The sequence below is a fragment of the Furipterus horrens genome, unplaced genomic scaffold (genome assembly GCF_987537825.1).
Source record: "Furipterus horrens unplaced genomic scaffold, mFurHor1.1.pri manual_scaffold_10, whole genome shotgun sequence".
Classification (NCBI taxonomy): domain Eukaryota; kingdom Metazoa; phylum Chordata; class Mammalia; order Chiroptera; family Furipteridae; genus Furipterus; species Furipterus horrens.
In genome coordinates, this window is record NW_028327180.1 from 98,539,174 (window position 1) to 98,680,135 (window position 140,962).

The 140,962-nt window shown below is 54.8% G+C and overlaps 1 protein-coding gene and 1 long non-coding RNA gene across 2 annotated transcripts; one reads left to right on the plus strand and one right to left on the minus strand.

The window, feature by feature from the left end:
* The first annotated feature begins 18,112 nt into the window (after positions 1-18,112).
* LOC150001025 (uncharacterized) lies at positions 18,113-54,085 on the plus strand. The gene is made up of 2 exons (XR_016513343.1): positions 18,113-18,376; positions 53,867-54,085. It is a non-coding gene; the product is annotated as an uncharacterized LOC150001025 (long non-coding RNA).
* On the minus strand, positions 33,859-40,340 carry BOD1 (biorientation of chromosomes in cell division 1). The gene is made up of 3 exons (XM_090288589.1): positions 39,939-40,340; positions 36,774-36,898; positions 33,859-34,998 (listed from the first exon to the last, which is right to left on the minus strand). The coding sequence occupies exons 1-3, from the start codon at positions 40,176-40,178 to the stop codon at positions 34,803-34,805; spliced, it is 561 nt and encodes a 186-aa protein (XP_090144715.1). The 5' UTR covers positions 40,179-40,340; the 3' UTR covers positions 33,859-34,802.
* Positions 54,086-140,962: the final 86,877 nt, after the last annotated feature.

Here is a 140,962-nt window from a genome sequence, read left to right on the forward strand (position 1 = left end):
GTAACCAAGGGCCAGGCTGACAGTGACCAGAGGGAAGGGGGGAGAGGGAGAAGGGAGGGAAGTAGCAGAAGGCTTTAGTGAAGGAACTAGGATAAAGGACCCATGGACGTGGACAACTGGGTGGGGACTGACAGTGGGAGAGGGGGCGGGGCAGGGGAGAGCCGTGGGGGGAAATGGGACAACTGTACTAGAACAACAATAAATGTTAAAAAACAAAACAAACAATCCCATCCCCTGTAAGCAGTCACCCCCGTCCCCCCTCCCCCTGGTAACCCCCAGTCTGCTTTCTGTCTCTACGGATTCGCCTGTTGGGACATTTCCTATGGATGGAATCACACAACATGGGACGGTTGGTGTCTGGCTTTTTCCTCTGTGCATAATGTCTTGAGGTTCATCTGTGTTGTAGCATGTATCCATACATCGTTCCTTTTTATGGTTTTATGGTTTGATTGATCAGACGTGTGTCCGCAGAGGCTGGGAGCGTGGCAGTTCCTCTCAACTGTGATGGGAGGAGAACACTCTCTGGGTCTCTGTGGGGCACACAATTCAGATTCCCACCCTGAAAACTGTGTACTGTGCACGGTCCAGTCTGGCATTCCAGAGGCCTTGGGGCCTGGGCACGGACCGCTTCTCTCCAGAGATACGGTCCCAGAATAGACAGAGGTGTGGGTCAGCCTTAAAATAACCCGGGCAGAGATCCCCGGGCCAGGAAGATAGTCACAGGCGTGAGTGCCATGGGACGCGGCGGCGGAGAGCCGGTTCTAAATTAAGTCTTGGGTTGTGAGCTGTATTGACTTGGGTCTGGTGGGGCTGACCGGTCATTTCTGCCCCTGGGAGGGCGTGTCCCTGGCTCGGCAGGTGAGAAGGCCAAGGCAGAAACGCTGCCAACAACTCAGGAGCTGCCTCCAGGCCAGAAAGCAGCGGAGGGGGAGAAATACAGCGAGGCAGGTGGATTTCAGCTTCCTGGGGCTCAGCTCACGTAGAGGGGCTCCCGGGATGTGTTGACTGATCGTTGACATTAGCTGTGATCAGAGAGATGACAGGGGTCTGGGTGAGGTGGAAGTGACTGCAGAAACCCCTGACATGCCCTGAGGCTCTTGTGTTGAAATCTCGTAACAATGGTTTGGGTATCTGGAGGATGCTCAGGGCTAAGAGGAACCTGGCAACATATTCTAGCCATGTCATCTCTGGTCCTGTCACCTTGGGTCAGTGTCCCCTCTGATCCTCAGTTTTCTCGGCTATAAGATGGGAGTGATGGCGTGCTGACCTTGAAGAGCCATGGGGTGGATTAAAACTGATAATGCCGGTGAGGCACCTGGCATTGTAGAAGGCATTCCTTAAAAGCTCGCTCTCTTCTTCCTTTTTTCTCTTCTAAATGTCAAAGGCCAGGACAGATCTTAGGTGAGCACAGTCATCAGCGATGTAGTGTGACATCCGAGGGTAGGATACAGGGAGAGACCCAAAGGGACCGGCCATGGCGACCGCCTTGCAGTGAAGACATCGAGACTTCAGGTTGCAAGAGACAAGATAAACCTATGTGAGAAGCAATTTCAGAATAACCCCAAACAGTGCCTGGCAGACGTGAAGCAGTGTGTACTGTCCCTTACAGTCGGATGACACCTCTGGAGAGCCTGCTCTGAAGCCACGAAGGGAGACTGTCATCCCAACACTGACGCGTCACGTCGGAGTGATCGATTCGCGGGTCTGGGCCTCCCCCCTCCAAGCTCCTGTGAAAACTGCCGGGCCCATCAATACTTGTTTAATACTCTCGTTAGCATTTAATGATCACCTGCTTTGTGAGAGGCCTGCGCTAACCCGTGTGCCGAGCATCTTTTTGTGCATTAGAAGAACCCTCAAAAGTAGGGTGTCGTGTGATCCCTAGCTCACAGAGGACCGATGTGAGGCTCAGGGGAGAACCTGCTTGGCCAAGGTTACCAGGGTAGTCGGTGGCAGAGCTGACCTCTGACCCAGGCAGCCAGACTTCAGAGTCACTGCTGGGAGTCCCAGACCCCGCCGAGCGGTGGGCTGTAAGCGCTCTCTCCTGCCGCGTGCAGGGGAAGCGGGGCTCGCTGTGGGCCTGCTGAGCAATGCTCCAGGGAGACTTTGTGACGTTGCTGGGCACGTTTGCCTGGAAGGCCTGTGACGAGCACAGGACCCCCAAGCTTTCTAGTGGCAGAAGTTGTAATGAGCACCAACAGCGGCTGACAGAGGAGGACCGAGAAACGTCCTCTCGACGGTAGACAGTACCCCAGAGAAGCTCTTGCTCCATCGCACGAGTTGGGGAGCACTGGCTTTGTGCAAGCTCAGCAGCTAAGGAGTGGGCTCGGCAGGGAGCAGGACAGGCACCCACGGGGAGGAACCCTAGAGAGTAGGGTGCTTGGGAGGCGATGTCACCCCTTGGAACCACGCCTGGCTCTGAGAGGGGGGTCAGCTCCGTACTAGCTGGGGGGCTGAGAGAGCCAGCTGGCCTCCTGGGAGGCAGGTTTCTTACCTCTACACCAAGGATAGCGATAGTAGCTGCCCGATGAGGTTCGAGGTTCCCGCCAGGACGAGCAAGGCCCGCCGCACGGCAAGTGCAGTGCCCCCTATAGGCAGAGACTTGCTCTCACTGTCAGCGCGTTCACCTGAGTGTCATTCTTGGTGTGGCATTAGCATAGCCCCGGGTTTCCTGCGGCTGGCGATGTCAGTTCCTGGGGCAAGTGAGGGGTGCCCGCCTCGTACCTCGTTGGTTAAAGCTTTGGAATCAGCCTGAGCACGGAGGGTAAAGAACATTGTGTGTGTGTGTGTGTGTGTCTGTGTGTGTGTGTGTCTGTGTGTGTGGTGGAATTCGGACACGCAGAAGAACGTGATAGTGCTGCAGAGCGGCTGTGCACCAGGTGCTGTGAAGGCACAAAGGAGGGAATTATTAACGCCGTCAAAGAGCAGAGAAGGCTTTCAGGGCAGGTGACGTCTGCATCAGCCCTTGGCAGACGAGAAGCAGTCGGCTGGGCAAAGGGGAGAGGAAGGCAAAGGCATGAAGTCTGGGCCGCCCTTTCCTTGTTCAAGGACCAAGTTCAAGGGGAGCAGAGGCTGGGAGCTTGGAGAACAGAGGCTGGAAAGGTGGGCTCTTGCCCAGCTCCAGCCCAAGACAGCATCTGGCCTCCTACCCCAGATCCCCAACCCCGGACACTCCTCCATGGCTGGCCTCGTCCTTCCCTCTTCCGGCCATGCCATGTGGCACGTCTGTGCTCCTGTCTGTGTGTCTGCCCCAAGAACTGGACAGGGAGACGCGCACAGGTGAACGAGGCGGGACAGAGCCAGCGAGGACGCGGGGAGGGGCTGAGCAGTCAAGGCTCATTGAGAGACCAGACCTTCGAGGGCCTACACAGCCTCCTCTGTGAGCCCTGCCAGGGTGACCTCTGATGGTCTGCAATGTCCCCGTGGCAGTGAGCCACGGGAATCTAGGGTGGAGACCGTTCTTGGCGAGGCACGCCATGGTCTGGTACATCTCAGAATTTCCCTTGGAGGAGTCCCCGGTGTGCTGTCTGTCACAAAGATGTCGACGGGGCCCCCCATCACCTCTGACTTGTTTTCCCAAAAGTGTGGCTGGATTCGCTCAGTGCCATCTGTACGGTCTCACTGGCCACCCCGCCCACCCTCTGTTTACAGGCCGTCAGACAGCTGGCTGGGGCGAGGGGGACACTGTGTGACCGCAGGACTCACCATGCTGACTGCCTGCTGTGCGGATCCTGGGGTGTTTGCCCCGCTTGCTCTCTGGTCCCAGCAGAGAGATGAACCCAGAGTAGCATCCACCATGAGCTGGCCTATGCCAACGACAACAAAGGTGATGATACCAGTTCTCAATGGAGAGACAATTGGGTGCCCAGGTACTGTCCAGACGTCTCATTTAACGTCCTTCGAGCTGATGTGTCACTTGTCTGAGGAGGAAGGGAGAGGAGTTAATATTGTGGTTTCCCATCCTATCCAGGGGCCGTTGCACCAGAATCATCCAGACGCTTTTCCAAAACACAGGCCCCAGGGGCCAACCCTGGGGGCTCCCTTACTTGGGTATGTGAGCTGGTCCTTGTGTAATGTAGAGGCAGTAGACCTGTGTGGCCCAGGGGCCAAACTTGGTATTTTGTGTGGCTTACACATGGAAAAAAACTTAAGTGCATTTCCAGTCTCTAAAAATCAGGAGAGTTCTCATTAAAACCCCAATTCCATCTCTTTGAAAATCCTCACCATATGCTACAACACTTGGCCTTTCTGATGGGGCTCACATTCTCCAGTTTTCCACACTCCCCAGCATTCCCTAGTGTCTGTCTCTTAACATCGTCAGTGGCCATGTTGTCATTGGACTAACACTCCTCTTTTTCTTTTGGTAGAACTAAAGGAAAATGAAATTATTGTCCCTTTAACTATATCAAAAGTTGAAAATTGTAAGACAGGCCAAGAAGCCTCTATGTTTATGTGTACATGTGTGTACATTTAATGAGAGAGAGAGCAGATTTCTTTATGGAAGTGTTCAATAGTCACATCAAATGTGTCAAAAAAATTTGAGCCCAGCCCATACTCACTCACGCTCCCAGCCCGACCTCCATGCACCAGCACCAGCAAAACTAGATAAGAGGCCAGGTGCCTGGATTTCTCCGGTCCTTTTAGCCATTAACCCATGCACGGGGGCACGGTGGGCAGTGTTGAATTCCTTTTAGCCTCCCTGGAAAGCGGTGCTTCTCAACTGGGGGAAATTTTGCTCCACGTCCCACGGGACATTTGATTCTTGAATTATTTTTAATTGTCACCGTTGGTGGGAAGAGTTGCCCTTGGCATCTAGGCAGAAGCCCAGGGACACTACTAAATGGACTACAGTGTGCAGGGCAGCCTCCTGCAGCAGTGGATTGTCTTACCCAAGCATTAGCGGTGTTGAGATTGAGAAACTCTTATAAATGGAAGCGGCCGACCCGTCTGGCTCAGAAAAACTTCAACATCACCCCTCCCCCACCACACACAGGTATTACTTTCCTTTTGGAGGCTGGCAGCCGCAGAAGCAGGTAGAATCTTGAAGGACGAGTCGGGTGGGAGGCGGGGAGAGGGTGTTCCCATCTGTGGGAGCCGTGAGCAGAGGCAGGCGAGGCCGGGAAGGCGCGGTCCTGCTCACGGCACGGTGAGCGGTCCGGTTGGCCGGAGTGCTGCCACGGTGTGCAGAAAGCCATGCCTGGAGAGACCGAGGCCCCGCTGTGGGGGACAGTGTCCTCAGGGCTCAGGGTGCTCCCTCCCTTCCGGGACGTGCTAGGATTGTACTGCCTGCTCTGGGGAAGTCAGGGCTGGCTGTGTGACTTGACGTCGCCTCTGAAAAGTGAGCAGAGGGCTGCGTAGTCACTGCCGGTGCAAGTGCTCAAAACCAGTGCGTTCTTAGTATGGCTCCCTCCTTCCCCTGTGGCACGATGACCCTCGACATTCAGGATGGCGGCTGCTTCACCAGCCGGGAGCCCTGAGCAACAGGAATGAGTGGAGACCCGGCCAGCCCACAGCGAATACGGACAAGACATAACCTTTGTGTCTGAAACCACTGAGATTGGAGGGCTGTTTATTACTGCAGCAGGCCCGCGGCACTCCTGCCTGGTTGCGGCAGGAATCACGGTGGGACCTGAGATGGTCGTAGACAGTGCACAGAGATGGCCTGGGATTGCGCTGCGCCCCTTGGTGACAGCCCTTCTCCCTTTCCCTCTGGCCCACTCCAAGGAGTCCCAGGGTGGTGCTAGACCATCTTTACCACCCGTTCAATACAACCGATGCGCCCTTTTTTAACAGAGAGTGGGCACAGGCTCAAGTTTCTGCATTTAGCTGAAGTTTTATAGCGTACTTTCAAAATGGAATTTAATTTTAGGGTTGCCTTCTATTCATGGCAAGGGATTATAGTTTTCCATTTATGGCGGCGATATAAAATGTTTTAAAATGGTAAGTGAAGAAAGTGAGTCAGTTTAACGACGTACATAAAGCCACTACGACACAGCTGGCACACTCGCGGCAGAAACCACATGGAGGGTTTACGAGGGACCGACATCGGGGGGCAGAGCTTGCAGTGCCTGGTAAGATCTCGGACCGGGGCGAACGGGCGCTGTCCCGGCGGGAGGCTCACCCACCACAACAAATGCGGCACTAATAACAACGCGTCCGGGCTTTCTTCTAACCAGATGAAAGCATCTGCCGCGCAGTCTAACTCCGAAGGGCCCGCGGTTTGGCCGTGCGTCCTCTACACGCCCCCATGGCTGGTGCCCAGTAGGTGCACGGCCACTGTGTGCTGGTGAGCCACCGGGGCGCAGCGCGCGGTGCCACTCCTGTACTCACTCTCCTGGGGGTGGGCGGCGGCCTCCGACGGCCTTGGCCCCACTCAGCACCTCGGCAACACTCTGGGAGCCGCAAGTCCGGCAGACTGGGCGGGTGCGAGCCAGCCCTGCACGCAGGGGTAGGGGAGAGAGGACCCAGGCTGTGGCAGTGGCTGGGCCTGCTGGCCGGCAGGCAAGGGAGAGAAACCCCAGGGGACGTGGGGACGTGCGTGGGTGGGTGAGGGGCGGGTCGGAAAGGACAGTGGAGAACAGACGTTTCTAATATGAATTTTTAAGCTGTTGGCATGCGATATGCCATGTAAATCCCCTCTTCCTGCTCTCCCATCAACATGGGCGGGGAGACGAGGACATTGCACACAGGTGGGGGACGCTTGGGCTTCCCAGAGCCATGGAACTGTGGGTAAGAGGTAATTCTACCAGGATCTCAAGGGCTGATGAGGCTGCAGCTGCCTCTGGGTTGCGCATGAGTGACCGTGACTAACACACTCGGGGTGTGACACTTAGAGGCACCTCTTACCAGCCCCCCATGAGCAGTGAGCAGAAAATCTTATTTTCCAGAAGCAGCTGTCACAGGCTGTCCACTGCTCCTGCCCTGCTGTAGTGTGACTGGACAGTCCTCTCACGTCTCCGTCCTCTCCTCTTATGTAGGTGTGGGCTTGTGATGGCTCTGACCAGCAGCACAGGGTGGACAGACCCAATGTTATTACAAAGGCTGCATCTTAAAGGGCAGTGTGGCTTTCTCCCTATTGTCTGGGACACTTGCACTCTGTGGCTCCACTCTCCCATAAAGGGGGCGACCACTCTGAAGTTTCCATGCTGAGAGAGAGCCAGGCCACATGGGGCAGCCACGTGAGGTCCTCTGGTCTGCGGGCCTCGTCTCGAGGCCTCCCAATCCAGAGCTGTGGGTGATCCCCACTGCCCAGGTGCAAGTCGGCTCAGGGCTTCCTGTCTCCCAGCTGAGGTCCCCGACATGGAGGAGCGACCCTGCGGTGCGCTGCCCGCACCCCTGATGCAGGGACAGCAGCAGCGTAAGCAAGTGGAGTTGTCAGCTGCTAAGTGAGGGGCTGTTTGTTACACAGCTAGTGCTGACTGAAGCGCAGCGGCTGACCGGGTGTCGCACCTCTGGGGCCTCAGCCCACGGCACCAGCCGGGCTGGACAGGCTTACTGAGCTCGTGAGCAGGGGGCTAAAAAACCAGCGCACGCCTTTAAAGCTCTGCCCGTGGGCAAGAGCCCTTCCTCCCTCTTCTGACTGTGTGTCTCACGAGTGGACAGAGAGCCGAGGCTTTCGTGGTGACGCGGTGCTCTGGGACCAGGAAACAGCGTCTGTCAGAGACACGTGCGTTCTCTCCTCTCCGACAAGGGACCTTTTCTGGTTTGATCGGCAGCTTTGGTGGGCGATGCAGGCCGGATATGCAGACGGGGCCCATATGGGAGACAGAGTGGACCCCTGGTCCAGCGCTGTCACAGTATGTCATTTTCCACCTAAACAGGCGGAGCCCGGCAGCTCATCGTGAGGGGCAGGCCACGGCGCACAGCGCACGAAGACGCCCTTGGCTGACTCTCCCCTGTGACTCGGTACCGCCCTTCTCCACCCAGATGCAGAGACAGGGCGAGAAATCGCCCCCGGGGATGCCCGCTTCATTGGAGTCCCGGGCCTGGGTGGAGGCAGTACGTGGGCATAGTCTGGTTTTCAACTGCTGCCGTCCACCGTGTCTCCTTTGATTTGCCCCGAAACCACTTTGCAATTGCTGGTCAAAATTATAACTTGAGGGAAGATTTCTAGGGAACCCGGAATCTGCCTGCCTGGACAGCGCGCGTGGGCACTGCCCAGCGGAGGCGGGGCCCCTGGCTGACAAGGGACCGCGTGGCCTTGTGGAGCCGGGAGTCCAGCTCCTCTCCACAGAGAACACCCCTGTGTCCGAAGAGCAAAGTCATTGCCTCCTGGGGTCCTGCTGGAGGTGCCCCTGGCCTGTGACCTAAGAGATGTTGGGGACACTTGCTGATTACAACCAGAGGGCGCACACGTGCTGTGGGGAGGGGCCCACACGGCAAGTCCTTTGTGGAAGCGGCCTGCCCGCCGGCACCTTGGACGTCAGGAGTCCGCTCTCCTGTTGGGAGGCTTGTCGGTCTGTCCCGAGTGTCTCAGAGCAGAGGACTGCGCAGCGGCTTCATTTCCTAGAACCTGGAACCCCAGTTTCCAGGTTCACAGCTAACCCCTGGGCAACCCAGGTTGGAACTGCGCAGGTCCACTCCTCCATGCATTCTTCTCAATAAATACAGTGTTTTAAGTACAGCGCTGCAAATGTGCTTTCTCTGCCTTGTGATTTTTAAAATAACATTTTCTTCAGCTTGCTTTCTTGTAAGCATGCAGCATCCGTGGGTGATCGCCTGTGCTATCGGTAACGCTTCCCATTACCCGTAGGCTAGGCTATGAGTAGTGGAGTTTTGCGGGACCCAGAAGCTATATGTGGACTGTTGACGGCTGTGAGGGCGGGCGCCCCTAGCCCCCTAGCATCGCTCAAGGGTCAGCGGTGTTTCAGGGGGACACATGGCAGCGTGTGAGCTGGTGCCCCCTGTGCGCAAGCTGCGGTGCTCCCCTTAGCTCTATTAGAGGCTGTCCCCAGGAGCGACGAGAGCCTGGGTCGACTGGGGTTCTAAACAGACTCTTGGAGTTGACAGTGATTTGAAGAGGTCACCAAGGCCACTCGCACCCAGAGGAGTAGCCCACTTCCCTGACAGCCCTGGGAGCTGTGAGCAGCCTGGTACAAGCACTTCTTCAGGGGGCGTACGGGCCCACTGAGGAACTGCCTGTCTTTGATTCGCCGTCTCTGTGTGCTTCATGGCCATGATCACGGTCACTGCTGGGTACAGTGTTCCTGGCGGCGGTCAGCACGTAACCCGCCCTCTCTCCTTAGAGCCTTATTGGGGTTGTTGCTTCCACTTGGAGGTGAAGACGAGGGGTCTTGCAAGCCCCGCCGGTTTGCCCGAAGCCCTGGAGCAGCACAAGGGGAAGCGGGCACTTCAACTCGGGGCGGCTTGAGCTTTCCACCCCGTGCCCACTTTTCTGGGGAGGTTGCCCTCTGGCAGCAGGCGGGGAGAATGCTCACTCCGCGGACAGTTAGACGCAACGTTATGTCTGACTGCGGTCTCTGCACCTTACGAGGAACAGAGAAAACTTCCAAAGTGGCCAAGGAACTTACAAAGGGACCTGGAGAAGGAAGGCCGGCTGAGAAATGCCGAGAAGCACTGGGCTTCTTTCCCGTGGAGAAGGCTGGGTATGTAATGAGCCTTCAGGTCCGTGAGCGCGTGGCTGACATGGTGGCCACCGGCTGTCCCTCATCTCCACTCCGGACGGGGGAGGAGGACGTCAGGCCTCAGCAGTGGCCTGAGGGTGTCTATACGGAAGAATTTCTTGACTCTGGAATGGGTCCATGCAGAGGGAAAAAAAAAAAAAGCACACACAAGCAGGCCTTTTTCCGAGGAGAGCAAGCAGAGACCAGCGTTGTCTCAGTGTGGGGGCTGCCTCACTCAGTGGGCTCACTGGGTTCGTGCCTCTGTGTGTCCGGGAACCCTCAGGGTCAGAGGGGAGTGCTGGGGGGTCCCTCAGGATCTTCTCTGACCGCAGCCCCAAAGGAGCCATGCCCCACTTCTAGCCCAGTAACCCTTAATGATGACAGGTCTTGCTAAGCCCCAGGGCACGGTGCTTAAATGTCAGGGCTCTGTGTCACCGGCTTTGCCCCTGGCAGTTCCCCGGTCCCTAAAACTGGGGCAAGCGCATCTCACCGGCTTCTCAATGGTGGATAGCTTGAGTAGAGTGCCTGGCACATCGTTGGCACCCAGTAAATGACAGTCCTCTGTTCCTGCTCCCCACATCTTTAGAGTTGATGTTAAGTCTAAATAGACTCCATTTTTTGACAGTGAAATTATTTGATTTTTGAGTTGCTGCATGACTCTGTTGGAGCTAGTTGAAGATTCAAGGGGCGCCATTACATCTGTGGGATAGGAATTTGGTGACAGGGTCATGTTCACTTTCTCCGTAACCCCCCAGGGGGTACAGCCCTTGGATCCTTCTGCTGTCAGCCCAGACCTTACCAGGTCAGAGTGTTTGGTTCTGGGAGAGCTCTCCTTGCCTGCCACGCCCTTCAGTCCACCGCAGTGTCTGGTCCCTTTCAGGTCTCTGGTCCTCTTCAGAGACAGAATCCAGGGAGGCTGTGCACGATCTTCGATCAGGCTCGGCTCCAACACCAGCTCCTGCCCTGACTTGCTCTGTGACCTTGGACAAGTCACTTAATCTTCTCAAGCCTCAGTTTCCTTGTCTGTAAAGTGGGAATGAAAATCTTGCAGCCCTGCTGTATAGATGGAAGCAGCTAGGGTATGAAAAAAGCCCCTGGCGCAAGGCCCTGTGTGCAGCGGCCGGTGAATACGGAGACCAGGGCGATGTTCTGGGCACTGTTTCCATCTCTCGGCCATGCCTGAACCTCTTGGGAGCATCAGACTTGGGATTCACCAGACAATCTGAGCTGGCTTATAGAGGGACCCGCTTTACTCCTCTCCCCAAACCCTGCCTCGGCTCTCCCTGGAGGGACTTCCTCCCTTTCAGCAGAAGAGTCAGGGAGGGAGCTTCGGCAACCTCCTCCTTTGTCTTCATTTCTTCGGAGCAGCTAGTCTGATTGGCCAGCCAGGGCTGGCGCCCCGAGCTGGGTCATTGCTGTCTTACTGCGCAGGGGTGTGGCTTGGCCTGAGCCAGAGATTTGTCACAGAAGGTGCCTTCAGATGTCCACACCCCCTGACACATGAACTTCCAAGGAGGCCAGGTTTTGGGGGGCGATCAGATGCTTGCTTAGCCATTAAGTAAGCCAGGGTTTCTCACCTTCGGCGCTATGGACGTTTTGGGTGAAAGAATTCTGGCTTGCATACCTGCGGATGTTTAGTAGCATCCCTGGCCTGTACTCCTTAGGTGCGGGGAGCACCCCACCTCAGCTGTGACAGCCCCAAATGTCCCCAGGCATTGCCAGGCATCCCCTGGGTGAGGGGCGGGGGGCAAAATTGTCCCATGGTTGAGAACTGCAGAATTAAGCTGAGGCTTTGATCCACTTCTAGCTAGTGAGCCTCAATCAGAACTTGAAAGAGAGAGGGGGGAACTTCATGCCCCCAACCCCTGAATGGTGGCCAGTCAGAGGTGTTCACCTTTAGAGCAAACAGAGCAAGAAACAGAGAGTGAAAGGGAGAGATGGCAAAAACAGAAACTGAGGCAGAAGCGAGCAGCGAGAGGTCCTCTTTGAGTTCCCGAGGGCACTGGGCGGGTCGGGGCAGCGCCCGCCTGGTGGGGCTGGGAGGGCGGCCGGCGCCGGGGTAACCGTGCTCTGGAGGAGCGGGGCTACGGTAAACATTAGCGGCCACGCCCACAGCAGCCACGGAGGCCGCCCTGGTGGGGAAGGACACACGGCCCCTTGTACAGAAACCACATCGTTTCCCTCCCTCTGCCTCCCGACCCAGCCAGTCTCTGCACCCTGCCCTGGCTGGTCCTCCTCTGCCCAGACCCTCGCCCCAGGTCACCCGTCGCTGCCAGGTACTCAGCGCCGGTGCCGGAACGCAGGCGCACGGAGACGGGGTGGGGACCCAAAGGAAACACTCCCCAGCACCGGGCCATTGAAAATAATCACGGCCTTCTCAAAGGCTGGCTTTGCTCGGTGCCAAGGCAAGAACGGCCTGTCTTGCCACCTTTCAGTTCTTGCTAAAAAGCAGAAGGCATGTCAGGGCTGGGCCGGGCCGCAGGACAGAGAGCGCTTTCTTCGCAGCCCTGGATGAAACTCAGCGCTTTCATGAAAGCTCTTATTAGCCCCAGCTGGTGTCCCACTTTCCTGGGCTGGAAGGAAAACTGGCCTTGGCCATCCTTTCCCAGGCTAGTTTCAAAAGCATGATTACCGTCATCATAATTGATTACTATTTATTTCGGTCATTAATAGTCATGCACCCCCTTGTTACATGTGGATGAAATGGCTGGAGAATATTTATGGCACGTGGCAGCTTTGTTTGTTTTTCTTTCATTCCACACGGCCCCCAAGTCCCTTTCAGGGTAACCCCTTGATTTAGTGACACCCAGAGAGTCTGTCTCTGGCTTTCACGTTCAAACTACTAAGTTATGGTGACAGATGAGAGTTGGCGTGAAGAGCTGGGGGTTCAAAAAAGATACGGAGAACGTGCTTTCAGGGGTAGTACTATTAAAGGGGTACACCCTCGAAACTTGTGTTGCAGCGGGGAGGCAAGGGGAGGGAGGGAGGGAGCTAAGCTGAACATGCATGAGGTTTTTGTATCTCCTCTCTGGACCCCCGAAAGAGGCAGTTACCAAGCATCTGGGGGCTGTTAATCTGGGAAGGAAATTCATATTTTCTGTCAAGACAGAGAGCTTGGGAGCTGCCTGCATGTGACTGCACAGGGATCATAATGTTTCCCAAATATTCAAAATATGAATATAGCTCCCACTTTGCCCAGAATCTTAAGACCTCTTGGATGAAGCCAGCCCACGGTGGGAGGGACTGAGTCAGTGCTCGGCAGGAAGCCCATGTCCGAGATGGATGGAGCGTCCTGGCGGCAGAGCCCGCGTCCAGTTATCCCCCAACCCTGGAGGGGGGCGCCCCGGGAGAGCTGGACCGCTGTGCCCACCACAGGACCACTGTGTGGTGGTGGGGGCCCTGGGGAGGTGCAGCGTGTGGCTCGCACAACTGTACACGGCGACGCCCCCCCGTCCCCCCGCAATCTGGCCGCAGCCTGCTCTTTCTTGGAGAAGCTCCAATACCCTGTTATTAAACTCCCCCTTTTTGGCCAAATCCAGTTGGAATGGGATTTATGTCACTTAAATGAGACCTAAATAATATGACAATCGTTATTTACGACCACGGAGGGAAAAAAGATGTAATCTTTCCCTTTCCCCCCCAGCCCTCCCCCGCAGCCAGCTTATTCCGGATAGCGCTGGGGAGGACCTTTCTTTGCTGTTACCTCTCATTTCCTAGACATTGAGGGATCAGGGCAGCCCGGTGGGGGAGGAGAGGAGAACCACGTTGGCGCCCCAACACCAGCCGCAGTCCTGGGGTGCCAGGCCTTGCGGAGCTGTGGGGCTGTCCAGAAGACGAGTGAATGCAAACAATTTCCTGTAGGCCTCTGGGCCGGCTGCGTGGGAACAGCTGCAGAGCTCCCTCATGGGCGTCAGTGTGAAGGCAGACTCAACATTTTCCCAGGGAGTGGGGCCCAGGGAAGGCGCTGCTCGGGCCAGATGGGGTGGGGGGGCTGTGGAGAGAGAAGCAAACTGCCTCCAGACCCGGGGAGGAAAACGAGGAAGGTTCTCGAAGGCGTTTGGAAGCCATAGCTCCTGCATTCCACCCCGCCCAGGGCTGTCTGAGTCTCCCCAGTAGAATAGAAGACATTTCCTTTCAGGAATGGACCATCGTTACAGGATTTTTTTAAAGGGTGGGGGTGGAGGGACCCGTGCAGAGCCCTGCGTGAGAAGTCAGAGGGAAGAGAGCGCAGACCACCCCGAGGAATGCAGATCCGTGCTCTACAGAGAGACGCGGGTGGCACAGGGGCCCAGCGTGCGTTTTTAGATCGGCCTGTTCTGGCTTCACGTCTCGGCTCTGTGGGACCCAGCGAAGCCATTTCGGTTCTGGAAGCCTCAGTTTCCTCCCCGGACAGCGGGATAGTCGTAGCCGAGGGCATGTGAATAGAGCGCCAGACACAAGGGATAACTTCGGTAGGAAGCGCGAGGCAGCCAGGGGAACGGTGCGGCGCCGGAAGGCGGATTATTGGGTTTCGTTTTGTCATTACTGGTCCTGTTTTTGAGGTGGTGCTAGGTTCTCATCTGCGTCTCTAACACAATTCCGTCCTCCGCTCTCCTCGCCACGCCCCATGACTTCAGGAACATGCGACACTGTCCGCTGGGTAGCAGAGGAGCTCAGGCCCAAGGGCCCTGCAGGACCCCCGCCACCGATGTCTGAAGTGCCCCCCTCACCCCGCCCTGCCCGCCTGTCGCTTGCCTCTTCGCTTTTGAGTTCGGTGTTCCTCGTTGTTTTTACCTTTTTCTCGCCGCCCCTTGGGTATCTACTGCTGCCTAACAAATTATAGCAGAATTCAGTGGCTTCAGACAAGAAGCACAGACAGCGCTGCTCCCTCTGCTAGTCAGGAGCCGTGGGTGCTTCTCATTCAGAGTCTCCTAAGGCTGCAGGCACATGTCAGCCCGTTTCAGGCTCCCGAAGGCTTACCTGGGGCTTCCAGAACCGCGCCCACGGCGGTCCCCTCCCACGGCTGTCGGCGGGAGGCCTCGGTCTTCCTGCGCCAGCCTCTCACCGGTGGCCTGAGTGGCCTTGTACAAGGCGTGGCAGCCGGCTGCTCCAACAGCCAGTGATGGGAGCGGGAGCAGGCAGGAGGTCGCAGGGCCTTTTATGACCGAGTCTCCAAGGTCACACGGTCACCCCCACTTTATTCTTTTTGTTAGAAGTGAGTTCCTGAATCCACCCATATTCAGAGAAGAGAGAAATATCGAATCTGTGCACATTGTAACACACTACACGCCCCCCCCCAATACCCCCACCCCCACCCCATCTTGATTAGTCAGCCTTCCCACCAGGTCCTCAGTTTCAGGATTTTAAGGTTTATTTTCCTAGGAACCTGCAGTCTAGACCTCGATGTCTATGGCGGCCCCTAAGGATAGCAGGCTATTTCAGGCTATTCTTGGAATCTGTGAATGTTACCTTATGTGGTAAATTGTTTTTGCTGATGTGGTTACATGACGGATTTTGAAACGAGACTTTCCTGGATTTTGGGGACGGGCTGAGGGAGGAGGCATACATACAGGACAGAGATGATGTGAGGACAGAGACTGAGTGCTGTGGCCACAGGCCAAAGAGTGCTGGCTGCCACCAGAAGCTGGAAGAGGCAAGAAACGATGTTCCCCTGGGGCCTCGAGTGCGAGAGGGTGGCCCAGCTGGCACCGTGGTTCCAGCCCAGTGACACAGATTTCAGACTTCTGGCCTCCAGGACTGTGAGAAAACAAACTTCTGTTATTTTAAGCCACTGCAGTCGGTCGGTTATTTTGTTACAGCGGCTACAGGAAACTAGTACACACAGTTTTCCCTCTTGCAGCTTTAATATGCATCTTCTACTCAGTGTTGGCCACCATGCTAGGTCTAGGGGAAACAGTGGCTTTAAAAAGCCCTCCCAAAACCCTACTTCTAAATGCAGGTGACTGTCACACACATGCAACACCCACATCTCTGTCCTGTACCCCAGAATTTTATCTGTGAAGTATCTTCCCCTTGACCCCCATGGCCTCTAAGTAACTGGAACTAAACTTGCCTGTCTAAACTGTTTTCCCTCTGCCCTGAATTGTGACAGTCTAAAAGACCTCCAGACATTGTCAAATGTCCCCCGGAGTGGGGGTGGGGCGAAATTGCTCTAGGATGTGACCCACTGTGTTCAGCTGACTCCAGCGTTTTGTCACGAAGTATGTTAATTATAAAGTACATTATGGCGTAGTGTGCAAGGCACCAGGCTGTGGATGACCGGCCCGCTCTGTACCTTTCTCTCAATTTCGGTTTTTTCTAGTTGAGGTCATAGTTCAACCAGTTCTACAGGGTTGGTTAAGACAAACAGCATTGCTCTCCCCCCATGGGCCCTTACCCAGGGACAGTGTTTTCAGCCCCTTTAATATTTGCTCTGTATCTCCATATATACCCAAATCGATAACTCGGGCTTTTTCAGCTTGGGGCCTTATCCCTTCGCTTACCCATTAACTGCGCGAGATAAGGGCTTTCCCAACTCTCCTCCCACCACTCCTGTCCCTGCTTATCTCCCCTGCTTCATATATTTATATTGTAATTTTGGCTTGATAAGAACTCATGATTTCTTACATATGTAAGAGCTGAGGTTATGAACCGATCTTCTGTTTTTCCTGGAATTAACCATGACATTTTTGTTGGCGCTGTGGCTTCTTTGCTTAGTTTTCTATGTATCGTTAATCTCAACTTCACCTTCCCGCCACCATCTCTGAGCCCTCTGCCTCAGCACACACCTGTCAGCCTGGGCTCGTCCTTCACCATGAGCTAGAGTAGCTGCTCCGCTCATGTTCCTGCGTGTCGCGCCAGGTTCAACACGGTCCCCCCAAACTCATGTCCTTCCAGAGCCTCAGAATGTGACGTTATTTGGAAATCGGCTCATGGTAGATGGAATTAGTTAAGATGAGGTCACAGCATCATTTACAAAGTTTCCAACTTCTGTTTTCACGTTTTTACTTTTCAAGAACTAGTTTCTGTTCCGTAAGTGTTCTTTTTTAAACTAGCTTTGTGTTCTTGTTTCATGGATGCAGTGTCTTCTCTTCTCTCGCGAAGGTTCTCAGTGACAGTTTTTAGAAGTTTTCTCCTGGCGTTAGCTTCCGTTTCCTCCCAGTTGCTTTGGTTTGTTTGTTTGGTTCTTGACGTCCTTATAGAGGCTCTGAGGGTATCTGATGGGTGGAACTTCCTGACTGTGAGTTTTATTGTGGGGAGCTGTGCCAGATTTTGAGGGGGGGCCCATCTCAATATCTTAAGGCCTATTCACCTGAGTCTGCCACTCCCAGCAGAGAAGATTCTCCCGGCCTCCTATCTGGAGGGCAAAGGCCTGCTGCCAGCACTCCGGATCTCAGCAGGGGAAGAGGGACGGAAAACACATCCACAGGCAGTGAGATAGGGCTGAATTCTGGGCATATTTGAAGGCAAAGCTAAAAGGATTTGCAGGTGAGTTGGGTATGAGGTGTGCAGGAAAGAGAGGCGTCCAGGACGACTCCAAAATGTTTATGACTGCATCCCCTAGAAGGACAAAGTTGCCAGGCGTTGGGATGGGCCAGACCGTGGAAGAGCAGGTTTGGGTGGGAGGATCAATTTTGGTTTATGCCGGTTTGAGCTGCGTGCTTGCTGCCCAGTTGGCTCTGCTGGGTAGGCGGGCGGCTAGAGGTGTGGAGCTGCCTGCAACACCCAGTGCGTCTGGAGCTCTTCCAGTGCGCAGGCACGGTCCGCGCACCTCCCCTGTCCGCGCGCCTCCCCCACGCCTCCCCCGTCTGTGCGCCTCTCTTATAGGAGCCCCGTCCCGTCCGCGCGCCTCCCCCGCGCCTCCCCAGTCTGTGCGCCTCTCCCATCGGAACCCCGTCCCATCCGCGTGCCTCCCCCGTCCGCGCGCCTCCCCCGCGCCTCCCCAGTCTGTGCGCCTCTCCCATCGGAACCCTGTCCCGTTTGCACGCCTCCCCAGTCTGTGCGTCTCTCCCATCGGAACCCCATCCCTTTTGCGCGCCTCCCCAGTCTGTGCGCCTCTCCCATCGGAACCCCGTCCCATCCGCGTGCCTCCCCCGTCCGCGCGCCTCCCCCGCGCCTCCCCAGTCTGTGCGCCTCTCCCATCGGAACCCTGTCCCGTTCACGCGCCTCCCCCACGCCTCCCCAGTCTGTGCGCCTCTCCCATCGGAACCCCATCCCGTTTGCGCGCCTCCCCAGTCTGTGCGCCTCTCCCATCGGAACCCCGTCCCATCCGCGTGCCTCCCCCGTCCGCGCGCCTCCCCCGCGCCTCCCCTGTCCGCGCGCCTCCCCAGTCTGTGTGCCTCTCCCATCAGAACCCCGTCCCGTCCGCGCGCCTCCCCTGTCCGCGCGCCCCTGCTCCCTGTCTGCGCCCCGCCCCCGCCCCCGTCCACGCGCCGCCCCCTGTCCGCGCACCGCCCCCCATATGCGCGCCGCCCCCGTCTGCGTGCCTTATACAAAGCAGCCCAGCCCTTCTCCGCTGCAGCAGACGAGGCTTAGCCTCCTTCTGCACGGACGGGAAAGCGGAGGCCTAGAAAGTTCGGTAACTTGCTTGCTGCCGGAGCGTGAATCAATGTTGGAGCTGGGTCCGCGTCCGAGTCGTGTGGCCCCAGAGCCTGCCCTGTACCTAATGCGCATCTCCGGGCTGCTGGGACAGCAGGAACCGGGGGCCCTACGCGGGAGACCGAAGTGCCCAGCTCTCAGGCTTTGGGCAGAGCGGGAAGCGGATTCATGCAGCTCAGGTGAGACTTGTGGGGACGACGGATCTGGGCTCCTCCACTCTCTGTCCCTTATTACCCTGAGGAACGTATTTGCCGCTCCCAGTCTCAGCCTTCTGTGTAAGACGGACGTAATAGGGGTACCCACTTCACAGGGTTGTTGTGAGGACGGAATGTAGCAATGCGTGTCAAGTGCCCAATAAATGCCATTGGTTATTATCATTCTTGTTATTAATGGGCAAAGGCTGCGATGTCTCTGATCAGATTCCCACCCATCCTGAATCTCTCGAAAGGTGTTGTGTTGGGCGGTGGGGGGTGGATAGGAGCTTGGGTTTTCATGCGATAGTAGAGTTTATCGAATCCTTGGGAACGGCTCTCTCTCTCTGAAGGCAGGTATGGTTCAGGGCATTCCCCACACCCCACGATGTTAGGGAGACCTTGTGGCCAATAAAACCACGGTTCTTTTGGCCCAGTGGTGTCTCTCTCAACTTCCGTTGTCTAGGACCCAGAGATCAGGGCTACAGGAGCGAAGGGTGCTCCAGGCTGGAGAGCGCGCTCACAAGGAAGCCTCCTGCTTCCCAAGGCCACCCTGACCTCCCCCTTGAGGGTTGCTGGGAAGCAGCTGTCATTGGCTCGTCTCGCCACACAGCATGCCAGCAGCCCTGGAATGTTTCCTTCGTCCAGGCCAGGCAGCCTGGGACTTATAGGAATGAAGAGTTACCTTCAGTTCTTGGGCCCAGCAGGATCCCAGATGCGTTCAGAACAAAACTAAAGACTCTCTCAGTTCAGAGGGACACTTTAAAAAGCAACCAATAATTACAGTTTGGGAGCCATGAGGTGGCCTAAAGAGACCGAGGCCTGTTCGTATGAGACCTAAGAAAGAATTCTGTTTACCAAGTTTTTCGTTGATGCTCCACGTCCTTCCAAAAAGAATCTGGGTGGGTGACTAGGGAGAACAGACAACAGCCCCAGCTTGGAGACTTGGTCCCTGGGAAGACGCCTCAGATGGGCCCGCTAATGGGAATTATTCTGCCAAGAGGAAAACCAGATAGATCGCAAATAAATCCCGGAACCAAATCAATCACACGGAGCGAGCAGCTGCATGTATGCATAACACATACCGGAAAGAGAGGCCATTCCAAATGCTGCTTTTACAGCGTCCTCAAGGAATGGAATTTTTCCTCAAACGTTGCCATATTTAACTTACTGAGTCCCCTCTGTTCTGTGCACTGACATTCTGCCCTTAGAATTCTTAATGCAGATCTCCCAGGGAAGTGACAGGTATAAATGTGTTGTTTTATCAGGTGGCTCCCATGGCAGCGGCTGGTCTAGGCTTAATGTTAGTTCGGGGCAGAAGACGCCTGGTATCGCCAGGGGGAAAGGCAGGCTGGGCCGGGGCACGGGAGGCGGGGGGCTGGGTCCCCAGGGGTCCCGGGAAACGAACGTTTGTCGACATCTGTTTTCTGTTTAGTCCTTTTATATGTTATTGCCACAGCAACCCTGTGAGATTAGCGTTATTCTTTCTAAGTTTACTGAGGAGGAGGCTGGGGGTCAGAGAGGAGCAGCGATGGGCCTAAGCCAGACTGCTGGACTGTTAGCGGGGTCCTGGCTTCTTCACAGTGCGACCCAGCGCCGAGCGGTCCTCTGTCACAGAAGGGTTGACTCCTTAGCTCCCCGAAATCTAGGCCTGGGAGAGCTTTGGGGATTCTCTTTGTTCAGCCTCCTCCTTGGAGAGGCAGGGACGCAGAAGTGCAGAGGCCCAAGGCGTTTTGAGCACGGGGTGATAGCATCACCGTACCCTGAAACTGGGCTCAAAAGCCCAGGGTCCTGCTGCTTGCTAATGACCACAAACTGGGACAGCTGGACAGCCGCCGTGGCGCGACCCGACACCACAGAGCTCCTTACCATTCCCAGCCCGCAACCGTTTTCAAAAATGGAAAATTTCAGCAGCCACGCCTGCTGGGAAGTGGGGTCTGTTTTGCACTGGAAGCCACTTTGTTTACCATACCTGACTGTGGGCCGCCTCAGGGAAGATTCCGGAGGCTCTGGAGACACGCAGGTCAAATCCTGTTGCGGCCAGCGCTCAGCGGGTTCTCTGTGCTTCCTCGTGTCAGGTATTTCCAGGCAGAGGCCGCCTGGGTTTGGGAAATATTTTTGACATAGTCTGCTTTTTGTTGTTTATGGGCTTGGAGTTTTTAGGTAAATACCAGTGTGGATTCCACTGCAAACACAGACTTCCCTGTGTCGTTTGCAAGTAAATTAAAATTAACATCGCCTTTACTAGTGTTCTGCTGAGAAACGTTGCCACATTTAGGCGGCTGCGGGTATTGAAGATCAACTCGTTTAATAGCCGTTATGCCGTATTAAATAGAGTTAAACCAAAGCACGTACCCAGTTCTCATGGGGGTAGGGGGCAAAAGCAGCAAAAAAATATAGGTGTTCAGAGCTGTGTAACCAGTGGGCACCTAACAGTAGTTGAGAGCTGTTCTGTTTTGAGTGTCTTCCCTGTGCTGGGCGTTGTTTTCCCTACAAGTTATCACTGAATGGGACTTGGTCAGACTGCTCGGGTTTACCATTTACTAGCTGTGTGACCTAGGGCAATATACTTACCATCTCTGTGCCTCCACTTTCCTCATCTGTGAAATGGGGATAATAGCGGGCCCAGCCTCATGGCCCGGTGGTGACAGTGAAGGGAGACGAGCCTCTTGAAACATTTAGCACAGGAGTCGGCCTCTAGTTAGCACTCAGTACCCAGCAGCAGCTCTTAGCTGGGGCTTCCGCGGGTGCGCCCCCAGGTCTCTCTTACCTGTCTGTGAATGTGGGCCACAGGCTCGCAGAGGGTTAACGCTGCCCAGAGCCTTGCGGTGAGTTTGCAGAGGAGCTCTGCAGAGGGGCTTAAATTCAGACCTTTCTCGCTGGGAAACTAAACCTAAGGAAGAAGCAGGCAGGCATGACTTCAGGTGGTAGGAGGAGGTGAGGTGGCATTAGGCAGCAGGGCCATCTGTGTGTCCTTTCTCCTGGGGTTGGAGTGGGACTTCTGTTTCCCAAAGGTAATGAGAAACAACATTATCGTTACCGTAAAATTGTTGGCCCGAGAGGAATTCCATTTCAGGACACAACCGCTTCTGTGGTTAGGAAAACACCTTCATGTTCCCGTTTGATCTGAAATGTGAGGCCCCCCAGGCAGAGCGGGTGACGCTGGTCCTCCCCCTGCCAGACCCGATGGCTCCTTCTTCTTCTAGGACACACTTTGTAAAATTTCCTTTACCATCCTGACGTGACATGAAATGTATCCAAACATGTAGTTTCCTCCCCTCGTTAATGCAACAGCCTTGTTGTAATAGAAAAGTGAAATAAAGAAATTTATGATAAAAATCCTATGCGCCAATGCCTGGGCACTTGGCCGTGGCCGCACTGGGGGATATATTTCAAGTGATCAGATACATACTCCAAGCTATCGTGAATGAGTTTGGACTTAAAAGAAGTAAGACAATAATCAGTTGAAGATTGTTGAAACTTCTTTTATAGTTAATGGTTTGAAATGAGTCAACTAAGCATGTATGTCTGTTTACAACATAGAATCACCTAGAAATGTGGACAGACACAGGTGTGTTCTGGGGGTTAGCTTTGCTGTCACTGACATGGTTTTTCTGAAATGATGACTCAAATCTTGGTAAAGTTCCAAATAAAACAAAGTACAATCTTCTCTAAATTTACACAGGAGTTACATTCTGGGAAATTTGGTGTATATTAAACTGTGCAAAAAAAAAAAACAAACCAACTTTGTGTTTATGTGTAAAGCTTAGCTAGGCTGTAGGTCAGGTCATTAGAAACAGGTTTTTCACCTACATAGATGTCTGATGGATCGTTCAGAAGGCGTGTGGGATTATAAATCAAAATGCGAAAGGAAAGACTATAAATCTTCTAGAAGGAAACAAAGGGGTAGGCAAAGATTACTTAGGACCACACTATTAACCTTAAAGTTGATAAATTTTACTATCATACATCTGACCTATCGAGCGTTGCTTGCTAGGCACGCTTTTACGCACCTGATGTGTGCTGGTTCTTTGCATACGTGGCCTGGCTTGGTCAGGGGCTGCCTTGGCGCGCGTAGCGGCGGTTTCGGAGAGTGGGCAGCAGGTCAGCCATCACCTGGGAACTCACTAAAGCGTCCGCAGCCTCAGACCCAGCCCAGACCCAACGCATCAGGGACTGGGTTTGCGGCCCAGCCATCTGTGTGCCCTCATGACCTTCAGGTGACTTTGTCGTGCACCGAGGTTTCCTTGGCCTCTTTCCCCTGTTGGCTCAGCAGTCCTTTGTAACGATTAATAATAATAACCGCTGATGCTTACTTGGCCCTTGCTGTGTGTCGGGTGCCGGCTAAGGGCTTTCACACAGGTCCTCTCCCTTATTTCCAAAGCACCCTGAGAGGCTATTAACATCCCCGTTTTACAAACAAGGAAACTATGGCGCAGAAAAAATAAGGGGCTCTACCTCTCTGTCTCCACACGCGTGCATGGCAACATATGGTATAATTCTTTTAAAGAATCGATTCCCAGAAAACCTTGTAACCTCAAGGGTTTTTCTTAAATGTGACCAGGAATGTGACTGCTGAGAACCTGCCGCCAGTCCTCGGGGAATGTGACTAATCTAGGCTTCTCTGTAGGTCGGTGTCAAAGCCGACACAGCAGGTGACAGGCAGTGCTGCGTCTCCAGGGTGGGACAGGAGGGTGGGGACTGTGGTGCGCTGGGGGGCACACCCAGCTCAAAGGGGCAGCTGTCCCATGGCTCCAGAGAGGCATTGCCGTGTGGGAGCGGGGGCTCCTTTTCCCCCATTTTATAAGCGAAGACGGAAACCTGGGTTTCTGTGAAATCTCTCAGTTTTAAAATATGGACCCCGATTCAGTTTTTCAGACAGCACGAAGGCTGAGCGGAGGACACTGGGCGCCTCCTCTGGGAAGCCCACCTCTGCGGAGTGGAGTAGGTGGCCGGTGTGGGTTGATTTCATTGTGATTCCTCAGGTCCCGTCTCCAGGACTTAATGATTGGACTTTATGCCTTTTCCGTATCGCCCTCAAGCTGAGAGAGCGCTGTGCAGGGGGATGAGAAAGAAAGGAGAAGCCATCAGGCGGTTGGGTTGGATTCCAGGGAGCCCAGCCCACTCGGGTCTGCGGACCAGCCGCGCCAACCGGGGGCTGTGGGCGCCCCCTGGCGGACAGAGGGGCGCTGCCGAGAGCCCTGGGCGGGCTGGGGGCCCCTGGGGCAGGGGTTCGGGGCAGCGGTTGGGGCCAGGGAGCTGGAAAATGACCTGGGGGGGAACCCCAGGGTCAAAATGACCTGGCCGGGGCACCAGGGACCCGTGAAGGCAGCGGCTCTCTGCCCTTGGAGAGCTACTTGAAATAGTTACAATTTCAATAATAACAATCATATCTATAATAAACAGAATGAAAATAAAGATAATAATTAATATTTAACAGCGTATGATTTAGAGTTCACCAGAGGTTTCATTTTAAATGTCTATTTAATCATTAAAAAAAACCACTTAACACTCTAGTAACATATATATATTCTCATTAGCAATATTTAAGCAATATGAAAGAATATACGAACATTTTTAAGGCCTTTCAGATAACTTTTATCTTGAAATAATTTCACTTACTGAAAAGTTGCAAGAATAGCACAGAGTTTCCATATACTTTTTATCCAATTTATCAGTTATTATTTTTCCATATCTGCTTTATTGTTTGCTTCCTTTTGACATATGTATTATTATTTTAAAAATCTGTTCATGTCTGATGTGTCACTGGGAGGAGTTTATTAGACGCCTGCAGGCTGCTTCCTGGCGGTTCAGTCGATAAGTGACAATGCTGGGTGTACAACGTGCCCCCAACCTTACACTCACCAGTGTCCCTTTGACCGTCCTGATTACTACTATTAAAGCTTGTGTTCGTATGAGCAGCGGGGCTGTGGGACAGTACTCGCAGCATATGTAACTGACGAGGGACGAATATCCCATAATATTAGAGCGCCTACAAAGATGAACATCCCACTGGGTCAAGTGACCTAAGAATATGAACATAAAGTTCACAGGATAAAAATACAAATGGCTCATAAATGTACAAAAAGATGCTTGTGCTCCCTGGTAAAGGGGAAATGCAGACTAAAACCACAGTAAAGGACGTTGTAGTGCCTGTTAAATTTGCAGAGAATAAAATAGATACATGCACACAAACCCCACCCTGCAGCCTCAGTGGACTGTGTGCCAGTCCCAGAACCACATCCCTGTACTTCTGCACGCCGCTCTTTCTTCCCAGCATGCCTTTGGCAGCAGCAAGGGGGGTAAGCATGTTCATACATGATCGCTTGGTATGACGGGGGTGACACGTGGCAATGCTTGTGGAAATGTGACCTGTGCATATTCCACTTCAGGCCATTACCCTGCAGCGCCCCAGCCACGACTGCACAAGGTTCCCCACTGCCACATCATTTGTACTAGTGGAAACCTAGACACAGCTAAATGTCCATAAACACAGGAGTGGTTAAACACACTGTGGCCTGTCCTGTGATGCCCTGGTCAGAAGTAAGCGTGAGAGAAGAATGATTGACCGTTTGTGCTCTGATGACAGGTGGCCTAGGTTCAAATCTCAGTTTTGCTACTTATTTGCTGTGCGACCTCAGTAAGTCACTTAACCCCTCTGTGCTATGCTTTCTTCCTCTGTAAATGTAGGATAACGATAGCCCCTGCCTCACAGGGTCATTGTGAAGATAAAATGAAATTAGTATCATGCATATCGTAGAATGATCCTCAAAATTTATTACATGAAAAAATGCAGTTTCTAAAGCTATACACAGATATATACACCTACATCCTGTGAGGACATTTGTGTAAAGAACTTTGACAGTGAACCCCAGTCGTTTGTGTGTGAATGGTCACAGTCATGGAAAAGGTTCTGGGAAGATCTGCAGTAAATCCACAACCCTTGTGACTGCAGGGAGGCAGGAGGGATGGGGCCGTTAGGAGGACCTTCACGTTGAGCTCTGAGGAGTGTCACTGTTTCATTTGTGCAGTTAAAACAAACAAGCAAACAAGGACCCACTCCAAGAGAAATATCTCCCTGTTTGTGAGGCCCTGCCTTCCTAACCTGGTGTATCCGCCTCTGATTCCATCTTGGCTGTTGTCAGGAGGATTTAGGTGGAAAAAGGAAGCCATTTCCCTCTAACCCCTGGCATGAGCATTAATGCTCATTTGGGGACTGATCTCGCTCCACGATCCTGTGGGTGAGCCACCACGGCGTGCGGTGTGGACGGAAGTCTTGTCGTGCATGGTTGGCTCCCCAGGCTGGCTCCTCCTGCCTGCTTATGGTGCGCCCTCTGGTGGCGGTGACGCAGGGTGCTGAGGGCCCGGCACGCGTGGGGAAAAGCAGAAAGCTCTGCGGCTTCTCGAGGGGACTCGGCCCTGGAACCTGGGGTTTGACTCTGGGTCCCGTGCTGGTGGTCTCGCCAATCTCTGTCCTGTGTTGTTTTTAAGTTGCCCCTATCCAGGGTTATCAGTCTTAGCAGCTGATTTTAGTTCAAACGGATACTTTCTTAGTTTGAATATGCTGCATGAGCGCATGGAATATACTCATCCTAAAAAATTATTCTGTTTATCTGCAATGCACATTCCTGTGTTTGATGTGGGGTGCCCGTGGGAAGGGTTCCCATGATCATGGGGGCAGCGAGGAAGGAGGGAGGGAGGCGGGGAGGAAGAGGAAGCGGGGCAGGAGGAGTGAGTGCCTGATGGAAAGAGGGCAGGGTTCAGCTGCATCTTTTGCTTTGGGAGGCCCTAAGCAACATCAGTTTTCTGTGCAGCTGGGGACATGCTCAACCCTGCCTGCACCAAAACCTTCTGGAAGTTCTAAAAACCCAATGCCTGGCCCTGCCACCAGAGACTCCGATGCCATTGCTTTGAAGGAGGGGTAGGCTTGGCATGTTTTTAAAGCCCCCCAGACAATTCAGTTTGCTGTCAAGGCTGAGAATTGTTGCTCACGAGCTGGTCCTGCATAGGGGAGGGGTGTGTGTGTGTGTGTGTGTGCTCGCGCACGCGCTTGCAGGCACATACATATGGGTCCCAGATGCTTCCACTTTGCATGCCCCCAGGTTCACCGGTCTGGGGCCCTCCTTCCTGAGAGCTGGTGTCTGTATATTAATGGGAAAGCCTGGGGCCCTTTCCCAAATGTTCCCAGACTCCCACCTGCACCCCTCCTTAGGGTAACACTTGAGCGGTCACTTCCTGCCTCTGGCTTCCTGTCCACACTGAGCACTCCACCTCATTCCTGACTCCTCCTGGGACTGTCTCTTGCTTTCTGTCCATGTCAGCTTAGTGCTGGTTTCCACTGACCAGCAGTTCACAGCTGTCAAGTGGAGCAGATGTTTCCTGAAGGTCTGCAGTTAATGGAGGGTGTCATCCCCAAAGTAAATTACTCTGCCCTGAAGGTCCGGCCTGACTCCTGCAAAACGTGCTTCCTCCGACTCGGCTGCGGGCCAAGTTCCAAACGGCTGTTCTTTGCTAAATCAGAACAGCTCAGCTCTTTTGTTCAGGCCTCCCATATGTTCAGGTAGTTCCCAAAGAGGTGCACCGCTCCCCCTGAAGAGCTGAGTGACTCCGCACCCTTCCCAGGCAGGCAGGCTCCAATGCAGCCAATATTTATTTAAAAAAACAAAACAAAAACCAATAAACAAAAAACACCTCCCCCTTCCTTGGATGTGTGCAGATCTCCAGGGGTTTTAGTAACTGATCTTAATAGCTAGAGAACCAAGGTCCTTGGACGAAACCCCGTAGTTGGAGGGGTCAGAGGCTTCCCGGTCCCGGAGGAAGGCAGCTGGTGTCTCAGCAGATGTTTCTAAAGATCTGGGTTCGGGCCACGTCTGTTCCGTGGGGAGAGCGGGAGGAAGGGGAACGGAAGACAGAGTGAAGGAGGCTGAAGATTAAGGCAGGGCTGTACAGGTCACCCTAAAGATAGAGTCCGCGGTCCCCGGAGAGGGACTGAGAGAGGCAGGAGCAAGAGTCCTGTGACCCCGGGGCCCGGGGCCCAGCTCCCTCCACTCCCAGGACCCGCAGGGGGGTGACCACAGCCAAACTGCCTTTTGCCCTTCTCCGCGAGGTGCCCCGTGACTCTTCCATCTGTGGGGTCACACAGGGTCCTGGCCGTCCAGAATGCACTTGTCAGTCCTTCCCACCCGCTGGCTGCCTCTCCTTTCCTTCCCTCCTTCTCTCCGATTTTCCCACAAGGAGAGGAGGCTTTGTTTTAAAAGTTCGCTGTGGGACCTCTGAACTCTTTTGTGCGTCCGTCGGGTGAGTGGCAATTAGTAGGTGAGGCAATGCCACATGTGGGCCCTCGTGCAGGCTCTGCCGGGGCGCCGGTCGGGTTTACTGCGTGTGGCCTCTGCGGCCGACCCAGCGGCCCGGGGACAGGCACCCTGCGCGGGGGAACGTGGGAAAAGATGCTCACTCAGCGTCGCGTCCGGCAGTGAGCCCCAGGTGGCCACCCCTGGAATCTCCCATCAGTCAGAGCAAAGGATGCGACTGATACACAGTTTGACCTAATTCACGGGACAGGCTGCGTTCAAAGTCAAGGGTGCGTGCTGACATGCGGAAAGGCCGCCTATGGGCAAGGGTCTGTGCGTGGGCCGTGGGGGTGGTAGCGGCGGCCTCCGGCCACGACAGCCATCCAGACGTGGGCCCCTGTGGCATCTGCCTTCCCACACAGCCCCCAGCGTAGCAGCAGCCGCAAGTCACAACCATTCTTTTTAAAAACCTTTATTATGATTTGCCACTCAGAGCTCCCACCAGGAACCAGTGGAAGAGTCTCGGCTCCGTGCGAAGCAGGTGACGGGTGGGAAGCTGGGCAGTAAATGCTGGGGTGGCTGCTGGCCCGGGGGCCAGAGCAGCACTGGCGCGTCCCCCTGTGGGTGAGTTACTGGCCTGACACCCGGTTCGGTGGCTCTCCAAAGCGGGAGAACCAAGTAAAGAAAATCTAACTGGACAAGGGCGGTGAGAAGAGCTGAGGGGCCAGGCTCAGAGGAAGGAGCTGTGAGGAGGCTCCGAAGGAAGCGGAGGGGAAGCTACAGCCCTTCGGGGTGTAAAATAAACTTGGTGGTCCCAGGCAGGTTTAGGTTTACAGAAAAATCGTGTGTTTTCCACACGCATTTCCTGTATTGTTAATATCTTATGTTGGCCTGGGGCATTTTTCACAGTTAATGACCAGTATCGATACATTACCAACAGCGGCTGGTGCAGAGACCTTGGTTTTTACTTAATGTCCTTCTCCTGTCCTAGGACATCACGTAGGCTTCCACCTCTCAGTCAGTGACCGTGTCTCCTCAGCCGCCTCCGGTCTGTGGCGGTTTCTCAGACTTGCCTCGTTTTTGATGACCCTGGTGGTCTGAGAAGTCCTGGCCAGCGGCGGTGCAGAATGCCCCTCGGTTGGGATGTCTGTTATTTTTTTCTCATGATAGACCGAGGCTGTGGGTTTGGGGGAGGATGGCCCCCTGTCAAGGGAACATGTCACCAGCGTGACTTATCAGTCTGCTGTTGACCTTGCTCGCCCCGCTGAGGCGGCATTTGTCCATTGTCAAGTTCGCCTTTCACGGGAGGGAGTCCCTGTGTGCAGCCCCCACTGAAAGAGTGGGAGTTCCGCTCCCTCCTGCACAGGGAGGGGCTGCGTGAATTATTTGGATTTCTCTGCACACGAGGGAGACGGGAGCCGATGGCAGCTGTTCGTTGAGAATCTTTTACTGACCAGTGTGGGTGGGAGGCTGGGGAAGAAGTGTCTCCAGGCCTGGAAGGCTCTTCTGACCTCTAGGGAGAAGGGGAGCCAGTTGAGGAGGAGGGAGAGAGGAAGGAGAGCCCCTGGCAGGCGCAAGCACTAGGGATGGGGAGTGCTCCTGACTCCGGGCCCCAAGCGGGTCCCCCGTGCACTGATGCACATACCCCGGAATCTTGACATAATACCGTGAGGAGTTTCCCAAATGCTGGTGGAAAAGTTTTCTTCCTTTTTCTCTGAGCAGAGTGTTAAAGAAAGAAAAAAAAAAAAAGGTCAGTTACAAAACCACAGCAAAATAATCTGTCCCAAGAGCGTCTCTCCTCTTCCGTCCCCCTTTGAATGAGGGGCCAGCGCTGAGCGGCGTGCCTGCGTCTGCTGCAATGACATGCTGTCGCTCGGTGAATGTCCCAGAGTCCCCTCGTCAGGGGAAACAGGGCTCTCGGGACTCGTAAGCAGGTCCCAGCTCTGGGGGAGTTCCACCAAGGACTTTTCCACTCTGTAATGAAAGGGGAGACTCTTCTAGTGTGGGCCGTTTCATCAGCGGCCAGAGGGATTTGGGAAAAACAAGCCCTGGCTACTAACTGAAAAGATTGTTTTTACTGCGAGGGACAGCCATCTAATAAAATGCTATAACTGCCAAAATTTGGCCTCTGGGGAGCTGTCAGGGCACTTAAGTGTTTGTCCTTTTGATTGTGGAGATCGCTTGCTCTGAATGTCTCAAGGTCAGAGCCGGGCCAAGGTCACCCTCTCCTTGCCAAAGGAGTTGGTGTCACCTAAGGACTGAGGCTCCCACCTGTCACAGTAATACCACGCCCGCTTCTTCCACGCCGTCCGCCCCGTTAGCTCACTGCCCTCCAGCGTTCCCCTCGGGCTGCAGGAGGCGCTGAATTCTGGCCTGTTCTGTCCGTGGGTGCCTGTGGACTCTGAGACCTGAGGTGCAGGTTTCTTGCTGAGGTCATTTTACTGGGAATCCGTTTCCTCACCTGTGATGGCGCCAGTCCCATGCGATGGTGACGGTGTTATGATGGTGCCTGTAGGGAAGGCACCTGGGCATGCACGGCTCTGGTCATGCGGGGGGTGAGGCGGGTGAGGAGAGCAGAAACCGGGGCGGGGTGTGGCCAGGCCCAGCCAGGGCGGGCGATCCAGACGCCAGGGGTGCGTCCTGGATGCGCTCTGATGCCAAGGCCCCGCTTGCTGCTCTGCCCAGCCGAGGGTCCTTCGCGGCCTGCCCTGGGCCTGGTGGTTGTTTCCGTCCGCCCGGCTGCCACCCTCCCACCGACCTCCTGCGCAGTGGGCAGCCCCCAGGGCCACCAGGGAGCGGTGTTTACTTACCCCTCGTCCGTCTGTTTACAGCAGAGGCACTGACGAGACCCAGCGCTGTGGTCGGGCCTGGGTGGCCGCCCTACAAAGACAGCTTTCAGGCCACACTTGGCTGAAAAACGGGGGACAAAATCGGGGTGAGAGAGAAGGCAGGCAGGCCAGGGTCTGGTTCAGACCGAGAGAGAAAGACAGGCAGAAATCACAACAGCCACCATGCTCGAAGCTCTTACTACACACCAGACTGTCCTGAGGCTTTCACACGCAGGGTCTCAGGTCTGCACGGATGCGGGGGATGCGGGGACAGACTGGCTGAGATGCAGGCCCAAGGCCACTGGCTGCTTTTGGGGGGAGCTGCGCTTTGAGCCTCAAAGGCTCTGAAGTCAAAGACTATGCTATCCTCACCTTGGTGGTTTCGCCTTCCCGGGTTAAATGAATACCAGTAGCTACTTTTGAAATGTTACCGGTAAGCAATTTTATAGATGAGGAGACTGAGGCTCCGAGGGACCAGTGAGTAGCCCATGGTTGCACAGGTTGGGAGGGGACAGAGTAGGGGCACATCAGCAGCTCCTCCACATTGTAAGGGAAGGAGCCTGGCAGACAGGCCAAGAAGCTCCGTTCTGATGGAAACGTTTCCTCTAGGAAAACGCGAGGTGTTTTCCTCCTGACCTCACAGGTAGCCCGTCGATGGCTCCCTCTCCCGGCATGGTGACAAGGAGCACCCTCCTTCAGAGGGTCTGAGCACAGCACGCCCTGACGCCCTGGAGCTGGCCCGGGCTGACACAGCTGCTGCGTGGTGCGGCCGGTCTCCCCGGAGCTGTCAGCATGCGGGGCTAAAGGCTCTGCTGATCATAAAGGGCCACTTGACCAGCAACGGCTGTGCAAACATCGTCCTTGGGACATGGGGTGGGGGGGGCCCAGGCGGGAGAGAAGGGGTCCTGGGCCCCCAGCTCAGCTGCAGACCACACGGTGTCCCCAGCACACACTTACTGAGGAATGTGGAGTGACGGCGACAAGGCCGCCTTTGTGGCGATCGGGGACAATAATGTCCACTTTGTTTTCGTGCATTCTCGCCCAAGCGTTTATGGAGAGATTTGTGCTTGGGGTGGAAACCCGTAAAATCCTAGCTTATTAATAACTCGTGGGATATGAATAACTTTCTGTTAGTTGCCGCAGCTTGTAAGAAAGGCTGCATGGACTTGGACCAGCTTTGGTGGGCACGTTCCAGGCGATCTGACTGGGTGTGCGCGGAGTAGGCCCTGGGCAGGCTTCAGGACACAGGCAGCTGCCACCGAGTGGGTGACTGAGCCAGAGCACGACACGCACAGCGGGTGGGGGCAGGGTGCACTTTGAGAAGGTTCTTTGCAGCACAAAGACTGGGTAAGACCGGTCACTCCTGTCCACCTGTTAGTCGCATAAAGGGGACTCCAGGCCTTTTGTGGGTGCCGAGCATTTTGGTTGTTGAACCCACACTGAAAAGGGACACACACCTGTTGCAGCTGGAAATGGAATTGCGCGCCCCCGGCCCCCAACGTGTGGCCAGCTTGCTTTCCGACGAGGGCACATGCTGCCCACGTCACTCTGCACATGGCAGCGCAGTCCTGCTTCAGGGGCGCTGCTGCTGAAGGGAGACGTGGTTTATTTTAATGGAACAACTAAATAAACTAGGTCCTCGAGTGAATACCATGTCCCTGTAACGCTGATGAACAGAAATCGTTCCCGGCAGGCCACCGCCTGTGTGGAGATGGCGCGTCTGCGTGGGTTTTCCTCCTGGGACTGTGGTTTCCTCCCTCACCGCAAAGATGCGCCCGGAGGTGAGCGGGCGTGTCTGCGCTGTCCCTCTGAGAGTGGGGGTGGCCCTGTGACGGAAGCTTCGCGTCCTGTGCAGAGCAGGTCCTGCCCCCGAGCTGCCAGCAGACTGGCCCCCTGCGACCCTGAACTAGGATGAGGTTGGAAAATACTTATCATTTCTGTTCATTTTTCTGAAAAGTAGGTGTAGCTTGCATTTATTTCAGTGTTTAATATTAGAAACGTCTTGGGTCTCTATGTAGAAGTTTGGTGATATTTTTGTGACCGGAAAGATGCCATGGGAGCTTAACTCTTGTTTACATCAATTGGCTGATGGTAAAGTGGACTTTGTTCTATTTCATTTTGCTTAAAGTTGTAGTCTCGAAGAACCTACCAGTGATGTTAAGTCAGGATTTACTATAGGTTACAATTTATTAGATTAACAATATCCAATAGCAGATTCAACTGAGAACCGAAGTCCTGGTTTGAAGTGACCTCTGACGTTACCCGAGGCTTGGGGTACAGTGTTTGTGGGGGGCCGGCAGCCTCAGCACCGCCAGCCCGTGACACACGCTCAGGTTCCCCTCCAGAACCTCTCAGTCAGAACACGCATTTTCCCCCCAGGGCTCCCAGGGGACCCTCTTGCACATTCAAGTCTGGGAAACACTAATAAACGCGCTGCCCTAAACTAGAGGAAAGGTCAGGTTCTGTCCACTGTTCCTTCCCAGCCATGAAGTCACGAACTGTGCACAGGAGGGGCGTGCAGGCAGAGGGAGGGAGTTCATCTTTCACACCCTGGGGTCTAAGATGCCACTGAAGCTTCAGAGTAAGAGTAGCAAACGATTTTAGTATAAAACTTAAGCTATTTATTGATCATCCACTTTTCTAAAAATGACGAACATGAGAAAAAACAATAAACACACCCAAGGCGTCCCGCCCCTGCAGGGGAGGAAGCAGCCTCGGACAGAGAGCCTGCAGTGTCTCCTTCTACCTGGTGGCTGAGCCTCCTCATGCACCAGGGGCCTGGGCTTTGTCCCCTCTTGGGAGAACGGACACTGGGCTACAGGATGCACGGGCAGGAGGGTCAGCAACGTGGCAGCTACTTGATGCTGACGGCTCGTTCGATCCGGTTTCCGGCTCTGAGTCACGATGTCAGGTCAACCCCGTCGAACCCGTGCCCCCAGCGGCCCCACGCAGCCGCTCCCAGCGCACCTCCGGGACAGCTGCCGTTCCTTCACGCAGCTGCCGTCCGCCCCCGGGACAGCTGCCGTTCCTTCACGCAGCTGCCGTCCGCCCCCAAGTGCAAACCCTCAAATCCACGTGCCGTCTCCCAGTTCAAGCATGAAGGTCTGGTGCAGGACAACCCACGCAGACGTAGTGTTCCTCTGATCTCTGTAGTGTCTGCCGGCGCCGTCCCCTCTGACAGGCAGGCCAGTGGCGGGGGCACGCAGGCCAGCCTTCCTCCTGCCCAACTCGCTCCCCCACTCACTGTGGACACACCCCGAAGTCAAAGGTGAAACCAGCGACGACCTCGGCCTGTTTTCACTCCGAAGTGGTTGTTACGAACTGAAGCCGCTTCTTCCCCTCTATCCAACGGAGCTTCCCAGAGGTGTCAGGCGAACCCTAAAAAGAAGAGAACCATATCAAAATGCTTACTGATGCGAGACGCATTCCCTGAACTTCATGTTCCTAAAGGGATTTACAGTTAAACCGGGCAGACGTGAAGCTAATGTCTGACACTCCGTGATGGCAGGGAGGTCTGCTCCCACGCGGGCACAATGGCTGCTGCTCTGGGCGAGTGCCCACGGGAGCCCGGGGCTCTGGCGTTGTTCACTCGTGGATGCCGATCGAAAGTAACAGGCATCTTAAAGACGCTTACGAACAGGGAGTCAAAGTGGCCCAGGGCAAACCCAGTGGTTACTAACGACAGCCAAGTCCAAGGTCATTGCTGATCGCGGTTCACGTGGGCTAATGTCTCCCACTCTGCCAGGCACTGTTTTGTGCACCTAGAGCCAATGTTAAAAATTAAGTCCCGAATATAATACAACAGGGTGGGCCTAACGGCCGAAGCCCATGGTAACCGACAGTGGCAAGCAGCTTCCTTTGAACACAAGGGGCCCAACTGGGCTCCGGGCGGCCTCCAGTCCCATTCGGGCCACGGCCACTTTCGAACACACGGTTGGATTTTATGTCGGAATTGCAGACCCAAATTATCTCAAGTCCAGGGCGAGCCTCCTTTAAGCAATTCCAGAAGAAACAGGATTTTCATTCAGATTTCCCTGGTGCACACCATCATGCCAGCTGGTTTCTAACCTGGCGGCTCTTCGTAGCTTAAGTGGTGAGCTGGTGGTACAGGGACGCGCTGCTGGTCAGTTCTCAGTGAAAAGTGACGCAAACAGCAGGTGAAGGCCGGCTGCGCAACCACTCCTCTGAACAGACGGGCACGTAACGGTCCCCGGTGGTGGCTTACCCCTTTCCTATCCACTTCCTATCTCTAAGTCAGAGATGACTGCTCCCGGACGAAAGACGGGATACTGGACCTTAGGACGCGTCCTGGGCTGGGGCCGGCGGGTCCTGGCTTTCCGGCTCTGGGGGCGGCGCTGGCACGGCTTCTTTCTTCTTGGCCGCCAGGAACTCATGAATCGCTCTTTCTATCTGTGGCCTGAAGATGTGGTTTAGTTTGGGATCCACCACCTGAGAAATGATTCTGTCCACTCCAGCTTCCAGCATTCCTGACCTTGTGGAGACAGAGACCATTCTGTTATTTAGTTCCCCTGACACACGCTTGTCCCCAGCAAGCGCTGTGGGCGGGCCCAGTACACAGCCACCTGGTCAGAGCCACAGCCACTCCATGGGCTTCTGTCCACGGGCGAGCCCCTCCGCAGGCGGAGGGCACGCTGTGGTCGCTTCCCTACAGCAGCCGCCCACTGCTGTAGCGCACGGCCTCACCCGCGACCACCCAGCGCCGTGCAAAGGGAGCGAAGCGGCCTGTCACAGAGACAACGGAGAAGTGGTGGCACGGCACGAGAGAGGCCGGTGACGGGGACAGCGCTGGAAACCTGACCTCCCGGGCCAGCGAGCCTCAGGCTTGACCGCGTCTCCTTCGACACCTGCTCTCTCACTGGCCAGAGCAGAACGAGCCTCCCCTGCAGCGTGGCGACCAACCCCAGCGTCACACGTCCCGTGCTGGGAGGGCTTGTCCCCGCCCGGCCGGCAGCTCCAGGGGGCCTGCAGCCCTGGCCGCTCCCCGGGACACACACGAGGGACTGAAGAGCAGACAAGTCAACAGACAGGAAACCAGTTGGTTCTAAACTCCCAAGGGGCTAAAATGCACCCCAGATCCTTTTCTGAACTAGAGCAAAAATTAGCCAGCGTCTGGATTCGGGTAGTGAGGAAGAGGATGGTGACAGGACACACACGCACCTGAGCAGTATGGGAACGAGCCCAGTGTTCTCCAGGGCCGGGCACATACGGAACTGCCACAGGCACAGGGTCGGTCTCACTGCCCCCGTGGAGGTGAGGGACAGCCCCGCAGCAGCCGTGCCGATGGCACTGGGCACAGCAGAGGGAACGGGCGAGGACGCTAGTGACAGCGGGACGAGAAGCAGGCCCCGGGCCGCTGAGGCCAAGCCGGGTTCGTGGGGACTGGCGGCTTATCAGCAGGAAGCCGGCCGTAACCACAGGGCCATCAGAGCCCAGGGCGCTTTCAGGGAGCCCGCGTGAGGCTGTGCGCCTCCGAGCCGGGCACGGGACACGGCGGGGTCAGCCCCAAGCCCCCCTCTTTCCTGAAACAGCACCCCGTTTCCTGAGGCACATGCCCCGGCGTCTTTACTGGGCACGAGAGCCCGAAAACCCGACCCGGGGAAGCAGAGCGGCTCGCTCTCCGGGGGCCGGGAAAGGCGTCGGAGGGAAACGTGAGGTCCTGCCAGGAGCCTAAAGCCAGGGGGCAAGGAGCAGGTACCATGTGGCTAGAAGACGTTTTGTCACCGTTAAGTTCAGGTCATTTCCTATGACCCAGCTCCCGGGCCTGAATGGCCAGGCCCGTGGGCCACACTGGGCGGCAGGGTCTCACTGCGTGAGAACACTCCGAGGTTAAGAGGCAAATCTTTATTCCAGAACTACTGATTGGCCTCAAATTCAAAACGTTAGCAAGAATCCCAGGGAAATGTCCCGGCATCAAGTCCAAGTTCATGTTTCTGGTTAAGTACAGCCTAGGTCAAATCAAAGAGCTGGGAAACGTGCTCACGTGGTACAGCTCAGCCTCCACCTGTGAGAATAAAGACTCGGCTCCTCGTGTCCAAGGCCCGACACTGATGCCTGGGTGGTCAGACTGCACGGAAAACTCCCGGGGGCAGAGGTCGGGCCGGGCCGTCTGGCTCATCTCTCTGTGCTCACTGGGCGGGCACTGCGGCTGGGACGTGCCAGCAGCTGTGAGGTGCCGCCCGCCCTGGCCACCAGCCAGGGGCCGGTGACTGCGTCGGCCGCTGGCGTGTCGGACCCCGCGTTACTTACTGGACCACGCTCTGCCTCAGCCCGTTCCGCAGCTGGTTTTTGTTCATCGTCGGGCTCCACTCCTGCTTGTCCAGGTGTGTTGACACGAAGTTGTCCACCTTCTGCCTCAGGTTTTGGTACGCGGGCTGGAATGGAGAAGAGAAGGGGGCCAGGTCGGGAGTCAGGCACCCACACCGTGGTCACCAGCCCGTCAGAACACTGCCTTCCACAGAGCCGCAGGCTCCCGGGCCCTTACACACAGTCCTGTGCGGACCACGAAGCCCACGCGGCAGGTAGAGCGGGACTTAACAGCCAGCACCAGTGCCCGCTGTGCGGGGGTGGGCGCATGCCGGGCGCTTTACGTTAGTGTCTCGCTCACTTCTCAGCGACTCTCCGAGGGAGGTCCTGGGAGCTCTCTCCTGCCCCCTTTAGAGAAGAGAGATTTAGGCCTAGGAAAAGGGGACAACCTGCCCGCATGGCAAGACCCAGGCTCTCTGAATCGAAGGAACTGGGTTCCAGTCTGGCGCTGTCGCCTACTGGCTCCCTGCCTCTCAGCAGGTCCCACAGCCTGAGTCTCGGGCATCTCCAACTGGGGACTGTGACCTCACTGCCCCCCGACCTCGCACAGCAGTCTCAGCAGCACTCAGAGGCCCGGGAAGCCCCCGCACGACACGCGGGGCCGCCCAGCCCTCAGCACTGCGAGACCACGGGCTGAGGCCAAAGCCCGCGGGCGCTGGGAGCGCTCAGGGGAAGACCCTGTGGTCCAGAAGGGGCTGCGAGGCACGTGCTCGTTCCAGCCCTGACAGGCCCGGGACAGCGACATCGGGAGGAGCGTGGTAAACACAAGGGACGCCTGTTCGGGGCCTCCAGGAAGTCCCGGTGCCATCAGCTGTCCTTCTCCGAGCCAGATGTGACATGTGCATGGCTCGCCCCCTCCCACTGCGGGACGAGGGAACGTCCCTACCGCACTGACACTGAGTTGAGCAACGTGATCTGCTGTGGTGGAATGTTAGTGACATTAAAGGTGTGGTACTGCACGGCCTGGCTCTCGTGCGCTGACGGCCCTCCGTGATAGCGCGTCCTGGGTAGCCCCTGCCCCTTCAACCGGGGGCCTGGGGTGAGCCCATGTGCAGCAGACCTACCCAGCCCATGGCTCGGACCCCAGCCCAGGAACCTGCAGCTGAGCGACCCAGCTGGAGCCTGCCGGGGCCAGCTGACCTGCGGGGATCTGCAGCCCTAAATTCGTGTGTACTGCCTGCCTAGCAACTCCTTCCTCCTGGTAACCGTCCCCCCCCTCCCAAGGGTACGGCCGTGGGTGCCTGACCACTGGGACGGGGTAGACATTCTGGGGATTTTTTATTTAAACTGGAGCTGAGAGTCCCTTTCTGAGGAGGATAAGATCTAATCAAGAGATAGCAGTGACAGGAGGGATGACCTGCTCTGTGTGACAGTAAAGCGGTGACAGCCCTAGGGGAGCAGCCCTGGTCCAAATGCGCCCACCCCTCCAGCAGTTTGTTCGTTCAGTCCTTCCTCGGGTCCCGTGAGGAGCTGCGGTTAGATTTGTCCTCGTAACCATGCATCCTTATACTGTATCAGTCTCCTGGTTTGAGATGACTGTTTACTAAGAAAGGACGACGGACAGCAGACGACCCCACCAAACCGAACAGGTCCTGACAATACAGAACAAGCCCCTTATTCATGAAGTGCAAGGGCCTTTTGTGCCTGCCATTACCATTTTATTGTATTTTCTATCCTCCCCTTGACTCTGATCAGTTTCTTCTATTTATTTGTAGTTTAGATGCACTGCAAAGTAAATCGCAACCGTCATCAGTACACTTCCCCCTAAATACGCCAGCAGCCTGGGGCGGGGCCGAAGAATACGCATTTCTAACAAGTTCTCAGGCAATGCTGCTGCTTCAAGGACCACACTCTGAGAACCATGGGTCTAAAGCAATGAAAGACTCGAGGTGCGCCCCCAAATACACTGTCTGAGAACTACAACAGCCTGGTGACGACCAGAAGGAACAGCCAAGGAGGTGTGAAGTGGGGGAAGCTCATTCCTGCTCCTCCCAACAGCTTCTCAGTATTAATTTAAAAGAATACATGCTACATCGATTAAGCCACACCAAACCTACTGGCACGGAAGGAATACAAGTGGGGAACGCGGGGCGGGAAGCTGAGAACAGCCGGAGTCCTGGGAAAGGCGAGCGCTCTGACACGCCTGTCCGGGACGGTCAGGCAGGAAAACTCAACCACCTCCTTTAAAGGACAACGCCGCTCCTCGGGCTTTTCACCTTGGAGGAGACGGACAGAACAGACCACTTACATGGACCAGCCGATCCACATGTCTGTTTCCCACCTAGTGGCTGGCTTGCTCCTGTGTCCGCACAGTACGGCATGGCAGGCCAACCAATACATGCTCGGGGACTAAAGAGAAGGGGGTTTCTGTTCTTAAGGTCTTCTTTGAAGCTCGCAGTCTTGGGAGGCAGGCTCAGAGAGGGGAAGCCACTTCCCTAGAGGAGCCCAGCCAGTACCAGGGCCTCTGAAACCTACCGCCAGAGTCTTGTTAAAGAAGCTCCCAGCACCTGCAGGTCTAACACAACACACAAGCCATTCGCTGACGCCCAGCAACCTTGGCAATGACGTCACGTAATTGGGGTGGGGTGGGGGCTGACCGATGGCGCTAGGATCTCACACAGGCGCCAAGGGCACGTTCGTCAGCGACGGAGCGCACCACGGGGGCCGGCCCGACACCTGCCGGCGCCGGGCGGCCGCCACCGAGCCGCGGAGGAGCACGTGCACCTGCAGGACCGATGAGCGCGCATCCAGGCCCCCGTCCCCTTCCGCGCCTGGCTTTCTCCCCCGTTCCCATACTGAGGTTTGTGGCTGGCGGGCTTAAAGAACCCCATCTTCGGGGAGAGAGGGTCCGGGCTCGAAAACCTGCACCGAAACCCCCAGTTCGGGGAAGCGCCTGGGCTGTAACTCAGACAGCGAACCGGGCCGGCTGGGAGCAAGCCCACGTGGGCGGCGCCCGGGAAGCTCCCGGTGCTGCCCCCAGCGGCCTGCCCTCGCAGCTGAGACCTTTAAAGGCGTCTTTTGTTTTTCTCCGGCTCTGGAGATGCAAAGGGGCCACCCGGGCTGCCCGCTGCCCGGCCCGATCCCGTCGGGTCGCGGCGGCCTCGATACCTTGGTGTCCACGTCGGCCAGGCAGTCCCGGCGGAAGCTGTCAAACAGGCCCCGGCTCTTGAGCTGCTCCACGATAAGCGCGATGAGCTGCGGGTCCCCGGGAGGCAGCGAGGCCGGGTTGATGGGGCCGCCGCTCCCGCCGGCCCCCGCCGCCCCCGTCCCCGCCCCCGCCGAGGCCGGTCCAGCGCCGCCGCCGCCGCCCACAGCGCCCGTCCCCCCGCCGCCGCCGCCGTCCGCCATGGCTGCGCCCCGGGCCCGCGGAGGAGACCTAATGCTGCTGCTGCTGCTCGGGGACAGAGGGCCGGGGTCGTGTAGAAGTGGCGGCGGGGGCGGCGGCGGCGGCGGCAGCGGAGGTGGTAGAGGCGGCACAAACCGCCCGCTCCACCCCAGGCGCTCCTCAGATGACGTCACAAATGGCACTTGCATTGTGGGGCGGGAGGTTCTTGGCGTGCGTCCCCGGCGTTCTTATAGGCAGAAGTATGGCGGGCCGGAACTACAACTCCCGGCAGGCTTCGGGCCCGCTCGTCGCCCGTGGGCGGAGCAGCATGGGAGTTGTAGGCTTAGGCCCTCGTGATACCTGCAACCTGGGCTGGCCTTTCTCTGCCATCGCTGTAACCCTTGCTGTAAATTAACAGCTTCCAGCAGGGCCGCATTATAAGAATCATCCGCGAGGCTGATTAAAAGTGTAGATGAACACGTTTATCCTTTAGAGATTCTCATTACTTTTTTGGGGTCGGGGCCTAGGAGTCTGCTTTTAACGTATACGCCCTCGACCACCTTGGACAGTATTTATCCGGCACATTTGGGAGACAGCGGACTAGTCAAAGTTACGTTAATCAGAAAAGTGCGGGATTATTTTTCCCCTCTGATTTTAACTGCAGTGCATCCTTGTTTTATAAAATTGGAAAATAATGGCAAATTGTCTTCCTGAATTTTTTCTTACGTGTGTGGATTTCCTCTTAGGTATTAACTATTGTCAATAATAATAATAATAATAATACTATTAATGAGTAATTGGAATATGCCAGGCACGCTGCTGCAAACCTTACACACACTACTTCACAGTCTGAAAAGCAGGGACTATTATCATCGCTATGTTACAAATGCAGAAGTGGAGACACAGAGAATTCGTTGCTTTGATCACCCAGCTAGAGGCAGAAAAGGAGGATTTGAACACAGGTTTTCTGAAACCAAATCTCGCAATGTTTAACCTAAGTTATACTACAGCCCGAGAGCTAGCTGGCCCTCAGACCTAACCTGGTCTTGTCTCGCTGATACACTCAGAGCTTCATTCTTGTAGCAATTACTGTAATTGAAAGTGAACGATGCATAGACTAATTGGCCGCCTGTTTTCGCCTGCTGGCGTGGAAGCTCTAGAGCCGAGACCACAACTTTTCCATCACCATTTCTCGAGCTCCTAACGCAACTCCAAGCTCAGAGAGAATGAGTAAGTTCCCGCCTGTTACCTATAGCCATGCGACAGGATTGGGGGGGGGTCATTTGGAGCCACAATCCTCAGAAAAGGAGCGTTATAGGAGGAGACATGGGTTTATCTGCCGTGACCTAATGGATTGGTGAGTGATCCTGGAGATTGGCAAGAGATGATTTACCCTTTGGCAGTCTCACTGCGGGGTCATGAGGGTATTGTGTCCTGGTTGCTGGACAGTGAACCGTGGGAATATGCTGTGCTCTATACCTGTGACCTCCCAGCTAGAATTGATATAAAGTGAGGTGGCGGATGAGATGTAGAGGTGATCAAGACCAGGGGAGGCTAATCATCCACACTGGAATAAGAAGCAGTAATACACAATAATGGTGACCAGGGGGCGCCATTGCTACATTAATAATCCAGGACCTTCAGCGATTTCTACACAGAATATTGTTTTAACTTTTACCCAGGTAGTAGTCTCATTTTCAGGTATCCTTTGGGGGGGGGGGGGAATCATTGTTGCGTCTCATTATTAAAATCTGTGACAAGTTGCCCAATCCCAGTGAATTGTGCATATTAAGGTGCTGGAATATTTTGTGTCAAAGACCACATAAAAATGTGCAACCACCAACAGCCCAAACCCAGATCTTGAAGGAGAAAGGGCAGGAACTGGCCAGAAATGAGATCCGGAGGTTGCCACGGGAGGTATGAAACAGCAGCAGGTGCGTGGGATTTCTGCATCGATAGTGCTGGGTTGGAGTCCCAACTCTGTCACTTTGGGGCAGGGTGACTGTGGGATGTTGCATTACCTCTCTGAGCCTCAGTTCCTCAGGGCCTTGGGGAGGATTAAGCACCATCTTGGCAATCCATTTATAATTCCTGGCCCTTAGCAAACGTTTAATCCACGTGTGGTCCTGGATTCCCATTTGGGTTGGGAGGTTGTTTGATTAACCTCTGTCTCCCCCACTAAACTTGTAAATTTATATGGGAAGGGATTGTTGGTTTTCATTCATCCTTGTGTTTTCAGTACCTAGAACAGTGCCTGGTACCTCAGGCTCTTGGTAATAAACATGATAGATGAAAAAGAAAAAGAATGAATAAATGGGAAATTTGATGTTCTAAGTACACAATAAGGCCGGTTAAGATTTTTGATACTGCCCTCAACCAAATGTCACAGTATTGCCGGTATTCAGGGGGGTCAGGTACAATCTAGTGAGCTGCCTGTGATATATGAGTAAACTGGACGAGGAGGCGGGGGTAGGGAGTGGGCTCCGAGATAGGACGTCCGTCTGTGGGTTGTCTTGGTAACCTTCCAACCTTCCAACCCAAGGTTTCGGTCCTTAAGCAAGAGCATTCCAGAGCCCTACAACCAAACCCAGGGCTGCATTTAGACTCCACTCCCACATGGGGTAGACACGTGGTTCGTCCTGTTCCTGGCATGGCCCCCTTTTTCTTCTTGCTTCCATGGGTTCACCCAAAGAGCCTGGGCACCTCCTAGCTGGATAGCTGTGCATTTCTTCATCAGAAGCACCTGAGCTTCTCGCTGCGTTGTCTGTGGTGTGCTGGCCACACCTGCACCATGTGAGCGCAGCTGCTTCGTTTCGTTTCTTCCTGATGTTCTCCAGCAGCTCCGAGGCCCGATGGGACCCACACACACACTAAGAAAACAGGACCTTCACAGGCGGTAGTCCTCAGCACCAATCAATACTGTTGCTGCCTCTTGCCGCAAAAATGCATCTTAGATAACATTTCAGTCTGCGGTGTTTTTAATACATTGTCAATTCGAATCGTTATTACTAAGGAATGTCTAGTGAAGAGGTAAGCTGGGGCAATCCATGAAGTGCTCAGAGCCTCTGTTTGCTCATCTGTAAAATGGGGATGATATCAACACCTACCATTTGTTGTCATGAAAATTAAAGATAATATAAGCAGAATCTGGCACTTAGTAGGCCCTCAGTAGCTAATAGTTGATAACATGGTCTTCATGTAAGGTCCTAATGTACTCAGGTGTCGTCTATTAGTGGGCAGAAATCTTGATTAGTAGGTATCCAGACTTAGCATATATATAACTTTATTACTTTGCTAGTTTTAATCTTGTGATGGCATCGGGAACCACTCAGCCAGTCCCTAAACTGATGGGCTCAGTGAAGCCAAGTTCATAGTCAAACCCTGCATGTTACGGCTGCTGGGGTATAAATCCATTGTCTGCCTTTGTCCTCACACCCAACCATCATGACCCCCTTCGAGAACTCTTTCTATCTGCCGTGGTAACCAGCACAATTGAAGACAGTGGCTGATTTATCATCCTGGGCCTGCAGTTAGGAGGCACGTAGCAGAGGCCCCAGCAGGCCTTGCATGGATGTGTAGCAAGAGTGAGAAATAAGCCCTGGTTGTTTTAAGCCACTGAGCTTTTGGAGTTGTTTGTTACTGCAGCATAACCCAGCCCATCCTGACTAGATGACTGACTGAATTTGTGAATGCATCAACTTCCTTCTCCCAGGCCTTATCCCTTCAGATCATGTCCAGGAATGACTATAAATTAACCTAGTTTACTATGTGTCCCTTTCTAGACAGCTTCGGTCAGTCCTTCCACAAACTTTGGAGCTCAGGAAAATTCCCTGAAGACCTCGTTAAAAATATAGATGCCCAGCCATCCCCCCAGACCTCCACAACAAATCTCACTTGCATTTATAACAAGTTGCCCGGGAGGTTCTGACAATGGGCCAAGGCTGGGAACTGTTGCCTTACTGGGCAGAAGCTTCAGACCCCATCAATGACCAAAAAGGGTGATTATCTTTAGCACGTGAGTTTTTCAGCTTCTCTCAATCATTTCCTCCTCATCCTACCACCCCTGTTCACAGCAGCCACTTCTTCTACCCCAAAGAGATGAACTTTGCTAGATGTTCCCTGGAGTTGCCAGTGACTTCTCCTCCTGGCCCTTGCAGCCCTTGTCTGTAAAAAGAAGGGGGTTGAATCGGGGTGACCAGAAGGCCAATCTGTGGGAGGTGTCAGCACTCAGCAGTCTAACAGCTGACACACACACACACACCGCAAGGGATCACACTGCTTCTAGGGTAATATGAGGCTTAACGTATATACGACACATATAAATTCATGAGTGCTGCGTGCTCAGTGGTGTGATAACGCCGTGGGACAGGTGGCTTCTTTGTTCCTGTCGCTCTGTCTTGGCGACTGTATGAGTAGCCTTATTTGGAGAGACCCTCTGAATCTGAGGACTTGGGACCCCAGGGCACAGGGGAATGGCCCTCCTGACATGCCCCCACCTCGCTTCCCTTCATTTTCCCGGGATGCAGTCTGGCCTGTCACCTCTCCGCAGCTGAAATGGGGTGTGGGCCCAGGAGTCCTGTGGACACACCAGACGTCCCCGCTCCTGCTGCCCGTCAGCCAGGTGCAGGTGCAGGTGCAGGGTTTGTTTGCAGAGGGAGCCTCAGGCTATTGACTGGTGCCCGTCTTTGCAGAGTGACAAGGGGTCGAGGGGCCCATGGCTGTGACGAGGCTGCCTGCCGGCTTGGGCCCCAGGAGGCCGTGCTCAGCTCCCGACTCAGCTCTGCCCTGTTCGCTCCTGGACGTTGGCTGCTGCTCTGTGCAGTTCGAACGGACTGCCTGCTGTGACCACATACCAAGTGGGGTTTCCTCCAGCCCCTGGGGTGCTAGAGGAAGGTACAGGTCCCAGTGGCTCAACCAGGAAGGAAACTCAGGTCTGTGACCTCCGTCCAGTGCCTTTCCTTCCTCCCCCTCCCTAGGGGGCCTTCGGGCGGCAGGCTCTGTGCAGCGGGCTGTGGGCCTCATCGGTGTGACTCACCGGACAGTCCCAGCTCTCCGCCTTCGGGCCCCACGGCAGGGCCCTGTGCCTAGTTCCAGCAGTGGGTCCTGGTAGGAGTGACCAGTGTCACTTCTGGACTCGAGCCTGCAGTTGCAGCTGCCAGTCTGTCTTTCCCTCTGTCGTGGCGACTCGGGCAGTGTCTGAGGCGGTGGCTGCTCTGTCAGCCTGCGGTCTGACTTCGGGATCACTTGGATCAGAGCCCCCGGCTGACCTCTGATGGACGTGTAATGAACAAGACGTAAATCTTCACTGGCTTTAAGCCAATCAGATTCAGGACGTTTTTGTTACTGCTGCCTTCCTTAGCCTGACCTGATGATAGTACACATTTACCCTCTATTGGTTGCCTGGCAGATCAGTGTCCTTCCTTTTTGGGGGGTATCCTCCATCCCCTGAGACCTATATGAAAATGTCGGGCATCCACTGTCCCCACTTCCCTTGCAGCTCAGGTGAGACGGGCACATGGCCCAGGCCAGCGGAGATGGGGCCGCAGCTGCAGTGCCAGCAGCTGTGTGTGCGACGTTGCTGGGCTGGGTCCGTAGCAGGAGCCTGGCTGTGATCCTGGCCCTGTGACCTCTCTTTCCTGTGGGCTGCTTCCTAAGTCTCACTCTCCAGCCTTCCTGTCTCTTCTGTGAACTTCCCAGGATCCTCTGAGGAATTCCCTTGGACTGACACAGCCAGTTAGGTGGCAGTTCGAGGCTGCAGGGAAGGCGGGGGGAGGGGTCGGGCTAGAGGCACCTGATTTCTCTTCCCCATCACGAGCTTCTTCTCTGGAGCAATGCTTGTCTAGGCCCAGAGCAAGCCAACAGGTGCTGGGCAGGGGGTGCTGGTCAGACCCGGTCAGCCTTTGGGCATGTGAACCTCACTTCCCTTATCTGTAAAATGGGGCAAGTAATAGAACCTCGCTTATAGGGTGGTGGTGAATAATGCGTTTGAGGGGGAATGTACTTGAGAGAGTTCTGGAAACCCCCCTAAAACCCCTATGCAAGTTCACCACATTATTCTGGGAAGTGTTATCTTGCCTGAATACATCCAGCTGGGGAATCTGGGTTGATGTGACAGGGCCCTGGAGGCTGCCCTTTCTGACGCTGTTCTGTCCTTTGTCTCCTGGGAGGTCCCAGACGAGCACTCTCAATTTAGGCCCATCTGAGGTTCTGCCCAAGAACTCAGAGACCCCAGGCTTAAGGGAATGAAAAGGTTCTTGATGGGGTTGGTATTAAGAGCAGAGAAGCATAAAGGTGGGAGAGGACCGTAGGGATGATTTTATTCGGCCTTGCTCAATGTGCAGAGTTCAGAGAGGGAGAACCACTGACCCAGAGCCACACTGCAACTCTGGCCAAGTCTGGGGTTGAGCTTCAGGTCTTCGCACTCAGACCGTGTGCTGTGATCCAAGTTTGCAAAAATGATTTGGAAATACAATTCCCCATCAAATTTATGACCCACTGAGCCTTATCCCCAACCCCCCGCCCCCAGAGAAGGGAGCCTAGCAGCCCCGTTCTCCTTTCTCTTCCCATCCATCTAAGACACTTTATTGAGGAAGGGTGAAAAATTGCTGACTCGATCTTTTAAAATTAACACAGGATCCGAATGAAATAAATTTGGAAGAAGAGAACTTTCTCATCCGAGTGGCTGCCAACACTCCGCCCCCCGGCTGAAGTGCACCCTTGTTCTGGGCTGCTCTGCCCCAGATTCACGGGCCGCTCTCCGAATCGTTGGCAATGTTCTCTGCACTGTCCTGACAACCTCCGGCCATGAAATTAAAAAGCTAGGCACTGAATCCTGCTCCTAATGGCTTTGTCCTTGCCAGCCATCCGACAGAGAAAGCTGGGAGATTTCTAGCTAGGCCTGCAGCGGGCTGAAATGCCGCCAGAATGACAAGGGGCTTGCAGGGGGCGGGGGAGGGAACGTGAGGTTTGCCAGGAACGAATGAATGAAAGACAGAGGGTGAGCTTTGGGCTTCAAATTGAAAAATTCCAGTGTCTCAGCAGAGGTCCTGGTGCCTGGACTCCCAAGACCTGCTACAAAATGCTGAGCCGAGCACGCTACCCCACACCAGTGCCCCCTGGGCCTTGGCCTGGGTCCAGGGCTCCGGGTTGGCTCGCTGGGGGGTCAGGATTGGAGGAGGAAATGGCTCCCAACTGGGGCAAGGCCTGGGGGGCCAGCCCACCTAGCCAGCTTGTCATCTGGCCAAGCCACCCCCCACCCCGGCCCAGTGTCTCCTCTGAACTCAGATGCCAGCACTACCCCACATACCATCACCATTGCCCTGTGCCGAAGGAATTTTAAGAAATCCTCCAAACCTGAGGAGCTTTAATGACCCTTAATTTAGAAAAAAACTTTCTAGACCACCGCGGGAGGGCTGTCCCTCAATGACAGAAGGGCGGGGCTTAGCTTCTGCTCTGTGTCCCCGGCCCGAGGCCTTGGCCCCCATGTGGAGACGCTGGGGGGTGAAGGAACGGAGCAGTTGCCTTCAGAAAGCTCTTCTTTCCTGCTCGGGGTGCGGGCGTGCACACGGACCTGAAAATGAGCAGGAAGCAGGAGGAGAGGCCTCAGCACTGCGTCTCCAGGGGCCATGGAACGCCGTCTGTGGCTTCATAGCCCAGGGACCTGGACCAGGTTGCTTTACCCACTCGGCCCGCCCCTTCCCGCCCAATCTGTCTCCTTATCTGTGAGATGGGAGGCACCCTGGTGAGCACTCAGGGAGGCTGCAGGTAAGCCAAGGGTCGCGTGTCAAAAGCTGGGTCCCTAGTCAGTGCTCAATGAAATTATAAACCACCAGTTAGTGTCCGCCCTGGTCCCAGCACCCATGCTCTCGCAGGGAGACCCTTCCGGGCCTCCTGGGGAGCATCAGCCTCGCCCCCGTGGAGACCGGGGTTAGCCTCATCCCTGGACAGGCCTGGCATTGAAGAACGGACCCTGGAAAGCCGTGTTGGTCCTCGCCAAATAACTGCGTGTGCACTCAGTCACTCCGTCACGTGTTCATTCACACGGATACTTCCCGAGTCCCTGCTCTGTGCCGCCTGTCCGATGCTGGGATTCGGGCTGAAAGACTAAGTCAAAGGTGGCACACCCTTAGTTCTCAGAGCTCACAGGCAAGATCAAGATCAGACTCATTCTGGTTCACACGCCTAGCTGGCGGGCACTGGCTCTGATGAAGGCAGTTAGCTCCGGTGATTGTTGACTGTGTTTGTAAACTTGGAGATGCGGCAGGTGATGTGTCTGGAGGAGCATCGTCCGCGTCAGGTGCTGCGGTGGGCACTGGGGTCCCGGGGACGTGGACTGTTAGCTAGGGGGTGGGGGCGCTCGCCGTGACAGCCGCGCTGTGCAGGTGAGGGACGGCAGGCTGCAGACCCCCGCTTGTCTGTTTTGTTTTGCTTCAAGATGCGACCTTGCTGCCCGATTTCTGTCGAGATGAGCCTGACAGAGTCTTGAATGTAGTTTGTGCTACGGCAGGTTAGGTTTTCACACCTGAGGAAGTCAATTATACCTACTGCTTGTGCGGCAGGCATGGAAGGGGCGCTTTGGGTGGCAGAACAATCTCTTTTTAGAGCAGGCAAAATAGAATTCATGCCTGAGAAAAGATGCTATTTCTGTCTCCGATCTGATTTCAGACCCATTTCAGTTTTAAGCTCTGGGGCCCCTTCCAGAGCAAAGCCCTCCTCCCCCCTCCCCCTCATTTTCCTGCCCTCCCCCTTCCCCCTCCTCTTCCCCCCCTTTCCCGTTCCTTCCTCTTAAATCAATCCACATTTATTTGCCTTGATTTGGGGTGCACTGGTCATGGGGCGGCATGCTGTTCCGGGGACATCAGACGAGCCTGGGTCTGGGGACCTACTTTGAAGGCATCCCTCTGTCCTCGGTCAGCGGGACACGGTTTAACACCGCACGTGTTTCTCTGAGAAGGGGTTTGTTTTTGCCAGTTCTGGGTTCTGTGAGGAATAAACACGGAATGAACGGGACCCCGGCCTCCCTCTTAGCACCGGCCGGCTCCAGCAGAGGTTCCTATGTGAGCGTCCCGCGGGCCACGGGGAGAATCTGAGGGCGTGTGGGGACTGCCTTGAGCCCTGGCGTGTGGGGTGACCTGGAGTTGGGGGGCCAGGTGTGCCTGTTCCGACGGAAGGAGGGGGAACAGCGGGATCACAGAACCAGCCTGTCCCGCCCTTGAGTCCCTGTACCCACCCCCCGGGGCTGGCCCTTCTCCCTCACTGGGTCCCATCCCCAAACCTGTGCGGCACCGGACCTTTTCCCTTTCCTCTCACTGAGAGCGACCGGCCCCGACCACCGTGCTCCTCGTACAGAAGTGTCCCTCCCAGGGGAACCGGAGGTCCCGGCGCCATGGCGACAGTGAGCAGGGCGGAGAGGGCCCAGGCGTGGGGCTCCCGCTGCCCTGAGTCTGGGTCCTGCTCTGCCCCAGGCAGGTCAGCCAACAGAGCGAGCCTCCAAATCCTCTTCCACAAACGGGGAGTGCCCTCCCTGCCCCCCAGGGCTGCTTTAGGATGAAATAAGGGAATGCACGCGCAAAGGTCTTGTGCGGGTAGAGACAGCCCCAGACACTCACTGCAGCTTTTCTCCGGTTCATTCTGGCTGAGCGCCGCGGTGAAGAAGGCGGAGGGGCCGCGCTCACCCGCGGGTTGCTGGCGCTGGGCTTGGCGCCCGGCCCGGTTCTAGGAGAGGTGCCTTTTGGACAGCTGACATTTCTCATCTCCAAAACAGAGATTTCCAGGGGCCCCCTGGGGGGCTGTGCTCAGCACGAACCTAGCCCAGCGACTTTTAGCCTTTCTCATCGCACGGTGCATATAAACTCATTACTAAAATTCTGCAACACATGAAAACATATATACTTTGTGTCGATCTGACAAAAAAAATAGGTATAATTTTGACTGATTCACAAATAGTAACACTAATAATAGTAATTACCTACCCCTTTTGCTCCAAAGTGACTTTTTAAAAAATAAGGCGCCTATACTTGTAAATCAGGACTTCTGATAAGCCAGGATTAATCCGTCAGATGCAACCTTGTTGCGTGACGTGACCAGTAAGGTGCAACTCTGTTTTATGACCTCTGTATTGATGGTTCAGGACAGGGCGTGCACATCAGATGGCTATTATTGGGTGGGCCTTTGTCATTTTTTTATTTGACAGTCTAAGGGGAAAGAGGTCAGTGCCCCTGACTAAATAGTCAGGTATCGCATGTTTTAAACATTTGTGCATCATATCAGTGGAAAAATCACTGACCGAGATCGTGCATGTGAAGTGCTGGCCCCCGTGGCTGGCATGTAGAGTGTGCTGGTATCACCCCTGTGATGGCTGTGGCCAAGCCCAGGCCACAGAAATTGCTCGTGCCCATGGCATCGGGCAGAAGGACCATTGTACCAACCTCAGAAAGATGACGAACCGGTTGTGAGAGATGAAGCGTCTCTAACAAGTCTTTACGTGGAGTGAACAACCGTCTCTAATAACGGTATCTGTGGGCCGGAAGCCTGTTTGGAAATAGGACCCGGGAGCCCCACAGCGACTGATTCCCTTGAGTTGCCCTTTAGAGGTCACACAGAACATCCTGCCGTCAGAATTCACACACGGCCAAGAGCTCATCCCGTATCAGGAACGGAGTAACCCAACCTGGGGCCGCTCCGTGGTGGGGCGCTTTGTTCACTAACCTTAGAAGCAATCCCAGCCCGCTGCCAGCCCACCAGCCTGCTCCAGGCAGGCCGGGCCCAGGGCAGGACCGCTCTCCCCGCCTGCCTATGGGAGTCACAGCTGCAGAGATCCAAGCTCAGTGCTCCGAGTAGTTTTCTGTCTGCAGGGGCCCCGCAGGGGAACTGGGCTGCTCATCCAAGGGGCCCACAGAGGGTGGTGTGCGGAAGTGAGGACGGAAGGAGCGGCCCCAGGCCAGCCCTGCTGTGTTTTCGGTCAGGGCTCTGGTTCAGCGCTTTTCCGACTTCCCAGGCCCGTGGAGGCTTGGCAGGCATGAGGCTCAGAGCAGAGGGACATACAGGACCAAGCCCCCAGGAGCAGCACTCCTTGCAGGAAAATCAAGGTCATAAACATCTGAGCATATTGTCATGCATCTAGAGCCGCTTAAAGCGCTTGAGAAAGTGGGCCATGAAGGTGTGTGCTCACCCCTCCCTGGGATGACATTTAAGGACAGTAATTATTGTGACGGTCATCACAGCAGCAGCTCACTCTGATTGGCTGCGTGCGGTGTGCTGGGCAGTTGGATTCTAATGCATTTAATCCTCATGACAGCCCGGAGGTTGGGGGCTCGTGCCCCCATTTTACAGAGGGGGGGTACAGAGGCTCAAAGGGCAAAAAGAAGAACTAAGAGGTGATATGTTCTTACATCAGTGTGGTCCCAGCCATCGAAGAGCCTACAGTCTAGTGACAGGGTCACCGGGTCTGGAGCGTGGGTGAAGAAGCTGGTCACTCACTGCAGGCAGACCATGCCACGTGACACTGATACAACTAAGAGACGCAAAGGTTAGAGAGAAGGGGTGTCTGGGCCTGCAAAGATTGGTAGGATCCCCACAGTAGAACCGATGGAAGGAAAGAGGGGGAAGGGGCTGCTCAGGCAAAGGCCCAGAGCCACGTCTGGATAAAGGAAGAATCCCCGTGTGGCTAGAAAGGGCTTGTGGAGCCGGGTTGGGAAGCCCTGAATGCCCAGTGGAAGGGACTGGACTGTTTTGGGTCAACAGTGGAGAAGAACAGAAATGTGGGGCCATGGCGGCCCAGGGCACTGCTCTTCCCCTTGGCCTAGGGAAGGAAGAACAAGTGGCCTTTGGCGTCAGGCACGTCTGGTGTTAATCTTTATTTTCTCCAGGAATTTTCTCCGAGCCTTTGATGAAGTTACCTGGCCTCTCTAAACAAAGAGAATGATACTGATGTGCATTTCATAGGGTTTCAGAAAGAACGAAGTATGATAATATATGTAGAGTATGAAATACACAGCGGGTGCTCCGTGATGGTGGCCAGTGTTTTTATTTATTAATAATATGAACTCTCCTATTTGTTTACTTTTGGGGGGTTATCTGTCTACAAAGGCCTTGGCTTCCTAGGACCTGTCCTTCTGAAACAGGGGTGATAAAGATCCATCTTCTCTTTCTGGATGAACTCCTACTCAACCCTCAAGACCCATTTCAAAAGTTTCCAGCCCTGGCTGCTGTGGCTCAGCGGATTGAGCGTTGGCCTGCAAGCCAAGTGTCACTGGTTCGATTCCCAGTCAGGGCACATGACTAGGCTGCACGTCAGGTCCCCAGTTGAGGGCGCGAGTGAGAGGCAACCACACAGGGATGTTTCTCTCCCTCTCTTTTTCCTTTCCCCTCTCTCTAAAAATAAACAAACAAACAAATAAATAATTATTTTTTAAAAAGTCTCCTACACTGTGAAGCCTCCGCCAGTTTCCATGGTGCCAAGCCAGTCACTCTCTGCCGAGCCCGCCTCCTGCCCTCCTCGCATCCTGGGGTGACTGTGTCTGTTTATGTTCTGTCTTCTCAGCCAGCGGGGGAGCTTCTCCCCTGGTTCCACACGTTCCAAGTGTGGTCCATACCCTGGAGCGTCCCCAGACTCTTTCAGGAAGTCCTCGAGGTCAAAAAGATTTTCATAATAATTCTAGAACATCATTTGCATGATCCATCCTGGCGCCGTTTGCGTGGGGAGTGGGGAAGCTGCTGGCATCTTGCACGGCTCACGGAAGCGGTGTCCCAGGAACCTCTGCATCCTTCCCCATCACGCATGTGCATTAAAGCACACGCCAGTCTCACTTAAGAGCAACCCTCAGGAAGCAGCCAAACGATTACCTTTATCCAGTCTCGACCCTTGAGTTCGTGTCTTTTTAATACTCTGTGGGGACCAAAGGGCAAGCACCCACGAGCGCCTCTGTGGCCCCCAGAGCAGTGTTGGAGGCCACGTCACGTCGAGGGAAAGCGCGTGGCGGCGGTGGGACTTGGGAGCGGGGTCGGCCATGCCTTTTCTCCTGGCCACTGCCCACCGTTTTTACTCGACAAGCCGCGGGGACTCAGAGTTGGGAAAACATGTGGCAGATGTTCTCCCAAAACGGAACAAGTGAGCCCAGTTCTGTAAAGGAAGCGACTGGATAAAAATTCAAGCTGTTCAGTGGAAGTGAAAAGTCTGGAGAACTTGACCTGCCACCGTGAGCCTGACACCTCCCCATGCAGAGTCTCTGGTGAGAGCCAGGTGACACCGATGAGCTGGAGCTGTTGATACTGAATAATGAAATGTGTCAACCTGGGGAAGGTCTGCCAGACAGAGTCCGTGCAGTCATCGTTCCAACAGGCGTTGCACGATGCGGTAAGATCACACCCGGGTCTGAGACCCCTGCGGGCTGCAAGGCAGGACAGTGGAGTTTAATGCGACGGAGTAGAAAAATTCATCCCCAGGGTTTCAGATTTGACGCGGCAGCACCCCTTCCCCGCTTGTCAAGTTTTGGGTGTAACGACCAAAGAATATCTGCCATTATCTGAAAGGCTGTCAAAAGACTTCTCCCTTTCCTCAACCCTAGCCTTCAGCCAAGCCCGAAACATAACCCTCACCCTAATTATCACCCGAACCCGAACTCAAAGACAAACCCTAACCAGAACCCCAAAAGTAACGCCCACCAAAGCCTTAAAAACCAACAAGCAAGCAAACAAAGTCCCTCTCTTCCAGCTCCGTATCTGCGCGAGGCCGGATTTTCCACGGACCGTTTACGCAGAGGACGGGACTGCGCTGGACTGAACGCAGAAGCAGCTGTGGGAACCTCGCTGTCTTCGGTTAAGCCAGACATTAGGAAAGAGGCGAATATCTACAACCATGTTGCTCTTCCCAGGAAACCCTTCATTCTGTAAAACGGATTATTTTTATAAAACGTTACATGTTAACATGCAATGTTTTTTTGTTGTTCTTTTTAAATGAATGTGAATCTTTGTATAATTCTTCTGCTTTTGTTTCTTATATGCTACATAGAGGCAGGCGTGCTTTGGGGTCCTCAGTAATTTTTAAGGATGGAAAGTTGAAGAGCAAAGATTTTTGAGCGCCGCCGGCTCGTGGCCTGGCACGTAGTAGGTACTCATTATACAGGTGTGGTGGTCTAGGCCTTCCGGGGTGATGGCAGGCAGCCCCGCTGTCACTCTGTGTCTGGCCTGCCCGGGCCTCCCTCCCGTGACTAAGCAGGGGCCGTACGCGGTGACCTGGCGCTCCTGCAGATGGAGTCCTGCCGCTGGTATGGAAGTCGGGTCACCTGGGAGCCCTCACGGTCGGTCCCCTCCCCAATTGCCTCTGCACACCATGAGTTCCGGTTCCATTTGTTTTCTGCCTTTGTCCCTGGGGTGAGGCCAGATTGGGAAGCCTACGGAATTGCTGAGACAGTAATTTGCAATTAAATTTTAGAAATGTTAGAGGTCGAGCCTGGGGCAGATCGGGGCTATTTTTAAAGACGGGCCCTCGCAGTGCGGAGCTGAGATGGACCACTTACGCCCAGGCCGCTCTGCCTGGCACGGAGAGAGGCCGCCTGCCGAAGACGGAGAGCTGAAGGCTCCCCGCTCACTCAAACGCAGAAAGAGGTGGGGGGGGTGCAGTGACCCTTCCCTGACACCCCGTAACCCAATCCCCCTTCTCCTTCCCCTCCCCATCCTGGGCTGCTCCCTCCGGGCCTGCAAGGGGGCGTCCTCTGCGGCCGGCGTGTGCGGCTGCCTGCCATTAGAGCCGAGGCCACGATACACTTGAGGACACAGTAATGGGGCCTGGGACCAAAGCTAATTAGCTAATGTACTCAAACAGATAAACAGAGAAACCCAACCACCTCAAGATGCTCAGGGCTTGTGGAGGTTGCGGTGACCCCAGGGTGCCACCAAGATGTTTTGTGAGAGTCTGACACACCTGGGCTGCCTTTGCTTGAGTCTCAGATGGGCAGAGACCGCAGAGGAGACGGAGCCGGTTGCGGCTCTGGCCGGGACCTGGGACAGGTGCCTTTGTAGAGGCCTTAGGTGGGGCGTCCCAGGCTCCGAGGCAGGTGTGGTTCTGGGGATCGGGCTTGGGAACCACACCTGGGAGGGACCGGGTGGAGCAGGACGAGCAGAGAAGCAGGACAGTGGGGGGCAGCTGCCACAAGGCCTCGCCGAGGACCCTGGGAGCTCGGAGCTGAGGCGCCCTGCAGAGTCGTCCTGAATGGAAGCAAGGAGTCTCAGCTGGGCTTCTGCCTCCTGGGGCGGGCCTGGAACTAAGGCCACACCGTCCTTTTCCAGTCTAGTGTCATTCCCAGAGGAGGGCTCCATGAGAGCCACTGACAGCCAGCACGCCTAGGAGCAGGGGAGGGAAGCCTGGGGCCCGGGCCGGCCCGCAGGGAGGCCGCCGCAGGCTGTGGAGGACGCGGGGAGCAGAGGGAGGCGAGTGAAGCGTGCGGAGAGCTGCAAACGGCGGGTTTCATCTAATAGGCAATAAGTGTGGGTCCAAAGGACACCAAGGGAAGTGCAGTGCCTGGCAGCTGAATGTGTCTGGATGGAAGAGAGAATAAGTAAGCAGGGCCGTGTATGGACCGTCGTACGTAAAAGGATGGCATTGCTCTTAGGTGGGCATTTAACACACGGTTGGGGTTCGGGCCGGGGTTTGACTGGAACAGGGTTTCCCAAAGGGCGGGGACATCGGCGGGGCATAGGGTCCCCTCCGTGGGGCACACAGAGGCAGCTCTCACGAAAGCCTCCCTCCGGTGTCACTCCCCTCTCAACCCTGGTTCCAGCAGACCCCGAACAGCGCAGAGACTGGGGACGCTGACGCCCGCGCTGTTGAAAATCCTTGTGTAACTGTGGTTCGTCTCCTGCATCCGTGGATTTCCAGCCTCAGATTGAAAATACGTTGACCCTCGGACGGCATAGTCTTAATGCATCAAGTCCGCTTATATGTAGAATTTTTTTTTTTTTTCCAGTTTAAACCTGTGTTGTCCCAGGGTCAACCAGGCATCAAGGAGCACGTCTGAGGCTGGTGTTGGGGGTGTCCGTGTGCCTCCCCCCGCTTCTCTCTGTGTGACTCAATGCCTCCCGGCAGCAGTGCCTGGCAGGATTTCAGAGGCAGTATCTGGTTTTCAGTGTCCTCATTTTTCTGGTGGCCATCCATTTATAGTGAGCAAAATCTGTTTTCCCGTGACCGTTGTGAGAGAAAGGGTCTTCTTCACATGAACTTTATAAAATAAAAATTAGTGAGTCGACGTGAAGATGTACATGGAAGAACTAAGCCCAGGCTCGTCATTGGATCCGGCCAAACTGGGGGAAGCTTATGTGACCGAGTCAGGCCTGGGAGGCGTCGGTTCAAGGGGACAGGCGGGAAGCTGGCGGGGTGGAGGCGGCCGGCGGGAACCTGCCTACACCCTCTGCGCACAGCAGACGCCCCAGAGAGCGCCCCTGACTTCTCTCGTGTGTGTGGCTCTGACCCTTCCCGCCATAGCTCCGGGCCAGCTCCTTCATAGTTTCCCCTGATCCCTGCCCCAGTGAAAGTCACCTCTCTCCTGGCTCCGTTCGATCGTCCTTTGGGGGCGGTAGGCCTTGTTCTTTTTTTAATTTTTAAAAAAAATTTTTTAGATTTTATTTATTTCTTTTCAGAGTGAGGGGAAGGGAGGGAGAAAGAGAGGGAAACATCACTGTGTGGTTGCCTCTCACTCGCGCCCCCAACTGGGGACCTGACATGCAGCCCCAGGCACATGCTCTGACTGGGAATCGAACCAGTGACACTTGGCTCACAGGCCAATGCTCAATCCCCTGAGCCACAGCAGCCAGGGCAGGCCTTGTTCTTCTATTACAGTGGGGCCCACCAAATTCCAGTGGTCTGTGCCTAACACAGCACAGAGAATACAGTAGGTCCTTAATAGGTATGCACTCTGAACCTACACCTCTCTGAGCCACAGCCAGGTGGCAGGCAGGTGTACTGATCCAGGGAAACACACCAGACATGGAAACCGTGGCAGAACCATGCAGAGTGAGTGTCCCTGGGCTGCGGGCACCAGGGCCCAGCAGTAGGAACCAGAGAGAGAGAATCCTGGGTGTGGTGCTAACCTCTTGGATCCAGCTTGTTACCTGGGTTAGTGAGTATCCAACCTCCTGAGGATGCCAGATAGGATACAGGTTGGGCTGTTAAATTTGAATTTCTGATAAACAATGAGTATTTTTAGTATAAGTATGACCCAAGCATGTCTATACTAAATCATCATTTGTTGTTCATTCAAATTTCACTGGGCATCCCGCATTTTGATTTGCTAAATCTGGAGCCCTGACCTCACCTCTCCTTCGGGCTGAGGCCAGCCTGGTTGGGTCTTACAAGTACGAGGATCTCAATGGAAGCAGATGGTTGAGAAGTGACGCAACTTGCCTGGGGTCACAAGGCCAGCAAGTCACGGCGCCTGGATTAGAACCCGGGTCTGCGGCTCAGGGCCCTGCGATGGCTCCTCCAAGGGGAGGGGCTGGGGCATGGCAGCGGACAGGAGTTGGGCGGAAGCTCATGTGACAGCAGTGGGAGCAGGGAAGGGAGGGAGGCGAGGAGGGGATTAGGACTTGGCATTAATTTTCATATTACTTGTTAACTGACACACTAAATATTTATCAGCTATGTACCAGGTACAAAAGGCACTACGCTTGTTCCTCTGATATTGACATGGGCTGATAGCCATCGTTCATCCTTCCCATTTTACAGAATAGAAGAGTGAGGCCACAGGTCTGGGATGCACGGGAGCCAGGGTTTTCCAGCCCCTCCTTCCCTGGGCTCCAGGCCCCACCCTGCCGGCCCTCACCGAGGCCTCTGCTTCAGTTCTTGCAGCCTGTTCAGACCCACCTCCCCATCCCCTCTCTAAGCAAAGCAATGCAAATTGAAATCGCTGGTACCTGTTCCGTTTGCATCCGTCTTGCGCAGGTGCATCTGTTGTGGCGTATCTGAGGCTTAATCCTATGTCCTGTGCCCTGCACCTGGCCACAGCCCTCCTTGCGTGCGTGGGGGAGGGGGACAGGAGCTCAGGGCCTCAGCAACACCGGAAGTTGGATCCAGGCCTGTGGTGCCATGGTGATGGTTACTATAGTAACACAGCTCAGCATGCCTACCAGGATCTGCTGTGGTTTTCATAGACTGGAGCCACTGGAGAGGGGGAACTGGGTAGTGGTTAGAGCCCCATCCCCCTCCAGTGAGAACCCTGGTGACGTGTCTTGGGGCTGCCCCATCTGTGTCCCCACCTTCCTCTCCTGCTACTTCCCTTCCCATCCCCTCTCCTTACGCCATGCAGTTCTGGTGTCTTCACTTGGCTAAGTCCTACTTGTCCTCCCAGCCTCATCCCGATGCTTTCTTTCATTCAGGAAATGCCTACTGAGTGTCCGCTAATACAGGACATGGTTTTGGTCACTGGGGACCAAGACAGATCAGGAGGGGCCCTGTCCTCCTTGGAGAGACACAGGCATGAAGGAAGCACCCAGGTAATGGACCAGAATACATTCAAGCCGTGCAGGCCATGCCTTGGGGACAACAAAGGAGGTGACAGGGTAGACAGTACTGGGCTCTGGGGATGGGGGTTCAGGGGAGCTGTGTCTAAGGAGTGACCTCTGTACCCCTGAGCCCTCTGGCCATCCTCATCTGCCCCGTCTGGTCCCTGAGTCACAGCACTGATGACATTATAACATCATTGCCTAGTCTCCCTAAACTACTTCCTCCTTGAAGGCAGGAACAAAGGCTCATTTGTCTGTGTCCCCAAAGGAGACTTGATGAGGCACACGTATTTACCGAATATATTCTGTGGGCCCATCAATGTCACACATGGCCTCCCATTTCCCTGTTATGTTGATTCCATGACATAAGCATGATTCCATCATGTTTGATCATTTAGATAGAGATCGCAGAACCAAGCTCAGCCAGGTTAGGTGACTTAGCTTCAAGTCCCACAGCCAGTGCGCATAGTAGGGCTGAGGTTCAAACCCAGTCTGCCCTCCCCTCACTCCTTTTATGTAATGTGGTAACCGCTTTATGGAGATATAATTCACATTCCATACAATCTATCCTTTTAAGGCATATGAGTTAATAGATTTTTATTTTTTTATTTTTATTTTTATTTTTTTAATGTTTTATTGATTATACTGTTATAGTTGTCCCAATTTATTTTTCCTTTGTTCCTCTCCACCCAGTGACCCCCTCCCTCCAGATGCCGCCCCCTTAGTCCATGCCCATTGGTTGTGTATATAGTTCTTCTCAACATCTTCCTGTCTAGTCCACTCCCTCCTACTATGCTTCTTAATTCCTGCATCATCTCCCTCCCTTTCCCCCTTTCCCCTCCCCGCTGACCTCCCCCCAAAATGTTCCCCATACCTATAATTATTTTCCCACCCTCGTTGCCTACTTAGTTTGCCTTTGCTTCGGTTCCCTAGCTTCTGTTGTTGGTTATTGTGATACAGTTTTCATTTTAATGTTCATAGTTTTGATCCTCCTTCTCCTAAGCAAGTCCCTTTAACATTTCATATAACAGTGGTTTGGATCTGATGAACTATTTCAGTTTTACTTTGTCCTGGAAGCACTTTCTCTGCTCTTCTATTCTGAATGACAGCTTCGCTGGACAGAGTAGTCATGGTTGTAGGTTTTTGCTTTTCATCACTTTGTATATTTCTTGCCAGTCCCTTCTTGCCTGCAGAGTTTCTTTTGAGAAATCAGCTGATAGTCTTATTGGGACCCCTTTGTATGTAATTCTCTTCTTCTCTCTTGCTGCTTTTAAGAGTCTCTCTTTACCCTTAATTTTTGACATTTTGATTATAATGTGTCTTGGTGTGGTTCTCCCTGGGTCCAGTAGTTTTGGAACTGTCTGTGCTTCCTGGACCTGTAAGTCTATTTCCTTCCCCAAGTTAGGGAAGTTCAGCTTCATTATTTTTTCACTTAAGTTTTCAATTTCTAGTTCTTCTTCTTAACCTTCGGGCGGCCCTATGATTCAGATGTTGGCTCGCTTATAGCTGTCTGATAAGTTTCTGAGCCTCTCCTCATTTTCCTCACTTCTTGTTTCCTCTTTCTGCACTGGTTGACTGTTTGTTCCTTCCCTGTGTTCCGATTTGTTGATTTGATCCTTGGTTTTCTTGCCCTCACCACTAGTTTCGTATGGGTTTTTGTTCATTTCAGCAGGAGTAGCCTTCATTCCTTCCCTGTCTTGTTTAAGATCTGCTGTTAGGTCTGTAAGCATTTTTATAACCAAAGCTCTGAACTGAGCCTCAGAAAGATTTTCTATCTGTTGATCCGTTAGATTAGATATTTTCTATCTGGTCAGCTGCATCACTGGGATCTCTATCATGACCTGTGCCATCCTGACAGTTTTGTGTTTACCTTTGCTTCCTGGGCAGGGTTGTCACACCTGCTGCACTATAGGGGGTGGAGGCTCGTGCACTCATCACAACTGTGTGACCCTTCTCACCACGCTGTGGCGTTTTCTATGCGGGTGTGGCTCCAAGATGGATTCCTGCCGTTCACTCTCTGCTGAGAGATTGGGAGCCTCCTCCTCTGTCCCCACCCCCTTCGGGCCTCACAGTCCAAGGCAATGGGGGTCTGCCTTCCTTGGCATTGGAATTGCAAGCTGACAGGTCTTGCCTGCAGCAGGGGGTGCTCCCCAGATGTTTCTCACCTCCCCTTAAATACGGGTGTCTGTGCTTACTGCCATCCCGCAGCCGTCGCTGCTGCTGCTGCTGCAGCCGCCACCAGCACAGCTTGACCTCTCTGCCCCGGCTTCGCCCCTCCTACCCATCCGGATGAGCACCACTTCTTTGTAACTTCATATGTTGGACTTCCATTCATTTTCTGGAACTTCTGGTTATTTCTGGTCTTATTTTTTATTTTTTTTTTGCTTAGTAGAATTTTGTTTTTATTTTTTAGATTCAGTTGTTGATAGTTGTGAGTTTGTTGTCATTTTAGTGTTCATAGTTTTGATCTTCTTTTTCTTAAGTAAGTCCCTTTGACATTTCATATAATAATGGCTTGGTGATGATGAACTCCTTTAGCTTCACCTTGTCTGGGAAGCACTTCATCTGCCCTTCCATTCCAAATGATAGCTTTGCTGGATGGAGTAATCTTGGTTGCAGGTTGCCTTTCATCACATTGAATACTGCTTGCCAGTCCCTTTCTGCCTGCAAAGTGTCCTCTGAGAAATCAGCTGATAGTCCTATAGGCACCCCCTGTGGGCAACTCTCCACCTCTCTCTTGCTGCCCCCAGGACTCTGTCTTTATCTTTCACCTTTGGCATCTCAGTCATGATGCGTCCTGGTGTGGTCCCCTCTGGGTCCAGCTCACCCGGGACCCTCTGTGCTTCCTGGACCTGTATGTCCATCTCCTTCGAAAAATTTGGGAAGTTTTCCTCATTTTTTTCAATTCTTGCTTTCTCATTCTGCACTGGTTGACTGTTTTCTTCTTCCTTATGTTTCAAATAATTGACTGGAACCCCGGTTTCCTTCCCTTCACCATTGGTTTTGTGTGGATTTTCCTTTGTTTCACTTAGCATAGCCTTCACTTCTTCTCTTATGCATTTTCCATACTCAAGCATCTCTGTCAAGCCTGTGAGCATCTTTATCACCAGTGTTTTGAATTCTTCCTCTGTTAGGTTGTCTATCTCCTCATCTGTTAGGTTGGCTATCTCCTTGTCGCTTAGTTTGTCCACTGGAACCTTGATCCATTCCCCTTTTTGGGCCATACTTCTCTGTCTCCTCATTCTGACAGGCTCCTGTGTTTGTTTGCCTCCGTGTCCCAGGTAGAGCTGTCGCTCCTGTTATGTTGTAAGGGGTGAAGCCTTAGGGATTTGTCAGTACAGGGCGACCTGTTTCACCATGTTGTGGTGCTGTATGTGGGGGAGGGGTCCGAGAGGAAACAAAGTCGCCTGCCCAGCACTCGCCCCTTTTCCAGGCACCTCTCCCACTTCCACACCAGACTGGTGCACCTCTAGCTGCCACCCCGGCCATCGTTCCCAGAGTGGGTGGGTCTGTGGACTCTACTGAGACCAGCAGTTTCTGCCTCCACCCCAATCCCCACTGGTCTGCACAGTCAGAAGCAATGAGGCTTGATTTTCCCGAGCTCTGGGACCGTGAGCTGCAGGGTCTGGTGAGGAGCTGGGAGCACTTCCCAGGTGTCCCTGCTGACTTTTTAAAGCATGTGACTGCGCTTTCCGCTGGCCTGCTGCTGCTGCCGCTGCTGCCACCACCACACTGCATCCTCTCTGCCTTGGCTCCGTCCCTCCTACCTGTCTGGATGAGTATTTCTTCTTTATATCTTTGTTGGACTTCCATGCAGTTTGGTTTTCTGGAACTTCTGTTTGTCTCTAGTTTTGAAGTAGTTATATTCCTTCTTAGTTGTGGAGGGAGATGGAGTGTGTCAGTCTAGGCCTCCATCTTGGACGGAAGTCCGAGTTAATAGTTTTTAAATTTATTAACAGGGGTTGTGAGTAAACCAGAAAAATCAATTTTAGAACATTTAATCACAACCCCCCGAACAACTGAATTCCTCCAGCCAAGGCCCCCAACCTCAGGCTCGAAGGAGGATCTGAAATTCAGAAGGAGGCTGCAGCTGTAAGTTTAGGACTGCAGAGTTCTGCGTGGGTGGCGGCCTTTCTCTCGGCATATCAATAACGAGCTTTTGCTCATCGGCATGTTAAGTGTATATGCTTGGCTTCTCTGAATGAAGACCCCGATTCTCCACTGAAAATCCCCAAACAACCTACAGACAAATAAGTTAAATTCCAGGAGTGCCTGCAGAGGGCTTTCCTAGCCAGAACTCTGGGCGGGTGTCCACGCCACAGCTCAGAATGTCTGGAATGCACAGACCCGGTGCTTTTCAAGCCTGGGGCTTTCTGGAAGCCTGACCTTACTGCACGTGCTGGTGTAGGCGGGGCTGCAGTCAAGGGCAACTGGGCTCTTTGGACCCCAGGGCCACTCTACCCTATATGAAGGGCCTTCATGGTGTCGTCCACTTTAACCCCTAAGTCTAGTTCACTCAGCCCCAACTAGTGGGTGGAGTAGGTGACCAAAATTGGTCACCTTTTTCTAAGTGCCAGGAAAGGCTCCGTTGTTTCAAATGTTCACATCCTTCTCCCATTCCCACTTCAATGAACCATGAATCTCTGAAAACGGAGCTATTAAAGTATTGGTGGGGGATGGGTGCACTTGTCTTTTACCTGCACACAGAAGCTCCTGTTGCCCAATTCAGCATCTCTCTCCTGGCCCCATCCCTCCCTCCCTTGGAATCATGCAAGATACTCTGGTCTTCCTCAGTCCCCAGGGTCAGGCTGCAGCCGGAGCAGGGAAGTGAACTCTGGAGAACCTCCCCCACACCTGCGTCCTGCTCACGGCCAGCTCTGCCTCCTCTGTCCTTGCTCAGAGCCTGGAACCAATCCAGGCCAGTGGACGCCAAAAAGAATCTCTGAAAGGGGGTTTGTTGGGTCCTTTCCAGGGTCTTTGGGAGGGGCCAGAGGCCCAGTCTGGGAGGTCACTCTGGCGGGAATAACTTCCACATAACTGCCCCTCCGCTGGGTACAGGCGCTACCACCCAGTGCCCTGGCACTAGGAGGGCCCGGCCCAGGATCCAGGGGGCAGCTGCCTCTGGAAGCCTGGCTCCGCTCACGGCAGCCGTCCTGCTTCTCTGGGTCACCAGTGCCCCGTCTGTGTCCTGAGAGGGCATGTCTGATAGGTGAAGTCTCACTCTGGGGAAGGCTGTGAAGTGGATTTCAGAGTTTGGAGTAGGGGGTGGTGATTGCTGCCCACTAGGTAGACTCACGGGATAGAGCATTCTCCCCCAAATAAGCGGTCCAAATATACAACCAGCTACCCATGGCTTCTGGGTGAATCTGCCCACCTCCACCCCATCCCTCTGTACCATGGTGTTTGGGGCGGGACAGCCAGGGTGCCCAGATTAATCCCATTTCCCCCATCTCCCAGGGCAATGAGGTAGTAACAACAGTCTTGTGTGTATCCTTCCAGACCTTTCTCCATGCTCCTGCCAGTATGTTCAAATGCATGTTTTTCTTAAACTGGGTCACACTGTATACTTTTCTCTGTAGTTGCTTTTCTTATTTAACAACAGGGTCAAAACTCTCTTGACCAACTTCTGTTACACAGAGTTGCCGGCCTCACCAGGAGCTCTCCATTCCCTGGCCAGATGCGCTGAGGAGTGTCCGTGGTGCGCCTGTGCGCTGCTGCGTGTCCGTGGTGTGCCCGTGGTGTTTCATTTTTGTGGGTTTTTTTTTTTTTTTGTGTGTGTGTGTGTGTGTGTGCATTTTAAAGAAATCTGTAAGCCTAAGTCCCCAAAGTGAAATTTCTGGTTCAAGTATCATATATATTAAAAAATGTCTACTTTAACTTTGAGCAGATATTTGCAAATTACTTTCCAAAAAGCTCTGTAGGAACTCTGATCCCTTCTAGCAATGGGAGCAATATAGGAAAGTATCTTTTTCCTGTTCTGAGCTTTTACGTTTTTCTTTTTGCCAAGCTAAGGGAAGTGGGAAAATGAGAAAGACTTTTTTTCTCTTTGCCTGAGTGATGTGTCCTTACTGTACCCTGCATGTCCCAGTGATAGCACCTTTGTGTCTCTGTATTTTTGCTTTGGTATGTACCTCATCCCCCACCTGGATATCCTTTTGCTTCTTCCCTGTCTGGCGAACTCTGATATTGCTGTCAGAGCCCGACCGAAATGCCCTGCACTTGGGAGGCCTCCCTAACCCCCCGAGTCGGCATGCTTTCTCCCTTACCGCCTTTGCTCTCTCTCTGCAGTCCCTCCTTTCAGCTGCGTCGCAAACAGGATTTGGGTCTCTGGACTCTAAGCTACTCGGGACAAGGAACATGTCATAATCATTTCTGGGCCCCCTGTGCTTGAACTGTACCGGGCGCAGAGGAATGGTCCAAGAAACATTTGTTAATGACAATATTAAGTAACATTTTAACGGAGCTTTTGCAGAAACGTCTGTGGAATGAAAGAAGGGACTTTTTTAAGAGACTGGTGCTTGTAGCTACGATTCTGACGTCCTCTCTCTCTTCTTTGGGAACTTAGGCATCCAAGGTCACCTCATTATGGCTCTGTGCAGAGACAGCACCCCAAAGGGCCCATCGATTTGCAACATCTGATCGGCTCTGTGAGTCAGATGCACTAGCTCGTAAAATCCAATAAATGTCAAAGACCTGTCAGGCCCATTAACCGCTGGAGGTCTATTAACAGACTCTGCTTCTGCTGAGGAGATTCTGTGTCTGTCCTGCAGATCCCTGGGCGGCCAGTTCTAAAAACCTGAATGTAGGGACTTGGGAAGGGGGGTGGATTTAAAGTGGGAGCACCTGGTCTCTGCTAGTGTTGTCTGGGGGCTCTGCCATTGCTCCCACGGCAATAGGACCTCACATCACATGGCCCTGAAACAGTGGAGCATCAGGCTCACAGCTGGCCCTGTGGTCAGTGTGTGGGTGGGGCTTCCTCCAGGACATGGTCCAGAACTTCTTTACCTGCCTCCAGCCCCTCCCCCACTGTAGGCCATGCTCATCTCTGTTCCCTCTCTTAAGACATGGAGACCCCGTTGTTCGCTGCACTGGGTCCGTCCATTGGCCTGGGAGCGCCCCAGGAAGGGCGTGTTAGTAGGGATTCTCTTGGATGAGAAGTGAGGGAAACCTGAACCGTAATTACTTCAGCCAAAAAGGGAATGTGGCCGGCTCGCCCTCGAAAGCGCTCTCCGTGGGTGGGTGGGTGGGTGCTGGCAGGTCCTGCGTGTCTGCTATGGCCAGCCTGTCCCCAGCGGCTCCGGATCCCCTGCTCCCAGCCTGAGGTGCCTGGGAGGAGGAGCTTTTCTCTCCCAGCAGAGCCGGCCGATCTCCCAGGCTCATCACTGCCGGCCCAGCCTGAGCCACTTGCCAGTCCCCGTGTGTCCCTCAGCAGAGCTGGGACCACAGCGTGCTGTCTTACCTGCTCTCCTTGCTCATTTCCCCTGAGAACGGGGAGTGAGTCCCCTGACGGTTGGACCCAACTCCGCCTGCGCAGCGCCTAGTTTAAGGCCTGGCACACTGCGAGTGCTCACTAAATATGCGAAATAAACAAACAAATGAATGAATGAAACTAACTTTGTTGAAGATCTTCTGTGTATTAGTCATTGTGGAAATTCATTGGGAGGAAACTGCTTCGAGAGAGGCTGCGAACATACCCTCTGCCTGCCAGACTTTTGTGTGAGAAGACCTACCACGTCCATATCACAGGGCAGAGCTTTCACCTTGAGTCCTCAGGGGTGGCCCCCATGCCTGTCATGATCAACAGACTGTAACGGAGGTGATGCTGGGTGACCTCTGGGCCCTAGGAGAGCTGTAGCTTCCGTCTCCTCTCCGGGAATGCCCCTCCGGCCGTGCTGTGAGGAAGCACAAGCAGCCAGGTGGTGAGGTGAGGGGAGGAGAAGCCAGGTCCCAGCAGGGGGCAGAGTTAAGCAGAAGAACCACCCAGTCAACCCACAAAATCGTGAAACCCAATAATTAAAAATAATAATGCTAATGAAATTTCACTCTTGCACCATTGCTATGGAAACAGAGGCTCAGAGATGCTAAGTAATTTTCCTTAAATCACACAGTACGTAAACAGTAGGACATCAGATTTAGCGGGCAGGATGTGTTCAGGGAAGCTAGTCTTCCCGGCAGTTAACGAGGAAATCGGTAATAGGAAGGCTCTTGGCACGATCACAGCAATGCATGTCAGAGCCAGGCCCTGGGTCTGGTTTGCCTCTCATCGAGGGCTTTGGCGTGGGGGCTGGATTTGAGGCCATCAGGGAAGGGCTGCAACCGCGCCATAGCCTGAGGGGTGTGGGCTCTGGTGCGTGACGGGGGGCGCTGGGGGCTGTGGCACACAGGAGAGAGCAGGCGCCAACCGAAAGACCGCCATCGTGGAGGCCACGGAGGCCACGCCTGTTGCTGCCAAGCCTGCCGTTTGGCCCAAGAACGCCAGCTCTTCCAACGCTTCAAAAGCGCCAAGTCCCAAACTGCTCCCTTTTGTCCAGGTCACAAGAAAGGGGATGCAGAAGACATGTGCATGTCAGGTCTGACCCACAGAACCTCAGCTCTGACTTCCGTTCTAAAGAACTGTCCCAGGTTGGGGTCTAGAAAGAAAAACGTGCCCACTGTGAGAAAAAGCCATTATTTTTCTCCCTAAAAGCTCCAGAAAGGGTTCTAACGTGTTCCAAATAGTTTTTCCATCGTTGAGATAATTCACTGGGGAATTGGACCTGCTTTCCCCCTCAAAACTGGCTTTGGCTTCTCTGGGCTCCAGTGCCCCCATGAAAGTCTGCTGTGCCCAAGAGTCCCAGGCGGGGAAACGCCGAGTGAGAGGCGGGCAGCTCCAGTGTTCTAAGGCCTGGCGGGCCCTGGGGCCCCTCCCACTGGAGCTGGGCCCCCACACAGGAGTGGCATCCCGGTGGGAACAGACAAGGCCGACCTGGAGCAATCGGTTGGGTGATTCAGGGGAACCAAGGCTAACAGGAGGCATTGCTACATCCTGCAGCGGGAGGGACTCAACCCTGCAGGCCAGGGGCTCAGGAGCCCGCCTCTGGTTCCAGAGCTCTGTGTGCTTTTGCTCTTCATCCCCATCACACGCGGTCACCCCGTCGGAAGGTTATCCGGGGATTGACTGCGCCTCTCCACTGCCGACCAGGGGGCTCCAGGGAGCAGACAGGAATGAGTGTAAGTCCCCAGAGAGCGGTGGTCACAGGGATGGTGGCAGAGCATCTAGAGGAGGCACAGAGCCACGGTAGCCAACTGATGCCAGGTGGGCACGGAATCTTCTAGTCTTTTCAAGGGAAGCCAGAAACCTGGACTTCAACATGACATGACCTGCCTTTTAAATGCGGGGGCTGCTTTCTCGTACAGTTAAACAAAACGTGCCCAGCAGCCCATCTGCCCTGCAGAGACTCTAAGGACCGCCAGGATGGGACGAGCTTGTCCTGGCCACCTTGTACCCTGGGGCCCGGCACCAGGCCTAGAGCATGGAAGGAGCACCGTCAGCGTCTGCTGTGTGAGTGGCTGAGTGAGTGGACAGTGTGTGTTTCTGGCTGGGCCGTGGGGTGAGGTTCCGAAGGATCCTCCTTTCTTTGATGCGTTGACGTATCTGCCCGGTGAATCGCACGAGCAAGGACTTGGATCTCTCTGTTCACCTCTCTGGCAGCTGCAGAAATGCTGTGAGCATTGCGTAGCCCTGTTGGCTCTCCCCGACTTTCCCTGCCAGGAAGGAGGCCCCTCATTTCCCCAACTGCCTCGCTGGGATTTCTGGCCGCCTCGCCAGCTCCCAGGCCCCGCTGAGCCGTGGGCATCCTTCGGCACCACAAAGCACGTGGGAGGCACCGAGGTGCCCTTAGCCGTGGGCGGCAGGTGTCAGCCCCTCCCGGGCACATTGTCTTCCCTCAGCCAGCTTATTTCATCAGCAGCTCGGGCATGTGGGTGGAGAGAGGACCTTCGGTGCGTCCAGAACCAGCTGGCCGTTTTCCAAAGCCTCCTGCACCAGGGAAGAAGCAAGCCACGGCACTTGTGCGTCCCTGGGAGACTGCATGGTGGCCAAGAGGCTCCGGGGTTCTGTCCCTTATTCCCGCTCCCCCGCAGGCCCCGTCTCTGCCACCCGCCCCGAGACTTTAGCGTCTATCCATCTCCCGGCAAAGGCTGGCTGCACGTCGGCTGTGTTCAGGACGGGGGAGGGGGGTGGCAGTACCTACCCTCCTGTAGCTCCCAGAGTCAGACCAGGTAATCACAGACACACACAGCGAGCTTTGCCGAGGGTCAGGGGAGGAAAGCATAGTGTGTCATGTAGCAGAAAGCGGGGACCTGGCCCGTCTGGGCTGCAGTCTTCATTGCCGAGGGCAGACCATTTGAGCTGAGCCCCTGAGAGCAGCTTTAAGCAGGGAGCGCACTCCAGCTGCTCCCTGGTGGGCGCGGGGGGCCTGTCGGGGGGCTGGGACAGGAGTCCGTGAGGGGACAGTGGTGTGGAAAGGGTGGCCATGAAGATGAGGCGGCGGTGTGGGCGGCCTCAGGCTGTACCTAGGGGGTCTGGTGACAGTTTTGACAACTGAGTGGACAGGTGCCAGGGTGCTGCCTGTCTTGGTGGCTGGTGCACCGGGGCTGCTGGCGGAGCCTCTGCTGAAAAGGGAGGGGCCCCGGGCAGGGCAGGGGCAGCGGAGCCAGCCCGGGGACGCGCCCACTTCTCACACCCCTGTGCTTCTGCGCACGCCGCGTCCTCTGCCCGGAGAACGCTTCCCTTCTGCTTTCTGGGCCTAACGCCTGTGCGTGCTCAGGGTCCCCACCAGATGCCCGTTCCTCTGGGCCACATGGCCACATCCCCCCTGGGAGCTCAGCTCTTCACTTCCTCGTGGCCTGAGTCACAAGGCCCAAAGGAGCATTTCGGTTGGGGAGGAAGGAGGTGGTGAAGCTGAGGGTCAGCATGGCGTGAGGGAGCAGGAGGGCAGTGTGTGTGTGTGTGTGTGTGTGTGCGTGCGTGCGTGCGTGTGTGCATGTGTGTGTGTGTGAGAGAGAGGGAGAAAGGGAGAGAGAAAGAGGGAGCATGAGCGGGAGCGCTGGGGGCGGAGGACGGAAGCGCAGGGCGGTGGGGAGGGGAAGGTCGGCCTTGTCTGTTCCCACCGCCCTTGGGAGCCGTCCATGCTGTGGCATCAGGGTCATGGGCTCTGGAGACAGGCCCACCTGGCTTGGAGTCCGGACTCTTGCACGGAATAAGCTCCTTGGGTGGACAGTATCACTTCTCAGGCCGCAGGGTGCTCGTCTGTAACAGGATTAGAACAGCATCTGTCCCACTGGGCTGGTTCGAGGTGTGAATACGATGGCGTTTGTCGGGACGCTCAGCCGGGACCCGGCATGTGAGAAGCACTGGGGCATAATGGGCACCCCCTCACGCCCCAGTGACTCTGCGTGGACCCTCCGTCCCCACGACCGGCCTCGTTTCCTGGTTGTCCCTGTGCACTGGAGCAGGTCCCCAGGCATCCCTGGTGGCACTCGGCAGAGCGACACACTGACATTCATTCGTGTGTTTATGTGGCTGAGATCATCTTCTCGGAGAGAGGGAGGGTGGGGTCTCGCTTTCCCTGCCGTTCTCTCCCTGGCAGCGAGCGTGAGCTGGCGCACAGTAGGTGTGCAGCAAACCTTTATCAAACCAGTGAATGAACGCAGAACAGCCGTTCCTTCCCTTCCTTTCTCCTTCCCTGCCTCTTTCCTGTTTTTGGAGCCCCCACCCCCTCCGGCAGAGCTGACACTGGGCCTGGGGCTGGCTGGCTTCCCTGCCCTCTCGGGGCGGGACAGAGCTGGGAGCCAGACCCTAGGGGGGAGGTGACATGGCCAAGGCACATCTGAGGTCCCCTGAGACCGCGTGGTACGACCAAGGTCTGTCAAAGCGCCGGCACTTTTTATTTACTGGCTGCTACCACCTTTCACACCTCTCAGCCCACTTGAGAAATTGCGCTTTCCTTTTTTTTATCCCAAGCCTCATTTTTATTTTTACTTGAATTCAGAGCTCACCCATCCTTTTCTGCATTCTACATGAAGGCCACGGGTTTAGATTTAGCCATAACGCCAGCATCTTCCTGTGTGTTGAACTGTATGCTGTTAGGAGATCTTACCGAAAGGTGTTTGCCTGGAGAACCCTTAGAACTGTCAACAAATTTGCTGCTTCTTGCGAGTCCCACCAAATACAACAAATGCAAAACATTCCACAGCTCCCTGAAAGGCTGAGACTCGTCCTCCAGAAATGAAAGCCGCGGCTCTCCCATTATCGTTGGCAGGGAGCCGAGGTGCAGTTGTGTAGGAGTGTGGAAAACAGGGAGCAGCAAGCAGTTTGATCCCCCCACCCCCTTTCTTTTTCTCCTTTGGGAAATCGCTCGCTTATGCAAGAGAAATGCACGCATGTTCACCCACAGCGGGGCAGTCATATGATACGAATTCCGTTTGCAAGAAAGGGAAGCTCATCGCCTCTCTGAGCAGCGGCGTTTGTTTGAAGGAGACCGGGGAGAGGAGGCATTTTTGCTGGGCGCCAGGGAAGGGATTAAGGCATCCTGACAAGCACATGGCTTAGAAATGAGACCAATTAAAAAAAAAAAACATGAACCCACCTGACCCTCATATGAAAGCCGAAGCTGTCCCCGTCCCCGGATGTGAGAGACCAGCACCATCGTCCAGGAGCTCATTACGATTCTGGTGGGATCAGTTTTCTGGTTTTGCTGCTATTTCCATGTTCTCGTTACCGACAGAAGCTGCCTGTAAAGATCTTTTTCTTTTAAACAGGAGCGTCTCAGGCTAGTTTTTTAAAAAATGCCCCCCCCCCCCCCCAAAAAAGGTATAATGTCAAAGCTGAAATGGGCTCGTTTAGGCTGTTGCATGAGAATTGTCCCCCACCCTCACCCCCATTTAATTTTTTTTTTTTGCCTTTGGAGGTGGGATTCACAGCCCTGGGCAGGCAACTGGATTTCAAAGCCCGACGGCATTGCACTTGGCCGGCACCGGCGAAGCCCGCAGACAGCCCATGGGCTTTGAACGCCTGGCCAGGAGCAGGCCTCCTGGGGCAGCTTTCCCAGCATGGGCTAGAGGAGTGTGTGTTTTTGTGCTGCAAAGGGAAATCTCATTTCCCTCTGAGCCCTGGCTGTGCGAACTCTGTAGCTAGGTGACACCGGCGTTCCAAGAGCTGGGAGGTGGCCTCGTTTGTCAACCACTGAGAGCTGGCAAGGTTGAGGGGAGGGTCAGCTTCCAGTGAGCAGGTTGGCCCTCAGGCTTGATTCTTAGCCTTCAGCTGTCACTCTAGTTCCTTGGAGTGCTGCTATCTCTCCGAAAACACAACGTACCCATGTGTCCCCAACCTAGCCTTCTTTCTCGTCGCCAGCAGAGTCACGGGGTTTGGGAATGAGGTCTGATTCCTGAAGTTGCTGAGAACAAATGTCAACCCTTGTTTAAGGAGCAGGCTGGTGCTGTGGCTAGAACTCTGGCCTGGGAACCACCTGGAGATGGGCCCAGAGTTTTGTGGATCATGTCTGTGACCCTAGACAGTGCTGCTGCTCTCACGGGGCTTATCTTCTCCCAGGGAAAGGAAAGCGCACAACTCAGTCACCGGAAAGGTGTTAGCTAGTGGCAGGTGCTGTGAGCAAAGTGAAATGTCATGATTTGAAAGAGCAAGACTGGAGGGCATCTCTGCGGAGGTGACGTTCAAGGTGAGGCCCGATGAGAAGGAGTCAGCCATGTAGAGATCTGAGGAAACAGCATCCTAGGTGGAGGGAACAGCAAGTGCAAAGCCTCTGAGCAGGGACTGATCTCTGGGCACATCTGTGAGGCCGTGAGGGAGCACGTGCGGCTGGGGCCTGAGGGCCGGAGGCAGGGGAGAGACGGGGAGACAGCTGGCCCGATCTGTGTTTAAGAGAACGACTGTGCTTTCCGGATGGGAAGTCGATTGGAGGGGCCCGGGCGGGAAGCAGGCTGCCAATCAGAAAGCTCCTGTCGTGCTCCAGGTGGGAGAATGAGACCATTTTATCTCCCAGGGACAGAGCCACCTTCCACAGAACAAAGAGGGTGCACTTTGCCCTTCTCCAGGAACATATTTCTCAGGTTTTTGCTGAGGTTGGACCTTGACAGCGTCATTCCAGGAGCCAGCTGGGGGGTCACAAACACTCTCTAAAGTGCGTCTCACTAACCAGGCCCTGGAAACGCACCAGTGTGTCAGGGTCTGACTTTGTGAGCGCCAGTGAGAGTGGACTTGAGCCCAGCGGGGAGCTGAAGTAAATGCCCACTGGAGGCCCGCAAGGCCCCGCCGCACCTGAGGCAGGTGTGCGGTATAACCGAATGGATGTGACAGCACAGTGATCAGGTACATCCCTCAGGGCCCTGGCAGGAAACTGAACTCTGTCCAGATGACTTCACTGAGGAGATTTTAATGCAGGGACCACTCACATAGAAACGGAAAATTAAGGGGGCAAAGACTGCGGTGCCAGATTGCAAGTCATGGGGTCCCTGTGTCCAGGCCCCTTTGCAATGTGCCATTGCGGTGGCTCCCATTAAGAGATGGAGTCCATGTTCCCACTCCTTGATTCTGGCCTTGTCTTGGGGCTTGTTTTTGCCAATAGAATGTGCCAGAAGAGGTGTCGTCACATGGCCTAGGCAAGGCTTCTAGAAGCCTTGCAACTCTTGCCTTCCCTTTCTTGGAAGGTGCCCTGAGACGTCTGTGGCAGGAAGCCAGGTCTAGCCTCGTGCGTAATGAGAGGCCACGTGCAGGAGAACCAAGGCAGCCAGCCAGCAGCCAGCACCAACCGCCAGTCAGGGCCCCAAGCTGTCGGGTGACGGCAGCTACACGCGTGATCTCCAAAGACCAGCAGAAGAACCGCCCAGCTGAGCCCAGCCCAAACTGCAGAGTCGCCTGCAAATCAATAAGAATTGTAGTAAATCAGTAAGTCGGGGGCGATTTGTTACGCAGCAACAGATAACTGATACAAGTGACAATAGCGGAAGCTGTCACCGTCCCCAGGTCTGACGGGGCACACAACCGCTGGACACATGTGCCTTAGGAAGGTGGGAGCAGGGAGGAAATACCCCAGCCTCTCTCTGCTCCTCCCTTCCCATTTCTTTTCAGTGCCCTCTATTGGGTGAGCTCAGCCAGAAACCAGAAGCTGAGAGAGAAACCAGGCAATGCAGTCCAGGGTGGCCGGCTTTGGGGGCTGGGAGCGGCTCTGGGGGAGGGGGAGGGGCACAGATGAAAGAGGCCAGCCTGTGCAGAGAGGGGTTGTGTCCCCACACTTACTTGGGGTGTGTGCCCAGCCCTGACAGTCCTAGGGAGCCCTCCATCCTCAGAAAACCCAAATACCCAGAGGGCCAGTTTGTCCAGACAGCACTTGATTTCTTGAAGAAGGAAAAAGAATTTGAGACGGCTCTGTTGTCACTGGTTGCTCTGAGCTCCGAGGGGATGGGCCCAGATGTGCCCTCTCCCCCAGGAACTATGAAAAGGGGGCACATGGTGCCCCAGACAGACCCAGTGACCTCGTCTCCTATCACCTTGCACCCTCCCCCACATTTTGCAAGGGCTCTGAGGCCCAGCGGATGGTGGGCACCCCTCTCTGGGGCCCGCCCTCGCTCTGGGGCCCCTGCTGGCGACAGTGGGCAAATGATCATAAAGGCCAGGACCTGCAGGGACAAAAGGAACTTGGCGTGGCTGATGGATGCCAAACGTCTGCTCTCAGGTCTGGAAGGGACCGGGGACCTTCCTTTCCCATCCCTGCCCTCGTGGTGGGACAAAGGCAACCACATTTTCAACTCTGCCCTCTCGTAGGCGGCCGGGAGGGCTGGCCGAGCTCGTGATCATTCAAGCTTCATTCTGGCGTGTGAGACACTGTCCTTTTCTGTTGCTTCACCCTGACACGGATGTGACATCAGCAGATCAGAGAGCAGCCCAACTTTAGAGAGGGGCAGCGCAGGGCTCCCCGGAGGGAGGGGCTGGAGGACGGGGCCCAGGGCAACATCAAAGGGGCGGGTCGACCGGAGCAAGAGAGTTTGTAGAAAAGGAGGGATGAAGAATCAAGACTGTAACTCTTCAGCTTCTCCCCAAGGAGCTCAGAGGCGGAGCCAGCTGGAGTTGGGTGGGGGGTTGCTGCCTGCACGGGACAGGGTGGGTGCATCCTGCTAGCTGGCTCTATCTGTTAGTGAGTGGCCCTGACTCCCCAGAGGGGCAGGGCCCTCCTCTTGGATGTAAACCCCCCTGTTGGAGAAGCAATGGAGGGAATGAGAGAGGAGCCCCTCCCTCGGGAGACAGACCCCATCATCCCATTTCGTCTTGGGCCTCATACCCTGGGGCCCTGTTTCAGGCAGTGACTCCTCCCGGGCACTTGCGTGGAGAGGGCACACGGCAACAATGTGTATCGTGCGTCGATAAACAGGGCTCCCCTGCTTCCTGCGCAGAATCCAGTCCCATCCTCCTCCCAAGGGATGAGCCCTGGTCAACTCCCTGCTTTTCCATCTACGGCAGCAGGACAGTGAGGCGGCTTCTCATTGTGCTTCCCCACCCGGGGACCCAAGGGATAAGGCTTTCTTTCCTGCCAGCGATAGGGAAGGGGTGGGTGGGCCAGGCGGGCTTTCAGACAAAAGCTCACCCTTCCTCCACTTGGAAGGATGAAGAAAAGGGACAGAGGCAGCCTGGAAGCCCCCGCAACTAGGCCAAGAGGAGCATTCAGTCGGAGAGCTGACATTTGCCTACTGCCCCCTTATCGGAGCTGTGAAGTCCTCGGGGCCTTTGTGCCGCAGCTTCGGGAAGGAAGGCCCGGCCTGGCCCCGCCGGTCCAGCTCGGCTCTCCGCCCAGGCGCCCGCCATCAGCATTTCCCTCCCTGACATCTGACTGATATCTTCATTTCACTTTGGTGAAGAGGCCACCTCAAGGCCAAGGGGACAGTGACCTCTGGCGCTGCACGCGGCTCGGGATTCTCCCTGGAGACCCCGGCAAAGCACTTTCACGTGGGCTAGGGCTCTTATTTCCTGTCCCCGTCACTCTGATTCGTGCTGGCAAAAAGAAGAGAGGAAAAAAAAAAAATCAATCACCGCCCTGCAGCATAGGCAGCGGGCAGAGAAAGGGGACACGAGGAAGGGCGCCAGGGAGCGGGGGAGGTCTCACTCAGAAGGTCGCCTCTGCTTCTCTGCCACTGAGAAAAGCACAGCTCCCCAGGCAGCCCTAGCGGAGGCACCCCAGCTATTAATAGGCTGGAGCCCGCGGCCGGCCGAGCCGCCGCCTTTCTGACGCTCAGAAAGGATCTCCTGCGTGAAATCGCTCGGAGGCTCCGATTTTGCAAAGACAATTAAATATAGATTCTTGGGGGTGAGCGTGGGGAAGGGTGTGGGTGGAATGCAAGCCTGTGCCGCAGGGCAATTTAATCCTGAAGGTTCCAGCGGCCCCCGCTCACACGCTCCGCCAGCGTATCTGAGTGCAGACGCGGTGCCGGGGGGAAGGAGAGCCTTCAGGAACCCCCTCCCAGCTGCCTGCAAATATCAGGGTCTGCTCTGTCTTTCCACCACTTGGAGGGCAAGAATGTGATGCCCGTGAGCTGGGCAGGGCCTAGTGATCTGACTAGGCCTGTTTTAATCTCTAGGAAGAAATAGAGGCCGTTTCCTGTACCAGTCAGGATTCCCGGAGTGGAGGTAACCCAAACCCCAACTTAAAATGGTTTAAACCCAATCTCACGTGGAGTGTCTTCAGGGCTTGTTAACTCCATGGCTCTTTGTGTGACCAAGCCTTGGGTTCCCTTTCATCCCACTGCTCTGGCGCCCCAGACCGGCCAGTCCTGACTTCGGCTGCTTTCCTCCCGGTGCCAGGGCAGCTGCCCCAGACCGGCCAGTCCTGACTTCGGCTGCTTTCCTCCCGGTGCCAGGGCAGCTGCCCCAGCCCAGGCAGTGCACTCAGAGGCGATACATTCTTGCCAGAGACGCAGAGAGGCTGGCTTTCTCTGGTTCTCATTTTAAGAGCGAGCCCGCTTTCCCCAGGGCCCTGCCATGGCACGTGCAGTTTTGTGTTTCACGTGGGGAGAGGGAACGGGGCCGCATTCTTGGCTTGGACAAACCAGGTTTTAGTCTTGACGGGGTGGGGGGAGAGGGTGAGCTTGTCTAAGAAGTGGGGACCTGAGTAAAGCGGAGGTTCCAGTTTTAGTCGGAAAACGTGTTGTTCTGCCTTCACGCCCCATCGTGGGGGCATCCCAGTCCGTGTATTTTTGCTGAGATGCCTCTCAGTCGCCCAAGAGGCAGCAGTTTCCCCCTGGTCTCCTGACTGCAGTTGGTTCTAGTCGGTGTCCCTCTGGCCGCCAGGAGTGGTCTGATCCCCGCAGCATTTTATTAGTGAGTTGACTTTCCCTGTTACTGATGGAAATCTTTTGAAATAATCAGAACTAATGAAAGATTATTTAAAAAAAAAAAAAAAAGAACAATGACTCTCTGACTGTGTGATTCCATATTAAAGATAATCTCCAAGTACCCTGCCAGCTTCATGGCTGACCTTGGGGACACAAACCAGGTGTCCCGCCCTGCTGGCCGGGTTTTGCCTCCGACGAGCTATGCAGTTTGGGGAGAAAAAGGGTTCCTCTCCGGGCTTCAGAATGTCAATCCCAGAATTGGGTGCAGTGGGTCAGGTCTGGGATAGCCAATCCTGTCAGCTGCGTGGCTGAGGCTGCCTGCAGCACTCTGTTAAGAAGGACCCAGAAGTTCAGTGGGGACAGTCCTGTGACCTATTGGTGATGTCTGCCAAGGGCACGGGAAGGGCGAGTGGCAGGATGCTGCTGACCCAGGGTCAGAGGGCCTTGGAGCGCCTTCCAGCTCTAAGATCCTCGGGCTGTTATGGGCCCCTTGGCCACGGCATGTGCCAAGACTTTTAAGGGGTGACCTAGTGAAGTAAGGAGATTGACCTCTGCGGGAGCCAGTCGCTTGGAGGCCTGGGGCTTGTGTTTCTGCAAACACAACGGGGTTTTGTCACGAGGACTTTCCCGTGGATACAGAGCCAGGAATGAAATCTTGGTCTGTATCCTTTAGAAAGGAGCATGTCCTGCTCTGTGCATTATAGCACATATGGATTCTAGGAAGATATGGATGTGGGTCTAGGTATAGACATAGAGATATGAATAGTGCGTGTGTGTCAACTCATATATGGCGGTCGCTCGGCAGCCACAGGCTTTGGTTCCAGGATGCCCCTTGGATGCCCACACCCAGGATGCTCAAGCGCCTTCTATGAAATGGTAACGAATTTGCATAGAGCTTCTGTTTGCGTAGAGGCGGCAGCAGGGTGTGGCCACACAGCCCTTCGTTCGCGTGGATTCGGTGTAGTGCTTGGCGTAGTCACTTCAAGTTTTGCTTTTTGAAACTTTCTGGGCTTTTCCTTTTGGAATATTTTGGACCCATGGTAGGCTGAATCCACAGACGCAAAGCCTGTAGACATGGAGGGCCCACTGTATATATAACACATACGTACATGTAGCTTCACATGTCTAGAAAGCATGCCTAATGCAGACTGATTCATTCACTCAGTCATTTAGCAGTAGGGACATGTGGCACACCTACTGTGCCCTGGGGACACAGCGGGGAACGGGACGGTCGGTCTCTGACCTCCTCAAGGAGCTCCTGTCTAGGAGGAAAGAGAGACAATAAATGGATGAGTACATAACTGTTCCCTGTACAGAAGTGTAGGAACTGGGAGCAGGTGAGGGAAGAGCATTCTGGGCAGAGGGAACAGCAACTACAAATGCTCTGAGGCCGGAATGGACTTGGCAGCCTCAAGGAGCTGCAAGGAGGCCAGAGCGGGAGGGACACTTTGCACAAGGAAGGGCATCGTGGGCAGGGAGGACGAGAGGCTGGGATGCCAGCTCCTGCAGGGCTCTGACGCAGGTGAGGGCGCAGACTGTGCTCTGAGCGGGGCGCAGGCCAGAATGGTTCCCAGCAGGGGAGGGACTTGGGCTTTAAGTCCCGCTGGGTGGCTGGATAGTGTCTGGGGGGTGGGGTGGGAAGGGACACAGCAAGGAGGAAGCCAGTAGCTGGGCCAAGAGGCTGTGGTGACAGCAAAGGCCACAGGAGATGGTGCCTCTGGCCGGGTTAGTAGAAGGGGAGGCGGTGAGAAGCGGTCAGATTACCGGGGTGTTTCCTAGATGGAGCCTGAAGGGTTTGGGGATAGTATGCGTTTCAGGGATGACTCTTTGATTTTTGGCCTCGAGCTGCTGGTGCAAGGTGGTGCCATGCATTCCAGAGGGAACGGCTGGGAGGAGCAGGTGCGGGGTGAGGAACTCAGGGTCCTGCTTGGACCAGTTAAGATATCCCAGAGGCGCCCTGGCTGGTGTGGCTCAGTGCTGACCTGCGGACCAAAGGTCGCTGGTTCGATTCCCAGTCAGGGCACATGCCTGGGATGAGGACCAGGTCCCCATCTGGGGGTGTGCAAGAGGCAACTGATCGATGCTTTACTCCTTCTCTCCCCTCTCTCTAAAAATAAATAAATAAAACCTTAAAAAAAAAAAAATGCCCCGGAGGCAGCTGCAGGGAGGCCCAGAGCTGGAGCCGGGGATGAACGATTATTTGCAGATGTGTGTTTAGGACTCCGTATCAGAGCCAAGGCTCAGCCTTCTACGTGTGCCATGATCGCGTTTAATCCTCACGACAGCCTTGTCGGGCAGGTAATACTGTCTTTCTATTGCAGCTAAAACTGTGGGTGGGATGGCACGTTCTGATTTCAGATCTGCAAAAATATGAACAATTGTGCATCTGAGAATCAGTGAGATGCGGTCCTGTGGTTTCCATTTTCAGATGAAGAAACTGAGACTTCAGTAGCTGGCACAAGGTCTCAGAGCCAGGATTCGGCACCGTGGGGGCTCCTGCTCTTGGCCTTGCCCCGTTTCTTCTCCTGATACACTCATGATGCTTAGCAGTGACTGGCACTTTGAACCTCTCCTTAATGGGGTCGCTGTTCTCAGCCCTTTAATACACTGCAGCACATACATGCAGCGTGCAGCCTACAATGTGCTGTGCCATACAGGTAACGCACCATGTATGCCCGGGTCCACGACCAGGAACGCATACGTGCCTTGGGGCTGAAAATACACATTTTGCTAGCCTTTCAGACTAAACTCTTCTGGGCTCAAATTTGCATGTATTAATGTGAGAAAAGGATATTCTTAAGAAGGAGCAGCCTCAGTCCTGTGCCATTCAATCTGTCTTCCTTTGGAAAACCAAGGAGAGGTCGATTTTTCTCAATACTTACCCCACGATCTCCTGTGGTTTCCAAGAAAAGCCAGCTGCCCGTAAGTGAAACCCTCAAGTCTTACAGCAGCTGCCTCTGGGCCCGTGGTTGTGACTTTGGGGGTTTCGGGCACCAGCAGCTGCCGTTTGGAACTGGGTGCGGGGGATTTCCAGCCCCTGCAAACGGAATGCTCCCCAGATGGGACATGCAGGGTGAGAGGAAGACAAGCCCTCACTTGGGCCTTAAACCCTGTTGGCTCTCAGAGGCTGAAGGTTGCTCTGATTAGAATCTCAGCCCAGTGAGGTGGGAAGATTTAGGAAGGCTGTTCCTTTCTCTAATTTTTATTTTATTTATTTTTGACACGTGAAAGTCTTTGATTGCCGTGGACTGTTTATGTTGTCAGTGGCAAGTCTGTTAGGGACTTGGTAATTCAAGGACAGAAAGATGAGTTCGGTCTTCTAATGACCTAAAAATTCAGACTTGTCAGCTCAATAACAAGAAACTAGACAGCCTCATTTAAAAATGGGCAAAAGACTTGAATAGACAGTTCTCCAAAGAAGATATAGAAATGACCAATAAGCACACGAAAAGATACTCAGCGTCACTAATCGATAGGGAAATGCAAATTCAAACCGCAATGAGATACCCCTTTATGCCCATTAAGGTGGCCACTGTAAAAACTGAATAAATAAAAATAACAGCTGTCGAGGAAGATGTGGAGAAATGGGGACCCTCTGAGTTACTGGTGGGAATGTAAAGCGGTGCAGCCTCTGCGGAAAAATTACACAGTGGTCCTCAAACAATGACGCATAGGACCTCCCGGAAACCCACCCCTGACAGCTGAGGAACCACGTTCATTAGCAGAACGTGGCATTGGGGTGTCTCCCCAGTACCTCTGCTTTGCGCAACTCTAGGAGGCGGTGCTCACGGCGTTTTTCGGAGCTGTGCTCCAGGAATGGCCCCTGTCATCTGCACCCCTCACCCCCCAAATATGTGTCTCAACAGCACTCTCCCTGAATGAAATTCTGATGCATTTCATCATTTGTCCTGGCCAAGGACAGGAGTCTTTCTTCCCTGTCATGGCTTTGGTCCTGGATGGCACTTGATATCCTGCAGCAAAGGGTGAATAGCTGATAGCTAGATACTCGTGTGGAGGTGAACCGTGGAAAGCACTTTTTGAGGGAGCAGCCCTGCGCTCCCACCGAGGGTTAGATTTCACCATGGGTTTGGCAACACGAGCCCGGAGAGCATCTCGTCTCCAGGCGACCAGGCCTGCGAGCTGGGGCCTGGCCTCCCTCTGCCCACAGCCGGGAAAGGCTCTCTGCTTTCCTCGCGTGTGATTAGATTGGAGGCCCCCTGCATAACCCAGGCGCCCTCCCCACGTCAAGGTCCTTGACTTGAATCACATCTGCAGAACCCCTTTGACGTGCGAGGTCGCACATCGGAGTTCCGGGGTTAGGGCGTGGACATCTTAGGGGGCCATTGGCTCATTATTTTCGCAGCCACGTCAGCCTATCCCCTTTACGTCACCAGTGCATAGCACAGGCCAGGGAAGCGGTAGGGAGGTGCCCATCAAGCTGGTTGAGTAAATGTATGGCTACCGTGTGCCAGGCAGGTGCGAGGTGGTGTGAGAAGTGCCCCAGGCGTGTTTGCTCATGTGCTCTTTACAATGACCCTGCGTGGTAGGCTTTGGCCCCTTGTTACATATGGGGATACGGGGGCTCCAAGGGGTGGCATGGCTTTTTGCCCAGGACCGTCCAGCGAGTGAGTGGCTGAGCTGGGACTGGAGTCTGTGCCTCTCTGTCCCCAAAGCCCAAGGTCTACATGCCCATCCTTGGTGGCTCAAGGAGGATGTCTCAAGCCTGGGCCTGTCCCTGCTCAAGGGTGGCTTGACCACACCTGCTCACCTTTCCACGTCAGCACTTCCCGTTCCGATCCTGAAGATGGCCAAAGGCCCGCCTCCCTCCCTTTTGCGGGGAAGACGCCTTAGCGTCCTTGAATGAAATGAGTTTTGCCAACCTGACATGAGGAGTAGCTGGGGTTTCGGGTGTCAGCTCTGCCACGCAACATCTGGTCCCGGAGCCAGCAGCGACGACACCGGCGGGAGCCGTGAGGAGTGCAGACTCCCAGGCCCTGCTACTGTGCCAGGCTCTTTTGACAAGGTGTGTGGTGTGTCCTCACATCAGTCTTTTTTTTTTTTTTTAATCGAGATACAACTGACGTGGAACATCATCCAAGCGTAAGGCACCCAAGTCGAGTGATATGTTTCTTCTTGGTGGTGAGAGCGTTTGAGATCTACCGCGCTGTTGGCTTTGATCGCCATGCTGCGTGTGAAATCCGCAGGACTTCCTCGTCTCCCGAGAGCGTGTGTGGGACCGTTAACCAGCATCCCCCCAGACCCCCTGCTCCTAGCCCCTGGCAGCCAGCTTCTCCCTGCTGCTTCTGTGGGTTCCGCTTTTTCAGATGCCACGTGTGAGTGAGACCCTGACTCATCACACTCAGCACGAGGCCCTCAAGCTCCGTCCGTGTCCTCGTCCACAGCAGATCCCGTCTTCTCCTGGCTGAGGAACATTCCACGGTGTGTGTATAACCCATCCTCTTCGTCCCCCCAGCCGCTGACGGACACTTGGGTTGTTTCCCTCTCTTGGCTGGTGGGACTAACTCTGCCACAAACGTGGGAGCGAAGCTGTTTTTTCAATATCCTGTTTACACTTCCTTTGGCTGAATACCCAGCCATCGGATTGCCGGGTAAGCGAGGATCAGTACGCGGGACTCCAGCAAGGGAACCCGTCCACAAAACAAAAAGGCAGCCTACAGGATGGGAGGAAATATTTGCAAATCATGTATCTGATTAAAGATTAATATTCAAAGTAGATAAAGGACTCATATTACTCAGTAACAGAACAGCAGCCTCAACAGCAAAACCCGATTGAACACAGAAGGGCCTCGCAGCAGCCTTGGAGAAGCCCTGGCGGTGGCTCCCACGCAGACCCCCGCTCGCTGTGAGCGCTCGGGAGGATGATGTTAGCTCCTGACGGCAGGAGGATGGACTTGCTATTTTTATAAGAGAGATAGGAATCTGAACTTCTGCTGGGATATAAATAGTCTCCGAGACCCTTTAAAGTTACTTTTATCTGAATTGGAAATAGACGTAAAGTAAGAAATGGGCAAAAGAGAAAGACTTGAATTCTCCTGGGGGAAAAAAAAGAAAGCCAAAAGGAAGAAAGAAAAGAAAAATACATTGACCACCTGCGTGAAGAAATCATGAAACGCCCCTTGAAATACCATCAGGCAAGAACCCTGGAGAGCTCTATTTGACACAGTTACTGGAAATGCCTCCTTGTGGTTGACAAAAAAAAAAAAAAAAAAAATTTCAATATATCTGTCATTTTTTTCCCCAGCGTGCATACAACTCCCGGTAAAGCCAACAACCAGTTTCCAACTCTGTTCGAGTCTCCTCATCCTGTGGTTAATCATTTCCAGTTTGCCCAGCAGGCTCTGCAGCCTCCCTTTCCTGGGAAAGAATTTCTGTGCCATGCCTGGCCGTGAACCTGTCTTCTTAGCAGCTGCCCAAGTCCTCCAGCCTGCCTCTGCCTTCTCTCCAACGGGGACCCTCCCAGTGGGTGCCGGGGGCAGAGGAGAGGGCTGTCTCCCAGCACGGTGAGGTTCTTCTTTATCACTGGGCCGCGAGAGGAATTTTCCCCCCGTTTCCCGGGCGATCGCTGATAAAGGACATTCTGCCTGCTGCTATTTATGTACACCTAAGCTGAACAAGTCTCCAGACTCTTCTCTGCCTGGCCCCCTCTGGAGCTGGCACTTTGAAACCATGGGACAATAATGAAAGCCAAGAGCGGGCCCCAGAGCTATGCCAGCTTCAGCTACCATCCAGGCTTGGCTTCACTATCATTTTGGGGGGTGGGGTGGCAGGAGGGGATTTGGGGAAAAGGGGGCTAGAATAATCGGAGGGCTCATCCCTGCAGCCTATGGCATCCCCACCCCCAGACCCCCTCCCGGTGGGTACTTCTAGGCTCAGGAGCCTTGCTATCACCAAACCTTGCGAGCGTAGGGAGTGGGCTGAGGCCCGGTGTGGGGAGTTTCTGATAATCTTCTGCCCAGTTTATCTGAATGAGCCAAAAGGCTGCAAAACAAGCCGGCGAACTCCAGGGTGTTCCTGCCGCGTGTACCTGCTCCTTCCTGTTTACCGGGGCCGCGTGGGAAGCCGCTGGGACTAGTCCTGCCTGTGTTTTCTCTCTTGCTTCCTCTGAGACCCCTGACGTGCTTCCCCTCTGCCACCTGGAAAAATAATCCGCTGGGGAGAGGAGCTGGACCGTGAAGCCCGCTCCAAAAAGCCAACTTGCGAGCTGGGGAGTGCCCTGCACCCCAGTGTAGGTCGCAGTCTGAGACGCTCTGAGATGACTCGCTTGGGGACCTAAGGGCATCCGCCGTGGGGAGTGGGGAAAGGTGCCTGAGCCCTGCTGCCCTCACACCCCCGCCCCCTGTGTGTCCCCTGCCGATAGAGTTCCTTTTCCGGGACTGAAATGAAGTGGTTGGGCATTTTTGAAGGCTTCCTACCTTTATCATGGGGACACCAAGCCAGGGTCATCCCCAGAACACCTGAATGTCCTGGGAGGTGCAGGGAGTGGTGGCAGTCGGGCTTAGGGCCTCTCTCGCTTGTTTCGGGGATGTCACAGAGCCTGGTGGTGACAGAGAGTGCAGGGACTGGCAGCATCCTCCTCCTTGGGAGCTTATTAGAACTCAGAGCCTTAGGCCCTGCCTGGACCTGCTGATCTGAATCTGCATTTTAACAGCCCCCCCCCCCCCCCCAATTCCTGCGATACCTGCGAGCTAAAGCCGGAGGCACACTGCCCCGGAGGACCCAGCCCTGTGTCCTCATCCGGAGGATGCCTGTGCTGACTTTGGACAGTCTGTGCTTTTAAAAATCTCCTGGGCACTTGACTCCCACAACTGATCTTGTTTCCTTGCCAAGAAAAGCAGGTTCCATTCAACTGAAGTGTTGGCTTATTTGGCCAACCCATTTAGGATCTGGTGCACATTTAAGAGAAGAGCTTTGCGACTGAACGTGCTGTGTCCTGAGACAGAAAATCCAACACCAGGGTGACCAGGCTGGTGACAGTGAGCATGTGAAGGGGGCTGGGTGGGCCTGTGGGGACTGGATGGCAGGTGTCCTGGCTGAAGGAGCAGCAGCTTCTCAGCTGGTCCTTATTGTGCAGGGACCTTGCCCAGAGTGGGCAGATGATGCTGTTTTTCAAGAGAAGCCTGAATTTGATTATTTTGGAAATCACCTAATACTGGCAACTAATTAAAACATGTTTGTCTTTCGAAGAAAGGATAGATGCGGTAAGCCTCACTAGCCAGGCCATGGAGCTTGTTGGGGCCCTGGGTCTGTCACCTCAGTTAAGCCCTTCGACCCTGGATGAGGCCTCAGACCGGTGGGGGAGAAGAAGAATTTCAATAAAATGCTGCAGAGAACATATGTGACTGGAGCCCCCCAAAGAGCACTGGGTTCCACCTTCTTATTCAGGCTGTCCACTTCTAAGTGTCTGTAGATCTCCTACTGTGAGCCAGCCTTTAATGCTGAGGCTGGGGATTCCACAGCGAACAGAACAGACACAACCCCTGCCCCTAATAGGATATAGGCTAGAAAGTGGGACACAGAGGCTAGAGATGGAGATGGGGTTCTGTGCAGGGAGACTTGCACGTGCAAAGGTCCTGAGGTACAAACAACACGGTGTAGGTGCGGAGCTCCAACCAGATCTGTGCTGGGGGAGCCTAGTGTGTGATTAAGGGAGAACTGTGAGGCAAGGCTAGAAAGGGAGGATGGGACCAGATGACAAGGGTCTATTCTGTATAGACAATGAAAGATCTTGAACTTGGACCCACAGGTCCTGAAGGGTCATTAGTAGGTAAATGATGTGGCTAGAATTCAGTTCTCCTAAATTCACATTAGCTGTTAAGAGGAGGATAGATTTAATGAGTGGACAGTTGGGAAAATACCAGAATCCCAGAGAGCATCAGGGGGTACCTGGGCAGTAGACCTGGAGTGGTGATCCAGGAAGGGGGCGTGGGCGCAGAGTTGGGAGTAGGGGTGGGGCTGGGCTGGTAGGTGAAGAAAAACCACGTGTCCCTGGGGGGGAAGGGCCGTTGGGGAGGATCATGGGATGGTCCTACCTGAGAGGTCTCCAGCCAAGACCCGGAGGTCTCCATGCACTGGACCAGACCAGGGGCCCCACGGCTGGGCACAGCCCCTTTTAACAGTGGCATCCTGGCCTGTGTATCACTGGGTCTGCGTAGAGAGGAGCTCAGACAGGACCAGTGGATTGGCCCGGTGATTCCTGTCTGGTCCCTTCTACCTGTTCTCGAGTTGATAAATTCATAGCAATGAAGAGTTCTATAGCTGGAAATGGCTTTTGCAATGATTGGGGCCAGCATTCCCCCAAGTGCAGGGCAGGTAGTGGAGAAGGTGACCTGCAGTCTGCAAGGACAGAGAGGCGGTCACAAGCCGGGTACTAAGGGCCACCGAGCCAACTAGCGGCGGGGACTGCCTTCCCCCTCCATTCTCCGTCGGTCCTTGCGATCGATTACACGGGAGAAAGTCTCACCTCGGTAAAATCTCACCGGAGCGCTGGTGTCTTTAACACCTCCCAGAACACTCACTGATCTCCCCCAGCCGTCGCCCCCAGACCTGAGACCCAGTCCTCAGGAAGTGACAGGTCTAACCAGAGGTGTAGAACCTTGTTGGTTTCGCTTAATTTTGGCAGCTGTTTTCTTCAGTTAAGGTAGTGTTAGCATTTTCTGTTTAAATTAGCGATGCAAGTTTTTAAAGGGAGTTGTTTTAGAGGCAGGTCTGTTAAGTCAATAATCGCGTAGGCGTCTGTGGCTGTGACACCGCTGAAGCTGAAAGGAGGTGGCTAAAGGGGGTGACACTGAGCCTGTGACCCTCCCACTGTGTAGAAGGAACCAGAGCCTGGGAAGGGCCTTGCCCGGAGGCGGGCGAGGAGGCTCCTCTGCCCGCTGTTCCCTCCCGCTGTCCCAGAATGGCTCCCGGCTTCCCTCCGTGTTTGTATGTCTGGCAGCCAAGCTTTGGTGATGAAATTCTCCAGCAGGACACATCCCTTCGACCCAGTCTTCTCAGACGTGGCTGGACCATCCGGTTTTGTCTCGAACTTGAGAATCCCCAGCCTTTGGGCAGATTGCCCCACTGGTCTAGGCAGCGGGTGCCTCTCTGCCCCCTCAGGGGACTCCTGCGGCCCGGCCAGGCGCCTGTGGCTGAGTCCCGGCTCTGCCTCTCTGTCTCTCTCCCAAGTCATCCCAACTCGCTCTCCCAAACTCACAGGGGGCATCGCCTGCTCCCAGACCGTTCCCCGGGTCCCTCCGGCTGGGGCGCCCTTGCTCTGTGGTCTCAGCCTCTGCTCCTCTCTGCTTTCATGGAGCTCATCGTGGGCTATTGTCACTCTCTAGTTACTCATCTGTCACCCCCATCAGGATATGTGCTCCTGAAGGCAAGGACAGTAGCATCCTTAACCAGGCATTCCCAGAGTCTGGGGCCTGGCACATATATGTAAAAGGCCCGTGGTGAAGTTTGTTTAACAATATAATAATGATAATAATAATAATATAGTAATAATAGTTGCTGTTTATTGACTATTCACTGTATCAGACATTAGGTGATAAACTTCATGATATTATTTCATTTAACCGTCACAACAACCTCAAGTATTAAGAAAACCCCCCCACTTTATGAATGAGGACATTGAGCTCAGAGAGGTTAAGTATTTGGCTCAAGGACACACAGCAAGTGATGGAACTGTAACTCGAACAAAGGCAGCCTCCAGAGCTCACATTCTCAGGGACTTACGGGGGGGTGCATGTCATGGCAGTCTCTCTCTGTCTCTGTCTCTCTTTACACACACACACATGCATACACACACCCGCGTGCACACACGCACACACATACACATATGTACACATGCATACACGGTGAGGATGATGCATCAGCGTCTGCCCTTCCTGCTCCTCTTCCTCTCCTTGCTGTTTGCTGATGTGGCTCTGTCCCTTCTGGACTCCTGGCTGTGGCTCCCGGTGGGTGCATCTGCCCTCACCACACGGCCCTGCCATGCAGCCCACGAGGGCCTGGCTGCCCACCGGAAGCCCGTCAGTCACGTTACCCTACAGCGGGATCACGCCTTCGCCATGGCTATTCTGAGGCCCAGCTGCCAAGCTCGTGTGCAAATTCGTGCTGATTTGATTTGCTTGTTTAGTCATCGCTGCTGATGGGCGCGGGCGGAGGCCGCCGAATGGCATTCTGCTGCCTGCAACTCCGTAATCACTTTTGGAAGGAATATAATGTTAATATCTCACACGAGAGTCTCTGATCCCACAGGACAACGGGGTGGCCGGGCCCGGGCCATATGGTGCATCCGAGGCCTCCTTTGTAATCCTGGGTTGTGGAAATCCTTTGCCTCGCTCGAACGTGTAAAGCCGCCCATCAGATGGGTAGCAGAGGGGCCCTTGGCTATTTACTCACCACTGGTCCTTCTGGGAACACTTATTTACCTGGGGGATGATGGCAGGGTGGGCAGGATTCGTGCCGGATAAACTGGACGGAGAACAAAAATCCCTGACTGTTTAAGAAGGAAACGAGCAGTAATAGGAATGACCACCAGTCGCTCAGCTCTTCCAGTGCTCCAGGAAGTGACATCATCCCGTGGAGGCCCCTGGCAAACTGCAAGTCAGGCCTTCCTCCCACATCAAAGACAAGGAAGCTGAGGCTCGCAGACAGCAGCCAACCTGCCCAGAGCCGCCTGCCAGAAGTGGAGGCAGCAGGACTTCTCCCGGGCCTGTCTGCCCCAAGCCCTGCCCTTAGCCAGCTGGGAGGGATTTTGAGAATATCGGGAACCCCCCAGATTTCGACCAGTCAGCGCAGTGCCTTGCAAACCTGAGATAGGGTCGGCAGCCCCTGGAGGTCTCCTCAAAACTAACGACTCGCTGGCCCCACGCTGGAGTTAGCATGCAGTAGAGGTGGCCTGGTACCCGAGGATCTGCATTTCTAGCAAGTGCCCAGGTGATGCTGGAGCAGCCGGGCCAGGAACCCCGCTTTGAGATCCACTGACCTGGAGGGTGCCCACGGTAAGCCCATACTCCCCGGGGACACCCGTGTTTTTCTGAAGCGGAAACCAAGGCTTTGGGAGCTGAATTTGCTTTTCTGAGTTTGGATGTGGCATTTGGAAGGAGCGGCTTGTCCGCAGCAGGAAGATCACAGAGCTGGGACCCGGCCCCGGTGTTTGATTGGCCATCCAAAGATGCGGCCTCCGGGCGGCGCATGTTCTGTTTTGGTTTTGCCCCCACCAGAAAGCAGCACCCAGGGAGCCGTGCGGAACGTTTGCTCCTACCAGGCCGTCTCTGCTCGGGCCCCAGGAGGTCGCTCAGCTTGTCGTGGGCATGGCCGAGTCAATAATATTAACGAGGGTCCACGGTTTACATTGCAATTCTCTCTGTGCGTAATACGCTCCTGCAGCTTCTGACACGCGCACAGCGCTTTTATCCGCCAACAGGATCGCGTAGGACGGTGTCGCCACCCTAAAACGCCCTGGGCTGCACCCATCCCTCCCTCCCCTGAACCCGGCTGTCTCCCTCTATTCCTCAGCCCTTGTGTTGTATTGTAGTTTGTAATGATTGATTATGGGATCATTTGAAGGATGTCTGCCACCCCAACCCCGACCCCGCTGGGCTGCACGAAGCTTCAGGAACGCGATCCCTGCCCCGGACTTCTCCACACCGTGCTCTGAAGCCACGCAGGGCACACACGGGTTGCTCCGAGGTGCTTTGTTGAAGGAATGAATGGTGGCGTGGATGAGAAGGGGTGTGGAGGGAACACAGGACACGGGAGGACTCCTGGAGCTGACTGGAGGGAGAGGGTGTCGGAGGGGAGATGGACGCACCCCCCAAGTTCACTTCACCCATCCCCCTCACCTCCCTGCTTGGGAAATGAAATGGCAAAGAAACGCTGCTCCTGGGCAAAGACGCTGGGCCACATCGGGGCTCGACCGGGACTCAGTGGAGCCCTTCCTCGCCCCGTTAAGGTGACAGAGGTGACGGGCCCAAGGACCGGATGTCACCGGAGCCCGGCCGTGGTGCGGCTCAGCAGGACTCCGTCTGTCATTGTCTTCATCGTCGTGACTTTTGGGGTCACCTCCAGACTCTCTGGCCCAGTAAATGATGAAGCAGTTAAATAAAGACGGCTCATTAAGGAAACGCGCTTCCCTGCGTATCTGCCCTGGTTCCTCCTAAATTTAATCTGTCCGTGAGCCAGTTTCCAGGACAAACGCACACTGTCTTCTTTATCTCCAGAGCCTTCACCTTGCAGCCAATCATTGCCTTTGGCTTCTCCTGGTGTCCCTCTCTGTCCTCCCATCTCCTCTCAGGCCGGATGGAGAAGCCCTTCCCCCGTGCCCACCCCAGGCTGGGTGAAGGGCCGGCAGGTCCCGTGGGGCCCATTTGCCAGCAGGCAGGGCCCGACCCATGAAAGCGCCCTTTCTTCTCTGTCACAAGGCTGCTCCGGCCACGGGGCCCGGGGCGTCATCGGATTGAGTTTCGTCGGTGGACAGGTTGGCTTTGTTCTGCTGTTCAGATTTGCGTCCGCTTGACTTTCTGAGTTGCTGCTGGGACGCTCTCTGACCTGGTTTCACCGAGGACACATGGGCCAGTGCAGGGTCTGCAGGGAGGCTGGGGAGCAGGGCTGGGCGAGGGTCGGTGTGCCTCGGGGCCGGGCCGGGCAGCGAGGAGCCATCCCGCGGGGATGTCTCACGTCACACCGTGTGCCCCTGACCTGCCTTCTGTCTCCCTTCCCAGTGCCCTGAGCCAACTCCGCTGCACGGGGAGAACACCACCTCTGTGGCTTCCTCACTGCGGCCTGGGGAACGGCACCTGGGCTTCAGGGCTTGTGATCAGCAGGCCCGTAGGGGACCTCTGTCCCCGTTTGGAGGCTCCGCCACTCCCCTGAGCAACGCAGCATAACATCTGTCCTCCTGCTGGTCCGGGGCCCTCCGTGGGTGAGGTCTATGGAAGGGGTTTTGGTTGGTTAAATATACCAACCAACAGAAAACGATTCAAAGGGGAGATTCCTTCAGCCTCGTTGGCTCCGGTGAAGACTCAGGCTTGCTCAGGAGAAAGGTCCCGAGGCTTCCTCCGTCCTCGGCACGGGCAGACCCTGGCAGCTGGTGCCCTGCCCGCCATCACCCACCCCCACCGCGGACCCAGGAGCTGTGTCCGTGCGGCCCCTCCCTGCACCCGTGCCAGGAGCCGCCCTCCTCGGCCACTGGTGTTTCTCCAGGGAAGGCCGGCCGGCCTAGGCTGAGCTCCTCAGCACCCTCCGAGGGGCCTGGTTGGCTGGGTTTGGTTTTCTAGCAGGAGCTGGGGGCTGTGTCAGAGGCGAGGCGAGGGCTGCAGGCTGTCACATTTCTGCCCCTCTCACAAGGAGACAATGAAGGCAGCCTCCCAAACCAATCGTGGGAATGGGGGGTTTCTGACAGCGTTGGTCACCCTGGACTGGGGGGGTGGGGGCCCGAGGTAGGCTTCCCACCTGTCTTGTCTGGATTTATTTTTGTCAGCCAGTAAGTCCCCCTTTTTGCTTAATTCATTTCAAGTTCTGTTTCTTTTCCTTACAAGTGAGGGCTGCTGGCAGAGTAGAACTGGGCAGGAGTCGGCTCCCTGTCTTGTAAGCGATGAGCCAATGGGTGGGGGGCGGGGGCGGAGGGGGAGGTGGGGGAGCTCGGTCTCACCACTGGTTAGCACGTGCTACCCCGGCCACGCTCCCCGACTTGCTGCCCCTCATTCCTCAGCCGTGTGATGGGATAATGGAGTCCTGCCTGGTGCCGTCAGGTATGAGGACTGCGGGTGCTTGGTCAGTGCCTGGCATGCAGTCAGCTCTGGGACTGCTGTTGGCATCAGGTCCCTTGGGTCCTGTGGCTTGTGAGCAGCCTTCCTGAGCCCAGGGAATGGAACAAAGGCGGAGCGAGGGAGCGACACCCTCTCGTGACCTAATTAGTAGCCCCTGGAGGGTTGCTGGCTTTGCTGGCGGGCAAGTCCTGGGGGTGACCGGGGCGCTCCCTGGGCCTGCCTGCGTGGGGCTGCTGCCCCCTGTGCTCCCCGTGTGCTGCCACTGCGGCCGGTCTGAGGGTTGGTGGGCCCTGCTGGGGACAGAGACGTGGGCAGGGCACCGGGCCCCACCACCCAGCAGCTCCAACCCAAAGTGTTCCGGAGAGACTCATGCCCGTGTGCTCCCAGAGGCACGTGCACGGACGCCAGCCTGGCGCTGTGTGGAATGGCAGACCGCGGGCCCTCTGTGGGAGGCTGGATGGAGATGTCGGGGCGCGTGCACACAGTGGGGTACACTGTCTGCCCGGGGCACTGAGTAAACCACAGCCACACACCTCAGTGTGGGTGAGCCCGTGACACACACTTCTGAACTTAAAAAGGCACGTGGCAGAAGGACCTAAGGTGCATCTTGAATGAAGCTGGAAAACAAACGCGTCAGACCCAGGATTGTTTGGGGGCACATTCGTATCTGGTGAACGCAAGACATAAAGGCAGGGAGGGGGACCGAGATGGAAGTCAGGGGCTGGTCACCAGGCGGTGGGCACAGAGGCAGCGGGGCCTGGGGAGGGCGTCACAGCGACCCCAGCTCAGCAGCGGTCGTCTTGGGGGTCTAGTCGTCACAGCTGTTTCTTTCCTTACCGCGCTTTATAACTTAATAAAAACTGCTTGAGATATCGGATAATAAAATGTTTCCAAAGAGAACACTGGTCTTGACTTTGTTTTAGATGTGCTTCCCCACCTTCTATTTCCTCTCTCCCTCCCTCCATCCTTCCCTCCCTCCCTTTTCCTGTCCCTCCTACTTTCTTTCTTTCTTTTTTCCTTTTCTTGGTTTTTAATGAGCCAGGATAATCGTGTCTCTGAAAAGATAAATTAAAAAACACCTTTCAGAGCGCTGGGCTTGGAGTAGCCTCTCTCAGTCCCACTGGCGTTGCCCGGATGCCCGTCCGGCCCCCTGCCTGCCTCCATCCTCACCCATCCACATCAACCTCTGCCCAGCCCAGAGGGGTCTTTGAAACCACCCATGGCCTTGGGCCACTATGCTGCTTAAAGCTCACCAGTGCTTCCTAAAAGCCCTAGTCCACCTGAATCCATTCTCCTCTTCAGCCCTGTGTATGCTTGACCTTCAGGGTCAAGTTCCAGGGGTAGAGTTTCCTGAACCAGAGGCCTGCCTCCTGCCTGTGGGCCTTTGCTCAGTTGTACTTGGCAGAGCAGTCAGGTCTGAGCAGCTTTGCCTGGGTCTCTGAGTACAGCAGCCAAAAGAGACCAGATTTGGGCTCCATTCCCTGCTGTGAATTTTACCTGGAACGATTTTACTGTTCCTGATCCCGGGATGCTTATTTCAAGTAACACCTCCTCCAGGAAGCCTTCCCTGATGCCCACCCTTTGTTCTTACACACCCTCTGCTAACCCCTATCAAAGCACCCTAAACTTTCCATAGTGCTTTAAAATTTTCTGTATACATGTCCCCTCCACTAGACTACTGGTGCCCCGAAGGCAAGAACCAGGTCTTTGTTCCCTTGTGCCGGTTGTGACTGCCTGCAGAAGCTCTGGCAGTGTGGCACTTGAATATCAGCTCCATGAGGGCTGGGATTTTGTCTGTTTTGTTTATCGTTGTATTCCAAGTGCCTAGGACAGTGCTTGGTGTAGGTAGACGCGCTGTAAATGTTTACTGAACGGATGGGTGCTAAACTGTACTGAGTAGAATTCTACTACTAAGCTGTGTGAGCTTAGGTCAGACACTTAATGTCTCTGAGCCTCCCTTTGTTTTCCTCTCTAAATGGGGATATTAATAGTACTATTCTCGAAGGGTCACTGTGGGAATTGGTGAAAAGATGCTTGTGAAAGTGCCTAGCAAATAGGCAGACATGCAGCTCAGGCTGGTTGCATGTGAATCTAACTCTGACCCCAAAGGCCTGGGACAAATTCCCAGTGGGCCTTAAGGTTGTCCATCTGAGTCCAACCCCTCTCACCCTCCCTGTGTGGTCCACAGGAAAGGGGATCACAGGTCTGTGCCCCTTCTCCTCGGCCAGGGGCCAGTGACCTCTGGGGGCACCTCTGACTGCTGGGTCAGCCGACCTATTGTTCGGGGCTGTGATGGCTGGGCGGCTCCATTGAGTCCCCAGCGCCCAGCTGGCTGTGCAGCCACGGTCCCGGGCCGGCTCTTTCTTTAAATAGAGGCAAAGTCCCCGGTGGGCACTGGCAGCTCCTAGCTCAGCCAGCTGTCTGACCACGCTCCCAGGTCTCCCTGGGTCCTGGAATTCTAGAAAGGAGGCAGCATGGAGATAGAATCACACCGATGCGGGCTCCAGGGCTGCCCGCCTCTGTTACTTCTGTCATGTCCCGAGGCTCAGTCTCCACAGCTGTGAAAGGGGGAACAGACCCTCCCCAGTGGGGCTGTTGTGAGAAACAGAGAAAATGAGTACCGTTTTCCTGGGGAGGTGGCACTCACTAAAGAGCTTTGTAGTGGTCACACTTGTAGTAAACAGATTTAAGATGTGATCGTTACGTAATGAAGAAGCTGATTACAATGGCTGCATTCCAGGGGACTGACTGCCCCATGCAGAGCTGAGTGTCGGAGAAAAGGAAGACGCTTGGTGCATGTGCGCGTGTACATGTGTGCACGTGTCTGTGTTTATATATAGATAGACTATATGGTCTATAAATACACGCTTTGTATTATATAAGAGAAAATGACATCACAGGAAAATGCATATATATATGTGTATATATATATGTATATATATATATATATATATATATATATATATATAATTGAGCATGTTTGTATAAATGAATAAACAAAGAAACGTTTGAAGTGCCAGCTTAGTGGCTTAATGCTGCCCTCACAGCATAGTGCTGCTAAAGCACAGAGGAAGGGCTCCTGGGCTCGGCCACCTCTGTAACGCCTGCTCCTCTGTACCACGCTCCCCCACGGTCTCGGTACTGCCACCACCCTGGGCTTTTCCTGTCCCTCATACCAGGGTCAATCTCTCTGTTATAGGCCTTCATAGCACTGCTGATTTATCCTTCAAGGTATTTGTCGTGGTTGCTCTTTTACATTTATCTGTAATTGTATACATGTCTCCTCCACTATTAGAGTGTACTGTCAGCTACAGCGAGGGCAGAGGGCCTGTCTGATTTTGCTTCCCATTTTATCTGTGGCACCCATTGGCGTGTGTGGTGCAGTTTAGGTGCTTGACTTCATGGATGGATGGATGGGCGGATGGATGAATGGATGGATGGGCAGGTGGATGGATGGATGGGCGGATGGATGGATGGGCGGATGGATGGATGGGCGGATGGATGGATGGATGGGCGGATGGATGGATGGGCAGATGGATGGATGGATAGTTGGATGGATGTTACAGATTGCCCCTGAGGATTTTACTGTTCATTTGGAGTCACAAGACCTAGACCCAGAAAATGGCTAGTAGTAACTCAAGGCCCTTGGTGGTCAAGTGCCCTGCACCCAGTGATGGGAGGACCTTGTCCATGAGAGGAAGGGTCTTGTGGCTGACAAGGGTGGAAGGAGGCCCTTTACCATCTCCATGAAGAACAGTCCTTGTGTGTAAGGAATAGGAGACGCATTCTCAAAAGACCCAAGGAGAACCCGTTTCACTGCGGACGCTCTCTGCGTCTTCGCTGAAAGGCGGTACTGCGTCGCTTCCGTTCCTCGAGTCTTGATTGGCCGTTCCTCATGCTAGGCCCTCCCTGTTCCAGGTTTTGAGGACACCAATGAACTAGGGGTTCCTGGCTCAGCACCTCAGAGTCTGGGGGACAGATCTGTGAGGACAGTACACGCAGGCAGCACACAGCAGAGGGGGATGAGCCCACAGGAGGACAAACCAACCTAACCACTGTGAGGGGGCCGGGGGGGGGGCGGACAAGGAGTCAGGAGGATGTGGTGTTGAAACTGTTGAAGAACAAAATTCACTGGAGTGAAGCTGAAGACCTGAACGGCTTTGTTAAGCGATTCATGGATCAGGCAGCACCCCATCTAGGAACTAGAAGGGTGCTTGGAGGAGTCATACAAAATGGAAGGGTTTTATAGGCAGAAAGAGGGTGGGTGACGAAGTTGAACGAGTGGGTTATTTCAGGCAAGGTCACCTTCTTTTAGGGGAAGGCTGAGGTCTCCTCGCGCAGATATGTTACCTCACCGACACTGGCTACCTAACTAGTGTTGATCAGGAAATGCCACGCTGATTGGTTTAAACATCTACCCCTGGGCAGGGCCGAAACTGTAATTAGGTTCGTTATTAAGTTTGGTTTGGTGACCTGGCTGAGCAAAAGGGCCTCCATTTTGGCCTATTGTTTCTGTTTTTAATGAAACGGACTCGGCAGGAGGTGGTCCCGGCAGAGAAAGTAACAGAGGCCAAATAGAGCACAAGGTAAGAGCTGTGGCGTCCTGGCCTGAGCGCCGACGGCTCATGGGGAAGGTGAGCGATGATTCGGGGGACCTCGGCGGGCCCCACCTGGTTGGCCGAAGCCTTGGGCTTTCGTCTGAAGGTGACGGGGAGCTCTGGGCAGCACTTAAGCAGAGGGGAGGCCTGGTCAACCTTGAGGCAAGGTGGAAAGGGGGGAAGGGGTGGAGGTCGGGAGCCTGATCCGGGGGACACCACCAGTTTGAAACTGGTGCAGTGCACTCAGCAAAGCTCCTGTCCTTGGAGCCCCCGACCGACCAGATCCAGAGACGAAGGGCGAGCCACCCAGGGCACAGGGCTGGGCTTCCGCAGGGAGGAGGGGCGGAGAGGCAGGGGGTGGCGGTGGGGGAAGGAAAGGACATGGAAAAGTGAAAACTGTCGCCGTTGACATAATCCAAATGAAGAAGAGAGAAAGTGGGGAATGTGGAGAAAGGGCCCAATTATAACTGCAGGCACGATTTTCTATTTCCAGATGGTTGGGGAGGAGGATTTCAGAGGGAAAACATTTGCCGAGAGAGAGAGAAATGTCTCAGGATTGCACAGCAGCAGGTAATCTATAGCTTAGAGCATGTACATTGCTTTATTTCCTAAAACATTTTTTAAAGGAGATAGTTTAGGGCCAGATTTGTAAACCCATACCTATAAGAAAGGGCAGGTCATATAAATGAGGGAAGTGGGCCACGTATTCAAAACACAGTAGGTTCAGTAGGATGGTCAAGTGCAGGGGACCCCTGGTGATATTGTCTAGGAGACAATAGAGAGAGGTGGAGACTGTGGCAAAGTAGAGAGCCTGGAGCCAGCCAAAGGGAACAGCACCAGGTCAGCTCCAACTGCTTGTTGCCATGTAGAAATACAGGTCTGGGTGGCCATGTTTTCCAATTTTTCAAAAAAATTAAGAAATTTGGATTTTTATGGCACATCGGATTTGTAAATTGTAGTAAGCAGGTCATGCTGCCTGCTCTCTACAGCCAGGCAAACCCTATCCATTCTGGGGACACCCGTGTGCCCCTCTGCTCCAGGCCAGCCTGGCCAGCAACTGAAAAGTCACGTTGTGTATGTCCTGCTGCCTCCGTGAGGGTCCATGACTCTCGCAGAGAAGGTCTGGAGAGAGAACTGGGCAGGGCGTCCGGGTGTGGCACTTACTCCCAAGTTCTACCTCTAAGTGGGTCCTTAGCAAGCCCTTCAGTCTCTCTAGGACTCAGTTTATCCCACTTATATAATGGCAGAGAGGCCTCTAAGGGCCCCTCTAGGGACTAGAGGACTAAACAAAAGGTAAGGGGAACAAAGGTGTTGGGGGGTCTCAGCTTGGCAGCCTCACTGGGGCTCACCTAGGGCCCCAGACAGGCTCTGGCAGGCGTGTGGGGCGTCAGTTCACGTGAAGGGCAGAGGGAACCCCTGGGAAGGAACTCACCTGCACAGAAATGAACATTGGGGTGCATGAGCGGGACAAGAGCAAGGCCCCCGTTAGGTGGTAGGGGTGACGCTTAATACAGCGCATAGGTGCTCCTTACTTGAGTGTGGCGACCGGGACAGGAATAGGTATGCTTATCTAGTTGAATAGCTTCCCCCAAATCGCTCTGTCTTCAGTTATTTCAAATTTCACCCCTTTGTACTCAATTGTGGATGCTGGAAACTGGGGCTCACCTTTCTGTCTTCTTCTTTGAGGCACAGACTCCGTCCTGGGCCAGATTCTGTGGCTCCCCCTGAACCGTCTCAGGAATGCATTAGCTGCCCTCTGTCTGTGCCGTCTGCCCCCTGCTGTGGTCTCAGGGCCCTCTTCCTCCTTCGAAGCTGACTGGGGATATTTTGGTGAAATACAGACCTCGTCACGCCTCTGCTTAAAGACCTCTAGGTTTTTACTGGGAAGATCTGTGAAATCTTTTCAGGGCACCACTAATAAAACCCAGGCGTCTCTCCGGGACCTACAAATCCCCTTTCCCCGGCCCTCACGCACTATGTACTCCAGCACCTGGACAGCTGGGAAGCTGCCCACAGAGGGGACGTGCGGGATGAGGGCCCTGCGTCTGATGTGACCTTCCTGAGCCAGAGATGGTCGCCTGCACCATAGCTGAGAGTATATGTTGTATCTGCATTGTGTGTGCGCACGCACGTGCGTGTGAGATGCTAGGGTGTTACTAACAGTGACGAAGCCGCAAACACTACTATTCATTTGTTCCTTGCAGCCTCTGAGGGTCTGAGCACCTTACCTCTCCTTAGACCAGAAAAGGTCACCATGGGGAGGGGTGAGGAGGGGCCTCGGGCTCTCCCTCCCTGCCCCCATTGCCCCAGCTGGCCCCTGTGGTGTCAGCTGTCAGGGACCGAGGTCCTCAGGCCTCGCCCCTCTGCCAGCCACGGAGGCTAAACATTTACCTAAGCATGAGGCCGTATTTGCGTAACCCTCCGGGGTCACTGTGCAGACACGTCTCTGGTTCAAGTGTCTCCGCTGCAGGCCGAGGGGAGCAGGTGCCGGCCGGGCAGGTCACCGGGGGCCGCCGTCTCCCTACACAGAGTGGGCTGGCTTAATCAAGGTCGGCTTCTCCTCAAGCACAGCGGCCTTGGCAACGCACTCACCTCCCTGTTCTTTTAAAAGCAATGCGTCCTAAACGCTAACCTTGTCCTCAAATCGGCATACCTCCTACCACTGTTATTTACTTAGCATTTCTCATTACATCGATGTGCTTTTAAAAAATGTAAATAGCTAGCAAAGCTTTATGTCAAACAGTTATAACGTGGATCTGCTAGACATAAACGTATATATTTAAAAACTGATTTAATACGGATTAAGACAGCACCTTGCTTGCCCTGCGTTGGGATGGGAATGCTGCAGAATTCCCTCTTGCCTTCTGCCTTAAAGGCAGCAGTCTCTCAGGAATCGGACTCCCCAGCACCTTCCTCCGGAAGACGCCTCTTGCATAGAAGCAGGCAAGCCCGGTATGCCTGCCATCAGTTACTGGGAGAGACGTTTCCACACCCGCAGACGGAAATGCTTTGCGTTCTGGGTCGGAGCCGGGGGTCTGGACTGTGAAGGAGCTTCCGAGGGAGCTCCTGCCTCTCCCTCCCTGGTTGGGATCCACCCCTGGGGACCAGTGGCTCCATGGTGTCATTGCCTTGGTGATCCTGAGCAGGGTCACAGGATCCTCCCTTTGCAGGTTTGGGGTGGGGGTGGGGGCGTAGATGGGGAAAGGAGGGGAGGAGAAGGGAGGGGAGACAGATGCCCAGACAGATGGGCCTGGCCGCCAGCTCTGCCCAGCCTAATGAATTTCCTTCCCGGCCCTAAGGCAGGTCAGTAAATGAGCCCCGGACGGCATCTGGGATGATTCCAGGATGCGACTAATAAATCAGGCCTGGATCCGTCCTGCTTCCCAGGAGACGCAGGCGGGCGGCCAGGCAGAGGGCAGGCTGGGAGGGGAGGGTCCCGGGAGCCCGGCAGCAGCCAGCCTTCTGATGACGCTGGAAGGAGCTCCCTTCTGACAAGAGTCGGTGGCTTTGGAGGCACCGTCTGGGCAGGGCTGTGTCCCCAGAGCCAGCTGGTGGGTGGGGTGAGTCCTCCCCGTGGCCTGGCTTACTGACCCCTGGGTCTCAGCTCACTACACCCTGCACCCCGGTTTCAGGGAAAGCGTGTACTCCTCTTCAGGGAACTCCTCCTGGGCCCCCAGGGGCCTGTGCCCAGTGCTGATAAACCTGGAAATCTCAGTCTCGAGTGTGTACTGAGGACCTCCCTTCCATGAAGCCCTCTCCTGCCTGGGTTCCAGGTGCCTCTACCCCACTGACAGGTACCACGGCAGCCTGAGAGATGACAGTGTGTGTGGTCACCACGGCAAGAGCCATCTGCTCCTTGTAGCTCCGCACAGGCAGGTCTGGGTGAGGTTTTCTTCTCTTGGGCCTGAATCGGGCTCGATGGTGTGTCTTTTTGCTGCACGCTCGGCTAACCCCAAGGGGAGGACATGTGAGCCCCCGCCCCCCTCCGCGGTTTCCTGGTGCAATTTTCTGTCCGAGGCTCTCACTTTCCAAACATGTCTTCAGTGGCTGTGCCGTTGTTCTAGGAAATCCAGGGCTGAGCTGGAAGGTGGTGCTGCTTGGTTGCCATGGCAATGCCAGCTGCTCCTGCCTTAGCAGCAAGGCGGGAGCAGCCGCAGTGACAAGATGTGACTTGGGTCTCTGAGAACAAAACTCGGGAGGGCCTTCCCAGTCTCCTGCTAATACCAGCCTTTGCCTCTGCCCTCAGCACCCCTCTGGCTGCCCCGGCGCACCTGGCCCGCAGCTCACCCGCTGGTGCAATGACACTAGTCCTCTGGGTGCGCGTGGAGACCTGCCCTTGCCCTTGCCAGCCGTCCCTGAGATGGCGAAGACCTACTGCGTGACACACAGTCCCCAGTTCAGCTCTACGCAGCCTCCCCAGTGCCGGCCCAGCGCTCGGCCCCGACCGCCGTCACGGCGAATCTCCCGTCTGGGAAGAGCTGTTTTGCAGCGAACACGATCACTTTGCTGATGCCTGGGCGATGAAGGAGAATTACTTGTGTCCGACTGGATGGGGTTCCTAAAAGAGGGGATGTCGCTTGGGCCTCCTCAGGGCCTTCGCATCTCTGGGGGCCCCGAGAAAGCGCTCGGTGACGAGTCGGTGAATGGCCGGCATTTTGTCTTCACCACGACGCTGTGAGTCAGATCTGCCGTCACTCCCACTTTATAGATGTGGCTACTGTGGCCCTGCGGGACCGAGGAGACCCTCGGGATGGCACCGCTGCACGCAGCAGAGCCCGGATTTAAAGGGGCACATCTTTTCCCAGAGTCCAAGGTCCTCACGCCACTTGGCGGCACCATCAGGAGCAGATGTGAAGGGTGGCATCTATCGCCCCCAGTTTACATACGAGGCCACCGAGGCTTCTGGAAATGAGGTCAGGTGCTCAAGGTCATACAGTTACGATGTTGCAAAGCCAGGACCCGAACTCAGTCTATTGCGTTCTAAGCTTGGCTCACCCTGTCGGGTCACTGGAATGGGCAGAAGGGCCTCTCGGACACAGGAAGGAAGGCGCTGTCTGGCTGGGGGTGGCCCCAGACATGCCCAGAACATGCTGTAAGGAGTTCTGCCCGGCCGGGAGACCCAGACTCCAGCGGGGCCTTGGGGCTCAGGCCGCGACCCGAGCACAGGAGGCAGCTGCACCCACAGCCCCCTCGGCAGGCACTGCGGTGAATCAGAATCGGGGGATGCTGCCGCAGGGGGCCGAGGATGCTTGGTGGCCGCTGTTCTGTGCCACGCCGGTAGCAGCACTGGCTCACGAGGGTTAGTCACGCTCCTCGGCCCACGCAGGTGTAGCCAAGCCACTGACGACTGAAATCTCTCCTGAGCAGGCCCCAGAGCCCTGGGGATAAAGTGCGCTTCTCTTCCTAAAGGACGACTGGACCTTCCAAGGAGGAAGCATGTGCTGGATAGCTTTGGGGGACTGTCAGAGGGAGGCCATCCCAGACGCAGCCTGGCTCAGGGCGTGAGGAGGGGCTCGCTTTTCCACCAGCACCCTGGGCCGGGCCTCATTTGTCCTACAGAGGGGTAAATAGGGGCTCGCGGCAGGGGGGAAACGCACCCAGCAGCCCGCAGGTGGGAGGAAAAGCAGAGGACGAAAACAAAGAAAAGCAAAATACAAGATCCCCGTGTTTGTAAGCCGGGTGTCCTCAAACCACTCAGCTTTCTGATGTCACCCTGTGTTTTAATATCCAAAATGATCCCTTGGAGTCTTGTCCCACACACCGTGGGGTTCCCTCAGGAGGCCCGCAGCCAGCAGGGCCTCCCCTTTTTGTTTCTCTGCTGTTCTTCCTATACCTCCCAGTTTCTCGGCTCCAGGACGCACCCGCCTCTTCCTGCATTGACAAGGGAGCGAAGAAAATGCCATGGCGAAAAGATGGTTTTCAAAAATTGGTGCTGGAAACGGTACATCCGCATGCAGAAAATTAAACACTGACCTTACACCCAAAACTTAAATGAACTTAAAGGGGACCACGGACCTAACTGTAAAACCCAAAACGATGAAGCTTCTCAAGGACGTTGGCCGTGGTGAGGCCTTTAGAGGTACGCTAGAGGCGTGGCCGTGAGAGACAGAACTGATAACCCAGATTTCTTACCACAGAGAACTCTGCTCGGCCGAAGGTACTGTCTAGAGAGTTAGAGGGCGGGCCACAGACTGGGGGAAAACATTCGTGAGAGACGCGTTTGATAAAAGGTCATTACCTAAAACACACAAAGAACCCCTAAAACTCAGTAAGAAAATAAACAACTCACCAAAGAAGGCAAACAAATGGCAATAATCGTATGAAAACATGCTCTACGGGACATGCAAATTAAAACAACAGGAAGATATCACCGCATACCGGTGAGAATGGCCAAAATCTGGGCCCCGACAACACCAAATGCTGACAAGCACGTGGAGCAGCCGGAACTCCCATTCGCTGGTGGCGGGATGCAAAACGGCGCGGCCACTTTGAAAGACAGTTTGGCGGTGTCCTACAGACTCCCTACACTCTGACTGTGCAGGCCAGCGGTGGCGCTCCGCGGGATTTGCCCAAAGTAGCCGAAAACTTAACTTCCCACAAAAACATGTGCACAGACGTTTAGGGAAGCTTTTCTCGTCATTGCCAAAAGGCGGGAGCAGCCGAGATGCTCTTCAGCAGGTGAGTGGATAAACCAGCTGGGGTCCGGCCAGAAGTGGCATAATTTTCAGGGCTAAAAAGAAACGAGCTATCAGTTTTGTTGTAAAACTTAAAACTGCTCTAAAAAGAGCGAGTCCTTAAGAACCTAGAAATAAAAGAAAGAGCATCCAAATATTTACAAGGAGGAACTGGGGCCTGGGACGGGCCTGCGCCAGGGAGAGGCTCTACAGCGTACCCTCCACTAGCGTCTGTCCTCTGCTCTCAGCCCCTTCTCTTCCGTGGTACCCGTGCCAAACGGCTTCCAGAAGAATCCCTCCCAGCCAGCCTGGGTCGCTGTCAGGGGCGGCAACCAGCTCTGCCTCCTGGCAGTCTTGAGCTCGGGGAAGGGAACAAGTGGGAGGGGACAATGTGGAATCTCTCTGGGATGAGATCAGCTCCTCAGGGCAGAGGGGACACTTAATCCCCTTGCTCGGACCAAAGTGTTGCCCGTTTGAGTGAATCCAATTATGGGACTCACAATTACATTTGAATTTCAGATAAATAGCAAGTAATTCTTTCGTGTGAATATGGGGCCTTTTGCATGGGACATCGAAAGGGGTGTCCTACATTTTACCTGGCAGCCCCGTGTGGCAGGGACCCAGCAAAGTCAGGTTCGGGGCCATGGAAATGCAGTCGACTTCCCCAGGCAAGGAGGTCGCTCTTCAGACTCGCGCTGTGTCTTTCAGAGGTGTCCCTGGTCTGAGAAGTGGCCAGGACCCCTGATCTTCAGAGGAGTAGCCAGTGGCAGTAGTGACCCCCCAGTGAGACCTCAGGGGCCTGAGCGACAGACCTGGAATTGTGGGCGCCTCCCCTCTCCCCTGGGAGCCCCATGTCTCCACCTGCACGATGCTGTCCTCTGTCCCTGAGCAGTATGAGTGTTAAGTAAGGAAACACACGTGTAAAATGTGTGTATAGGAGTTGGCGGTAACTATCTCCACATTAGGTTTCTGCTGTCAGCCATTTAGGGAAAAATAAAATAACATTTTCCCAAACTGTGGGGCCGGCCCTGCTGGGACTGGCAGGTGGGAGGGTCTCAGGCGCACGCAGGTGGTCACCAGCCGGGCACCCCTGTGAGGAAGCACCTGCTCCACACCGAACAGGACTTTGCTCTTTGTTCCCGCAGTAGGTTCGAAAACCCTTATCGTACCGTCTGTCCCTCTCTGGCCCACTGAGCAGAACTGACCCCAGAAGAACTTAAATGACATTTGTGACATCTTCAGCTTTTTCTCTGCTTCCATCCTAATCTTCCTGTCTGGGCTTCAGGCTCCTCATCTGGAAAATGAGGTTTAGAGGTTCACTGATTTTTCAAGATTCCTCCTCTTGGCAACAGAACTATCCTGGGATTCTGTCCGAAATGCACTTGGGGGAGGTCACCCCGTGGTGACAGTCATCCTTAAGGAAAGCTCTTACCGACTGTGTCTCTTCCGTGTCGGGTCCTTTTCCTCCACTGTCTCGTTTTATGTCGGAAAGAGCCCACGAGGTGGGCTGCGTTGTCCCCGTTTTTAGGTAAAAAGACTGAGGTCCAGGGATGTGTTCAAGGTCTCAGGGGCAGGGCCTGGCGGAGCTGGGATTTGAACTCAAGGCTGTGTGGGTTCAAAGCCTGGGCCTCCTGCATCCCTCTGGGTGACCCAATAACATATGTCATGGCTTCCAGTTTTAGGGGTTTGGTTTGGTTTGGTTTTGGCCACTTTTGTCTGGACAACAATTCATTTCAATCCCATGGAAAAAAATAACCTCTGTAACAGCACAGGTGATCATCACGCTTTCGCACTGAGCTCAGCGCCTGGGGCTCTTCCTTTCCTCCTCCTCCTAGGGGAGCCCTCCGGGAAGCTGGGGTGGAAATTTAAGGGGGAACTGAAACCTTGAGAGGCCGTGTTGCTGATTCCCTTTGGATAGCCATCAGCCCGTCAGAGAAGGCTCCTTGTCAAGGCTCCTCAGAACTCCGTGGAGCTTCCCAGCATGCACTGCAAGGGAGGAAGGCCAAGGCCACTGAGACCAGGCTGCATGGACCCATCCCCTTCGCTCCGCATTGTGGCTTCAAACCTGCAGCTGTGGCAGCCTGGCATGGCGTGATGGGGACAGATACCTGTGCCCTGGATGGTGCAGCGAGGAGGACGATGGGGGAGGAAGAGAAGGAGAAGGCGGGGAGGACACTCAGAGGCCTGGATTGAGTCTCTGCTCTGCCGCCAGCCAACCGCATCACCTCGGGAAGTTGCTTACCTGGGCCCCAAAGTCTCAGCCCCTAAGAAACAGGTGGACGCGAGCCTGGTTCATTGTTCCGTTCAGTTCATTTATGAAGCATTTTCCTGGCTGATCTCACTTGTGTCTCCTAGTAGATGCCACAGCTGGGCACTCGCATCAACTTCCCCCTCCAGAGGGGGCAACTGAGGCTCAGAGAGAGTCAGGAATTAATTAGTCACACCCCAGAGCTACAAAGGGGCCAATCTAGGGTTCAAAGCAGGCACTTCCTCTTCAGCGAAGCTTAAGGAGCAGCCACAGGCCCTCCCCTGGGGTCTCCAGAAAGCTGAAGCCTCACTCCTCCAGCTGCGTGTCCCTGGCAGAGGCAGGCGTGGCGGGATCTGCTCAGAGAGCCTCCAGTGTGTGCTGGTCACTCAGCCAGAAACCTGAGCTGCTCCCAGACCGTCCCTGACAGGGGCTGGAGGACAGCTTGGGGCCCAGGGACGGGCTCACAGTGTGCCAGCTCTTCCCTGGCGGGCTTGGTGGCTTTTGGCCCTTGTTCGGCTCTGGCCATTTGGGACACCCTAAGGGCAGGTCGCAGGTGGTGAGCTGCGTCCCTCCTCCTCCTTGCCCCTTGGTCCTTTGGGTGGACGCACCCCGAGCTCCAGCTCGGGCGGCAGGTATTTCAGGTGAAAGGGATGCCCGCGTGTGGCCGTCAGTTTCACTCCTGCACGCTCGTTCCTCGCACGGCCTGCCGGGAAGCCCCAGGCCACCGTCCTGGAGGGTGACTCCATCCAACGTCTGTGCACACCAGGGGGTTGTCATCAGCACAGATCGCATGACCTGCATTTATTGCTCTGGCGCAGTTTTATGAGAGTTATTCTCTCTGTCTGCGCTGTGCTGTATTTTCATCTCTAAAAAAATCCAGCTCAGAGCCACTCAGACATTTGTGGCTTATTAAATTGTGCTCAGGCCTGGAGCCGGGAGAGGAAGATGGCTGACAACTAATGTATATATCAGGCATGGACTACAGTGATGGGCCCACTTCAGTCTTTCTCTGTGAAGGCGCGTGGCACGGTGGGAGGAATCTCCCAGCCGAAGAGGCTGGACTTTGGTCCCAAAGCTGACCTTCACAACATGGCAGTGACCTTCTACCTGGGGTCAGAGTTTACTGTGAGCTCAAGCATCCAGGGAACAACACTGCAAACGAGATAGGGTCGGCACCTGCGTTTTCCAGTGGAGGGCCCGAGGCATGGAGAAGTTTGGTAACTTGCCCAAGGTCACATAAATGGCAAAAGGCAACTTGCTGATGTCCACTTATTCAGAAAGTAAGGGATGACAATTCTCAATTTATCAGGTACTTGGGAAGATAAGATTCTGTAAGGGAGGGCGGGTCTAGTGCTAGGTCCTGGAGGGGCAGCCGGAATATAGGCCAGCAGTGCCCTCCCCTCCCTCTCCCCTGGAGCCGCCATCTCACAGGGAGGCAGGTGACTAACAGTGACCTTCACATCTTCTCGTCTCCCCTGGTGCCCAGGGGGTCCATTTTCCACCTCATATGGCTTCTGCCTCCTTCCTGGGTCTGGAGGTGGCGGTGATTCTTAACTGGCAGTCAGAATCAGAGCGACTTTGTCATCTGTCACCCCTTAGCATTTTATGTGACCAAAACTCTGACCCAGGCTGGGGCCCAGAGAAGTAGAAGCGTCTGCCCAAGGTCACCCAGGACAAACGCACAGCTAAGCCAGGATTTGAACGGGGTGAGTCTGACCCAGGCACCAGAATGAGGCAGCGCATTCCAAACTCAGGCAGCTGTGAGGGGTTCAAAGTCCTTCCCACTCTGAGCCCCAATCCCAGCGTGTCTGCCACACGTATCCAACAGCCTTCAACCTTCTCAAAATAGAAGTCCCTCCTTTCAGCCCCACACTGGCAGATACCTGCACGGTGATTCGTCCTCCCTCGGGGTCTCCTATCTTTTCAACCTGCTTGTTAGAAAGGACATTGAGTTCCCATCCCTTTCCTGTGGCTGTGACTGGACAAGTTGCCTTTGAAGCAAGATGCCTTCCATAGTGAACCCTTGCTCTGTCAGCTTTCCCGTTGGGCACACCCAACAGCATGATCTTTGAGTCAGTTAGGACCCCTTCGGTGACAGGCACATCTGTTGCTATGACAACAAGGCTGCTCAGGCATCAACAGCACCTCAAAGATTCCCGGCTCTGCACACATAGTGCTGCCTGGAACCCTCATCCCCCCCCCCCCCAGGCAGGTCTTAGCAGCCCCGTTTTGCAGGTGAGACAGCAGAGGCGCAGGGAGGGGCTTGATTTAGAAACAGAACTCAGTGAAATCCCGTGTGGTCCAGCTGAGCGCTCCCGTGGGCAGGATGCACACCTACCCCTGGGAGGTCTTGTGAGGGACTCAGCCTCTCATATGTGCCGTTCACAGTACTTTTGGGTTCTCAGTGCTTCAGGACCCAGAGCTGGGGTTTGACCCCTAAGTTGGTAATTTCCCTGAATTTGATCATTGTGACATTCATAAATGCCACAAATAGGACACTGTTGAGTTCTGAGTCCTGAAGTTGCCACCGGAGGCCTGCCCCCTCCAGCCTCTACCTTCCCACTGACCAGCACTCTCTGGGTCTTGACTCTTGACCCAAGGACAGGAAGGAGTCTCATGAACATGCCCTTGTCACCCGGAACGTCTCTGGCTTGTCTAAGTGTGAGACCACTGTGGGACCATCGCTGTTTTTAACCCTCTTTGGAGAGTAACATTTTTATTTTCCTTCGGGGAATATCATAGATTGGAATATAGCTTCTAATTCTTCATCCGCCTATAACTGGATGACATATCATGCCCTTCACTCGCGGGTTTTCAGCGCCTCCCATGGTGCTGTTTCTCGGCTCGTTCAGGAGACTTGCACTGACCGGTGGGAAGTGGATGGGCGTGAGGTGGGCACGAGGTGGGCCAGGGCCTTAGAGGCGCTGCTGTGGTTTGGGCTTCTGTGCCCCTGCCCCCAGGGATGAGACCTGATTTGCCCTGCAGCCTGGAGCCGAGCCCAGGCGACCCGAGCAGGGACCCAGTTTGTTGTCAGATTCATGTGCAAGAAAAAAACGCTCGTTAGTGTGAGCCGCTGGGTTGGGTGGTCCCTGCCCAGAGTGAGCGCAGGGAGGGCCTGTTCCTGCTGGGAAGCATCTTCCCTCCACTCTCGGTCGCTGGGATGGGGCTGGGCACCGCGCGGGGGAGGGGTGGCATGATCCAGGCACGGGCAATAGGCACGCCTGTGCCCGCGACTCTCCAGTGTCCCCGCCCCGTCCACTCTGCCCAAGCCCCACCTGCCCTGAGCCCAGGGGCCTCTCCTCACCTCCAGTGCCCACCGGGCAGGTGACACTATTTCCTTCCTTGCCCCGTGCCAGTCCCAGCAGCCTCAACACCCTGCCGGCTCCTTAACTCACTCCGCATCTCTGTGAACAGACCTTGAAGCACTTTATTTTCAAAATGCCCCCTGTGTGTACCTCGGACTTCCAAGAGGGATTCAGCCTGGTCCATACCAGTCCTCATTCCAGCTCTTGCATGCCCTCGGGCATGTTCCCTAAACTTCACTTTCTTCCCCAGGTGACAACATGGGGAATACTATACTGTGGTCCTTTCAAGGCTGTTGTGAGACAGAAGTCAGGCCGTGGCTGGGCAGTACCTAGGTCTGCGCTTCCCTCACGGGGGCCACTGCCTAGGTAAACCCTCTCTGCCCATATGGCCATGGCCCGCATCCAGGGCACTGCCGGGCACATGCTAAGGCGTTGATAAATATTTATAGTTTGAAAAGCCCTGTGGGTAGATTTTCTTCCTCTGACCTTTTGATTATTTTTTTCCTCTTGAAATAGCAGAATAAGGCTCCTCGTGCCATGGTGACAGTCTCTATAGAAATCCATAGCTCGTTCTCAGCACACCCACGAGTACCAGTGGGAGGCTGGCACAGATTTGGACCAATAGAGAGGAGGCATGTTTAGCCTTGTCCTGGTTACAAAGAACATTTTTTTTTTTTTGTTCTTTCAAATGGACCTTCCTGTCCCCAATTCAGCATCGCCTAGCTCTCTCCTAACGTGGGTTAATTTTCCACCAGCTCCTAGAAAGAGTGTATTTCCAGTCTCTCCCGGGACAGACAGGAGTTTCAAACAGGATAAAGCCAGTTTCGGCGGAGAGCGTTGGAGCCTGCCGAGGAGTCAGGCTGCTCCGATCGCGTTTCTGCCAGGGGGTGGGAATGTGTTTGCTTGGAACAGGTAATCCTTTTGGACGCTGTAATCCGAGGTTAGAAATAGACTTGTGTTGCTAACAGCACTCCCTGCTGTGTTTGGCCTTTTCTTTGGCAGGCTTTCCCTGGTAAAGGTTGGGAATGTATTTGGTTTAAGAATGGAGGTCCTTCACTGAAATCGAGGTGAGACTTTGTTCCTTTAAGAGGGTCCTTGAAGGCGGGCCAGTGAGAGAATCACAGAGAGGAGGGCCAGATGGCCAGCAAACAGGATGGCAGTGAGGCAGGGAGAAGGCCAGCTGGGCAGTCTGCGTTAGTCACCTTGCAGCGGAGAAGCCTTCAGCTGGTGGCTGCAGTTGGGAGATTTGGGTGAGGCCCGGCCACCCTGATCCAGGGCCCCGTCGATGGCCGACTGGCCCCACCTTGTGCCTGAACTGGGGTTCAGAGTTCTCAACCTGAGAGTCAGTGGGAGAGCAACGGAAAAAGTATGCGCTGTGAGGGTTAAAGAAATCCCAGCTGGACTCCCAGGGCGTGATTCAGGTCGACTGAGCTTCTGTTTCCTCATCTGTAAAATGGGAGGATAATCCCGTCTCACAGTGACACCGTGGAGCAAGTGGGGGTGATGAGCCGAGCCCAGGGCGTGGGGGAAGCAGGTGCTTGGGGAATCTCAGTACGCCTTCTCCTCTGAGAGCTCTTTAACTGAGAGGGCTTCGGGGAAAATCTTTCTCTGAGAGTCTAGGGTCCTGGCCATTTAAAAATGGAATCTCTGAATCCTGCTCGCATACCTTACTAAGAATGCAAGTATATCACTTAGGACTGGTATCAGATACCTGTAACAGAATACCCAGATAATAGCAGCTTCTACAAGATAAGCTTTACTTTTCTCTCCTGTGAAGCAAATCTCGCTATAAACACTCAAGGACTGAAAGGGTGGCTCCCTGGTCATTCCCTCCAAGGAGCCAAGACTCCTTCTATCTTTGAGTCCTCTTATCTTTAGAGTGTGGCCTCCATCATCAGTGTCCCTGAATGGTCAGAAAATGTTACTGCCACTCCAGCCATCACGCCCACATTCCAGCCATGGAAAGGGGAGAAGAGGTTGCATCTCTCAGGTGTGAGTCAGCACTTTTCCAAAACGACCAGAAGCTCTGCGCAGTGACTTCCATGTACAGCTTCCTGGCCACCCCCTATAGCAAGGGAAGCTGGGGGATTACTGGGCAGGTGCCCCCAACCCCAGTAATACAGGGCGATTCTACTAGTCAGCAGTCACAGGAGAACGCTGTCCCCGCTGTGCCTGCCACAGCCAGTGCTGCCCCGTTTTCAGTTCCACTGAGATGGTCTGCCTGGGCCGACGGTGGGACTATTTCTCCAGAGCAAGGGAGCGTCCTGGTCTTCCTGCCTCCTCTACCCTTCGTTCTGGCCCAGTGGACCAGCTGTTTCTGGACAGACCATCGGTGAGAGTGAGGTCAAGGGGCGGGGGTCCGCGGCCCACCGTAAAAGCAGAGCAGCGGTCAGCTCCTGGCCGTGTGTCTTTGGGAGAGTCACTGAACCACACCCCTCGGGGGCGTTGGGTCCCTTAAGGACCGATGGGATCCTTAAGGCAAAACACTGGGCCAGGGCCGGGTGCTCAGCAGGTTGTCAGCACATGTTGGTGCCTGTCCCTTCCAACCTCTTGTTGTCCGCCTGCCACCTCGATGCTAAGCACCCAGCTCCAGACAGTGCACAGACTTTGTGAGTCAGAGCCTCCTTCGGCCGGGCAGACGACAGCTCAGTTGTAGCTGACCCCTCCCGTCCCTGTCCTCACACATTGCAGCTGTGCTTGGTGCACGAAAGGTGGAGGGAGGAAGGCCACCCGTGTTTCCATGCCACTTTCACTGGCATTTGTCACCCTCAGTCATTGCTGAACACAGGTCACCACGGAGCTGCCACTCGTGCCTGTCGGCAGCCTGTCTCAGGTCAAGTGACTCTGCTACTTCTGTGACTTTCTGGTGCTCCCGGGGGTCTCTGTGTGACTTCCCATGCTGCACAGGATTGTGGGAAGCTTTGTGAGATGGCCAAGCCACTCCGGTCCTGGGGGCCTGCCTTCTTCCCCGGGGCTCCATCTTCCCTTCTGCGTGGAGATGCCGCAGACCGTTCCTCTGGGGACCTTGCCTTTGTCCCACACCTGGCCCTGAGCATGCAGACCTCTTTCCCAAGGACACCAGTGTCCCTCCCCTCCTAGGCCCTTGGACCTTCACCCTGGGGGACATGTTTCTGTTCTGCAGGAAGAGGGGAACGTCCCGCTTTGCTCACGTCTGCGTCAGAATGTTGTTGGCTAAGCCGTGAGCTCTTGCCAGTCTCCTGAGGATCTTGTCTTGGAAGTTCAGAAGCCAGGGGGGACTCCTGACCGGTGTGATAAGGGACACCGTGGGGCGGAGGGGCCCCGGGGAGGCACCCCCTCTGGGCTGACCACCGAGGGGCTGGGCCTGGGAGGCGGGAGCTGGGCCTGGAGGATGGGGGAGGGAGGTGAACAGGAAAGGGCCGCTGGGCCACGAGAAGGGCCTGTCCAGAGGTGGGGAGCAGGGACACAGGCCTGCGTGGCGGCTGCGTGTCTCCTGGAGCAAGCGCGGGTCGTGTCTTAGAGAGTTTCTCTGGATAAGGTGGGAGAAGTGAGCAGGGATCTCGTGACAAAAGGTCTTGAAGTCAGGCCTCGGCATGTGGATTTTATCTTCAGGAAATGTAGATCCGTGGGAGGATTGCAGGCATGCGGGGGTATCGCTGGCTTTGCTTGAGAAGATTCTCGCTGAGCCAGGGTGGGGGATGGGCTGCAGTCAGCCTTTGGAGAGGTGCCAGGCGATGGGGAGATGGTGGTGGCCTGCGGGGGACAGATTCCTGGGACGCTAGTGGGCAGGGCCATCTACGATCCGAGGGGAGGTTGGACATGGAGAGAGCAGAGCCCGTGACAACGCCACAGTGTCCCGTGGTCCCAATCACCGTGCTGGACGGGTGGCGACCCTAAGAGAAGAAGGTGGGAGAGTCGGCGAAAGTGACTTTAGTCTGAAGTCCGGTTGGGGGTTAGGATTCCGTGGGTTGGAAGCTCTCGTTTCTCCTGTCCTGAACCCCATGGAGGCTCTGCAGCAGGAAAGCCCACGTGACAAGGCTGTGAGACTGGCAGCCTCGAACTCTAGTCCTGTTTGTTGGCCGTGGACTGTGGTCAGTAGGATGTTTCTACAGTAAATGGCCGTAAGGTGCCCCTGACTGTGGCCCAAATACAAATGCGGACGTCAGGCCTCGCCGGCGTGGGGAGTTCTGGGGTGCCTCTGGGGCCCCGCTGTCCCTTCAGGGCCCCGGTGCTTGTTTGCTGCTCTGCCTTCTGAGCCGTGGCTTTTGGTCTTCGCGCTGATGCTCCCGCTGGCAAGATGCACGCTGCATCCTAAGTGTCTGTGTTTCAGTGAAAAGATCAGAAAAGATCCCGGTTCAACCAGGGTATTGGCACTGGCTCTTGGGATGGCATTTACCTGTAACCCCGACGTGGACAACGTGCGGTGCGTCTAGTAGCATTTTAGCGCGACGATAAAACGTTTGGGTGGGAACGGGGGCGGGAGCCCGACAGACCTGCGTTGGAATCCTGGCCTTTCGGCCGATCTTGAGGAGGTTACTTCCCCTCTTGGAATCTTCCTTTCAAGGCCTCTGAAACAGAGCCGGCAGGGCCTGCGAGTGTTTGCGGAGATGATTTTTGTGAAGTGCCTGGTCCCTTCACGGTGTTAGCGCCCCTCCCTTGCCATCCCACTCTGCTCCCTACAAGGGAAGCAGCCGTTTTAAAGAACCGCCTCAGGAGAGCGCCAAGTTCAGTGCCACGCAGGAACTAGCAGCAGCCCACTTGCCCACAGATGCTGCGGGGGAGGGACTCCAGGTGACAAGGGCAGGGAACGCGGGGTTGCTTGGCTACTAGTTTTTTTAAATTTACTCTGTTCACATGGGGCTGTCGCAGTGACTAGAATGACAAACTGGAAGCAGGAGAGTGATTTTTTAAAAGTCTTAAAAGCAACCTGTGTCATCTGAGGGTTTCAGCTGTCAGAAATAGAGCCTCCCGCGCCCCCAGATGCCTCTGTTCTGCCCGTTCGCCTGGCAGAGCTGCGCGTGAGCTCGGGGTGTGTGCAGGGCACAGTGGCCGCCTGGCAGGCAGGATGAGTCACTGCCGCCTGCCCTGGGCCCTGCCTGCCAGGTGGCCACTATCTTTGGACATTTTATTTTCCTTTGTGGGGAAGGATAATTATGGCCTCCACGCCCTGTGGCTGTATCCATTCCACCTCCCGTAGACAGACGCAAAGGTCTTTCACAATACCTCTTTTTTTTTCAGGAGGCTGGGGGCTGGCAGACGGGAGGTGGGGGTGTCAAGTGGGCCTGAGGTGGGGCAGAAGCAGGGTGGTGCGCACCTAGGAGCCTTTCAGGGCTTGCAGGATGCTGAACCGTGCACTGTCAGTCACGGCCAAGTGCAGTTCTTATGCAGAAGAGCTTAACTGGCCCACAGGTTGGTTGAGTTTTAAACCCAGGAATTGTAGCAAGGCAAGAGGAAAAAAAACAGCGTGATTCAGGATGGCGCTGTGTGGTTTACACAAACACAGAAGAAAAACACCCGCGGGCCTCATGTGGTAAATGGTCGGTCAGGTGATGGACGGATGGATGAATGGATGGGTGGATGGATGGATGGTGAATGGGTGGGTGGTGGATGGATGGGTGGGTGGATGAGTGGATGGATGGATGGATGGATCATGGATGAATCATGGATGGATGGTACATGGATGGATGGAAGGGTAGACGGATGGATGGGTGGATGATGGATGGATGATGGATGAGTGGATGGATGGATGGGTAGATGGGTGGATGGACATGTATGTTAACTGAGAGAGTGCAAGGAGATATTCAGACAGTGTGCGTTTCAGACTGTTGTTTGTACAAAATGAAACACCATGGCTATGTGGAGGGTGCTCCAGACAGGTGCTGGATATGGAGAAGTCAACCCTGGACTGAGACAATATGATGACTCGTTCTAAAGAGCTGTTCCACACCCGGATAAGGCAGAGCGGGCTGTGGAAGTCATTGGCTGAGTTGCGTCACCAGAGGAAAATACTCGGGAAGTCTGTGATTGCTCGGTCTGGAGCATGTGTCGGGCAGTCACAGGCCTGGGTCTGATTGCCACTGGAAGCTGGGTGACTTTGGTGAACTATTTAACTTCTTCAGATGTCAGTTTCCTTGTCTGCAAACGGATGCCTATTTCATGCAGAGAACAGAATGGAGTCAGAGGTGTGCCAGGCATGTCGTCGGAACTTGGTCCACGGTCGCGACGACACTTCCTGAATTGCTTTCTCAGCGCCCTTGAACTGTAATGGAGCATGTACCTTGTGCCAGGTCCCTGCTAGACACTAAGGATATAGGCCTTCAGATCACAAGTATTTGCCAAGCACCTGCTATGTGCCCGGCAGACATTGTTAAGCCTCAGGGACTGACTTGGATGTGAACAGGCAAGACCGCTGCCCACAAAGGTGCCCCAGCCTGGTGAAGGAGAGAGACATTCAGATAACTTAGCATGGACAGGTCCTCACTGCCGACCCATGGGCTCATCACGGGGACTCTCCACCCCTTCTGCAAATGAGAAAACTGACGCTCAGGAAACTGAAGAGACGCGCCCAGGTCCCCGCAGCTTCTGAGGGGCCGAGCCTCAGTTTGGACCACAGAGCAGCCCAGTTCTGAAGTCTCTACCACACAGCTGCCGGGGTGCGTCTCCCGAGCTTCTGGACGGAGTCCTCAGGCTGGCCAGAGTCTAGAGTGCACCCAGACTCCAGAGGTATTCATTTCCCAGCACCTCCAATGTGAGCAGGATGCGATTTCTGAGCCACAGAGGAGGGGGTCAGAGGAGAAGCAGCAAGGGGCTCTGGTGTGTCGTGGTGTGTACCTGTGTGTCTGCGATGTGTGTGCCTGTGTGTTTGCACATCTGCATGTGGAGGTGAGGCAGGTGGGTGTGTCTGTGTGTCTCTGTGTGTATACGTGCGTGATCTATGTGTCTGTGTATCTGTGTATGCGTCTATACTTACATGTGTGTCTCTGTATTTTTGTGCATGTGTGTGAGTGTGTGTGTCTCAGCTGAAGGTGTATGAGTGGATTTGCATGTGTATGTATGTATACTTCTATGTGTCTGTGTCTATGTGGACTTACATGTGTGTGTCTGTATGTCTGGGGGTGTGTGGGTGTATTTGTGTGTGTGTACATGTGCATGGCTTTTGGTGTATGTCTTCCTGTGTGTGGCTGTCTTTATGTGTCTGTGTACGGTGTGTATGTCGGTGTCTGTGCATCTCTGTGTCTATGAGTGTGCGCTTCTGTGGGTGTGTGGGGGTGCCCTGCCCCGCCCTGCCCCCCGGTGGTTTCTGTGGAGCTGATCTAGCTTGTCCTTCAGAACCGGGACACCAGTGACGTCAGCACCTTCAGCCTTATCTCCCGGCCTGCCTGCCACTGTGTCAGAGGAAATTAGGTTTTCTTGGCACAACTGCTCCTTATGATGTCATTTTGGCTGTGATCTGCATGTTCTGCTCTCCTAGGTATTTGTCTTTTGATTGCTTGATGAATACCTGTCAACGTAGAAATTCAGAGGCATGAGTTTCTTTTTGTTTTTTTGTTTTTTTTAAGAATCATATCAGGGTGGAGTGTTAGCTATCCATCTTCCTTCCTGTGGACTTGAAGCCGTGGTAAAGGAGAGAGGGCTCTGGCTTTAGGAGCAGTAGGATCTGGGTTCAGTTTTCTAGTTGTCCCTTCAACAGCTGTGTGACCTTAGAAAAAACACTTCACCTCTCTGAGCCAACGTTTACCTGCTAGATGTACACGGGCCTTTGGAGGGGCAGATGTAATAATAAATGAAAATATTCTCACCAGTGTGTAAGGTCTTTAAATCGTGTGACGTTGAGGCGGAGAGGCCCAGTGGGAGGACACTGGCCTCAGGTGTCAGGCAGGTGTGGCTCTGGGGCCTGGCTCCATTCTTTTTCCCCATGTGTGACCGTGAGCAAATTGTGATACCTCTGGGGGTCAGACTGCTGCTCTATTCAATAGGATGTCACGTGGAAAAGAACCAGCCTACTGCGGCCACTGTGAGGCCCCTCAGAATGGGAGTTGTTGGTATTTTTAATAATATAACAGGGGTGGCGGCAATATTCACGGCTCCCGACTTTCCAGCTTCCAGTGAGCATGAGCCAGCTAAAGCCTCTGCAAGTGGGGGCACGGGCGGCACGCTAGGGCGCAGACCGGTATCTGTTTTACTATTTCCAGACGCTCAGCCTCGGCTGGCTGCTCTCGGCCCCACCGCGTTCTTGGCACGCGCCTTGCATTCCATCGAGAACGCAGAGGCCGTTCCAGCTGCAGAGAGGGTCTGAGAACAAGGCAGCCCCCAGCCCGGAGCAGTCCCGGCTGGCCGCTGGGGACCCAGCCCCCGGGACCCAGCCCTCCACCTGTCTCTCTTGGCATGGTCTTCTCACTTCAGCACGACCTTCAGCCCCCTGGCCTTGGGAGATGCTGTCTCCACCCCCCTTGAAATATCCCTCACCACCACTCCGCCCCCCGGATCACCTGGGCGGGACTCCAGGCGCCTCTGCCTGGGCTAAGGCAGGTGTCCCTGTCCTGCGTCCCAAGTGCGTCCTAAATTCATCCACCGTGCACGACGTCCTGGGCATTCAGTTGTCTGCTCTGTCCCTAGTTCCCTCCCGACCGGTGCCTCCTGGAGGGCAGGGGCGGGGGTCCACGGAGCCCATGGGGGACGCTTGCCGAGTGAGCACACAGAGACCAGCTGTCTCCTCTCGCTTTCTGTCCCCACCCCCTCAAACACAGGACCTTCACACATCAGTGCGTTGATTTCATCTGGGCCCACCTCTGACACCACTTTGCTCCGTAAAGGTCCCAGAGAGGTGTGCCTGTTGGTTTTGGTTTAGTTTGGTTTTGAAGAAAAAATGGGTGTATCTCCTCCAGACTGCTTTTCTCCGATAGCAGTGGCACTCAGGCCGGGGGACAAAAGGTTGCCGCGTGTTTTAGTGCTCTAGCGTGGGTCTGCTTTAACAGCCGCGGGCATCCGCGCGGCCTGTGGCATCCGTTTTGGAGAGCGGTAGGGGGCCCAGGGTCTGGGGTTAGGCTGCCTGATTCCAAGCCCCCTTTGTACCTTGGTCTCCTCATCTGTAAAATGGAATAACCTGCCTCATTGGGGGGTTTGTCACGATTAAATGGGCTCATGTGAGTAAAGCTCTTGACCCAGCGCCTGGTGCAGGGCGAATGCTCCGTCAAGGTGAGCTAGTGTTCCTATCGGGTGGCACTTGTCACCAATCGTTGTCTTACCAGACCAGGGCTTCCACTGTGACTATAACGGAGACCAAGCATCTGGAGGGAGACATCCGTCTCTGTCCTGCCAGAGCCCGGCTCCGGGGACTGGTCCTCCGAACTACTCTGCCATTTCGGATGAGCCTTTTTATGATCCGATGTGCATCGCTCAAGGAGAGACAGATGGCCTTTCGGAACCTGATGAGGTGTGAGCCTTTCTGTCACTTAGCCACCTGGCACACCTCGCTGGCTTCCCACTTGGCCCAGGGACCACCTCACTGTGCAGAGCACCTGTTGGCACATGATAGCCCTCGGGCCACATCTGGCCCACGGCTTGGGTTTGTAAATAAAGTTTTATTGGAACACAGCCACACCCATCCCCGTACCTGTTATCTATGGCTGCTTTCGCCCTATAACGGCAGAGTTGAGTAATTTCAACACAGACCATAGGGCTTACGAAGTCTAAACTATTTTCTATCTGGGCCTTTGCAGAAGAAGTTTGCCCACCCCTGGTATTAGCTTGACAAAGAATTAAGGCTACCCTGGTTGAGCTAAACCAGAACCTGGGCATCAACCCCCCTGTTCACTCCCTCAGCCCTGGCATCAGGGTGGGTGCCGAGGCCAGATTACTTCACCCCAACAGATCTCATACACTTGGTCCCCCATCTCCTCCTCAAACGCCACTGTCCTAGCTCATTCCTGTCCCCGCCCTTCCTGACTATCACACTCCTCCAGGGCCACCCCTGGCCTGTAAGGCATCTGGCTCAGTTAGATAAAGACATCCTCTCTGGGTAGATGCAGCTTCATGACACATCAGTGAGCAGCAGGAGAGCCTCTGTGCAGGGACAGAAACACCTAACGCTATTGATTATACCCAGTCGATTTTAGCTCTCATGCCTATTGATTATATACCTATATAATCAATATATCTGTTGATTACACCGTCTCCCTGCCTCCCTATCCAGGCAGCACTCCACACTAGAACTAGAGTGATCTTTCAGACAGTGTGTGTCCCTCTCCTGCTCAGCCTCTCCTTGGCTGCCCCCTGCCCTCAGGACTGAGCCCATGCGCATGACATTCAAGGCCTGCCACGGTGTGGTCTCGGCCAGGCACCCAGCCTCACCACCTGCTCAGCCTGCATCACACCTGAGCACCGGCATCCAGTTGGGGTGCCCTGACCGAGACCTCCTCTGTGAAATTCTCTGTTCTCCCTCTTATCCATCTGGGAGAGCTCTAGCCAGCCTTCATGTCCCCCACAAATGTCCCCTCCCTGCTCCGCCTTCCCTGATTCACCCAGGCAGACGTGGATACAGCCCGAACATGGATCAGAAAATCATGGGTGTAGGTCTGGACAATGAACTAGACTGGAAAACACAGGAGCGTGGTCAGGTGTGGTTCCAGCATAGGACGCATAACAGGCAGAGACACCACGGCCCGGGTTCAAGACCGCCTCTCCGGTTTACTAGCAATGACCTTGGGCAAGTGATTTCATCAGTCTGTGCCTCCGTTTTCTGATCTGGAAAACGTTATTAATTATTACTTCATTTAATCTTCATGAGGAGCCATGAAGAAAGTGCTATCATTATCACATATATCTCTTAGCAAAATCCCTGGGCACAGTTAGTCCTGTAAACAGGCTAGCTAGTGTGTGCGCACATGTGTGCATGTGTGTGCACGTGTGTGTGACCATGGTTCACGATGCGCGCTCACTGAAAGCCACTTCCCCGAATCCTCCAGCCCCTCCCCCACCCCCACGTTCCCCTGTGAGAAACACCCTGAGCTTGTTTGGAATGGGGTGACTTTCTCAGGCTATCTGGTCACTGAGAGGGAGAACGTGTGGCCACCTCTCACTGTCAGCAAGAGGGAGGAAGGCAGGAGCGACCCTTGACAGAGAAATGCAGCTTCTGCAGGGATCCTGAGGAAAATGGCAGCTCTGGCTGACCTAAGAGATTTCTGTAATGAGAGAAAACCAATTTAAATGCAAATAGCCCACAGCCCTGTTGGGGGAAGGCTGGGCTGCAGCGAAGAGCTGGGAAAACAGAACACAGCGCGGAAGCTGGTGCGCCAGTGGACGGGCCGGGTGCCTGACGCATCGAGAATGAAGATCTGAACTAGAGACAGGGAGTCACAGGCTTTGCTGGCCACACCCCGCGGGGCTTCACGGTGCCCATGGAGAAATGAGTGTGCCTAAGGGGCCAGTCACCAGCCACTATCAGTGATGGAGGGGCCCCCAGCCGGTGTCCGTTGTCACACAAGGTATAGGGAGCAGGGGATGCACCGCAGACCGACCTCTGAGGGACTCACAGCCTAGGGGACTGTGAAGCCCCGCAGTCAATTTTGGGACCTCATGAAGAATGGACATTTTTATTGAGCATTTACTAGGTGCCAAGCCCGCGGGTAAATACTTTCTCTGATGGGCCTGTTGTTACTTCCATTTCACAGAGAAGGAACCTGAGATTCTGAGAAGGTAAGAGACGAGCCCTGGTTGCTGAGATTGGGGCTCAGAGAGGATGGCTCCAGGGCTCCGGCTTACAGGGTCCCTGGCATGCTGAGAGGAGACCCAGGTGCGTGTCCTCAGGGGTCCCCTGCAGAGCAGAGGGGCCTGGAGTCAGAATGCCCTGGGACAGTCTCCCAGCAGCCCCGGCTCAGGGCAGCAGAAACGCGCTGTTCAAGGAACCAAGAGTGTGGGTGCGGCCCCATTCACTGGCCCTGTGTCCTTGGGGGTCGCTTTCCCCCTTTCCCTTCCGGCGCTGCACTTGCCTCTATAAAATGAAGGGGCTGTAAAATGCTATTCTCGGGCTCCAGCCACTCTCCAGCACAGCCATTGCCCAGTTGATAAAACACCTGCTCTGTCCTTTCCGCCCCGCCCCTGCCCTCGCCCCCTCCTGACCTGTATCTGTTGCAACGGAGCGCTTTCATTTCCTTCTTTGGTTTCATAATTCGAGGACAGCACCATCTGCCACACTAAATCCATGCTCTTTGCGCGCCTCCTTATCAAAACAAGAGCTGGATCAAGGCTTCACTGGCTCATTTCATGGATGGAGCAGGAGCTGGCTGAACCCAATGGGGACAGCGTCGGCCCTGCAAGCCGTCCTTAATCCCCTCAGCGCCCGGTAGGGCCCCAGAGCCCATTCTGTCATTGTCACTGCCTACTCTGGCCAAATCCTGATGATGATGATGATGATGATGGAGTCAGCCATTTTCTATGTGTTTTGTGCCCATGGCTTCTTACTTTATTTCATCTGCAACACACCTCCACCAGGAAGGGGCTAATAATAATAGTCCCACTTTACAGATGCAAAAACTGAGGCCCAGGAAGCTTCAGAAATTTACCAAAGGCCGCAGAACCAGCGGGCAACAGAGGCTGACTTTGAACTGACTGTGAAACCATCACTTACATGCCAAGACAGGCAGCCGGAGAGGAGCTGGGCTGCACAGCTGAGCATCAGACCTCTGGCATTTGAGCAGTTGAGGCTACTCTCCTATATGAAGCATTCGTGTGACATATTTTTATGGAGCAGCCCACCATCTGCCAGGTGCCGCTCTGCGTGCCAGCCACCCAGCAGAGAGCAAGGCTCCTGGGCCCCTCCGCTGTGGAACCAAACAGGCAACTGAATAAACAGACCCGATCATGTTAGGTGACAGTGAATTGTCCCAAAGAAAATACAACAGGGGACAAGAAGGGGCCAGGGAACGGTTCCTAGAGAGGGCTTTTGAGCAGAGATGTGGGCATTCAGCCGTGCCGCTGGGTTTTTCAGCCTCAGCACGAGGGACATCGTGGCCTGACACTTCTCTGCTGCGGGGCTGTCCTGTGCATTATAAGATGTTTAGCAGCGTCTCTGACCTCCACCACAAGATGCTGGTAGCAGCCCCATCTCCTGTGGGACAACTAAAAAATTATCTCCTGACCTCACCCAGTGTCCCCTGGAGAGCAAAATCACACCCGGTTGAGACCCCTGAGTCGTGGGATTAGTGAAGCGGGCTACATGCATAGAAGGAATAGCAAGGCAGGCTGAGTGTTTCAGAAGCACGAAGCAGCTAGTTCGGCTGGAGGGCATTCAGCCAGGGGATCCTCCGGGCCATGTGCTCCTTAAAACTCTAGGAAGTTCTCAGCAACACTCAAGGCTTCTTCCTCTGCCTGGGGCATTATACCAGCTGTGCCCAAGGGCACAGCACATGCTTCAAGGTGATAGCAGTCTGGGTGGTTGGATAAGACACACGTGCTTGAGAAGGCAGCTGTCAGCACGGGGCTGTCCATGGTAACAGAATATTCTGGACAGAAGGCAAGCAGAGAGCTGCTTCAAAAGGAGTAACCACAGAGCCAGAGGCCCTGGGAGGGCAGTGTCTGGGCTGCTCCCTGAAGCCGTGCTAGCAGGCAACTGAGGCCTGGCCCTTCCCAGCACCCCGGCCCTTCCCTTTTCCATCAGCAGCCATCCTGCCCCTGCGCCCCCACAGCACACAATTTCGGTGGAATTTCTAATCATGGTGCCCCCTCACCCCTCAAGCCTAGCCAAGGGGCTGGCCTGAGACCCAAGCTTGGCCATTAGATGAGTTCTTCCTGGAATTAGAATACTGGGCAGAGAAACCGAAGGGCAGAGCAGGGCCAGAGTCGATTTTCTCTAATGGGAACAGAACAGGCGGCCTCTTACGTTCCGGCGTCCTGTGTCACTCTCCCCGCCCCCCGAGAAGGCCGAGATGTTTAGCTTTTCCTTCTAACGTCCTTTCTATCCGCAACTGTTGAGTTCACCAGAGAGGGTTTCCGACGCTGGAGACCCCCGCTGCAATATAAGCAGTGCGGTGCGAGAGCCAGGACCAGGGAGGCAGGCTTCTGGCTGTCTGCGCTCACCCCTCTTTATCAAAAAGCCCATTCCCTTCTCCCCCTAGCAACCGGGCTTCTCCCGGGCCCTGCCTTCCCCGCCTCGTACCCACCACGCTCCTAGGGCTGGCTTCTCCTTCTTCGTCCACGTCCTGCTTTGTCATTACTCATTTCTTTGTGGGGTGATTTGTTTAATGTCACCCTCTCCCACTCTGCTGGAAAGTCCCATGACGATGGGGCATATGAGGCCTAATCTGGAAGGGTGACCGGCTGTCCTTGGTCTGGGGGTTTCCTGGGATGTGCAGAGACATCCAGTACTGGCACTGGCAGTGTCCCCAGTAACTGGGACAGTGGTCACCCACCCGTGCCGGGTAGGATAACTTTCGGTGCCATTTGTCCCTGACACTGAAGAAATATATTGAATTTTCCCAGTACCATTTATTGGATAGGCTGTCATGACCTCATTGTATGCTCTCACCTCTTTTGTCAAATAGTAACTGACCATCAGGGCCTGGGTTTGTTTCTGGGCTCTCTGCTCTGTTCCGTTGATCTGGATGTCTGCTTTTATGCCAGTCCTGTGCCGTTTTGACTACTGTGGCTTTGTAGCATAGTTTGATATCAGGTAGCGCGATGCCTCCAACTTGGTTCTTCTTTCTCACGAGTGCCGTTGCTGTTCGGGGTCTTCTGTGGTTCCATATAAATTTTGGGAAGATTTGTTCTCGTTCTATAAAATAGGCCATTGGTATCTTGATAGGAATTGCATGGAATTTATAGATTGCTTTGGGTAGTATGGACATTTAAATGACCAAGGCAACCCCAGTACATTAAATAAAAATACTTTTTTAAAAAAGAAATCTGTTGACATGAACTGTAGAGGCAGCCCGGCATAAGGCACGTTCTTTCATGAAGGCATCCCTGCAGGCCTGCTATGTGCCAGGGACCCAGCTTGTCAGAAGCCGAGGACTCACGGGAGGACCGGCCAGCAGCCAGGGCCGGGCGTGTGCACTGGAGCCGGACAGGTGCCGTGGGGAGAACACACAAGAGCAGGAGCCATGCAGGGCCGGTGCTCCTGGGGCTCCTCCCAGGCCCTCCTGGGAGGCAGCCGATGGACGAGGCGTGGGAGCTGGGAGCTAGTGCCTTGTTGGGCCCTTTCTTCCCTGGGTCTAGGCTGGGCACAGAGCGGGTTGGCGACTTTCTTCTTTAGCCGCAGCACAGCCATCTGCGTGGTTCCGTCCGCCCCCAGGAATTGTGGCTCTCTTCGTGGGTATGTGATGAGCCCCACAGCTCTGCTCCTCATGGGGATGCAGTGGCCACACCAATGGGAGGCCACCCTCTGGGGGGATGTCACTGCCACTCCATCAGGAGGTGAGGAGACACTGGTGTGCAGCTAAGTCACTTTTGGGGACGTCCTCAGAGAAGGATTTTTTAGGGCCTGGACATCGTCAGAGAATGTTTCTCTAGAATCTTCCTAAAATGCCTTAATAGGTGAGAGGCAGAGGGTGGGCTGTCCTTTTCTTAGCTTTTCTCAATAAAGAACTGAATCATATAAAAAGGCCCCTAGGTCCCTGGCATACAGGAGAAGGTTCCAGAAGGTGTGTTAACAGCAATGAAATAAAAACACCAAGTCATGCAGTTAAGGAATTGTTCCTCTTTAAACTCTCCTTCAATGCTTCTTATTCCCCCAGAGGAAACTCTCACTTTGGCACTAACAGATCCTGAACACCTCTCCAAGTCTGCCTTTTAAATGGAAATCAGACCGGCCCCCAGCCCAGAGTCTTCCACGGCAACCGTGTTCCTCTAGAATTCCATAATATTGCTTCATTTTTACAGTCTTTCTTTCTGTGGGGAGCGTCTCCTCATGGCAGGTGGTATGTGCTTTCCATTTATGCGGATGAGTCTGTTTCCCTTTTAAATAAATGTATTTACATTTTACATGTGCAAAAGTTAAAGGAAAATAGTGAGGAAGGGACTAGACCAAGGGGCACGCAGCTGTTGCAAAATTATTGATGATCCTCGGGGACCTGAAGTTTGAAAACAGGGGCAGAGGTCAGAGGGCCGGTGCCCGCAGGGCCAGCCCCAGAGCAGGCTCTAGTCATGTCGTTAAGCGACTGTCCAGCCTGGAATTCCAGAGGTGCCTCCTGAAATGGATGAGAGACAGAGACGCTGGAAAATGCCAGGAAATTCTTCACATGACCTTGAACAGACAGAAGCCTCCTGAGATGAGAGAGGTCAGATCTGCTGTTTCACTCAGCAGTGACCCTCCCGGTGGGTAATGGGGTCTGAATACAACAGATGCAGCGTGTTTGTGTGTGTTTCCTGTGGAAAGCCACGGAGCAGGAATAATGGTCACCCTGGCGGAGACGGGGACGTGGAAGCGGCTCTTCCTCCTCGGGACCCTGTGCTGCACATGCTTCTGAAGGCCTCTCACCTGCTCTTTCCAACAGCCCCGTAAAGCCCATGCGACCACGAGCCACCACTTCAGGAGCACGTACTATATGCCAAGCCCTCTTCACAGTGCCCTGTGCCTTCATTCCATCCTAACAGTCACCCTCGGGGGCCAGTACTAGTGCTCCCACTTCACGGACGAGACACTGAGGTCTTCAGAGGCTAAGCAGTTCTCCAAGGTCACAGCTACGAGAGGACAGAGGCCCATCGCAGCCTGGGGTGGCCTGGCTCCAGGGCCCGCCTCCAATGCTTACACTTCAGGGAGGCGGACGAGCGCACGCAGGGTCTCCATGTGACAGAGAACACAGGCTTGGGGAGGAAATAATGAGCCCAAGACTGTACGGCTACTCAGCTGCGCAGTCAGCAAGCCCACCTCCCTGAGCGGCATTTCCCCCAAAGCAAGTGATTTCGTGAATGTAGCCAATGCTGCTCGAGCATCTGCCGCGCGGGGGAGACCCCTCTGCACTCACAGCCTCTCGCCCACATCCTCAGCCGTAGGGGGCGGTCGGTCCATCCCTGCCCTCCCGGCCCCCAGCAGGGAGTCGTCGCACGGACCTCCCACCAGGGATGCTGGCTTTCGGGGCACATCTAAGGCTGACTTGAGCACGCATAGGCCTGGCTGTGTGGCCAGATCAGGAAACCTGGGCAGGGGCTGCAGAGCCTTGGTGCCGGTGCCATTTCCTGCCGGGGTCTCTCTGCACATTCCCACCTCGATCTCCGCACCTACAGCACGGAGCCGACTCACACGGACCGGCTTAACACGCGGGGCTGGTGCGAGCGTGTAGGCAGAAGACATCCCACTGCAGCGCCACGAAAATGGTCGCCGTTTGCTCTCTGGTGAGTTTTGTTTCTGTTATTTTTTAACGGATGTTATTGCTCGTTTCTAATTACCAAGAGTTTGGGGGTTACAGAAAAGCATACAGAAACAAATAAAAATTGTTCATTACCCCAGTGCCCATTGATGATTTTCATTAATTTGCTGGTGTATTTTTTTCTGGTTACGTAAATATAATACAAATGTATATATGCACCTAATCATCGCTTCACTTAAAATCCAGCACCTTCCCATTGTACCTGAATAAAATCCAAACCCTTTATAACCTCACCTTGGCGTTCGGTCCCTGTGTTCTCCAGCCCATGTGCCTGCCTCTCATCGCTTCTCTCCCGGTCTTATTCCTCGTCTCTAATTTTTTTCTAATACTCCGGTCATATCACGCCTCACAGCCTTAGTTCTCCGTCTGAAATGCCCTTCCCAGATCCTCACGACTGGATGTTTTCAACACGCAGGTGACAGTCCCTCCCTTGTCACTCACTCCAAACCAGCCGATCTTATCTTTTCTTTATGGCAGTTACCTGGTTTATCCCCGAGTCTGTCTGTTCGTTACCTGACGTCCCCCAGACAATTCACCAAACCCGTTCCCCTCCAAACCCCAGTGCCCAGACTGTTGCCTGGCACGGAGCACGTGAGCTATTTAATAGGCAATGAATTAGATTAATGTACTTTCGAGCTGGGACTCATACTATATTAACGTTTTGCCAGCTTGATTTTTGCACTTAATATGATATGACCACAGTGACTTCATGGCAGCATGGTCTTCCATTGTGTGACGTATCGTTGTTTTTAACTGAGCCCGTCATGGACTAGTTGGGGCGTCTGGGATGCTCTGGTGCCCGCCCTTGCATACACCCAAGGTTGCCCACCTCTGTGACCATTTCCCTGAGGCTTGTTCCTAGAGGTGAAATCGTGGGATCAAAGGAAGCACATAGTTTTAATCCTCTTGAGAGATGTCACCAGATTGACTTGAAGAAAAGCTCTACCATCTCTGCATTTGCCTTGGCAACACTTAGAGTGGGATATCAGTATCTCCTTCCCAGGAGAGCAGAGTTTGAGGCCACTGGCCGAGACAGGTCACGTCCCCCAACCTGCAGACACCGTCTTTCTTTCCAAGACCGAGCACCGCCAGCCAGGCCCAGTGCTGACGGGTAGGAATCCTGTAAATGGTGATGCACCATGGCTGGAAGTCTCTCCAGCCCGACGGAGCCGTGTATCATTCTGGACACTGATGACAGCCTGCCCCAGCGTGACCTTGCCAACTGGAGAGTCCTCTTGCTCTGCAAAACGCAACTCGGACTCGGCCAGCTGGCCCCGCTGAGCCCTGCCCGTCCCTGTCCCTGGGCAAGTCTGCTTCTGTGCCTTTGCTCTCCTGCCTCCCCCTCTCCACTGCCTTCCTCAGGATCCTATATTGCCCTTTGGGGGTCCCCTGCCAGCCCAGAACTGCTAGGTCTCCAACCACCAACCTCCGCCCTGGCAGCCGATCACCTCGCTGCCCTGTTGCTGTTTATATGCCTTTGTGCCTGAATAAGTTGAAGTCTCTAGCTGCGGTCTCTGTCTCTCTGGGAGCTTGTCTACCATGTGACAATCTAGGGGCATGGCACTCAGGACCTTTGGAAGAATCGGGCCTAGGATTGAGCCTCGACCCTGCTGCCTCCTGACCCCGTGCACTTGGACAACATATCCAACCTTCCCGAGCCTTAGTTTTCCTACCTGTGAAATGGGATGATAACAATACTGACCTAAAAGCGTTGCTCTAAGAGTTCAATACGTGTCAGGTGCTTAGCTTAGCACCTAACACAGAACAGTTGCTAAAAACGACAGAAAAATAGGAGCATTCATCCTCATTTTGTTCCTTCGGGACCTCTGCAGGGGCCGAGCCAACGACATGCCTGCACGGTGCTGAAAGGAACTATTTGTGGAAGGTAATGAACGGATGTCATGCAAGCTTCACTCTGTGGGTGTTTAGCTTTCTGACCAGCACCAGGGGGACCAGAGCCATCGTCTCAGGACTGGGGGCAGGAGAGGGAGACAGGAATCCCTGTCACTCGAAACCTCACGTACACCTAGGTCTCGTGTGCTCTTGAGAGCAAGAAGACATGCATCTCATTGAATCCCGGCACCAACCTGATGCAAAGATATTTTTCAGTCTTTCTGATAACAAGACCCACCATGTGTTGACCACCTACTATGCGCTAGCCCTACGAATGATATATATATATATTTTAAGTGTGATTTCATTTAAACCCTTGTCCTATCTCAGTGAAATAAGGATTAGTATTACTGAAGAGGAAACAGGGTCAGAAAGTTTACGTAAACTTCCCAAAGGGTGACAGATAGTAAGAAAATGAGCCAGGGTTTAAAAAAATAAAATAAAACCCCCACGAAAACAGAGACTTCCGCTCACCACCTGTTTTTTTTTTTTTTGACATTCTCATAGAACAGAGCACTGCATTCAGTCGGCGCTTACTAGGAACTGGGCTGCAGCGGCGTAGTGATCTCGGACCCTCTAAGAGATGCTTCAAAGGGAGCAGTTTCTATTTCCGGTGCCCACTGTGATCTCCAGGGAGACTGTCCCCCCCACCCCACCCCCACCACTCTGTCGTCGTGATGTCCTTGTTTTTCTCTGGCCGTATGACTCAGCACACAGTTCCAGATGGCTTCCTGCGCTTCCAGCCTTGCTGGCTGGGGTGCTGAGGCCCTGGTACAGTGAACTAAAACTGTAAACATCTAGCAACCAAGAGTGGAAACGCCGTCTAATGGGAGGACGCAGTGGCCCCTCTACGGCTCCCCTTCCACAGTCCCTCCACCCCAGCGCACCCTTGAAGCCTTGAAGATGCCACCCAGGGATGACTTGGGACCAGTAAAGTGGCAGAGCCCAGTTCCGTTACCCTGTCACTCCCTTGGACTATTGACCTTAGGAAGTTTACTTTCTGAGTTTCAGGGACCAAATGGGGACACCGATGTTGCCTGGTCTGGGGGTTGTAACAAGTTAGGGTTGCCGGACAAAATCCAGAATGCCCAGTGCTATAGGCTTAACGTTTGCATCCCTCCAAATTCCTTTGTTAAATTCGAACCCCCAATGTGCTAGTATTGGGAGGAGGGGCTTGGGTCATGAGGACGGAGCCCTCACGAATGGGATTAGTGCCCTTATAAAAGGGGCCTCAGGAAGCTCCCTTACCCCCTCACATGTGAGGACACAGCAAAAAGAATCGGCCGCTACCTTGATCTTGATCTTGGACTTCCAGGCTCTAGGGCCATGAGAAATCAATGTCTGTTTTCTAAGCCTTTTTTTGTGTGGGGTACAAGTGTGCTCCAGATATTCTACTCAAATGTGACCGGGTGTCCCGAAACTATATTGGCTAAATCTAGCAACTCTATGCAGAATGTGGGGAGAGAGAATGGATGTGGAAGTGCTCAGTCACCTCTCAGGTTGTGTCCACTCAATGACATCTTCACCGTGAGGCAGGCAGGTCTGTCTGCCCACGGGCCACCAGCTTGGTGTGGAGCATAGGGCAGGCAGCCTTGTGCTCAGGTGATGGAGAAGGTGCGCCGCCTCCACTCGTGAACTGGGGTACCTGGGTCTTGCTGGTCAGTTGACTGATCTTTGGACATTTCACCTCGGAGGCCTCCCCGCTTCCGTCTTTAAATCCCCCAAATGCTGGAAGGAGAGACATCGGGGGGACAGAGGTTCCCTATTGCTGATTGGCTGGCTCATGTCCAGACAGAATCTCCTCTTGGCTGTCTGGCTGAAGAAGCTCAGGATGTATGTGCAGCTCTGAGCGGCAGTGTGTGGGCAGGGCAGTGCTTACACGCAGAAACACAAAGGGAACAATGAGCGTACTATATATGGACTGCCTGTTTATGCCGAGGTCTGGGGCGGCGCCGCCAACCCGAAATCTAAAAGAGAAGGGATTTGGGTCTGTGCTGTTCCCCAGCGCTCAGAACAGTGCCTGGCCCAGGAAGGGTGGAATATTTGATTTCCTGAAGCCACTTTAGTTACTAGCCGCACTCCAGGAAAGTAAGTGTACTGGTAATCTGTTTGAAAGGAGCTTTTCTGAAGCTCATCGCTTCATATCCTTGCCGAGATGACAGCCACAGCCCCCAGTTTCTTAGAGCAACTTCTATCAACTCCCAAGAGAATGTCCCCCAATCTGTGGCCAACTCAGGTGTCCACGGACCAGGCCCCAAGGGCTGGGCTGCTTGGTCTGTACCCCCCAGACTCTGCAAAGACCTGCTGCCATGTTTTGGGCTTTGAGCGGGTTGTCATTGGCTCCCGAGACACTGCCTGACGCACGCCCAGTGCCCGTGAGCGCTTGGACTCCATGGTTGGCTGTCCCCACCAATCAAGGAGGGGCAGGCCCACCCCAGGGACTCAGCATCCTGGAGCCTCCAGAGCCACCTCGGGATTTGCCTCTTAGAAGTATCATTGGCGACTTGGGGGTGGCTTGTCAATTCTTGCGGCTGTTTTAGGGTTGCCTCTCCTCAGTGTGGCTCTTCATTTCGTCCTCCGTTAACCGTCACTATTCCAGCCCCTCCCAATGGTCCTCAAAGCTGCCTCTCTTCTCCGTTCCTGTCCCTGGCCCTAACCCACGCCTCCCCATCTCTCCCAGGACGCTTGCTTCCAGCCTTTCCCCCTCCTGTCCACCTTCCCCACTGCCCCAAAGGGGTCTTTTTCTGTGAACCAAGTGTCAGCTCGAGTCAGCGTGTCCCATATCCCCCGTCTTATGAAATTTGGGGAGCCCGATGCTCTCCCTGAAGTATTGCTAAGTTTCTTTGTGAGAGCTGGAGAGACCGGGGTTGTACCATCATGGCCATTTCTGGCCTTGAATTCCTGCTTCCACTGACTGAGTCCAGCACAGCAATTCAATACCTTACACGCACAGACACACACACGCATCACATGCACACCCCTGCACGGGTGCCATCCAGTTCCGCATCCCGTCCACCCCTCTTTCCCACCCAGAAAACTCATATTCGTCATGTTTTGTGAGCCTCGCGCCTGCCTGAACTGTTCTGGATGGAGAAATTGACCTATGAGCAAGGCTTCGAGTGAGGCGTCCTTAGTTACGCACTTCTAAACCAATGTGCAATGCGCGGGTTCATCCCCTTCATTCACAGGAGTGACAGCGTCAGAGAGAACGCTGAGGCGGCCGGACAGGAAGGCAGAGGAACCTGGTCTGGTGACGTCACCGCCGAGCCCCGGACAGCTCCCGTCCCGGGCTTCTGTTGCGAGATATAAATAACCCCCTGCGTGTCAGGCTGCCGTGAGTCAGGCTTTCTGCGCCCTGCAGCTGGCCCCGTCCCGTCTGCCACCCTGCCCGGCTAACGCTGCTCCGCCCCTGTTCATCAGTGCCCAGCCCCTTCCTGATCCATCTTTGTTTTCCTGCCCAGCACTTCAGCACCGGCTGAAAACTTATTATTTCTTGATCGCACACAAGTTTGCTGTTTTCTCATGAGAAGGTCGGCTCTACGTGGGGAAGGAGTTGGTCTTGCTCCCACGATATCTCTAGGGTCTAACATAACAGCCGGCACACAGTAGGTACACAATAAATATTTGTCAAATAAGTGAATGAATACAGTTTTGGTCACATCTCTCCCCATTTAGAGGATAAAAGCAAGATGGGCAGTCGAGGCCATGCATGCTGCCTGCTCGCCCACCTCATGTCAAACCACGCCGTCCTGTGCCTGTCTCTCATGCACACACACATGACTGAGCACCTGCTTTATACCAGGCACTCTTTAGGGTATGAGACAACTCAGTGAACCAGAGAGAGGGAGTCTCTGCCCCCATGGAGCTCAGCAGAAACGACCCACGTTGGCCAAGGAGCTACAGTGTTGTCAGTCTTAATAAAAAGAAGGAATAAGGGAATTGTGAGCACTCCTCAGTCTCTAGGGAGCAAACTCCTATTCATCCTTCAAGGCCCAGCTCCAATGTCACCTCCTCCAGGAAGCCTCTTCACATCCCTGGGCTCATGCTCCTGGTGCTCCCACAGACCCCTGCTAGTACAGGACTCGGCCTGCTCTGTTGTCTTGGCCATGTTCACGCGTGTCCGTCCAGCCGGCCTGTGAGCCTGCGGAGTCAGGAGCCCTGTCTTGTTGATGTCTGTATCCCCAAGGTCCAGTGCGGGGCTCGGCATGGAAGTTTTTATTGGGTTCAGTGGCTGGCCTGTCCTCTCCTTGGCCTGCTTCCCTTTTTCCCCAGCTCCTTCTCCCTGGCAGACGTTTCAGGCCGCCGTGGTCTCCCTGCTGTATCCTCAGCTCTCAGTCATTTCTTCATGTTGTCCTGAATTAACCGTTCCTTTTCCAGGGAAGCCGAGGAATGGGGAAGGAAGCACAGACTTCCTCTCTGGCTGTCTAAGCAAAACTTCGACAAAAGGTCAGGAAAATCATCCAGAGTATTAGTGATTGAATTTATTCTGTTTTATTCCTCAGGCTAAGCCCCTCTTCCTCTCCTCCCCTTCCCTGTCTTGTGTTATTACGCAGATACACGCTTTTCCCAGAACACACCAGATTTCTCATGCCTCTGCACTTCTGCACATGCGGTTCACTCTTCCAGAAACGCTGTTTCCCCCCATCCCTTCCTGACCAAAGCTGCCATGCCCTTTGAAGCCCTAGCTCACATGTTGCCTTGTTAATAGGGCTTTTCCCATGTCCCCTCCCCCATCCCAAAGCGAAATGAGTTGATCCCATGGTGATCTGCGCTCCCTTGGCTGTGGCCTCATCCCGTGACATTTTGGTGGTCCTAGTGGTCTGTCCACGGTACACCTACCCTGACTGAGCGGTGATGGGCAGGGGAGTTGGGCTAACGAGGGCGTGGCAACCACATTAAGAATGAGTATAGAGCCCTGGCTGAGTGCCTGGCCTGCAAACCGAGAGGTCACCGGTTCAATTCCCAGTCAGGGCACATGCCTGGGTTGCAGACCAGGTCCCCAGTTGGGGGCGCCAAGAGACGATCAATCCGCGTATCTTTCGCACAATGATGTTTCTCTCTGTCACTTCCCTTCTCTCTAAAAGTAAATAAATAAAATCTTTAATAAAAAAAAATGAGTATGGAAATTGGGGAAAAGGGAAACAAGGGCAGAAGAATGACAGATCACATTTAGTTAGTGCTTCTAAAACGTGTCCGTGAAGTCCAGGGTATTTGACAGAGTCTGGCTCCATCCATGGCGCGGTGCTTCTGTGGGACCTAGGTGGCCCTGCCTAAACGCCTGCCGGCACCCTGGGAGGAGGGCGGTCCGCCCAGAGTTAAACGAAGCTGGACAACGCTGCGGTCACAGAGCAGGAGCTTCGGAGTCAGACCGTCTGCGTTCAGACCTCGGCTTTGCGCTTACTGACCGTGTTCAAGTCCCTTATCCCTCTGGCCCTCGGTCTCTCCATTCGTAAGATGCAAATATCAATTTTCAGGGTCCCTGTAATAAATAGGAAGCGCGCACAGATAGCAGTTGCGCGACTGCTGTCACTCTGTTGTGAGTATTAGTTGGCGGTCTGGTACAACAATCCAGGGCAGAAGGAGGTCAAGGCCAATGGCAAGGCTTAGACCGGGACACAGAACAGAGAGGAAGGCAGGTAGATTACATATCATCCAGCTGCTGTAAGTCAGGGTTTCTCTTTTTTTGGCAAATGACAACACTCCAACTATAAAACGTAGTCAAGCAAAGAGGAAGATATTCCTGCACGTAGCTGAAATGCTCAGAGGCACATTTTGAGTTTCACCCACGGCTGGGAGGCTGGGTCTCTGCCTTGCGCCCACCTGGGTCCTGATTTTTCTGGGCTGGCTTTATTCTCAGGCAGCCACCATGCACGCAGGGGCCCCGGTTGCTCCAGGCTGACATGCCCACACCGCTGGCAATCTCTGCCAAAGGGAGGGTGTCTTTCCCAACATTTCTGGAAAGTCTTGGAACCGTCTCATTGCTCTGCGTCCGTCACGTTCCCATCCTGCAGCCAGTCATGGCAAGAGAATGTTCCGATTGGCTAAGCCCAGGCCGTGTGACCAGGCTTGGTGTTCGAGGATAAGGAGAGAATGCAGCGTACCCTGGGAGGAGTGGGGAAGAGGGTCTTCAAGGAAAACAGGAGTGCTGTCCCCCAGAGCAGGGGAGGTGAGCTGGGGAAGAAGAATCTAACAGCTGTGCCCTACGGGAGGGGATTTTAGGGCCCGAGGAAGGACGGGCCGTGGAAGGCCAGCACTGTCCGGGCCGCTTTGAGCTTGTGGCTTCTGACGTTGGTCCCCAGTAGGTTTAAGGAGCATGAGTCAGCAGCGAGGCTGCTGTGCGTGGGCTTTTCCAGCCGGCCTTTCCCCTCTGCCCTGGCCCTGCCTTGGTCTGTCCCTGGGGCTGGGTCCAACTCCAGCCTGTCCCAAGGGAGGGCGGGCCTCGGGTCTCGTCACCGCAGAGCTCCCACTTCAGTCTCCCCCGTCGACCCAGGGAATTGTTGCGACAAAGGTCCAATGTCACCTTCCGCTTTGGCTGGGCTCCCTCTAGCCACTGGCCCCTGCCCCCAGCCAAGCCTCGGAGAGACCAGGACGGCTTTACAGCCCCGGAGACGGGCGTGGTCCAGTTCTCCCTGCCTCCGAGGTGCCCAGAGTTACTATAGAGGACAGACAGGTAGCTGTCACCTGCCGCGTTCAGAATCCTGTTACGGAAGGAACACAGCACAGCGCTTGGGGAGAAAAGAGCATTCAGCCTGGGGCAGCTGTGGGGGGGGCCCGGGGCCAGGTGTGCCGGCTCCTGGGGGAGAAGGGCTGGTGGGGGGAAGAAAGGAGGCCGGGGGCCCCCCGGGGAAGCAGCGTGCGCACAAGGGAAAAGGTTGCTTAGGAAGCTGTAATGTAGCCGGCGCCCGGGGAGAGGGGAGGGCAGGAGGCGACCCCGGGAAGCGGCAGATGGACCAGCGCCAGAAGGACTAACTGGGTGGGGCAGTGTCCAGGTCGCCTTGAGCCCCCTCAGGTCATATCATCAGAATCAATGAAGCAGAAGCCTGTGCAGAGTGAGGGTCTCCCTTCTGTGTGAAATTGACATCGTGAAGATTTGGGGCTCCCTAGGAAAGATACAGGGAAGCGTGACTTCATGGGCAACCTCATTCCAGCCTCTGGCATCCGATGGCACATCCAGGTGCCAGTTTTTATTTCCTGCACGGTCGCCCTCACCACCCCTGTATCCAGCTCCTTCCTGGGAGCTCATGTTTGGACTGTAGCAGTAGCCAGATGGAGCAGCACGCAGCCCCTGCCCACCGCTGCTGGCCTGGGCAGATGGCCAGGTACGCGTGTAGCCAGGAAAACCTGCAGGTGCTAAAGCGTCCCCCCCAGGAGGGCCAAAACCATCAAACAGAGCTTCCTGACGACCTGGAATGAGGCCCAACTTGGAGTCCAACACCAGGACATGGCAGCTGGGTGCCCGTTCTCCATGTTTTCCTGCTCTGTAAGGGGCCTCTGAGCAGATCCTAGGCACCCAGCTCACACATCAGCCCCTCCCCTAGCAAGCAGCACCCACGGGCCACATGGTCCACCCGAGGGAAATGGAATGGAAGAGAGCGCCTTGGAGGTCTGGGAAGGGGGCTTGGATGTTTAACTGGGAATCCCAGTGTCCTAAGAACCTGGAATATCACCTGGAGCGCAGGTGCATGGCCTCCAACTGGCACATCCCCTTGCCCCCAAGATCCTCCCTTGTGGGAAGGAGAGACAGAGTGGGGTCATCTGAAGGGCAGGGCCAGGGCTGGGGCCCCTCTTGTCCTGGTCAGAAAGTGCTGGACAGGGAGTGGAGAAAAAATTCAGCTTTCTGGTTCTCTTCCGAGTGAGATCTTGAACCAGGCCCAGAACCTCTGTGGCCCTCACTCTCCCCAGGAGCGAATGACGGGGCCAATCTAGTCAGTGTCTGAGCTTCCTTCTGACTGTGGCCCAGGGGCCCAGAGAAGACACTGCCCTCCCCGGGCCAGCGGGTCTCAGCAGCCATCAGCTTCCCTAGGCCTTCCTGCTGGGGCCTCAGTCATCCTCAGAATCAAGCACTTTGACGTCCCAACGGCAGGCCCAGGACCGAGAAGCAAGCAGACTAACCACCTTTTATTTGTTTCCTTTGTGACCTGCAATCCTAGAAGCAGCCCAGGCTTGCCGATACAGCCCTTCCCAACGCTGGTCTGCGCCTGGTAGGCTCTCCCAAGCCAGGCCTCTAATCAGGCTCTTTAAAGAAAATAAGTGAATTAGGCAAATTGAGAGGACAGAGGGTCCCTGTGAGTTCTGCCAGGGCTCAGGGACAGCCTGGTGAGGACAGATAAGGCCAGAGGAGGAGTGGGGGGTGGGGCCGGGGAGGTACTGGGGGAGGGGAACAGGAGGAAGAAGGAAATCATTACTACCATTTAGTGAGTTTTACCGAAACTTCTACATATATTCACTCCATGATTTAAGGATTCCACCGGTCAGTAAAAGCTTCTTTCCAATGCCCAGTTTGGGGCACTGAAAAGTGAGTTGCTCACATTTTATTTCATCAAGAAAGAGCATTAAATAAAATTATTTACTCAATTGTTTATTCACTTGACAAATATTTATTGAGGGCCAGCTAGGTGCCAGGCATTATTTTCGGTTCTGAGATGCAGCTGTGAACAAGATAGATCAAAAGTCGTGCCCTCGTGGGGACAGTCAGGCCATGAACTCAAACCGGAAATCAATGGTGGGTCCAAGGGTAGTGCATGCCAGGGAGGAAAACCAGGAGGGGCAGGGCAGGGCACATGGAGCAGGTCAAATTTTAAGTAGGGTGGTCAGGGAAGGTGTCCTTGGGGACAGGAAGCGGGGGCGTATTGTGGGTGGGTGGGTGGGTAGATGAAGGTTTCAGGCAGAGGGAATAGAAGTACAAAGGCCGTTACGCCCTTTCAGCAACAAAAATAAAACTAGAGAAAGGATAGACTCTTAGCATAAAGGCCAGTCCTTCTTAGAGGAAGGAATTGGAAACCTATTATGGTGATACTTATATTACTGTATCTGTCTATGATTATATATAGATACATATATATCTATATATATTATATATACACATATATAGTCATATAATTATAGGGAGAGATACAGATGTCGATACATACATTCCCACCGTCATTATTTATTTTGTTACAGTGTACAAGGGTAAGAACTTGTCCCACGTCAGGGTCTGTCTGCTGCAGATGAACACGTGGCACTTGGTCATCATTGCATTTCACAGGTGAGGAGTCTGAGCCTCTGGGAGTGAGCAGCTGTGCCCAGGGTCCCAGCAGCCGGTACCCACAGGGTATTTGCTCTTAACCACAGCCACCCTGGCCTGCTCGACAGCCACGCCTCCTGACCTCAGCCCCAGGGCTCCACCAGGGGGATTAAAAGAGCAGCCTGACCGTCTGGTTGAACCTGATTTTCCTTTTCTTCCCCAAACTGCAGGCGGGGTGGGCGGAGGAGCCTGCGCTGAGCTGGCAGGACACAGGGAGGTGGGCGGGGCCGCAGACTTGGCTCCTCTCTGGAGCTCAGGGGGCAGCTCCCTGGCATCGGGCCGACTGGGACCTTGGCGTTGGCATCTGTGCTGTTCAGGAAGCCCAGCTACGCTGGCCGGTGTGGCTCGGGAGATGGCGTTGCTTCAGAGCGTCTGTGCCGGCAAACACACTGCAGGTGCCTCTCTGTGCCCAGCGCCGTGCCGGGGGCTTGTAGCTCAGCTCACTGGGAGGGGCCTTCTCCACTTCAGGGGAGAGTGGGCAAGGGGTCCGTCCACTTGTCCATTCACTCGTTCACACCTCCCTCCTGCCCGAAGTCGCTGACCCCCATTTCCCTGCAGAGAATAGGGTTCGAGTCTCTAAGGTGAGCAGGCATTGGGCCAGGTGCCTGCATCCTTACTGAAAGAAGTAGTAAGTCAGAGCAAGGTCTAGGGAGAGGTTCTTGGGATGTGTGGAGGGGTTTGCTCAGATCAGCCGGGACCTGGAGAAGTTTTGAGAGGAAGGGAGATCTGGGCTGAGCCCCCAAAGCCGGGCCTTGGGAAGTTGAGGGCGCAGGAAGCACATGGGGGGAGGGGTGGTACAGCCCGAGCAAAGCTGGGCCGCAGGGTAATGTGGGGTGTGTTTGGGAACAAGAAGAGCTGGCCCTCTGGAACAGGATGTCCCTGCGGACAGTGGAGGGAGAGGTGGTTAGTCAGAGCAGCAGGTGGGGGAGAAGGTCCCCCAACTGGTCTCTGAGTGGCCTGGGACCTGTCACCTGCCTCTCTGACTCTCAGCTTGTCATCCTGTAAATCAGGTTTCATGATCCTCGTTCCACCTGTCTTACAGGGAAGTTGGAAGGTCTGAGGGACCAGAGATTTTGTTATGCAGAAAGAGGGGTCATTTGCCTCCGCAAGTCTGGGCCTCCCCTTATCTCTCCCACAGCCCCTGTTTAGTCTCTGTCCTGGTGGGCACATGGCCTTCTCAGAGCTGACCTGGAGGTCAGGCCCAGAATGCACAAGGCCTGTGTACACAGTACATGGTGAGGGTGTGACCCGTCACTCCAGTCTGAGTCCCTAGTCGGGTACAGACCACCCATGTGACCCCCAGCAAATCACTTCGGCCTCTGAGCCGCACCCTCCTCGCTGGTGAAATGGCAGCGATGACAGCATCTCTGTGAGACTCACAGGCAGGTACGGGCCTTCCAGCCCGACCTGGCCCCTGAGTCCTCCAGGGGCAGCTGCTGTCACTGGTATAAACCAGGGCGCTTCCACCGTTCCCGGAAATCTAGGGCCCAGGGGGTCCGACTCACGGGGTTCTGAGGCATGTAAGGGGTCCCGACTTCCAGCCACCGCCCTCGTTCACCAATTCACTCACTCTTTCGGCAAATGAGCCCCTTCAGAGCACCCAGCGCAGCACTGGGTGCTTTGTTGATGCAAAATGTTTAAGACAAAGTTTCCGACCTCAAGAGAACATATACAATGAGCAGGCAGCCCATAATTCTGTGCCCCACGGACGGGGCAGTCAGTGTCTGTTGGGTGCAGAGAGAGGGATCGATGGAAATGAGGAGGTAGGAGTGTGAAGCGGGTGAGCATGAAGGAAGGCTTCCTGGTGGAGGTGGGGGTCTGCAGCTGGAGGTGGGAACTCAGCTGAGCGGACAGGAGGGGAGGGCACCCCAGGTCAAGGGGCTGCTCCCCGAGCAAAGGTGCAGAGGAAGGAGAACGCGTGGCAATCAGACAGTCAGGCTGGCGTGACTGGATGAAATGGGTGGAAAGAATCTGGTTGTTCTGGTGGCCGGGGCTGGGCCACCGAGGGCAGGAGGCTGGACACTTCCTGCAGCCTGGGATTCCTGGCAGCTGACAGGCAGGTTGAGGCTGGGATCCCGCTGAGCTCACAGGCTCCTGGGAGGAGCCTGGAGGGTGGGGTGCCAGAAGGGTCCCCGTGGCCCCCTCCATGCCCGGCAGGCTTCCTGCCGCCTTGGACGGGATAGGAGTCGGTGGGGCGGGGGGGGGGCGGGGGAGGGGACCCTATGTTGCAGTCTCTGCCTCCAATTCACTGTGTGGCCTCAAGTAGGTCACTATGTTTCCCAGACCCTCAGTTTCTCAACATGTGAAGCTGGAGTGACTGGGCCAGGTCATCTCTGTGGCCTCTCCGGCTCTGGGACTCTAGAACCCTCTCATTGTTGACTCTAGACGCTCACGTCATTGGAAACCTGCCTGTCCAGTGTCTTGGCAATCACGCTCCCCACCAGCCAGCCACATGGCTGGCCTGGGTGGCTGTGTTTGTGCCCTAGGTCCCCTCTCCCCCAAAATGACGTCAATGAGCCACTCTGCAGAAGATTTGCTGATCCTACCGGAACATTCTCCATAGCAACCCAACGAATGCTTTAGAGAATTTAAAACAAGATATCCAGGCCCTGAGTCAGTCGGATAGAGCTTCCCCTGAGCGGCATGGTAATGAACGGCATCCGGCCGTGCATGTGAGGTGTGCTGAGTAGAAATCTGTCCTTGCAACCAGACAATTCCCCATGGCGACCTCGGGGTCACAGCGGTGCCCTAGGAATAGTAATGTGAATCCCAACCCCTAAACGTGACTGCGAGAAAGGTCACGTTACTTTATTTCCTTGAAGTCTAATTAAACCTGATGCTGGGCCCACGTTCTTGCTGAGGTGGCTGGAGGTTCGATCTCAGTTGTTAGTGGGGTGAGGGGCCCCCTCTTCTTTACCCAGCTTACAGTCTGGGATGGGTCCCCCGTCCAACCTTCCAGCTGTGGCTACTGTTAATCTCTTCCCGTCCCTCCGCCGGGACCCCGAAGGAAGGCACCCTGCTCCCGTGCTGCCGGCCCTGGTCGCCCTGCATTCTCCTGTCTCCCCGCCGCCTCCGCGGAGGCCGCCAGCCCCCACCGCCTCCCCAGTTGTCGGGGGCGCTGCGCTCTGGCTGCAGCTTAACCTCGAGTTCAGGCTTTGCAATACGAAGGGCAGAGGGGCAGCCTGTCCTGAGCATCTTCCGTTTGCAGTGGAGGAAGGAAGAGGGAGAACCAGAGCACAGAACACTCCGCCGGGGAGTGCTCCCCACGGCCGCGGTGCCCACCGCTCTCGGGGAGCGCCTCTCTTCTGCGGCCGCGTCCTCAGGCCCTGCGCTGCGGCTGGGTGGGCTCCGGGACCCCCAGCCTGCGACACTGGCACCCTGGCTCCCAGCTGTGAGAGAGGGAGCGGGAAGAGGGCTGCTTTCCTTAAGAAGGTGGGAAGGCCCTTCTGGAGGAAGAACACCGGAGAAGGGAGCGGAGCACAGAGAAGGATCCAGACCTCGGGGAATGAGCCGGCTGAGACCACACGCGAGGTGTGGGCAGGGACAGCAGCGCGTGGGACCTCGTAGGCCAGGGTAGGGCGCGCCATTTCCATCCTGAGAGCAGTGGGAAGTGACAGAGAGACTAGCTGTGGGAGTGACGCACACTTACACGGAGGGACCACTCAGGCTGCTGTGTGGCACAGATTGCCAGGGGACGCCGAGGGAACAGTGGGGAGGTGACATGGTGGTCCGGCAAGGCGAGAGGTGAGGCCTGTCCCCTTTCACATCTCAGCCCCTGACCCCACCTGCCCTCATGGCATTATGTGGCCAGCGGGTC

What these genes read in the sequence shown, in the direction of transcription:
- BOD1 (XM_090288589.1), bottom strand. Translation starts at nt 40,178, where the DNA reads ATGGCGGACGGCGGCGGCGGCGGGGGGACGGGCGCTGTGGGCGGCGGC. An exon ending in TGGCCGACGTGGACACCAAG is followed by an intron (nt 36,899 to 39,938) that starts GTATCGAGGCCG and finishes TCTCCATTCCAG; the next exon opens with CCCGCGTACCAAAACCTGAG. An exon ending in CTGAGGCAGAGCGTGGTCCA is followed by an intron (nt 34,999 to 36,773) that starts GTAAGTAACGCG and finishes TGTCTCCACAAG; the next exon opens with GTCAGGAATGCTGGAAGCTG.